At 37.4% G+C, this 122,733-nt stretch overlaps 2 protein-coding genes and 1 long non-coding RNA gene across 3 annotated transcripts; 1 reads left to right on the forward strand and 2 right to left on the reverse strand.

Annotated features, from left to right (window-relative positions):
- Window positions 1–51,409: 51,409 nt before the first annotated feature.
- LOC125491218 lies at window positions 51,410–61,855 on the reverse strand. The gene is made up of 2 exons (XR_007268190.1): window positions 61,755–61,855; window positions 51,410–51,476 (listed from the first exon to the last, which is right to left on the reverse strand). It is a non-coding gene; the product is annotated as an uncharacterized LOC125491218 (long non-coding RNA).
- A 35,186-nt stretch (window positions 61,856–97,041) lies between these two features.
- LOC105384565 (mitochondrial thiamine pyrophosphate carrier) lies at window positions 97,042–109,395 on the forward strand. The gene is made up of 5 exons (XM_011554830.3): window positions 97,042–97,381; window positions 97,463–97,551; window positions 98,231–98,429; window positions 108,205–108,438; window positions 108,951–109,395. Exons 1-5 carry the CDS (start codon window positions 97,154–97,156, stop codon window positions 109,161–109,163), a joined length of 963 nt encoding a protein of 320 aa, XP_011553132.3. The 5' UTR covers window positions 97,042–97,153; the 3' UTR covers window positions 109,164–109,395.
- Window positions 109,396–109,707: 312 nt separating this feature from the next.
- LOC105384564 (uncharacterized protein DDB_G0272720) lies at window positions 109,708–116,669 on the reverse strand. Its single transcript, XM_011554829.3, has 5 exons — window positions 116,554–116,669; window positions 116,419–116,474; window positions 111,002–111,152; window positions 110,323–110,495; window positions 109,708–109,899 (listed from the first exon to the last, which is right to left on the reverse strand). Exons 1-4 carry the CDS (start codon window positions 116,659–116,661, stop codon window positions 110,349–110,351), a joined length of 462 nt encoding a protein of 153 aa, XP_011553131.2. The 5' UTR covers window positions 116,662–116,669; the 3' UTR covers window positions 109,708–109,899; window positions 110,323–110,348.
- Window positions 116,670–122,733: the final 6,064 nt, after the last annotated feature.

A 122,733-nucleotide genomic window follows, 5' to 3' on the forward strand; every position in this document is an offset into this window, starting at 1 on the left:
GTTATCGCTAAACATGACTGTTGGTTTTGCGTGGTTTTTTCGCTGTGCTGTTGTGTTCATTATTATTATTTGAGCGACTTAACTTAAATAATCCCATCTTAATATTTTATAGAAATCTACCTCCGCCATGGCATCAGCAAGACTACGATTTTCATAAATCTGTCACTACCACCGCTATATTGATATCTGCCGGTAACCAGTGACTGATAAATCTCCCTTTAGCGTGCAATTTCAACAATAAATTATTACACTTCAACCTTTAAGTCCCTAAGGCATCATATTAGTTTAAAGTTTCTTCCCTATAATTTATTATTGCGAAATCTTAGCAGTACCTTAAAACGTAATACCCCTCAGCTCGACTCTAACTCGTCCGGGTTGGCAAGTGGTAACATCTTCCCAGATTCGCCAAATTAGTCGCACAACCTTTACAGGTAATATTGGACCTTAATGCCATAGTGATAGAGACCAGGCGAGCACCCGTTCCTTACGTCACGATAGTGTTACATAAGCCATGTGCGCATTCTATGTCATAGGTCAAGTCATGCTGTACTACATGCTCAAGTATACTAGTATAGTAACCTCAGCCTTTCCATCAAATATAATATAGATAGCCATGTCGAAAGTTGCTTTATGTAATACATAATAATATTTCAAGAACCCCGGGTGAAAAATAGAGTCAAAATTTAAAATCTAATACGTAACGCGGCGAGACCAATTAAATTTAGTTACGTAAATAGAAGTACCTACTACTCATTTATGTATTGTTAGAACGATGGGTTCCTGCTTTGTTCGAGGGGGTTCCATCTACTGTTTAGACACGAATGGTTTCTGTGTAAAGTGTCCTTAGATTAACTACCTTTAAAGCGGTGAAGTCTCGGCTGCGATTCCCGGCTGGAACAGCCATTTGTATGATAATTATAAACGCAGTTATTTTTCATCAAGTTTAGTTTTCGAAAAGGTGTCTGACCCTGCGTACTATTAATACAAAATGCAAGGGTACAAGTTTTGCTTATTTGTGTAATGTACCTATGTGTATTTGGTGTTTATCTTTTATTTCATCACATACCATACATTTTGTCACTGTAAAAATGACTTAATACACTTAAATCTGTGTTAACTTGCATGAATAATTATTTTTTAATTGCTATTTCACAAGTACGTAATATATAATGGTGTATTCAATATAAATAAGTACTTAAGTAATTTACCATTGTATGAGCCCTTCTTTCTTCGACAAAGGGCATAATTATAGCTTTCCAATGTGATGCTATTAAACTATGGAGCTTTGACACAGACGTAGCTCTTGGGCTGAGGTTCCCGGATTCGATTCCCGATCGGATCAAATATTTATTTTAAGACAGATATTGTTGGACTCTTGACTCTAGACCCGCCTGCTCAACTTTCAGATTATGGCAATAACGTCTTAAAATATATCCATGTCCCACAATTGTTTATTTTTCGTTGATCCGTTCACAGTAGATCTTAAAAAAAAACATTCTTTTGATGACCATTTCTAGTGCATACTTCATTATTGTATTGACATGTTTAATTTAATGGTTCCAATTGTAGCACAATTAGCGACATTCTGTGAAATCAATTTATCTGTATGAATAAGGCTGCGTCCACGGTTGACGATGAGTTTGGATCAGTTTGCCTGCTGGGAACTGGGAACGTAGCCTTACCAAGGTTTAGCACGTTACAAGTACATCTTACTCGGTGGACAAACAGATTTATGAAAGTTATAACGACAGGAAATAAATAAAATATAAAAAACATAACGCATTGGCTAATTTCCTGCAGCTATTACCGTGTGATGATGATACCGTAGCGTGGGTACTCAAGTACTCATACTATCCACTAGAAGCTGTCATACAAGTACATATTTTGTTCATAAAATACCTACCTAAATTCTGTTCGTATTTTCTGCTGCTAGGACAAAGTAAAAAAAAAGTGTTAGTGCTTGGAGGGAATACCTACATGTACCTACCTATCTTTAGATGACTGTACGTTACGAAGCATTTTTACTTCAGTTCAAGCATGAACTGTCAATGTTTTTATGAATTGCAAATAAATGCGAAGAATGTGATCAACAAACAATTATTATAATTAAAGCGTACCTTAGCTCACCTCAAAAAATTGTTGTTACTTGGTAGTGTTTAAATTATTTTTCTTGAAACAAATCGGCCCGACTATCTGTCCGACTAAAAGTGGGTCGTGTGCCTTAAGTAATAGCTTCCAACAAATACTAAAGTTAAAAGTGTTTCGGTAGTTAGCTCATCTGTAACTTAGATAAGGAGACAGAATCACATCTCTCTTCATATTTTTTTACTTAAAATACATCTACAGACCACTGGCCACTCCTCTCGTTGGAAATTCCAACCGATTAATTAGTTATGAACACTGTCTCCCAAAACAATCTGATGTAATCATAATAATAATAATAAGTTTACAATGCACAAGATATACAGTTAGCATGTTAGAAAGCCGAGTCATGCTGTCATTAAATTTTGTAACTTAATACCCAGAATTAAGAGTTGCATGATCAATAAAGACAGGTTTCCTAGCTGCTAGATACTCGTGTGTGGATACGAATGTTTATAGTTTTTATTTGAGACTCGTGCCGTATGGTCTGTCTCATTATAATTTCGTCTGCAACGAAGACATCGATAGATACTTTCTTTCTTATTATTATTTAGAAATCGAGCAAAGTCACTTTATAATTTCTGCCATCTTAGAATCCCCATTTGGTTCTTTTTCATAGATGAGGGTTATTATAAGTTTTTACGTAAGGTAGTTGACAGTAACAAAAATCACCAATGCTCCATTTTATACATTCTACGTTAGATGAAAATGAGTTCAGCCGTTCCTGATAATGACAGATAGATAGATAGATAAAATACACTTTATTAGTACACCAACAAAGATGATGAATGATCCCATTCATACCAATAAACTAACACTTCAGGGTTCAGGGTTCAGAAGAATACGAAGTCAGAGACTATATATATTGGAGATTTTGACACTAACACTGAGGCTCATGTGGCTCGTTCATTGACCATGATCAATATTGTCTCACAGTCTTGGCTACTTGTATGGTAAACAAATATACCAATAATAAAGTAGTTATTACCAAGTTATTAGCTACTTAGGGGTTCTAACTGTAAAGTAAACTTCAATTATTATTTGCTTTCCTAATCAGTCAATCTCCAGAGAGTGCAGATACGTTTCGAGTTAGATTATTTTTTCATCATCGTTTCCACTGCTGGACGAAGGCCTCTCCCATGGAACCCAGAACACTCTGTCCTCGGCCTTCTAGTCATATCATAATTTAATAATATGTGGGGACATCCATCACACACGGCCATCCGAGCCCAAGCTAATAAATGGGTAAGATGGGTCACAATATATAGGTACCTACAGTGACTACCAGGCACATGTCTAAGGTTGTCGGTCCAGTGGGCCAGAGGGCGTCCCATGCCTATGCTTGCATGTTCGTAGAACTTGAGAACTAGTATACCCCAACAGTCATACATCGTCGCTTTTTCAATTCTTTGTAACAGTTGTGAATGTCCATTGACATGATCGGTATTTGCTATCTGTATAGTATATTAAGAATGAGTATGAGTTATGTATGTATGTTCGTCAGTGATTTTAAATGTTTAGTCATAACATGGCATTACCTCTTGAGCAAACCACTCCACAATTTCTATAAATCATCAGAACACCTTTTTAAATGATGTCTGTGTCGCAAAGTTAATCAAACACACCTTTCAATGTTGAACCGCAACGTAAACATGCGAGAATGGATTGTGGCCACGGATCAGAGAATCACAATCGCACCACAGTACTTATCTTAAGCGAACTTAACCTATAAGTTTGTATAAAGTACTTAAGTTTCAAATTACGATAGCTGTATTATCTATCTATAAGCTAGCAGTTTGCCAACATTATGCATAAATCACAAATTTAAGTAATACCTAAATATTATTAGAGTATCATTGTTTTTTCCTTTGTTCGAACTAAAAGTAAATATGAAATGTTTATCATGTGATGTATCAGGACTATCAGGTCAGGATGCTAAACTTCATAACTACATAATAATATGAACAATAAATGATTTCGCTAATACCTACATCAATTTATACTCACTATCTGTACTATGTGTATTATTATGTACGAACTATAAATAAAACAAACAATGAATAGGTCATAGCAACGCAATGTTTGAAGACACTTAAACTCAGTCTAGGTATTCAGCATGTACTACATTAAGCACTATTTATATAAGTACAAGACCAGTAGCTATTAGACCTTGTTGACCCATCGCTAATTTTGCTGGTAGGTATTCGACTTCCAAATCAACACTACCAAACCCTGAATTAACTACCACACACATTATACAGGTCTTCCGTAGCTGGATGAATTTTAGAATAGGGTGTTTTGGTGCGTTTTTGAGAGGTCTATGCATGACTGTTAATTGACCATTGTTGTCTGCTAATGATGATGATACTTAAACTGTAGGCAGTAAGTTACACAACGGAATATCAACCGGAACAACTAATTACTTATGCCTACAGTGTGTCACCGAAAAATAATGAAGCTGTGACCCGGAGGGACTTTGCGAAAATATCACTTAACGTGACTAACTACTCGACTTCCATAGTCCAGTGGCGATCAGACTTTTCATGTTAGTGACACTATTAACCAGGAGTCATATTCGCTTTTTCTCTCATCTTTCGTCTAGGGCTTGTCGATGTCACCTGCGGTGTGCACTGCCGCCGCTGACCGCATATCATAATATACTCTCCACGCGGAACGCAAAACTGCTGCCGTGTCATGGCTACACTATCATTTGTTGGACGCTGTTAAACAGAAATGGGTCCACCCACATATATATAGCAACTAAGATATTAATGGAAGTTGTAGACTGAGTCCTTTCTGCGTAACAGTGCCCGGTTTGTAGTCTAGTGAGCAAACATGCACATGCACAAGTCAGGCTGTTACCTCACTGCTCCTACTTACGCGCTAACAAAAATTCCTCGCCAAAGCCCACATTAATCAGGAGCTCTACTTTCACATCATTTGTTCTAAAGTACAGTACATTATGTATTCATTGTGCCCCAGCTATGTGCTGACCGCACTCTTATGTAATATGGCCGCACTTTACTTTCTGAACTTAAATTCAACGTCTTGTAACATTGATACTACATATTAATGTGAAACCTTAACCTTTGCGTGTCAGTCCGGCCATTGGAAATTTATCAAACCTTTGAGTGATTGGTTCAGAAATATCTTTAAACTGTAGAATTTCTATGTGCTGTTACCAGCTCCGATAAATACTTGATGAACGTAAGGGCTTGGGATAGATATTGCCTATCTATAGCAACGGACTGTGACGTGGAGAATATTATTTTAAAAAATCATCATGAATCATGATGTACAGGCAATAAATAATTTTATTTTACTTTTATTCAATCAAGTCCACCCAGACCTGACATCAGAAAGGAAAATACTGAATGTAGTTTTAGTTCCGACTGTAGAATACGAGTTCATTTCCTCGTATAAAATGTCAATATACAAGCAATATACACCTGAGATGCCGCGCTGACTGACGATCGCAGAAACGAGGGCATTCCAACCTTTATTACCGGGTGTGAAAGGGCAAACGAGCACTGACGCAAAACTTGTCACTCAATGACGCCTTTCTATACAATTTTCTCCTTTTGGATATTTTTGCGTATGTTTCACATCTAAAATTGATATTCTGAGTAACTTGGGTCTCCTTGTTAGAGAGGTTAATAATTATTATTTGTAATACAGTATACGCAGATAAAAAGGTATAGTAAACCGAAAAAAGGTGTCTGACTCAGGTGTCAGGTTATGTCATTTAAACAGATTTTTTATAAAGTATTTTAACTAACATTGATCAGAGCCGTGAGCACAGGATTCGAAACCTCCGTTTGTTACGTTGCGTATCGTCAAATGTCACTGTCAAAATGTAAGGCAAATTTGTAAAAGTGGCATTTGTTTTTTCCATATGTTTGTGTAAATTCGAAAATAGTGACAGGTGACTTTTCTTTTCCTCATATGTTTGTGTAGATTCGAAAATAGTATCGAATCCTGTGCTCGCGGCTCTGAATGTTAATATATTACAGATAGCACTTTTGTAACAACATGCGTAGAGCGATCATACAAATACCTACCCGTAGTCTGCCCTCCCTAGGCGAAACACAACCATACCGCGATGTAGAAACGGTACACCAGTGCCATCTGTTGGAAAATCCCGGCAATCGGGTTTCCCTCTCCCGTGAGCGAACGGACTGTGTTTATTGTTACCATATCCTAGTTGAAAGAAGTAAATACTAATTCTTAAAGTTTTTGTGTCTTGGTCACGTAAATTTCCTAATAAAAAAAACAAGTCTCGTAACTCAGTTGTTCTACGGTAAAAAGTTGTGAGATCCATGGAATACCAAGTCTTATCCACGCACGCATCTCAATCTAAAAATATTTAAGGTTTTATATAAATATAGATAGTGATAGCTAATAAAGACCGACTGTTTAAGATGCCCTTCCAGCAACTGCCAGCATGTCTGTGTCACATTTTAGGTCTAAATATTTTCAGTAATTTATTTATTTATTTAAAACTTTATTGCACAAATATAACATAAGTGTACATAATTTAATTTAACATGAGCAGCACACTAGTCATAAAGAAACACCCTGTGGGATGAGGCGGGATTCGAACATGCTGATGAAACAGTACTACAAGTCGGGAGTGTAGGTAGGTAATTATTTTACCTAGACTATTAGTCTTGGTACCTAGGGTATCGTCAAGGGCAATGTAAGTGCCTAGATATAGGTGGAATCTGTCTAAGTATTTAGTGATATTTAAAAGCGGCTATAATCAGTTTGTTACTAACATTCTCGAAAGGTGTTTGTGGTTTTGGTATATTATTATAATCATCGCTATTCGGTGAGCTACCGAGAATACCATTTATCTCAACAAATATGTAGTCTCTAACCACTGTCTGTCTATAAACTGAATTTTACTCATTCAAAATTACCTATATAGAATTGAAATATTTGTTACTTTGAGAGGATTAGACTTGACCTAATTCTGTCGTCTTATAAGTAGGTATTTCATTTTTACACTCAAGAGCAATGAAAAAGTTCCACTTACAAAATGTCAACACCCGATTTTTTATTTCCAATCCAATTCTGAAAAAAATATGCTGAGGTATACAGCACATTTTTTCAAGTAGGTATGTATCGTACTTTCAACGAAACTCTGTATCATACATAGTTATTTTTATAAAACTCGACCAACTTATGACGTGCAGTGGCAGTAACTAACTGGTAAAATATGTTTTTTTTGTGTCAGCGGTCGGCTACGGAACCCTTTTATGTGCGTGTTCAACACGCTCTTGGTCGGATTTTTAAACATTTAGTTTAAAATTTGAACACAATGTCTGTGTTTTTAGTGGGTAATTTCAATTTCAACAACTTCGGCGTCGTTTAAATAGTTTTTCTCCGTTTAGAGTATTTATAGGTATTTATAGTTAATTAATAAATTCTTTAGTACACTTGACCCTATCTGAACATAAATATTCTTCCACCTAAAGGTTGTCTTGAAAAAATCGCTTTTAGTGATAAGACCGCCATTTATATACCTATGTGTTTATATTTAAGCTTTGTATAATCTATTCTTGTGTACAAATAAAGAATATTCTATCTATCTATCTAGACATCTAGAGTAATTTAGTACTAAGTCACTGGAACTTTTTCATTGCTTGTAATTGTATATTTTTTATATTTGTCTCACCCAATCAAAGTTGGGTTGAAAACCCGCCTGCGAAATGCAAGAGTTTATAAATAAAGAAATATTTCATACACGTGCCCTTGTATTTCAGACAAATTCTAAACATATCGTAAACCCAGTAGAGTACAAATACTCGACCGCCGGTGACCGGAGGGACCATCGCGTGGTATACTCGAGCAGATATGTAAATACACTTCTATTAGACTGTTGCAACCAGAGAGAAGTAAGTATTAATACGGCACAGATTTCCCAAGGTAAAAGTTGTATGTAAATGTCGAGCGGTCCATCTATTTTGATTGGCGATAACATGAGTGTGCAGATTTCGTGCTAAGCAAATATGGCTAAACGGCCTCAGTGAAGGTAAGTGTTGTGGAAAAAGTTATTAGATAACCGTGAAGGTAACGCTACTTCAATTAAACAAATATTTGCACTTCATTATAACAATTACCAGAGCAGGCATAGTATCTATACCTTTTGATATTTAGATCACTCATTGTAGTTTTACAACAAGCTGTTAATTTAATACATAAACTAACTAAGCGCTTGCGTATTAAATGAACGCATATTTTATAGAAATGAGCTACTAAATACGATGATGATCATGATTGGTCCGACCGATTTCGGCCATGGCGACCACTTCGACCCCTAGTTCTGTTGGCGCGCTAAATAGGTACTACACGTATGATTTGAACTGACTCCCTTCCACGTCCCAATATGATGTGTCTTAGCTCAATATACAACCCAATAACTGAAATCTTTTCTAACATACACACACACACACACTCACGAGGCCTATCTCCGCACGGAAGGCGATCTGAAGCTTCCTCAACTGGTCATTTAAATTCAACTCCGCAAAACATGAGGAAGAGTTTACGAGAGATAGGTGGCGCATCGTAATAAAAACCGTGTTGGTTCCATTGTGTGCGGCGTCCCACGCCCGCACGCGGCACTTCCTCGGCCGCCCGTGGGAAACCGCTGTTCTTGAACCAGACGGCGGCGGGCGAGTTGCGCTTTGGCGCCATTTTATTTGGAACAAGATATATGGATTGAGATTTGAGATTACGTTTCTGGTTATTTGCTGATGATGATATTTTGTTTACGGTTATAAAAATGAGCAACTTATTTAAAGAGGATTTAATAATTTCGGTGGACTAGATTATTAAGACTCAAGTCAAGACAAGTAATAAATGATATTAAAATTACCACCTACACTTATAACCAGATTTGACCTCAATTTTGATGGACCATCATCAAATAAAAATATAATTAAATTTCACGATATGAAACAAACCCCACTTGAACTTATTATAATGTATTGGTTTGACATCCACGGATGTAGTGACAATGGATTATTGAAAACTACAGATGAGCTGCTTTTGCCCAAATCAATTAAATTAAAAAGTAATCTATTCAAAGGTGAGAAGTCTACTAGAAAATGTAATGAAGATAAGCGGTAGCATTAGGTACTTTCATGAATTGTTTTTCTGTTTCATTAATATGAAGACAGTACTTATAAGTAATTAGATCATAATTCTGCGGGCATCTGTGTGTATAATATTTTGTTAGCCGTGATTTCCTAACTTTATGCAAATACATAATACTTGTATGTAATTATGTACCTATTTGACATAGGTATTATGTCAATGACACTAAATAGACAACCCATAGTTAAAAATAGAATCGGTGAGGCTTGTACATGAAACGGATTACAACAACAATATAAATTTAACCAATAAACCTTCATTAGTAATATAACTTTGCTAATAACACGTTTTGAAATATTGCACATTTGAATTAGTAAATATCAAATAATCCTCAGATATGTTAACTAGTAATTATATCTTGTGCAAGTTGAAAGAGTTGTTTTCGCGAAGATGCAAATTTTCCGTTATCCAATCCAAATCGAAGGCTGTGTTTGTACATTTATGGCAAAAAGTTAAATGACTATAGTTAACGGATTATTTCAAGGTGGCGAGTTTTGAACTAACCTTGAACCAGGAGTTTAGTGTACGAGGCTTGTTACCAGCGAATGGCGTGTCAACAACTTACATATATAATTGGTTTTTTAAATACCTACCCGAAGAAACAATCTAAATTACCACGGAAAAATGACACTGTATTCTATAATATCTAATAACTACCTACCTAGGATCTATAATATATACCTACCTACATGAGTTTTACAACTAATATTTGCCTATTTATATGTTTAGACAGATCAACATTCCATATGTGAGTTAATTTGTAAAAATATAATACTTAATGACTTTTAATTTATTTCTCAGGCAAACGAAATTGGCTCGTCCAAAGTGCAAGGAAAAGAATTCAACGCGCAAGTTCATGCACTCATGTTTCAACGTATTTATTTTGTTACGTAAATGAAAGACTCAATTGAATTATCACCATTGATCAAGGATGCTCCAAAGTAATTAGGTTGAATATCACAGAACCAAAATCTACAATCTTAAGTACAAACTGAAAACAGTTTGGAAAGACGCTGCCTGAAGTTGGAGTTCAACAGGAGACGTAGCGGGGGACGCCCTCCATCTTCCATAGTAATTAGATAGAATATTATTTAATCAGAAGTAGAAACTCTTAACCGTTTGGAAAGATGTTTCCTCAGTACTCAGGTTCGATTTCAACAGGAACCGTGGGACGCCCTTGAACTTAGTGGCTGCAGGAGTACTAGGAGAAGCCCAACTCCAGCAGAAGACCACGAGTGACTGATCATATTAACTCTCAAAAGTCAGAACCAGCTATTCCATATTTAAGTTGAATACCTTTTGATTTCTATCCAAAGATCACTAAACTTGTACCACATCTGTTTTGAAATAAATAATTTGATTTGGCTTAACTTTACTCCAGCCAATAGCATGTAACAGTTATTTTTCTGTTTTAGAATTCATAAAGAAAAGTGGCTTAGTTTGCTACGTATATTGATAGTAGGTATATTGACCTGCCTTTGGGTAATCCAATGATAAAATTTCACCCCGTGGCGCAGACGTAATGCAGAATGCAGTATGTGGGTAATGGTGTAATGCTAGCTTCGCTTCCTTTTCGCATCGAGAATGAAAGTTGCTTGACCCAGGTCAAGTTATTATACTTTTATATATTATGCACATCAAAAATTATACATACACGCATCATTTATTTTACTGGTAGGTACTTTACTTGATTACACATAAATAATATCAATAAAACTAACACATACGTTTACAAAATTTCTGACTTCTGTGTGTGTGTGTGTTTTTTACATTACTTACATCTTCCACACAAGTATATTGAGTTTCAATAAGCTCAAGGAATCTCTGCTTTTAGCTTAGATTTTATTTTTATTATCAGAACTACGCAGGCCACTTCTGCCGCATGAACCCGGACCGGTGGGCCAGAGTTGTCACCGAGTGGGTGCCCAATGACGGACGTCAGCGCCGAGGAAGACCTAGGCGGAGATGGCGGGACGACTTGTGAGACTTGTGACAGTGGGACACAACGCAGGCTATAAAAAAAAACAGACCTAACTTGGTTGATAAAAATTATTTTGAATTACTAGTCATGAACTGATATCTGGTTGCTTCACCGGCAAAGTGTTAAAAACGAAATTTAATACATCACTTACAAAACACCCATTGCAGATACAATCAAAAATATTTATCACTTAAACATAGATAAGTATCGTAAACGGGTTTTTATTTTAATTCGCTTAACAAACAAACAGGTTCGTTATTCTGAGTGCCTCCGCGATTAAGAATACAACTAACCGTGAAAGCGAATCCACTACCGTTCTTTCATATTATCATACTATCTCATAAAAAGTGGATGCTACTGATCACACTGATATAATAAGAGGTATGTTCAAAGTTGATTTAAAATTAAAGTTATAATTATGATATAAGTAGCAAATATGTTTCTGAAACTGGAACACTGACTCTTGGTCCCGATTTAAGGTAACTCAACGGGCAATGGGCAGGCGGGAAAGACCTATGATTTAGATTTCTCTGAAGGACAACATCCAGTAGTAGTTCTTACTTCTTAAAATCTGAGGGCTGGGAAAATAACTGATGATTGAGTACGGTAGGTTAAACGAGTTTTCGCGGGGAGACCACGAACTGCCAAGCGTAGCGTGGAACGCACTCTAGCGCTTGATCTTAGGTAATGTTTTTTAAATCTTGTAGCGTAGTTAAAATCGCTTTAGAAACGTATTTTGACGATGAATCAGACACTTTACTGTTGAACTTGTGAACTTCAGAATGTGAGTCAGTGTGCGCTTTCAATTTCCCCATCCTTCTCACTCTTGGGCCTACGGCTGGTCCGCCATCTCCCTCGGTTCAGTGGTCCGTTATTACCGCATTTGTTTCATAATGTCATTATGTCGGTATAGTGCCACAATCTTATCTGTTCCGGTGGTCAAAATGTGCAACTAACGAAAAGTCATTGTCAAACGTCATTTCATACTCTGTGCGTTATTTGAGTTGTCAATTTCAATTGTTGTTATTTAATTTGTTTTGTGATTTTCTGGGTGAAATACTGCCAAAAGCGCTGTAATGTAAGGCAAGAAAAGTAGTACTATATATATTGGCTTTTATGCAGGACGAATAACGTATTCAGGCGCCTTTAATTCCGTTTGAAAAATTGGAAGAACGAGTTGCAGCGACTACAGGTTAGTGTTGCCAAATATGACGAATAATTTTACCCATATACTCCATGTAATTTTATGTAAGTAATATTTTCCAGAGAGGCCCGTGCCCCAGCAGTGGGGACGGGATGAGTCGTGATGATACTCGTGATGAAAAGTATATAATCTTTATTTTTCTTTGATTACAGGTGTGAGGACATGACATGATACTTTAAATCTTAGGCAGTATACCAAGAAGAATTACGCGCACCTGCAGCGATTTTAGACGAAATAATGATGATTTATGGCATGTCATTGTTTTCCCAACCAATCAAGAGTTGGCTGAAAGAAATTGCTTTTTGGCAATTAGCCTTTGGAAGGAGACCCGTGCCCCAGCAGTGGGGACGTGATGGGTCAAGATGATGATGATGATGATGATGTATTAGCCTTTGCACACTGTCTGAATTTATTTTAATTGTATGCTATTGTTTCTTGTTACTTTAGAAAATGTAAAATAAAGTGTTCAAAAATAATAATAATATTTAATTAATTGTTTTTTTTAAGTCTATCTATCTCGACCCACATATATTACCTATACCATTGTAATCTAGATGTAATCTCCTATATCAGAAGCAGAACATAATCAGAACTACACTGAATCAAATGTCGTTTGATATATTATATCCACTTTCATTTACTATCGACCCTATATTTTGATTTATCTATAGTACTATACTTATGAATGTACCTAATTATTACAATAGGTAATAGCAGAAATGCATTGTCGTTTAAACCAGAAATAGGCAAAATTTAATCGAAAGCAACACTGGATTCGATCACAGCGATGTCGCCACCGGAACAGATAAGATTGTGGCACTATACAATTATTATCCGTGAATAAGTCACACGTTATTATGTCAATTTCGATTACCTTTGTGTTGTATTGGAGCGGTTTTTTTTAAACTTTTGTGTGGTTATCAACCGGTGAATCTGGCTGTTTAGTTGGTAAAACGGTGAAAGTATCTAAGGGCTTATGACAAACACACTAAAACAAAACCAACCAAAATTATATTATAAATTGGTTTACTCGCAATTTTCGCCCACTCGACATTCCCTCGCGCACGACATTTATCTTGAAAATTAACTGTAATATTGTATGTAGCCCCCGAGATATGTCGAGTGTTGAGACGTGTGGAAGGAGCTAAAATCTAGGGCCAGAATTTAAATACTGTACTTGTAGTATATACATTTATAATATTTTGTATAAGAATATAAAAAATTATGCAGTGTTGTTGTAAGAATTGGAATACATCATCAATAGGTTACATAAAACTTTATAAATTTATTTTATTGTTATCTTGATGATACGGCGAATTTATAATTTATGGCACATTAGTGCAACGACTGTCTAGCTGGTTCTCAACCTGTAGGTACTTATTTTAAATTTTACATAAGTAGACAATTTTTTATATGAACACAAAATACAAAATAGAATACTTAACACCAGAACTAGCTCACACAAATTAAAAAAATCAAGCACCTACTTTAATAATTTCAGGCTTTTTATTACGTTACAACAATGAACAGCATCATGAAAGAGAAATTCATTCTGATACCTAATATTAACTACTGAACTGTGTTTATATAATCATATCGCTGAGGTGTTCTTTAAGTTTGGTTTCATTTGAAGAACCACTGGTTTAAGGATGCCGTCAAATGTACATAATGAGAATAATTAGATGCAAGCTGAATAATGATGAAAGTAAAATAAAATGTTCACATAAGCTAATCATGCATAGACTGATAGATATTCATTTGAATTGAATAAAATTATAATAATAATTGTCTGCACTTTAAATGAATTGCCGTAAAGTTACACTTACCTATATTTTAACCATTAATATCATGTACCTATACAATACTTACCTATAATATATTTTATAACACTTATATATAAAGACTAAAAGGACCCACTCAGTAACGCATCAAACAGATTGACAATCTTGTATCCGGGCAGTCAGCAACTGACTCTAATCTGACCAACTTATCTGACTGGTGTTAAAGTGTTTGTCAGTAATAATAGTCAATTGATAAGAATACAAGTTTAGAAACGCACAATCACAATGTATGCTAATAAGTTGCGATTTCATAACTTTTCCAATAAATGGGCAATTACAGCAGATTATTAAGAAAATATTACCATAAAAGACGAAGTTTCATTTGCATATGTATTTTGTTTATGTAAAGACGAGGCGCCAGAGTTATTTTCTAATGTAACTTTGAATTGTAATCCTTTGATGTTCGTGCCGAATTATATAAGTAAAATTGACCAAAATATCGATTAACAGCGGAGCAATTCTCGGCCAGCTTTATACATAGTAGACAGTGGTGCCTCATACGGTCATACTCATAGGTAAATTAATTTTAGCTGTATACCCATACAGTATTACACACATGTGTAATGACATCTAAAATCAATTATATAATGGTGGGTCATTAGCCAAATATAGATCTGAGAGTAGATACTAATAGGTACGCAGATTACGACGGTCGACCTTAAGGGCCAAATTACATGCCCACTTATTGAATTTCACCGCCTTTTTAGTAGACCCTTTAGTTTAGGGACCGTCGGACAATACAGGGCACTTCTCATGGGCTAATTGAGCTTGGGAAATGATTTTGTCTATGGCTAGTGTTGCATCACTCGCTGCTTTGTTATTCTCGGCAGGCTCTGACTTGAAGATGGCCCGTTACTATGGTACTGGCTTTTATGGTAGCTAAAATTGAACATACTTACATTGTGATACGAGTGCGCAATATTTGTCATTATAGTCGAGTTAGTGAGTGCTAACGGAACCCTAATGACCATTGGCCCTAGTATCACACGATGACGGGAGAAAAAGGTATGTAAAAAGCACTCAATGTAATTAAAATACCGCTAAAATAATTGTGGTAGAAAGACTTTTGTTTCGCAATACATAATTATACTCTCCACACTGCGCCAGTCTGGGTGTGCGGAGATGAGTCCTTCATGTATGACAACATGCTGAGAGAGTTGCTTGAGTGTGTTCTCAACGTGGGGATGTCGGACCTCCAGTGGTCTCAGGCGACGCTTCCCATCAGGCATGGTGGTTTTGGGAATTCATCGCCTTCAGGGCACCGTGCTCCCAGCTTTTTTGGCCTCGTCGAGGGGGGTGTTGGAGTTAGTCACTCGTAGTCTTCATGTTAATGGTGATGGCTTCAGCATTCCGTTCGCAAAAGAGGCCTTGAGTCTTTGGCGGGCTCGTTGTCCTGGCTGTGATGAGCCCGACTTTCCCGAGCGACAGCACGCTTGGGATGAGGAGATGTGTCGGGTATCCCTTGATGGGCTACTAGGGCAGAGCTCGGGATCTGAGTGTGCGCTTTTGCTGGCTGTTTCCTGGCCTGACTCCTGGCTATGACTTCACGCTGAGGCGGCTGCGGTGTGCGTCTGGGGTGGTTTATTTACCTAATTTGTGTTTTGTTTGTTTTATTTGTGTCTATTTTAGTTATGACAAAACGTAAGTAGTTTTGTTATTTTTGTATTTTGAAATTTTGTTTCCGAATTATAGTTTGGCAAGCTAGTGTAGTCCAGTTGAAGCGCTGCAATGCAACTCGTTCAATCTCAACTTCAATAACTATCACCATAAACATTTATTGTTTTCGTTGAATATCATTTGAATACCGAGTCTAATATGTACAAGTGCGCAAACGTATTAAAAATAGCGATGGTCATCAGTGACCCTGATAACAAGACCCAAAATATTTATATTTATCTAAAAATACGTAGTTGTGCAATTATGTCTTGTTGAATTGAAAGCCATAATAATCCGTGGTCAATGGTTGTGTAATGTTGTAACAGTTTACTATTGCTAGTCACGATGATGATACCGTATGAGATACATTCATAAACATACATAAGGGTGAAACTTTATCAGTGATCGATGGAAAAGCTGTAAGTAAAAACCTATGGGGAAGCTTTATCAGTGATCAATAGAAAATTTCCAAATATCTGATGATGTTTATCTAATTTAGATCAAGATGGCTCGGTAGAACCCCTTATGTCACTCGTTATACTCAAGAGCCACATTCCGCCTCGAGACTCAAATAAATACAATCTTTACCCCTCTCTAACAATAAAGTATCTAAGCTACCACAATCAATGATAACATTCCTCCTAGACTACTAGTTTATGCTACTTATTATATTTTGTTATGGCATCAGTAATACTGATCCTAAGATATTTGATAGACTTCTACCAGACGCACAAGTGGGCGGACAACAGAGAGAGACGTGTACATAATAATATGGACATTTATCAACACGTGTACAATAGGGGGCGGTCTCGGTAAGCTGTGGTGAATCGGCTTCCCATTGAAGCACGGGGAAAGAAGCCGCAATGAGCAACGTACCAAATCCTAACTAATATTATAAATGCAAAAGTAACTGTGTCTGTCTGTCTGTTACTCTTTCACGCCAAAACTACTGAACGGATTTGAATGAAATTTGGTATACATATGGTATAGACCCTGGGAAAGAACATAGGCTACTTTTTATCCCGGAATTCCCACGGGAAAACTTTTTAAGGCGAAGCGAAGCGCGCGGGAACAGCTAGTACCTTATATAGCGGTGCACCCTGAGCAGTCAGTGACTGACAACACATCAGACTAATCCTCTCACCTAGGTTTTGTCGCCGACAACCTAAGATTAGGGTGCCTTGCCTACTGATATTTGCTATGCAGCTATGATGCGATAATGTGGAAGAAGCATAGTGGTGTGTAGTGCTCGGGACCAATGCATATGAATGGTTGGATAATAATATGTTGGATACCGAACGCATCCATAGCAACGTAGCATAGTACATCTGTGGTGGAAAAGCACCCTGACGGAAAATTTTGGTGTACAAACCGATGATTAAAGTCGAGTGGGTAATTATAAGTGACCTGTTGTGAGAAACATCGGATGAAGGGAAAGTGATCACTGTGGCGCTCACTAAATACCGAATGTTTCGGAATAAGCCCGTGGGTTGGTGGCGCCTTGTTTCACCAAATTACGTAACAAAAGTACCTTTCGATTGATTTAATAATGTCTTTGAGGGACGAGCCCATTCTGTAACTCCAAAAGTAATCTCCTGATTACAAAATAAAAGTTTTCTCCGTCCATCCCGAGAAATACTAATGTTAAAAGGTTTTAAAGAAATCTTAGAAGAGGCAGATAGATAAGAGAAAATTATCTCCACCTCAAGCGCTAATGACAAGATAATACATATCCCCAGTGATCATGAGCATGAGCATGGTATGAGTTAGGAAGATATTTTGACATTTCTACCAAACTTCTGCGTAGTCTGATTAGCCTAAAATGGAATGAAAAAATCTCTTACCTGTAAATGCAATTGGGTAAACTTGGCATGACCTCTGACACTGAACCAATGCACTAGTCATTAATTTGTGTTACGATTATTAATATGATAGTTTAAGGTCAGATTGTTTTTGGCCATTTCGAAATGCATACTTTTATGTTGAAATTAGAATTTTTATGTGTAAGTAATTCTTAAGAACATTTAAATAGATATTTCGGTTTCAAAGAGGCGTTTGTTAAAAAAAAAAAGTTCCTTTTTGGAGAAATAGATGGCATTGTCTAGGGTTGTTCCAACTGTCAAACCCTCAGAACACACTCAGATCACATGTTATTCTGTGAGGCTAACGAAATGTGAAAGTGACGTAGGTATAGTGCCACAAACTTATCTGTTCCGGTGACAGCTCAAATAAATCTCTAATATTTCTTAATTCTATAAGATTTTAAGTTTGCTCGTATTGTTATTTCGCTCTTGCGGTATTAATAAACCAACCCATCTAATCTTTTAAAATATACAATTCATTAGTAAGTAATGAGATATGGATCAATTTAGTTCGCTGTCACCGGAACAGATAAGTTTGTGGCACTATAGGTAGTATTGTAGTATTATTTTCTATGATGATAATATGTTATGTAACAATGGTTAATTTACATTACCGCGAATGATTTAACTTACTTACGTGAATGAAAATCACTTGGTATGAAATGATCCGAACACAACCATGATTCTTTTCGCAGTTTCCAATCAATTTTTCGCACATTTATCCGAGTCGCCTTAATCCATTGTTGCGCCTGGCTTTCCTGGATATCATTTGGAAATTTATGATGTCCTTTATTTTTACAAGTTGCGACGGCACACATTCTCATCTTGTCTTGTAAGTATTTCTTTGGGATCTTATTTAGGATCATACAATAAATAAAAATAGAAAATCAGTTCTCGCACGCAGCACCCGTTCAAACGGCGCGGGTAGAACTATTCACAGAATACTTAGCACTATCCCAAGCCACGTGCAGTCTGAGCCTCGGAAGGATGGCTCGCGCTACCACCCGACATTTAATCACAACTAGTGAGTTCTTATTCTGAGTTTAGTACTCTTTGCTCTCTATGTAATTTTTGACAGTTGGTACACTGCGTTTTCATGCCATCTATCGGCATACCCAAAAGCTCAACTGACAGCTGTCAAGGAAAACGGCTCATTGCTACAAACACGCAAACCAATGGCCAAACAGCTACTGAAATGCAATTTTGATATTTGAAATCCCATACATATTTGATGACTGCAAAGGAAAACTTACCAGAAATAAGGGAATGTCAAAAACTCATTCTCTCAATGGACAAACTGAGTCGTTCGTCAAGTCGCGCGCCTTCGAGTCGCGCGCCACGCGAGTTGGCATCTTCTGTTTTTTTATATCGTCAACTCGCGAGCCCATGTAAAGTACGGTCAGATGCAAACGAATTGAGACTAAAAAATATAGTTAAATATTGTCTCCCTGGCTGATTAGCATAAGAAGGTACCGACTAGACAGTACCAATTTTACATCGAGGTCGTTTTGTACTAAAATAGCAATAACTTTTTTGTTAATTGAAACAATAGCAATGTTTCATACCATTTTGGAAACTGCATTAAATGAGCAATCTTTTCAAATAAGGTGCCAGGTTTGCGCGGTATATTTTTTTAACAGTATGTAGAGTCAAAGTTGTTTATAAAAAAATACGATTACCTTTTATGACTTTGAAAACCGTGTTTTTTTTAAACATACAGTATTACTCGATATTTTTTTGACTGCGATCAATAGCAGAGCTATACAGGTTGATGCAACACCAAACAAATTCTAACAATATGGATTTGTGTACCGGCGGCACGCAAAAAACTGATCCAAGGTGTCGATTTTCAGCAAATTTCTTCATTGAAAGGTTATACCAGGAAAGCAACATTATCTTATTCACCAAACCTAACACCCACGATGATTATGATTAAGGGCGGATTCGACCAACGTCGAGTAACTTTTTACTCACGAGTAAAGTACTAGTTACTCGCGAGTAAGCAGATTTTGCATTCTACCAAACCTGAAACCAAGATAAGTAGCTTATCCCAAGAATAAAATGTTATACCGCCAAAATTGACCGTGTAACGAGCTTATCCGAGAGTAATTTTGTAATGGCGGCAGCACATCAGCTGATTAGAAAACCGTCATAATGACATAAAAACACATCTGTCAAAACATAAACAAAAGTACGTTTAAAGGCAAAGTCTCAGAATAACAACAGCGAATAAAATATTAAAACATAAACAATTTCATACTTTTATAATCCATTCAAACTAAGTTGGCATGTAATTTCTATTGCATGCTTTGAAACGCAGCTATTTTTATTTTAGTTGCATTACAGTTTCGTTCCTCGTTCATTCAATTTAATCATGGTATAACTTGGTAAAATGCAAATGTACTTATCCTGGATATTTACTCGCGTATAAATTTTATTCCGGTATAGTTATTCTCGTGTAACGTGATGTTTGGACGAATTCACCCTAAGCTTCTGTTTTCTAGCTTTTATTTTAATAAGGTTCTGACAATAATGTACACTACCTAACCTACTTAGTTGCAAACATAACAACAAAATGATAATAAAGTTACACAACTTATACAATAACAACACAGTCTAGACATAATAATAATGAGACAATCTCTCCAACATCAAACATCATCTCGGCATCTACTCTCGAAACAACAGAAATAAAGTTATACAAAGGCAATAACTTTCAAAACGTCACCATCCTTGGAAGTTATCGACGCATACGCATCTTCGGCTAATGTCTTACGAGCCAGTTTTGGCAAAACACTTTACAACCTTTGACCCAGATGGGTATCTCGGAAGTAGGGCTCTGGGCTCTTAATAATAGAGCGGCCATTATTGCTCGGAATAATTACATACCTCGGCACAGCGGTTGGCAAAGATGCGTCAGCAATCTTGCATCGGAGGCGTATTCTGGGAAAATACCAATATTACGCAAATCACCAAAAGCAATGGGTATTAATGAGCATTTGTTAATGAATACAGTACCTAGGTACCTACTTTATTTATTTTTAACCGACTTTGAAAAAAGGAGGAGGTTCTCAATTTGTCTGTTGGTACACAAAGTTTTTTTTTTTTTTTATAAAAAACAGGCATATAGATATTATCACGATATTATACATTTTACATTTTTGTTTGACAGCGCCATTAAACCGGAATGGTTTGTCTTGGCACATTAAGGCCTAATTTCACACCATTCGGTTAGGTTAAAAATACCTCGGTTTGGTTACATGTTTTACCGTTAAGGTTAGTGAGTGTCCCACCATGCTAAATCACGGGGTTAACTCCCTTGATCGGGTGATAAACTTGATTGCTGCTGTGGGGTTCCGCTAAGACTTGGTTAAGACCGGTAACCAAGCAACGGGTTGTTGACTTTTGACACATCTTTGATGAATTCAAGATGGAAAAATGAACAGAGCCTTTGATAAACAACGAACTAGATGTTGTGTGACATATAAAATGAAGCGAAATACTGTCTGGGTTTTATATACTGTCAAACCGAGATAAAAGTTTTAATTTAATGTCCTAACCTAACTTGGAACCGCAATATAGAAACACAAATTTATGGCCCTACCTGGAAATCGAACCCGGGATCCCTGGGTGATGAAGCTGAGCTTCTACCACTAGACCATAGAGGTAGATTCAGGAAGTTTAACCTAATGAAGTAATGACAACTATTGAATTAAGTCAAAAATCTTCTATCAAAATAATTTAAAATAAGACCTTACTTGGAAATTGATATGTTATTTGCTGAGACGTTTCTTTTGCACTGACACTCCATCTAGTTCGTTGTATTCTTTTTCAAAGGGCATGGCGTAATAATATTATTCTCATTAAGTCATTAGGTTTAACTTCTTGAATCTACCTCTGTGGTCTAGTGATAGAAGCTCAGCTTCATCACCTAGGGATCCCGGGTTCGATTTCCAGGTAGGGCCATCAATTTGTGTTTCTATGTTGCGGTTCCAAGTTAGGTTAGGACATTAAATTTAAACTTTTATCTCGGTTTGACATTATATAAAACCCAGACAGTATTTCGCTTCATTTTTTATGTCACACCACATCTAGTTCGTATATTGTTTATCAAAGGCTCTGTTCATTTTCCATCTTTAATCTTGACAGAATGAGTGACAAGTAAACAACCCGTTGCCTGGTTACCGGTCTTAACCAAGTCTTAGCGGAACCCCACAGCAGCAATCAAGTTTATCACCCGATCAAGGGAGTTAACCCCGTGATTTAGCATGGTGGGACACTCACTAACCATAACGGTCCAACATGTAACCAAACCGAGGTATTTTTAACCTAACCGAATGGTGTGAAATTAGGCCTAAAATGAATTTACATATAGTAGGTACAATATTACGATACATTCACGGTTAAACATTACAGTAAATTAGTCGGTGAAGTATTATACTTATAGGTATTATCTTAACGCATCGTACAGTCCTGACTTAATCCAAAAGCAAGTACAGTGCCACAAACTTATCTGTTCCGGTGAGAGCGAACTAAATTGGTCCATACCTCATTACTTACTAAATGAATTTCATATTGACATAGATTATATGGACCAATTTAGTTCGCTCTCACCGGAACAGATAAGTTTGTGGCACTATACCTATTTTATTATGAGTAAAATTTATTAACGTTAGTTAAAGTCACGGCTCACGGCTAAAACGTCGTAACCGCCATGCAAACAGCGTCGCTTACGCGTTTCGGTCGGTAGCTCGCTTGAACTGGTTCAGTCATCTCCGCCGTTTATGGACCTATTTTGAAAATTCTTGATTGATGTACCTATTGGGTTGAGCTCAGGGGTTACCTCATTTTTTTCAGAATTTTATTCCATCCCTTAGGATGGAACAAAAAATAATTATGGTGACCTTGAGCTGATCTGATGATGGAAACGGAAGATATTCAAGGGAACTCCTCAACGGTATATAGCAACTACCTCGTGTTTAGGCTTGAATGATTCGTATTGACTAGTAGGACTTATTGGTATCATTTTCATCTTACTTTTGATTGATTTTTATTGGCAATAAACTAAAAACAATAAATTTAAAAAAAAACGACTTCAAAAAACCACTAAAAACTAAGAAATAATTTAATACTTTGTCACCGCGCCAACATCAAAAAAGAACAGTTCCTGCTTAGGTATTTTTGTACTGTCACATAGAATTGGTATAAACCTTAAATTATTTCTTACTTTTTAGTGGTTTTTTATTTATTTTTAAATGATTATTTAATCAAACCTCAAGGACTTCTGAAAACGAGGCGTGTTGGGCGTATTAGGTATATGTGATGTGTGCCAGCTTCGGCTAAACTATATTACCTACTTTGTGGCTTCGGCATTATCACTTATTTTTATTTATCTATATCTATTGTGTCACATCGTTATTATGGCAGAATCTCTGCAGGAACTCAGCTGGATGCTAAGTGGCCTAAATGCTGCTTCCCGACGTGTAGGCCTCGGTATGAACTTGGACAAGACGAAAGTTATGTACAATGCTCACATCAAACCGGAGCCGGTCGCCGTTGGTGAGGCAACAATCGAAGTTGTGCAAGAATATGTCTACCTCGGGCAGACTATTCGGCTAGGCAGAAGCAAATTCGACAACAATGTTTTCTTTTTTTCTGTGTGTGTGCGATGGCACGGAATAAACGTTTTTATTATTATTATTATTATTATTAAGGAGGCTGCAAGGCGCATCCAACTGGGTTGGGCTGCGTTCGGGAAACTTCGTCACATATTCTCCTCGGGCATTCCTCAGAGCCTGAAGACAAAAGTCTTCAACCATTGCGTCCTGCCAGTGATGACGTATGGTGCAGAGACGTGGACACTGACGGTAGGACTGGTCCACCGATTTAAAGTCGCTCAGCGTGCTATGGAGAGAGCTATGCTTGGGGTTTCTCTGATGGATCGTATCAGAAATGAGGTTATCCGTCAGAGGACTAAGGTTACCGACATAGCTGTCAAAATATGCAAGCTGAAGTGGCAGTGGGCTGGTCATATCTGCCGAAGAACCGATAACCGTTGGGGTAGACGAGTTCGCGAGTGGAGACCACGAACAGGCAAACGCAGCGTGGGACGCCCTCCTGCCCGCTGGACTGACGACCTTAGGCGGGTGGCGGGTAGTGGTTGGATGAGGAAGGCCGAGGACCGAGTGTTGTGGCGCTCCTTGGGAGAGGCCTATGTCCAGCAGTGGATGATTATTGGCTGATGATGATGATGATTGTGTCTCATTGACACTTAAATTATTATTAATCAGTGTTTTTTTTCCTCAGTGTTATTAATCTCTTATTAATACTTGCATCGCTTGCATATAGAAATCAAAATAATATATGCTCTTGACAGAAACCACAAGCAAAAACTCAATCACTACGCCTTCCTGGGTGTCATCTAGGAGTCATCTAGGAGTCTAGGTCCACTGCTAGATCTCGTCAAAGAAACCCAAGTAAGTATGTTACTTTGTCAGTTGCGGCTTAAAATTGCGTATATCAGTAATTTTCCTAAATTAATTTTCTTTCTAGCTCGTTAACCATATGGCATAAGTTTAATGAGCTCTAAAGATTATGTGGTTGCATATGACTCCGAGTCATCGCTGGGTGATCTTACTTCATGTCGGAAATAATTAAAAGAATGTTTTGAGAGTGGTATATTTTATCCGACTAGCGCGTAGCAATAAGGTTGGTGTTTGACCGTATTTATGGATCCCTCATAACTTCGAAACTACAAATTGACAAAATAATAACTTATCAATAAATAAATAAATAAATATGTGGGGACATCTCACACACGGCCATCCGACCCCAAGCTAGGCAGGACATGTGTTATGGGTGTCGGACAGCTGATATATCTACACAAATACATAGATAGATAGATACTAAATATAAATATCAACACCCAAGACCCCGTATTTAATATATATCTATCTATGTATTTGTGTAGATATATCAGCTGTCCGATACCCATAACACAGGCTCTGCCTAGCTTGGGGTCGGATGGCCGTGTGTGAGATGTCCCCACAAATTAAAAAAAAAAAAAAAAGAAAAGAGTACAAATAGATGTTTAGTGATTGTGTGATGGTTATGTTATAACTGTTATAAGCTGGATACTTATGTCTTGGTCTAGGTCATGAACGTATACAGAGCGATTTAGTAAGCCGATAGGGGTGACTCAGGGGGTCACTCCAAAAAATTCGTTCTACGACTTTTGTAAATTCGTTAAAATACAGGGTGTTAACTAGAATGCGTTTGAGCGGGAAATGGGGGTTAGTATTAGTCTAACCAAGCACGTTTCTAAGAAAAAAAACATCAGAATCTCGAATATTTATGTTTAAAGTCTAAAGTAAAGTGGAAAGTTTTACCTTAATCAAAAACATGGTCACCCTACACAAACACATAACCAATGAGACATTCGATTGCAAAAGAACACACACTGTAAATTTGTTATCAACTTCACTTTTCATAATTTATTTGATGTAACTATGATTGTAATTAATTACACAGTAGGTAATAACAATTATTAAATAAAATTGAAATTATTCATGGTGATTAATGACATACTAATCAACATTAATCAATTAATCAATTAAACAGCTGATTGTCATAAAGTTTGATAGATCGTACAGAATATAATTTATGACTTTCTAGGAGCTCAGAACAATAATTAAACCTTTTTACTCAGAATAAGGTAAGCGTTTAGTATTCACCCTTGATACTCACCACATTTTATTTTTCTTTTATTACCTAAAGATGCGTACAGACCGGCCCAACGAACGCCCACCGATGGACATTTATCGTACATAATACAGGGGCAGATTGAGCAACGAAGGTCAACAAAACCCGTTCGTTGGCGTTCGTTTGGCCGGTCTGTATGCAGCTAAAGATAAAAGACCACAATGCATAACAGGATGATAACAGGGTCTACTTCAATGACGAATTGGTTTACTTACACTCGCTCATCTCGATTTGTGTTGTGTACTTGCGATTGAGACGTCAGACGGAAATCCTCATAATAAGTATGGCCTCACTTTAAATACCAGTAGAATAATAACAATCTTGCGTATCATAACCATCGAGTATTTATGATAGTCATTACCTTCTCTGTGGATCTAGTCTGTCAGTCAGTCATTGTTGTTTACTTGTTTACAATCATTTTTTACAATTAGGTATTACCTAAAAGGGAAAAGGTACCTACAATTCTATCTTTTGATTACCAAGCCTTGTTCCTCATTTCGTTTTATGTTGTGCTGTGCTGTGAATACGTGTGACCTATGTTATGAAGCATAAAATGAAAATGTTCTGTATTCATAAAAGATAATTGTGTATCAATAAAGTGATACTTATGGAGTAAAATGAAATGTCTACAATGGATTGGGTACTTTGAGTACCCAAAATCTCGGTAGGTACCTTGACGATGTGGCTCCACGAGTGTGGTGCAGATGCACGCATACTTTTTTATTGACCTTGGCTTTGAATTGTTTGGCCTTGATCTTGGCTTTCAAGTTCATGGTCATTCTGTCAAACGTACCTAAACCTGAATAGGGTGACTATGAAATTTTAAAATGTACTAAATAAAACTGTTTTATGTTGGTCAGCTTAAAGCAAATAAAATACGTTTTTTAATGTCTTATCGTGTTCAGTATCATCAGCTGTATCTACCATTTCCCGCTCCAACGCAATTAAGTTAACACCCTGTATAAATACCCTTTTGCAACAATGGATATATATACATATACAGTCAATATAATTATGCTTGTGTGATAAGTCGCGGGTGGGCCATTATTTTATTTTGGGCACATTTGGCATACAACTAAAGTGGCTCCCAATTCGCCTTCGAAGGAATACTCATATTTTAACTGTATTGTACAATGTCCTCAATAATCCTGCTGCTCCCCACTACTTACGGTGCAAGTTCACATACCTACTTGTGCTCCCACGGCCGTGCTTTGCGATCACAGGAGAATAAGATGCTGAGTGTACCGTCACATAATAGTGCCACCTACAGAGATTCATTCGCGATTAAAGCGGTGAATCTATGGAATGCATTGCCTATGGATGTAAGATTATCATCATCACATAACGCATTTAAAAATAATTTGAAAAGATATTATTTCACGACCTTAGGTTGGTAGAAATTTATAGGTAGTTAGTATTTATTTATTTTAGTATATTTATTTATAATATATATTATTAATTGTGTAAATATATATTTATTATAGATATGTATATATAATTCTAAAATATGTACCTACTTTATGTGTAAATATAAGAAAATAGGTTTTGTTAGGTACTTTTGTATACAACAATAAATTTAGTTATTAAGAGTTTAGCCACTTGTGTCCTTACCTCCAGGGTTGACTGGAAGAGATCGCGTTGAGGCGATAAGTCCGCCCTTGTATACTAGTCTAGTTTAATTCTCTCCATTTTTTTATTGTTATACCTATGTATATTGTATACAATAAAGTGTTTAAATAAATAAAAATAAATAAATACTTACATTTACAAATTTTTTTTTCAAAAATAAACTTAATATAAATATATTAAAGATAAACTTAATATAAATATATTAAAGATAAACTTAATATAAATTAAAAAGTATTTTTTTTTATTTATGTTAATTAATACTTATATTTTTCATTACATACATTTGCAACGATGTTTTCTTGCTATTTCTTAAAGTTATTGACGTTTAAGGGCCCGTACAGGGTGACGTGCCGCGCCAATTTTGGGTTTTCAATGCTCTTCACACAGCACACGCAGTGACACGCACACATGTAAGTTTGCACAGTGGGTCGATAAACTTTTACTCGCCAACTTTATTGACAATTATGTTCAAGTACATTTTGGGTGATTTTAGGGTAAGTAAGTATAATTCTTACTTACACTGGTAGGCACCAGGAAAGAGTAGAAATTAATAGGGGTGCCACTTTACTCTATACTCGGAACCCGATTAGCTTTCTCAAACAAATGTGGTATTTACTTGTAGAAAGGTAACTACAAGTATTAAAGTGTAGATAATAAGTTTCGGGCATCCTCCAGCCAACTGAACCCCGACGACAAAGCAAAGTAAATACATAGTGTCGCAAAAGGGCTATACTAAGCCAAAAGGGGATGACTCAAGGGGTCATTCTGAACAACTTTTGTTCTACGAGATTTGCAAATTCGCGAAAAAAAATATTCGTTTTCCATGGTAAAAAGTCACATGTCCAACAAAGTTAATTTCCAAAACTCGTAGAGCAAAAGTTCAGAATGACCCCCTGTCTTACTCCTTTTTACCGGACTGCTGAAAGAGGAGGGTAATGTTTTTTGATTGTATGTATGTATGTTTGTCTGTTTCTTTGTTCCCTCCTGTAGCCTAAACGGCTTGATAGATTTTGATGTATGAGGTATTGTTAGAAGCGTATTGATGGCGCGATGGTTATAGGCTATGTGACGTTCTATTAAAATGTACATAGCGCCCTCTAGAGGACATAACGTGATGATCGAAAAAATAATAATTCAACTTTGCCGTGTAAGGTATCAAATGAAAGGGCTTGATTTTCACATTATAAAAATATGCATATTGAAGGTATTTAAATAACAACACCAAAATTATTGAAATAAAAAATGATCATGAACTACTGACGTAAAATTTCATAAAATAAAAACAACTAAAAAGTTACAAATAAAAAAATTCAATTATAAACAAACGATAAACCCGACTGTACGCTAAAAACATGAAAACAAGTCCCAATGTTAATGGAAAGTATCGCAGGCGGGGACCAACTTGACCGCCACTCAAGGCCGTTTTCTAAGTAACATTCAGCTAAATGGTGAACCCTCTGCTGGTCCCCGCCTACGATACTTTCCATTAACATTGGGACTTGTTTTCATATTTTTAGCGTGCAGTCGGGTTTTTTGTTTGTTTATAATTTGTTTAGTACTATATACTGCTTTTTCAATACCTGTAAGTACATTTTTTGGTAGCAGCATAATATTTTTAATTAATTTTAGGGTTTCGAACGTCAAAAGAAAAAAAGCAACCGTTATAGGATCTCTTTGTTGTCCGTCTGTCACCGCTCTTTTTCTCAGAAACGGGTAAAGATATCAAGCTGATATTTCGCATAGATGGGGAGTAACCCAAAAAAAATATTATGGTACTCCCTGTCCCACACAAGTAAATTGGGGCTTATATTTTTTCCAGTTATTTTGATGTGTATCCTTTTTAGGGTTCCGTAGCCAAAATGGCAAAAACGGAACCCTTATAGTTTCGTCATGTCCGTCTGTCCGTCTGTCCGTCTGTCCGTCTGTCACAGCCGATTTACTCGGAAACTATAAGTACTACAGTGATGAAATTTGATGGGAATATGTGTTGTATGAACCGCTACAAAAATATGACACTAAATAGTAAAAAAAAGAATTGGGGGTGGGGCCCCCCATACATGTAACTGAGGGATGAAATTTTTTTTTCGATGTACATACCCGTGTGGTATCAATGGAAAGGTCTTTTAAAATGATATAAAGTTTTCTAAAAAACATTTTTCTTAAAGTGAACGGTTTTTGAGATATCAGCTCTCAAAGTCGTAAAAAGTATGTCCCCCCCCCTCTATTTTTATAACTACGGGGTATAAAATTCTAAAAAAAATAGAGGTGATGCATGCTAATTAACTCTTTCAACGATTTTTGGTTTGATCAAAGTATCTCTTATAGTTTTTGAGATAGGTTGATTTAACTGTAAATTATATTTGCTGCTACGGAACCCTTTGTGCGCGAGCCCGACTCGCACTTGGCCGGTTTTTTTTTCTTTGTTGTTTTGTATAAATATGTGTTTGTTTTCTTTAAATCTGTATTTTTTTTGTTGTTGCTGTCTATGTGTCGAATAAATGTATCTTTATCTTCAAAATCTTCAAATCACGCTATCTATCGTTTGTTTTTTTTGTGGCTACTGTCTATAGAAGAAATTCCGTCATTGACAATTTTACGTTACGAATTTATTTTTATTTATTTTATTTTAATTTTTACATTTTCGTGGAGAACCAACAGCATTTTGTTAATAAATAATGATTACTTATGAACACATAACAACTTGATGCCATTAACAGAATGAACTTAGTAAACCCAGTAAACCTAACACATCCAGAGGAAAAATAAAATCTCTTTCTCTCTCTCTGAAAAACATACTTAATAGCCCAAACTCGATGCTTTTAGCTATTAACATCTTTGAAATAAAATTGAGCCACCACCGTGTTACTGCCCTCATCAGATCCTCACGAGACCATACCTCAACCAGCACCAAGAGACTGTATTTTTGATCCCTAACCTAATGTTCGTGCGTATTGTCATCACTTAGATCCATTCGCTATATTCCTGCTCCTCATCAGACCTTTACGAGACTGTAATGTCACGAGAAATTGCACACTATCTAATTTAATTTAATGTATTGAATATACTGGAAGAATTATGCTTCCTCAATTTCAAATCAAATTATGTTGGTGTCATAAAAGTTGAAAAAGTGCAATGACAACCAATGTGCAGTGATTTTGTATCTGTACACGATAAGATCGCGAGCTGTCAGTGCTGCCTAAACCGACGTGACCCTTCTTTGGAGGCCAGCGGCCAACTGAGTCAAACGTCACTTGTGTTTATGATTTTATAACACAGAAAGCCGCCATAGATATTTGTATGAAGATTTGAGGGAAAAAAATTGCTCAAGTTTGGGATTAATTTACACAAAATAAGTGTGTGTTTATTAAAAAACAAGGTATTTAGCGCCTAGTCCAAGCCTTTAACTTTATAATTTGATAAGAATCATATGAAAATTCTTGATGATTACGACACAGTTGTTACAATACGGGAGTGGTTTTTCGTCATATTCTGAATTTAATTTACAGTTATCCATAAGCATTTACTTAAATTCGAATGATTCAGCACCTAGCTAGACTCTTCGACTACCGGTGTGATTTTTTTCAAGGCTGTAGAGCATCATTTACTACATAATTCTATGACAATGCCAACCCTCGATTACCTATTGCCGACCCTTAATCGAGGAATGATGAGAAAAAATTACTACTGCGTTACTTTCATACAAAATTTTGTTTTATTGTTTGGAACACGTATTTTGGTTCGTAAACATATATCAAATAAAAAGAAAGAAAAAAACATTATACATAGAAGTTTATTATACAAAATATTCTCAGTCTTGTTATTCATTTTATAATAAAGTTTCCCACTGCGTTACCAATCAATAAATTTAAATGCAATACTTTTCGAAAAAAGGACTAAATAATAATTATTTTTTGCTTAAAGTTTTAAAAATAGCTCGAAATAAGGTGAATTATAAATATTGTACTTAGTTTAAGTTTCTTTTCAATATAGAATAGCTAATATGTTTGAGAATACTCTCAGGAAACGAGGGAAAAATAGATAACGCAGTGGTTAATTGGTAACACAGCGGTATCTCAATCACATTATTTATACTTTCTTCAATTAAAACTAATTATAATGTGAACAAAACAATCAGACAAAAATAAACATACCTCTTCGTTAAATAACAAACATTAAAATGGCTGAAAATATAAAAACTTAATACTAAAAAATATTTCTCATTTTTTTTTGCCTATAAAGCCGTTGTTTTTCAGCCGCTGTTAATGCCATTGAGTCCGAAATGTTATACTGTAACAATATAATATTCTTAAATATTATATTTGTACCATAAATTGAGTAACCGATATCTAAAAACTATAAGAAAAACCCCTGAGTTACTATAGCTACAACTGCGTTACTGAAAAAGTAACGAAGTGTAGCGGTAACGCAGTTGTAAAACCATAACCTATTTGAAGTTAGTACTTAAATGAATACACATACATAAGATATGAAAATGCCCTCATAATTGTTACTAATTATTACATATATTGCGTTAAACAAAATAATCAATATCTAGAAAACTCACCGTATGTCGCCGGTAACTCAGTGCCGTCACAATAAATACACGCGCTACTCTCCCTCGTCAGAAAAACTTGGTCATTTTATCCGTCCCGCTCTCCTTCCTGCACTCCGATACAAATATACAGCCATTCAAACGATCTTAGGTGTAAGAAAGTGAAAAAAAGTTAATTTATTATTGAATTTCCTATGGTAACCTAGTGTAGGTGTAATTTTGCTTAGGCTTGGGGACTCGGCCAGGAATATGAATTGTCCCATAATATGTTCATATAAAATCATGATTATTACCGTGAAGTAAAGTTTAAATAATGACATATTCGTTATAATATTCAAAAAAATTGTTTCCATTATAATTTTTTACACACGTTGTGCTTGTTTCATATGACTCGCTCCGAGGGACAGACAATTTTTGTATGAAAAACAATTGCGTTACCAAAAACAACAACAGAGTTGCCGTAATTTGTAAATAATTAAAGTATTTTATATAAATTTATTATATTTTCTGTGACCGGTTTCTTATTTGATTGCTACAGACTGTGCTACAGACGGTAGCTTTATTCCTGAATTTCATTATTTAATTTTTTTAAAAGTTTCTTTGTAGGGGACCGATAATGTGCCTAAAATAAAATAATGGCCCGGGTATGCTATGCTCGGTTTGTATACGAGTACCCTTGGTGATGACCATACAAACCGAGCATTGGATCGCGTTCTAGCCAACCCGAGGCATGCCTCGCCGCGGCGTGCCACACGACAGGTGGATACGCGGCTATTCATTATTTTAAAATATAATAATAATAATAAATCATTTATTTCGGATTGATCCATATTTTGTTAGTAACAATGAACTTAAAAATTATGTTAGTAATGGTATTCAATTAAATTAAATTAAAATGACATATAATAATTAAATAGGTAAATTATTTAGCCGCCCATTTACACGGCATAACATGTGCACACATCAAAGATCGTAGCAGCGGACTGTCTACTCTCTCTGCTATAGTGGTCAGGAGGCTGTTGGTGCTGGCACGCACCCGCTGCATAAACATGTGACTTGTTACATAACTTAGATTTATCCCTAATGTGTAGGCATGGAAGTAGAAAAAAAGACGGAAGGAATCTCGCGAACTAAACATTGACGCACAGCAATGGCGGCGACATGAGAGTGTGTGGGTGCGTAGGGTTGCCATTACAAAACCAATTTTCCCGAAAAATTGGGTAAGTACAATTTGTACTCATGTATTGAATGATTTAGGGGCAAATACTCATTAATGTAATGTAAATGATACTTACTTTTGTAAATTTTGCAGTCTGTTAATAATAATCTATAAAAATAAAATAATATGTAATCAGAATAAATTAAAATTCTACTGGTCCGTATAGAACAGGTTTATGAGTCAGAGCCAATTTTTGTAGCCCATATATTTTAATTTACTACCGTTATAGGTTGCTAACGGTATTGCTTTTTACGAATAATAGAATAATGTAATTGACATAGGCTACAAAATCTGGAATATAGATGTGCAGGTTTCCTCTTTCCTTTCCTTTGCCATAAGAGTACGTGATATCATTGAACTTAGATTTATTTTATAAAAATAATTTATAAATATAATTCAAAGTGTGCAAAGAAGCCTGAAATCACTATTTTCGTGCTCAGTATAAGAAAGTAGAAATTGAAACATAGGTAACTAGGTAGGCGATATAAATAAGAAAGAAATAGATTTATTCGTATTTTTTATAATATAAACAAAAGTATTTATAATATAAACATATATATAAACAAAGCCCTACGATGTGTCGGTATTCTATCTTGGGATCGGATAAACCACTATGTATAAATATGTTTGTAATATCTACCTATACAAAGCCCTACGATATGGATTAAATCTTGAGGTCGATCGAGCGAGCGATCTTTAGAAAATCTAAAAACAGAAGTAGGTACTGGTAAATTAATATTTTGTGATTGAGTTTGGTTTGGAGCATTAATAATATTAATAATCCTTTATTTCAGGCATAGTGGCTCACATCATAAACTAAACTCACAAATTTGGGGAAATTTAAAAAAATATTACTGGTAACACTGGGATTGTTTGTTTACCTACATTTTTTTCTAACAAAATGTTTTGAGTAAAAAAACGTAAACCATATGAAATATAGTATTAATTGAATAAATTACCTGTGAAAAGTGATCCCTTCACATTTTTTCTTAAAACCACTGTGATTCTTGCAAGATTTAACAACGCAGGACGGCATATTTTTCTCACTTTTCAAACAACGTTTAATGTGTTTACTACGGTAAGGTTCGCGACGTAATGGCGGCGCAGTGACTTACTTTTTTTGTGAATGTGTGGGTGTGTCTCGTCGTTACATGAAACTGACTTACTTTGGGTGCGTCACTTTTTAGTTCGCGAGATTCCTTCCGTCTTTTTTTCTACTTCCATGTGTGTAGGTAGAGTTACATCACACAAAGGGCTAATCCAGAATACTTAATGGCACTATTTATGGACACTTAGATAATCAATGAGTTTCTATACCATTCACATGAACCTTAAAAATACAGTAATTATTTTCTCATTTTCACTAAATAATCACTAAAAACTCGGACGATGATTTTCGTGCAGTTATTTTTAAATACCTATATCCTCCAGACCTCATAATGACTAACCTAATTTTAACTTTGTATTAATATATCTCGAGACTGGGAGGTTGGATCCACATCGATTGACGGACTACAAAGTGATCCAATAAGAGTTCCTTTGTTCCTTTTTCGAAATTTGATTTTCAAAATTATAAAAAAAGATAAAGATAAAAAATATTTATTCGGTGACCAGCACCTGCCAGCACCACACACCAAAAATACACAAGGAAATACACACAGCAAACAACAAATAAAACAAAAGAACTTATATGACTAAACTTATAGGTAGGTACTTAATATTACACATAACAGGCATACAAGTGATAACGGTGTGTGTTGTCCAGCACCGAAAAGGCCCGCGCCTCAGCATACACCGCTTAAAGTAAGGTGGCAACCACCCACCTGACGCGGCACTGATTTTCAGTCGCGTCCTTCGTGACTATCTCCCATCCATTAGTAGGTACCAAGGCGTACACAATATAATAAATACATATATGTGATACTTAAATATCAAACTAACCAAATCCTGACTAATATTATAAATGGGAAAGTAACTGTGTCTGTCTGTCTGTCTGTTACTCTTTCACGCCAAAACTACGGAACAGATTTGAATGAAATTTTGTATACTGATGGTTTAGACCCTGAGAAAGAACATAGGCTACTTTTTATCCCGGAATTCCCGCGGGAAAACTTTTTAAGGCGAAGCGAAGCTCGCGGTAACAGCTAGTACAATATAATTATATCATAATAATAATAATTAATATAACATACAAGTGAAAGCTATAATAGGACATAATGCAGAATATCTATATTATAAATTTTGTCCAGGGGTACGGTAGACTGGATCAAAACCTTATATGAATAACAAAGCATAAAAAAATATCGATTTTGAGTCGACAACATATATCGGCAAAATTCGGATTATGGAGAATTTCGTTATTTTCCGATAGCACTGACAAACAAACCGCTGTCGCCATGTTTAGTTTTGACACTTTTAAGATATACTCTATGAAAGGTGTACTTTTTTCAGTTGGTCTGAGATTGCACATCTGGGGGCACGGCAGTGCCCCCACCAAGTCGAGCAAAAAAGCGGCACGGCCGTACCATCCTTTTCTCGAAACAATTCAGGCCATTTTCGACCCCCTACTGTAACTTCGTTGTGGATAAAACTAGAAGACTGAATTTTCACTTACCATGCAGGCATTGTAAAGACACGGTATATTTCAAATTTCATTCAATTTGAACCAGTAGTTTAAGAATTATAACGGGTCAAAGTTTCTTAATTTTGTCACTCACTCACTCACCGATCATAAAAATTCTAAGGCACTTCTAGCAGACCTAGAAGCTTCAAATTTGGAATATAAGTAGTGTTTGGTGTATGAACCAAGAAAAAACTAAAATATTTGGGGGCACGGCACTTGGTTATCGCACTAAATAATTTAATTAACAGGTGTTTCCATGCGATGGCCGAGTCAATATATTTATATAAAACATTAACTGTACTACCACAAAAAACTTTAAACACTGTTTAACTAGTGTTTAAAACAATTTGACAGATATTGTACACGTTTGACAGCGCTAAGCACCTGTTAAATACTGTCTAAGTTTTTGTGGTAAGGCCCTAAAGATTTTTAAGATTGAGATGCGTGCGTGTATAAGACTTGGTATTACATGGATCCCACAACTTTTGACCGTAGAACAACTGAGTTACGTTACGAGACTTGGTTTTTTTGACAAGTATTGTTTTTGATGGGATGTATTTATCTCAGACCAACAACATCAAACAACATTTATGTATTTATGGTTGCCGTGCATTGGCATGGCAACGGTTTGGTACATAGATAAATAAATAAATATAGAAAAATAAATAGTATAATTGCGAATGGTCGGTTTTTAAATGGACGTACACAAAGCAAGGTGCTTTAAATATTAAATACCCAACAGTAGCGATGTAGGTGTATTTACGCATAAAAAATACGCGAAAATAAGTAAGCGAAGCTCGGGAACGCTGCGGAACGCTGAAAATGAGTCCATCTTTAGTGCGGGACGAGTGTTGTGGAGGCGAAGCCATGCTGGAAGTGGAGCCGGGTCAGCGAGGCGCCGGGGTGGCCGCGGAGGACCTGTACGGGCGCGCGCGGCGGCGGCGGCGGCGGGCGAGCAGATCCAAGTCAGTGGGGCGCCGGGATGGCTGCGCGGGATAGAGGACGCGAGGGAAGCCCCTGAAGGGGTACGCGGGAGTGAAGCACGGGAAGCCCCGGCTGGGGTGCGCAGAAGAGATGCGAGGGAAGCCCCTGAAGGGGTGCGCAGAGAGGCGCAGGAAGCTCTTACTGAGGTGCGCGAGGATGAGAAGCACGCGGGAGCCTTCAGCAGAGGTACGCGGAGGAGACGCCAGCAGAGGCGGGTGGCGCAGCGGATACTCATCGGAGGTGAGTGGAGGAATCGTGGTGCGCGCCGCGGCGGCTGCAGAAACACTCGTGGCGTGGCGCGGTGTTGCACACTCACAAAGCAAGATGGCTTTAATATTTAACATATGCATATGCTCACGACTGTAATCCCCGAAGGGGTAGTCAGAGGTGACTCGCAAGCGAGTCACCCGCTTTTCGCTGTACATAGTACTCACGTGATAGGTCGCGAGCCGTATCGCCGTTTTTGAATGAATACAATACAAGTTGTCGGGTGGGTGGGCAACCCGACTGTCAGATGTTTTCAAGCTGCCCGAAGGCCTCTGACTAGGTTTAACGACTGCTGCCGAAGCAGCAACTGGGACCCACGGCTTAACGTGCCAGCACGGAAGCGTCCAGAAAAGAACCACTTGAAATCGATCACCCATCCAATGGCTGACCGTGCCAGTTGTTGCTTAACCTCAGTGATCAGTTAGGATCACTGAAGCCCGCTCGACTACGGACGCTTTAATATTAAATACACACACACACGCACTCACGCCTTGTACTACTGTACTCCCTTGCGGGGTAGGCAGAGGTGCATTGCTGCACCCACTTTTCGCCAGAGTGTTATGTTAGTCCCAATGTAATAGGGGGCGGGCCTATTGCCATTTTACGGCCACATCCAAGACCCGAGAACAAATATTTGACGACCGAATGGCGTAGTGGTTAGTGACCCTGACTACTGAGCCGATGGTCCAAATTCAAATTCAAATGGTTTAATCGACGTAAAATTTTACAATTTTTTGTCGATAGTCATCTACCACCATTTCACAAAGGCCCCGTCACTGAGAAGGAAAGAAATGGCGAAAGAAACTCCTCGAGCATCTTTTCAACTTTTTCCTTATATATCTATTACAATTTTTACTTATATCTAGTACCTACAATTTTACTTAAGTACCTATATCCATTTCATTTTTTCAATAGCCTTTGCTGAGGTGGACAAGACCACGCGTTTTTGTCGTTTAAATAATCATTTATACTATAGTAAGCTTTACTACATAATGTAGCTTTAACATAATTCTTAAATTTTTGCTCAGTAAGGTTTATTGCTTCATTTGATAATTTATTACAAAAACGTATACAGTTCCCCATGAATGATGTGTTTGTTTTCGAAAGTCTGAGTGTGGGGAAAAGCAACTTATTTTTGTTTCTGGTCTCAATACCGTGAGTGGCTCCTACTTTACTAAATGAATTTAAGTTTTTACGAACATACATAATATTTTCATAGATATATTGGCATGGAACAGTTAGTATACCTATTTCCTTAAACGTATCTCTTAATGAAATTCTAGACCCTAATACATATATGGCTCGAATTGCTCGTTTTTGCAGAACAAAGATTTGATTAATGTCAGCCGCTCGTCCCCACAATAGAATTCCGTAAGACATAACACTATGAAAATAACTAAAATACACAAGCCTGGCTGTATCTACATCTGTTAACTGTCTAATGGTTCTAACCGCATAAGCTGCAGAACTCAATCTACCGGCTATCCTCTCAATATGGGGTCCCCATTGCAACTTTGAGTCAATTGTAATACCCAGGAATACCGTTTCATTTACTAAATCTAGCTTATCGTTATACAATGTCAAATATGTCTTTACTTGTCTTACATTAGGCAAAGTGAATTTAATACATTTCGTTTTCTTGGAGTTAAGAGCTAAGAGCTCGTCACGGGTTCGATTCCCGGCTGGGGCAGATATTTGTTTATTTGTTTAAATACCCAACAATTTTTATTTACCATATTTATTAAACACAACTATTGAAGCTATATGAATCTACATATATTTAATATTCTTTGAGAACCGATGAACATCTATCTACATTTTGCACCTAGATGTGTATTACCTATGAGTCAAATTTCAGCGATCCGAGTGAAGCCGGGTTTTCATCTAGTATAAATAAAATTAGACACAAATTGAGGGTATGAAACGAAAAGTTCGAACAGCCTTCGGCGTTTCAGCGGGCGAGCGAGACCGGTCGCCATCGCTGACTTGCTCCAGCGCTCAGACCAGCCCGTGCCGTCCGGCTGAACACAACTGTGAAACAGTTTCATAATAAAATATATACTACTGTGAGTGAAAAATGGACACAATGCACACTACATAAGATCCACATTGCAATGGCGGACTATGCAAAGAAAATTAAATAAAGTAACATGCAAGGTAAGACATTTTATGTTGAAAACTATCTGATGTACATTGTAAAAAAAAAAAAAAAAAAAACACGCACTCACGCCTTGTACTAATGTACTCCCTTGCGGGGTAGGCAGAGGTGCATTGCTGCACCCACTTTTCGCCAGAGTGTTATGTTAGTCCCAATGTAATAGGGGGCGGGCCTATTGCCATTTTACGGGCACATCCAAGACCCGAGAACAAATATCTGTGTTTAAACAAATATCTGCCCCAGCCGGGAATCGAACCCGGGACCATCGGCTCAGTAGTCAGGTCACAAACCACTACGCCATTCGGTCGTTCATGTACATTGTAATAATAATAATATAAACGAATGACTTATTAATTACATTATATTGAAGCAGCCTTCATTAGGACTACCTACTATAAGTCGTTTTGTTTAATTTAAATTCATTTCTTTTGTTTAAGATTTTCACTTCATGAGAACAACAACACATGAGAACCATAGAAAGTTAAGAGTAAACTAGTGGAACATCAACACAAAGACTGATGGCCTGATCTCTCGGGATTGAGTGAGAAAACAGCACCCCCACGTGTCGTGACGAGAATGCCAGTAAGTACTACACATACCTATATAGTAAATAAATAATACTTAACATAATATACGAGTGCAATATAATAGAAAATAATACAATATTTAAGTAATGTAAGCGCTACTGCTACACTGCTAGAGGGACCAAGGACACCAACCCAGTTTCTGTTTGAAGTTGAGAATTAAATAAATAAATAAATATGTGGGGACATCTCACACACGGCCATCCGACCCCAAGCTAGGTAGAACCTGTGTTATGGGTGTCGGACAGCTGATATATCTACACAAATACATAGATAGATACATATTGAATATATAAACGACAAACAGACACAAGGCAAACACAAATGCTCATCACACAAATGTTTGCCCTGGGCGGGATTCGAACCCGCGGCCCTCAGCTTCAGAAGCAGCTTCACTACCGCCTTAGCTACGGTGCCGTCGCTGAGAATTCGCTTTAACTTTGACCTAAATGATGCATCATGACCTATAATAATATAATTATGATGATGATATTTATTATCAATAAGTAATGGTAACAAAACAGTGTAATTAAAATATCATACTATTTCATGATATTGTGGTTTACATTCACCTTTGTGAGTTTACAAAACTATTTGACTTAAATAATACTATTTACAACAATATTTAGTAACAGAGTATATATATGAATCAGCTCAACAACAGTAGGTTAATGCGTATGATCACATTAGTGTTGACGACCACTTTTTACAGGGAATGCATGCAACGATTGTCATTACTTTCTAGGATTAGCGCATGGAAGCCTGTGCGCTAATCCTTACAAAAATTGGCTATGCGATCTTCGACGATAATAATCGCCAAGTTACCTACTTATACTAGAGGTGATACTTACCTGATCTTACAACCCTTGGTGTGGCTTAATATTTATGTCTCTGAGCTAAATCAAACCATACCGCGATGTACATTATGGGGATAGTGACATCTACGCAAACTGAAGGCCCAATACCCACAGCCTGCCACCTGTAGGGGATGGTAGGAATGAAGCAGTCCATTAAAGTTCCCTTCAGTTCCACGAATCGCCGCGCGCCGTACACGGTATTTAGAGCAAAAATCACGGGTATTTACTGTAGTTGAATAATAAATACCCCTTGCTGTTCCCGCGAACTTCGCTTAGGGTTAAAAAGTTTTCTCGTGGGAATACCGTGATAAAAAGTAGCCTATCCAGGGTGTCAGGTAACTCCATACCAAATTTCGTTAAAATCGGTTCAGCCATTTTGACGTGAAAAATGACATACACACATAGACACATACAAACTTTCGCATATATATTATTAGGACCTTCTATCTTCTATCTTCGAAAATTCCGCTACCCAACTGTTAAGTTATACGAGGAGTGTAATATTCTTATCACAGTTCGTCAACTATATATAAAATATTTAGTTCTTCGCCAAAACACCTATGCCAAATTAGATGTGTCAACCAAAAGACTCCAGCATAAAGTCTATATCTCACCCACAATGAAAACCAAATTTGCGCCAAACTTTCTTTTGCTTTATCTTGTCTATCTTCTCTACAACTTAATAAATAAATATACAAACCTCAGTGGGTTATCAAGGCAGTGCTGTAAAATAACTTTGGTTAACTATCTGAAAGGGCTAAACTACAGTTCGAGGATCTTCTTGTAATAATAGATTAAAAGGTTGAATATTTTTTATAGCAATAATTAAAGACTATTTTATTTTTTAATAAATTCTGAACTATAGATAAAAAATAGATTGACTTATTGTTAATAAATAATGGTGTAACTAAAAGTATACCCAAGCTTCTTTGAGTGTACTGTTTAAATATATATTTACCTACATACTTGGATAAAAATTGCTTGCGGGGTAGGTAGAGGTGCATTGCTGCAAACACTTTGAGGGGGCGAGCCTATTGCCATTTTACGGGCACATCCAAGACCCGAGAACAAATATCTGTGTTTAAACAAATATCTGCCCCAGCCGGTAATCGAACCCGGGACCTTCGGCTCAGTAGTCAGGGTCTCTAACCACTACGCCTTCTTTAAATCTACTGTTCAAATACGTAGATTAGAATTGCAATATACCTAATACCTACTGTTATTCATAAATTAATGTCAGTAACACATTACGTACCATTTATGTAAAAAGTTACCATCATGTTTGCTTCTTAAATTCACTAACTCCGCAGTTTTAGTAGTCTAACCGGCTCACCTGTGTACAAGCGTATACAATATTTTTTTATTCTTTATCAATTCTACACCTTATGGCGTTCGCTTAAGATTCATGTGATTCTCTGAGCTAACTTGTTTGTACCGTTGACCAACTACTGCGTACATTAGTTTCAATACTACCTTTAATACCCATGTTCTGACGGAATTTGATAATTTAGAAATTGTACTTATGCAGATCATGATAACATAAGAATTAAAGATTATACTTAGTGTTGTTATTTCTTTTTGTTGTTGTTCGACTAAGTAATTACACTAGTCTAAAATTAATAATGCACATGCAGATCTTCACATGCGAATCATTAACTCGTAAGAGCCTTAAAAATAAGTCATCAAAACAAAAACAAGCAACAGATGAATTCTTATAAACTTTAACATTTTATTCGAATAGTAAGCGAAGAAACATTGTCTACACCTTTAAGTACTGCAGTTAATTTATTTGAAACGTAATTTTTTGGGTCATATCCCTTTTAAATTTTCACTATTTTTACTCTTACTTTCCAATAAAGTTACACATGTGTGTTTAACTTGACACAGTTCTGTACACTTGAACTATTCTTCAGTTTACCTACTAACTATCCTAACTAATATTATAAATGCGAAAGTAACTGTGTCCGTCTGTCTGTTACTCTTTCACGCCTAAACGACTGAACGGATTTGAATGAAATTTGGTATACATACGGTCTAGACCCTGGGACACATAGGCTACTTTTTATCCCGGAATTCCCACGGGAAAACGTTTTAAGGCGAAGCGAAGCGCGCGGGAACAGCTAGTATATTATAACTTAAGAAATATTTATAGCCTGCAGGGGTTTTATTCAATTATAAACCTTAATGTTTTACACCTAAGAGTACCCTCAAGGTTAATGAATTCACTGCATAATAGGCGTGCCCAAGTCTATGTAGGTAATGTATGGTTAATGGTATGATTCGCAACTTCAAATTTATTATTATATTATAAATACATGAGGATGAAGCTATAATAAATATGATTATGATAAATATGAAAGTAAATAAAAGTAAAAAAATATATAACACACTTACACTCAGAGGCTCAATACAATCAGTAATAAATAACATTATAATTATTAACGAAACGGACCGCGGCTCAGCTTAGGCAGTATAAGATTACCCTAAATACCTACTACCGCGCTGATTTTAGCCGCTTCCCCTGTGATGCCTCTGACCTAGGGTTACGTTCCCGTGTTCCCGGGAATTCCCGGGTTTGATTTTTTATCGATTCTATGCTATATTTTCATCTTTATTTATCTGTTTCTCCTACCTTAAACAAAAAAAAATATCGGCAGGCTTGTCGTCTACGATCTCGTTTTTGTTGTAAATTATTGGAAAATCATACGTGATATTGTTTTCGCGCAGCTGCATTGCAAAAATAAATGACTCATCTACATCACCTTGTTTCACCTCTTCCTGATTCAATATTTTCATCGTTATTTAAGTATCTGTTGGTCCTACCACCTACCTAAAACCAAATAATTGATCGGCTTTTACATATGTGACCAAAGAGTATGTAAAAGCTAACGCTAATGTGACGCCTGTCATATTTTTTTTATGTCCCCATTTTGTGTCCGCGTTTATTTTTATAAAATTACTAACGCATAGAAAAAACCAAAATAAGAAGTAGGATGAGCGATAAGTCGTTGAATATCAGTTTTTCTAAAACATTACCTCTTCTATTTAAATTATATGTCCATAATATTATTTTCAAACTCTTAATTATAATACCTTTGCAATTGTTTAATTTACAATTAAGAAAAACCAGTGATTTGGCATGAAAAAGAAATCATTATTATTTTGATTGTTAATTTATCTGACTGTTTGCTTTTTTCTACCTATACGAGTGATAAAAGTACATTTGATATATAATTTTAAGTGTTTAAATAGACTTTTAATACCTGAAAATAGCAAAACCAAGCATTAAAAATAAATTCCCGTTTCCCGGGAATTCCCGGGAAATCTTGAAATAATTTCCCGTTTCCCGGGAACAGAAAAAGGTCGGGAAAAACGAAACCCTACTCTGACCTAATAAATAAAATGAATATGTAGGTTTACGTATAGGTGATAGTGAGCGCACAGCCAGCCGTAGTCAATGTGGACCCGAAGTACATAGATAGATAGAATATTCTTTATTTGTACACACACATAAAGCACTATACTTCACACGTTAAACGCGGCCAAACCGTTGTTTTCAGTTGCCCGGCGCCCGGGACCACATGGCTTCAGGCCTAGAACCTTCGACGCCACTGCGCCGTACGGCCACGTGAAGTGTACGAATAAATAAAAAGTATTACAGACGATTATTTTTAGTCTGACCAGTGCATTATGGATTTATCATTATGTTTTGCTATAGTGGGACAGAAATACAGTTGTAAGGTAAGAGTAATAGTATTCATAATACGTTAAAAGATATGTTTTTGTTAAAATCCTAACTAATATTATAAATGCGAAAGTAACTGTGTCTGTCTAAATTCAAATTCAATTCATTTATTCACACTACTCACAACATACACGACATAATTAAAATATTTTCAAAACATTAATTAACCTAGAACTTAACTAAACTAAACGTAAAATAATCATTATTATTTATTTATTTATTTTTTGTGGGTAGTTGCGTAATAAACCGTAACGTAATAAACGTGGTCAAACTAATGTCATGATCCTACCTGTTAGGGTCGTTAGCCTGAATGTTCTTAGCACTGTTTCATGAAAATCGGTTCAGCAGGTCAAATGTTTATCGATTTTTAGTGTCAATTATGTTTTAATGTAGGTAATTTAATTTTAATGTTGGTTATGATTGTTTCAGATCGTATGCTGCAAATATTATATTTACAATTATATACATAACATTACATTGTATGGAATTCGCGAAGAATACTAATTAAGTGCTTGATAAACTACGAAATGAATACATCAGGGGAAGTTCTGACTGTCGCAGAAAATCTAGCGGAACCGTCTCAGGTGGCGTGGACACGTCATGAGACGAAGATGACCACACCGTGCACCTAAAACTGTACATCCTCGAAAAGATGAAACGTAAGGTAAGGTTCCTAGCAATATTTTATCAAAATTGGCTGAGCCGTTCAAAAGGGTTCTCCCTTTTTTGGCATAAGATTTTTTTGCCTAATCTTGTATTGCATAGTAACGTTTGGTCAAAGTCTCGTTACGCCGAAAATCGTATGGCATAAATCTCGTTTAGTAAAAAGCTATTTCGCATAACATTGTTTAGCCTAATAATGGTATGGCCAAATCTTGAATAGCCTAATAATGCTATGGCATAGGTTTATACAAAGTAATAATATTCGTTTGGCGTTAACTTTGACGGAGCGTCTCCCTACATAGCGCAAACTGGTGCCTTGTTAGTTTCCGCTGTTTGGAAAACGCTCCGCTCCGCTTCGCTGCGCTCCGCTTTGGTTTTGATGAACATGTGCACCTAACACGCTCCTCCTCGCTTTGCTCGTCGTCGCACCTATTTTTAGGTTTCGATCTCATGGGGTTTGTAATAATTATATTGGTCGTTAACTTTCGATTTTTAGATCATACAATATCGTGATTTTCGGGATGTAGGAGAAAAATACCACAATTTGTACATTTACTACATACTTAATATATTATTTATTAAGATAACATTAGGAGAAACAAGATTATACATAGGTATAGACGAACATAAATTTGAGCAAACGAAACTTAGGTGTTTAAAGATTGTGCCTAAAGAGTTTTAGACGAGACGAGCCTTATGCCACATAAGTCTTGGCAAAGTGATGGTTCGGCCAAAAAAGTTTAGACCATACGAGTTATGCGAAATGAGTTTTGGTCAATAAAGATTATGCCAGATGAGCGGAACCCGTTCAAAAGTTATGCCACTTTTAGTGAAGAATGTCGGTTGTTTTAACGGCGGATGGTTCGTTATTGTTTATGTTTCGTTAGAAGTATTGTTCTTAGTTTACTCATAAAGTCAGTTAGGTACATAACTAATATATTTAAGTATGTAGTTGGTGAATAACTTTATGTGTAACATATAAACATTTTATTTAATTCAAATAATCTGGGTGCACACTTGCATTTGGTATCTATGATACAAACACCACAAATATTGTAGCTTTTCTGTATAATTATGTATACATATTTTATTTTAATCGACCGAATGGCGTAGTGGTTAGTGACCTGACTACTGAGCCGATGGTCCCGGGTTCGATTCCCGGCCGGGGCAGATATTTGTTTAAACACAGATATTTGTTCTCGGGTCTTGGATGTGCCCGTAAAATGGCAATAGGCCCGCCCCCTATTACATTGGGACTAACATACACTCTGGCGAAAAGTGGGTGCAGCAATGCACCTCTGCCTACCCCGCAAGGGAGTACATTAGTACAAGGCGTGAGTGCGTGTTTTTTTTTTTTTTTTTTATTTTATTTTCTCAAATTATGTTGCCAATAATAAGTTAGTATAGTAGGTACTTAATTCTAATTAGACGTAGTGGCGCTTGCCGCTGTTAGTCTGTGACTAGCTTGGTTTTTTACCTATTTTACTGTAAGTTTGTTTCTATCTGTGGGAATCTGTTAGTGGCATGTCTAATAATATAATAAATAGCTATTTTAAGTTATTATAAGTAAGAACATGCTGTTGATTCTCTTAAAATAATAAATACTTAAATAAATAAAAGTGTGTTTTTAGGTCGCGCAAACGTGGATCCAATTTATCCAACTATGAGTGAAGTTAAAGGAGAAAGAATCCAAGAAGTCGCCAGAGGTATGCGTCAGAAGCAGTATAGTTTGGTGAGAGTTGAAGTCAAGTTGTGAGCTATTCATACTCATTTATTGTTGCAACTATGTTGGTGTTACACTGTTCTTACATCTATGTACATTTAATATCCTTAACATAGCTCCCTGCAGGGCATAGCAATATTTTTTTAAAAACTAAACAATTATGAAAGTACTTAAAAATTATAAAACATGACATAAAACTTTATAACATAAAACATTAAACTATGTGATATATTTAACAATTTTAAAATAAGTACCTATTTAAAAACTATCTATAGATTGGCAAGTTGCTTGGCGACCCTCCTTGCGGGGTGACAGACGCGGAGGGGACGAGGTACCCAAGACGACAGCGGGTAGCGGGAGGGTAGCGGGGAAGGGCAACGCGTGCACTGCATGTCATTGTTACGGCAGTATCGGCCGCGCAGCCGAGGCGGCCACATGTCTTATATAGTCTGTCATAATTTGAGTGCGACCCACATGAGATCATTGATCCTGAGACCATTAGTCTTAGGATGAGTGTTGAGGCCTTTTTAATATTATCATTATATTATTATTATTAGGTATCTATAATTCGTCAACAAAATAACGTTAAAAACAACAAATCGTATAATGTCTCAATATAGGGGCTTCTTGTAGAACAGCGTACCGGATCAGTCATGCTACGCGGCTAAAGGTTGGTACTGCGCAGTCAGATACGAAAAAGTAAACAACAAAGACGAAGAGTCCATATGACAGTGCGTCAGTTGTCAGTTCTTGTAACTAGGAAAGCAACCAAAATTTATCTGATTTAGGGCTGATTTTTCAATGGGCAGATAAAAGCTATCTGTCGAATAAAATTGTTGCTGTCACTGTCTCATACAAACATTCAGACGTGACAGCATCAGAATTATTCCCCAGATAAAACTTATCAAACTATTGAAAAATCAGCCCTTAATGAAAGTAATTAATGAGCAAAACACAAAGAAAAATTACAAAATTGATGAAATTTTGAAAGAAAATGGTCATATCGTGCTTCGCCTACCCTACCATACCACCTGGAATTAAATCCTGTTGAACTTGTGTGGCGGTACGTGAAGGGCGAGCTCGCAAGAACGTCGATTGACTCTAACTTATATAAAGAGATAAAAGACTTTGAGTTGCTTTTCTCTAATTATTCGCCTGAAAAGTGGAGAAATTGTGACGACCATGTCATAAAAAATTAAGACGAATATTATAAATCTGATAGAGTATTTGACGATGTATTGGACAGGTATGTTATTGTTTATTTATAATTTAATGTAAATTAAACACAAAATATTATAGGTGTACACTGAACTAATATGACTGGCGTACTCTAGTACATTATACTTCAAAGTAGGTATAATGTTTTTTGGTTTTTGTCTTAGATTTATAATTGAAGTTAATGAAAACGATGATGAAGATGAGGATGACGACGACGATGAACAAGTTCAAACAGAGAGTGAACATGAAAGTGACATGGAAATTGATTTATAAAATAAAACACGTTTACATAAATAAATTCAAATTGGTAGATATTCTGAAGGTAAACATCCAAATTTTAATGCTGTCAAACTATAAATTTTAAGCTAAATATGACATTTACGGGAACACTCATAGAATAAAATTTTACCTACGTCAGAAATAGTTACAAGCTATCGCGAGATTAATCCGGGCACACTTTTCTACGTGTGTAGCATGTCGTGCTACCTCGCCCCCGCCACTTCTTTCACCCCGCAAGGAGGGTCGCCAAGTAACTTGCCACATTATAATAAGTATTCATTTACTTACGGAATAATAACACCTTTCTATAAGTACTCGTAATGTTTTTAAACTGCTGAAAAATATTTGATAATTTTTCTCACATTTAATAGTGTAAGGTAGTTTATTATAGATTTTGATACATTTAAAATATGGGCTATTGTTAAAGATCTGCATATTTGACTGTGGTACAGCTAATTTATTCTTATTTCTTGTATTTATTTGATGTATTTCGTTTACTTGTTTGAAAAGGTTCATGTGTATATACCTATCTGTGTATATGTGTATTACCAATCTGATTATTTCATAGATATAAATAGATGGTAGGGTTAGTTCTTTGTGTTGGGTAAAGTATGATTTTCAACTAGTTGTGTTCTGTATATTGGATATAATTCTGAGATATTTTTTTTAAAACAAACAAGTCGTGCACATCTACACTGTGTCCTCATAAAATGATGCCGTAGCTCAGCGTTGCATTTGCGTAGGCATAGTAAGCCGACAATGCCGTTTTGAGGTCTGTATTTTCTTTTAGTACTCGTACACCTAGTGCATAAATAAATTGTGATAGGTAGTTTAGTTTTTATGGTTTGTATGTGACTTTTCCAGTTTATATGGGTATCTATATTTATGCCTAAGAGTTTAAAATCTGTGACTTTTTCTACATGGTCTAGTTGAAGGTTAAGAGGAGCTTTTTGATAAGGTCTGAATCGAATGATTTTCGTTTTTAAAATATTGATTTCTAGATTGTGATTAAAAAGCCAGGGAAACATATTCAACGAAACGAAAACGTTTCGTTGAATATGTTTTTAATTTGATTATTGCAGTCATCTTCGGAAATAAAGTAAAATAAGAGTAATATAGAAATGTCATCTGCAAATAATGTGTTATGTGCTTTTATATGATTGGTAAATCATTTATATAGATAAGAAATAGAACACATCCTAAGACGCTTCCTTGTGGAATAGAGCAGTTTGTTGGAACAACCGGAACGGTTGTAGATTTCATAGATATTATTTGTTGCTTGTCTAGGTCGGTATATTGTAGTTGAACGTATTGTTTTCTGTTAGCTAGGTAGGAGTGAAACCAGTCATATAGTAGTCCGCGTACTCCTGAGTCATATAGTTTGGTCAGAAGTATTTTATGAGAGACTTTATCGTAGGCCTTCGTAAAATCTAATAGAAGTCCTATAGCATATTTCTTGTCTTTAAGGTAATTATGGATCTCCTGAATATATTTATATACTTACTGCTTATATCGTTGAGTGTTTCTTCCTAAATCTGTGTTGGTTACTATTAATAGTAAAACAAATTAATGCTGTTTTGATATTGTTGGTCAAAATGTATAAGTTTAAATCCTCCATAAGCAACAACTGGTCATAACCTGAGAATGAGGTGATCGAGTCCGGTAAATAATCTAATAAAACATAATTCGCTTGCCTTCTCAATACGGCAGATAGGGAGAATGCATGCGTTATGCTCGGCGCTACGACCGACACTGGAGATGGAAATGAAAATTCAATGAACACAATACATAAATGTATGTGTATTTGAATTTACAATAAATGTGTGAAACACTTTCCCGACGTCATTCTAGTGTAACCCTTATCTCTCACAAATTAAGGCTCGTTACAGATTTCCCGCAGAAATCGTAGTTGCAGTAATATTGTCCGTGGTGGTAGTAAATAGTGCTTTCACATGGCTGTATCGACGCTGAATTGTCGATGTAGTGGTGAGTCTCAGCACGATTCGACCTCCGCAGTGTCGTGCGCTCCTGGTAGCAGGAAACTATTTACGGGATCGGGAGCTCCTGAGTCCGGTGCAGTCAAGTCCAGGCCTTTTAACCATCGAGGAAAAAAAGGAAGTGCAATGGGTTTTATTGTTCATGGAGGAATCGATTCGAAATATTATATTTTCGTCATTGTTTTCATTTAGATGAGCTCTTTGAACAGATACATATTAATTTGATGTCCCTTTTGTTATTTGCGATAAGGCAATCCCAGTGGGAAAATAAATAGGCTATAAAAAAAATAAAATAAATTGTTTGCCTCTGCGACGTCGGTGTAAGTGTAAAGCATTTCATTTTTTAACTTCACGTCTATGCTTATGATCACCATGTTCTTTGGAATAAATATTCGGTAACTTTCGCATATAATATGTAACATAGATACCCGTAGGTTATGAGAGATTGCTTTCCTCTTCGTGTGTTTTATGTAGTATTATGAAGGATTTGTTGTATAGCAGCTTGCAAACAATTGTGAAGCTTATTCATGGCGAGCTGCACGAGGCAACGTATTATTTGATCACCGCCTTGGCGGGAATTTCACAATTTCATTTCGCTTTCGCTGATGTTCGTCTTGCGACGATCCAAGAATTTCACCTCTAACGTCGCAATATGAATAATATAGTTATCCCTATTAATCATTACCTCTGAGTTCTGAAAAACAACAAAATATAACCGAGATCATATTCTATTAATCCATGTACGAAATATTGAAGCAGCATTTTGAGCCCGCTTTGATTACCTCATATTCATTCCTTCGTCTTTTTCTTTCAACTTTCTTTCAAGCTGGACATGGACTCTCCTTTTGCCTTCTGTGCCATTTCGGCGTTCTTTATGAACTTTTCGCGTGGGACCATAGGAACTGCGCCACTGCTTGACGTGGCCAGAGCAATACTCTGTGTGCTTTTTGCAGCCTTCTCTTTCCTTCTGGGAGGAGCCAGCTGCACTACAGGTTTAAATACTATGCAGTGTGATTAAATAACCTCTTGAGCTACTATTTCTACTTCAGTTTAGTTACAGAGTCCTGCCAGTTCTGGACTTCCCGGATTGACGCCTTAATTTTGTCAACGGTGATGTCGCATTCAGTGGCTTTTTCGAGGTTTTAACGCTTAAGACACTACTCCTTGGCGAGATATTAAAGCTTTTTAGCTATTTCTACTTCAGTTATAGAGTCCTTCCAGTTCTGGACTTATTGAATTGACGCCATAATTTCGTCAACAATGATGTCGCATTCAGTCTTCGAACCTCTAACTTTCGTTCTTGATTGATGAAAACACCTTTGGCAAATGCTTTCGCTGATGTTCGTCTTGCGACGATCCAAGAATTTCACCTCTAACGTCGCAATACGAATGCCTCCAGTTATCCCTATTAATCATTACCTCTGAGTTCTGAAAACCAACAAAATAGAACCGAGATCATATTCTATTATTCCATGTACGAAATATTCAAGCAGCATTTTGAGCCCGCTTTGAGCAATCTAATTTGTTCAAAGTGAAATTGTCAGCCCATCTTGACACTCACTGAAGAGCACCGCGATAGGATTTTGATATTGAACCGCCGTTTGACCGGCGACTCACCGACGATATGCTCCGCAAGTGGCCTTTACGAGGTTTGAACACTTTGGGAGGTTAGTTAGCTGCCTCTTTAGCTGCTATTTCTACTTCAGTTATTGAGTCCTGTCAGTTCTGGACTTAACCATCGAGGAAAAAAAGGAAGTAGGAAGGAACCTATAATGGGTTTTATTGTTCATGGAGGAATCGATTAGAAATATTATATTTTCGTCATTGTTTTCATTTAGATGAGCTCTTTGAACAGAAACATATTAAATCGATGTCCCTTGTTTTATTTGCGATAAGGCAATCCCAGTGGGAAAATAAATAAGCTACTTATAAAAAATAAAAATAAAACTTTGTTTGCGTCTGCGACGTCGGTGTAAGTGTAAAGCATTTCATTTATTAACTTCACGTCTATGCTTATGATCACCATGTTCTTTGGAATAAATACCCAACTAACACCGTAGCGTTAAAAAAACTCTCATATAGCTTGTATAATGGTTCCATTCGAAAATTAAAGTGTTAAGACATAGCTGTATAAGAGTGTAGGAGAGTGCTCTAACTCACTTATAACCACGAAAGACGCCCACGATTTTGAAAGTAAAGGCTTTAGAAAGTCTGTAAAACGGTGTCATTGAAGTGTTTAAGTTATAGAAAGCCTGTAGTACGGTGTCATTGAAGTGCTAAAGTTACCATAGAAGAGCTTTTAATCACTCTCAGCTAGAACTTTTACCGGTATAGTTGTAGTTGTAGAATGGTTATTTGACACTCTGACTCTTATTTGTTTGGTAAAAAAGGGTTAAGTGAGTATGTTACCGTTTTTGGAATACACTTTTACCATACAAGTTGTATGTGTTTGAAAATAATAGTGTCAACAGCAATCATACGCGACAGTATTAAAGTGACAGTATTGATTAATATAATAATAACAGTAAATATAATATATTAACTTGACTTAACATGTTTTGTGAATTGAAAATAATATGCCATTGTAATTTTAATGTAATGTATACCATATTTCCCACCTCAATTTTAATGCGCTCCGAATTTATTAAGGATTTCAAATGAAACATAAGTAAATATAAAATAGACGACTCAATTTAGTATTTTTTTGTATCCTTGCTGTATGTCCATTAGTTTCGTAAATCGATTGGCATGACTGGAATGACAAAATTCACATAAATAGGTAAGTATTTTAAAGCAAAATATTGTTTATCCCATTTATTTATAGGTTAGGTCGCCAATGCAAATGGCGAACTTACATTTAAGACATATAGACTCACCTAAGTCATCTATTACACTTTTTGAAATAGAACACCCTTAGCCAAGGGTATTATGCAGTCTTAGTCGATCCGCACAGTCTTGCTTAACACCGTTACTTTTACAGTCTACTTGCCTAACGCAATAAGCGTAAGTTAAGTTAACCTTAAAGATTAAAACTGCATTGTTGAGTTTTCCAACACTGTAAGAATCTTGTCTTACTGCACTCTTGACAAAATCTCTTTTATAACCAATGCCTGCAGCCTAAATTCAATATGACACTTAAAGATTTATATGAGTATTAAAGGAAACCACTTAACAACCATAAGTGTTAACAGGTGTCAGTGAGCACTCTTGTATAGCTTTAGGTTCTAGAAACAGTTTAAACCTATAACATCTTAATTATAATTGCTTTGACTAATACCATTTTAACACTTAAACCTGCTGTTAATACTAATTTCATTTTTTAACTCATCTTTATCGCTTTATGTTAGAACTGAGATAATTATAACACAGTTATACAGGTTAAAATTATAAGAATAGCTGTAACTGAGGGTAAAATGTTTGTTGGGTATTCAGTAACTTTCGCATATATGTAACATAGGTACCCGTCGTGGTTTTGAGAGATTGCTTTCCTCTTCGTGTGTTTTGAAGTACAATGGCTTTGCTTGGAGACGGATCCTGAAGCTTTTGTTTCCTCTCACACTTTTCATATAATGTACTTACATTTATTTTGACATTTTTAGAAATCTATATGATTTTCCTATATAATGTTAATATCGACGTTGCACGCCAAACATATTTTTGTCATATCTTTGCAGAGGGTAAGTAAAAAGCATTTATTTCCATAGAACATGTTTACAGTGGTTTGATCTGCAAATTCCGCACTAGGCGAACCTGTATCGCGGAATTTATATAATGTTGAGCGTAACGAAAATAACACAAATAAAATTTCTAAAAAAACTAAACATAATAATTAACATTAGGTAGGTATATTACTTAAAACAATTTTAAACTTAAAGTAACAGTATAATAGGAACTTAATACCAACTAACTCACTAACTCTAACTTTCGTTCTTGATTGTTGATTACACCTTTGGCAAATGCTTTCGCTGATGTTCGTCTTGTGACGATCCAAGAAACACACAACAGCTTCCCGCGAGCTTCGTCTTAAAAAGATTTCCCGCGGGAATTCCAAGATAATTTTTCCAGCAATAATTCTAATTTTTCTCGCTGTAAAAACCATCCTTGAACTTCAACGAACATTTAAAAAAAAGATTTGGCCAAATAGGTCGAGGCGTTGTTGAGTTTTGCGCTTACCAACACATTTTGCGATTCATTTTTATGTTATAAGATTACCTCGGAATTCTGAAAACCAACAAAACAGAACCGAGATCATATTCTGAACTATTATTCCATGCACGAAATATTCAAGCAGCACTTTGAGCCCGCTTTGAGCACTCTAATTTTTTCAAAGTAAAATTGTCAGCCCATCTCGACTTTCACTGAAGAGCACTGCGATAGGATTTTGATATTGAACCGCCGTTTGACCGGCGACTCACCGACGATATGCTCCGCAAGTGGCCTTTACGAGGTTTGAACACTTTGGGAGGTTAGTTAATCACAGTTAAAGAGCCGCTATTTCTACTTCAGTTACAGAGTCCTGCCAGTTCTGGACTTCCAGGATTGACGCCTTAATTTCGTCAACGGTGATGTCGCATTCAGTGGCTTTTTCGAGGTTTTAACACTTAAGACACTACTCCTTGGCGAGATATTAAAGCTTTTTAGCTATTTCTACTTCAGTTATAGAGTCCTTCCAGTTCTGGACTTTTTGAATTGACGCCATAATTTCGTCAACGGTGATGTCGCATTCAGTGGCTTTTTCGAGGTTTTAACGCTTAAGACACTACTCCTTGGCGAAATATAAAAGCTCTTTAGCTATTTCTACTTCACTTATAGAGTCCTACCAGTTCTGGACTTTTTGAATTGACGCCATAATTTCGTCAATGGTGATGTCGCATTCAGTGGCTTTTTCGAGGTTTTAACGCTTAAGACACTACTCTTTGGCGAGATATAAAAGCTCTTTAGCTATTTCTACTTCACTTATAGAGTCCTACCAGTTCTGGACTTTTTGAATTGACGCCATAATTTCGTCAACAATGATTTCGCATTCAGTCTTCGAACCTCTAACTTTCGTTCTTGATTGATGAAAACACCTTTGGCAAATGCTTTTGCTGATGTTCGTCTTGCGACGATCCAAGAATTTCACCTCTAAAGTTGCAATACGAATGCCTCCAGTTATCCCTATTAAAATCATAATTACCTCGAAGTTCTGAAAACCAACAAAATAGAACCGAGATCATATTCTATTATTCCATGCACGAAATATTCAAGCAGCATTTTGAGCCCGCTTTGAGCACTCAAATTTTTTCAAAGTCAAATTCAGTCAGCCCATCTCGACTTTCACTGAAGAGCACCGCGATAGGATTTTGATATTGAACCGCCGTTTGACCGGCGACTCACCGACGATATGCTCCGCAAGTGGCCTTTACGAGGTTTGAACACTTTGGGAGGTTAGTTAGCTGCCTCTTTAGCTGCTATTACTACTTCAGTTATTGAGTCCTGTCAGTTCTGGACTTAACCATCGAGGAAAAAAAGGAATTAGGTACAATAGGTTTTATTGTTCATGGAGGAATCGATTCGAAATATTATATTTTCGTCATTGTTTTCATTTAGATGAGCTCTTTGAACAGAAACATATTAATTCGATGTCCCTTGTTTTATTTGTGATAAGGCAATCCCAGTGGGAAAATAAATAAGCTACTTATAAATAATAAAAATAAAACTTTGTTTGCGTCTGCAACGTCGGTGTAAGTGTCAACCCAATCTATGCATTTCCTAATTACTCCCCCCAATCTATGCATTTCCTAATTACTCCGTTTCCGTGAATAAAATAGACGATGCTTTTCTGCAAGACCTAGATAATTTTTATGTATCTACTGTCATATCCTGTACTCCAGAACAAATCCATAAACATGTTACTAAACACAAAAATAAACTTAAAATACTATCAATCAATATTCGCTCTATAAACTGCAACTATCATAGTTTCCTTACTCTGCTCACAAGATTAGACATAGACTGCGATATTCTAGTCTTAACAGAATGCTGGTTGAATTGCCTTTCTAATTCTAACGTACCTACGCTAGCAAACTATACCTCTATCTTATCAACTAAACATCAGAATCAAAGTGATGGCGTTATTGTTTATGTAAGATCCGAACTCGCCCTCAACTCAGAGGAACTTGATTTTAACGGATCAGCCTCTGGGCTTCTATTGAAAGTAGGTTCTGATATAGCTATACTATGCATCTACCGCTCTCCTTCTAATTACAACATTGATTTATTTTTAGAAACTCTAGACCAAGTCATTCCTACGCTATCTTCATTTAAATCCATAATTATAACGGGTGATATTAACATCGATATTACCCCAACCTCCCTGGACTCACGCTCTCATAACTATCTTAGCCACCTTTCATTCCATGGTCTCCTGCCAGCACACGATCTACCTACTAGAGATAATAGCTGTCTAGACCACCTGATGCTTAGAACACAATCTCCATCACTCACTTTTATTCTCGACTCACATACAACTGATCATCGCCCAGTACTCTTTATGCTAGACTTTAAACCCATACGAGATAAGTCTTTGGGAACAATCTCTATTATAAACTATGATGGCTTGGATAAAGACATGGAACAACTAGACTTTACTCATGTCTTCTCCTCCAAGGATCCTGAGTCTGCAACTAATAATTTAATAACCAGTCTCTCTACTATAATTAATAAAAATACAACAGTTAAAATTATCTCCAAAAAACATAAAATTCTTAAGCCCTGGATCTCTCCCGGACTCCTTCGATGCATGCGTAACCGCGATCATCTCCATAAACAGCAGAAAGCGGACAAGGATAATGAGATTTTAAGACTAACTTACATACGCTATAGAAACTTTTGCAATAAGCTTTTGAAAAAAATAAAAAGACAGTATGATACAAATGAATTAAAAAAGGCTGGTACTAATAGCAAATGCTTATGGGATACTATAAAAAGAATTTCAAACACTAAAAAAACTAAATTCATAGCTAACCAACTTCTTTCTCCTACTAACTCCCCTAAACAGTCATGCAACAGTGTAAACACCTTTTTTGTTAATATCGGAAAAACTTTGGCCGATAATATTAGATGCTCACCCCACCCTACGGGCTGCAGTAACCCCCCTCCTCAATTATCTAACACTCCTGGTTCTTTCGTCCTGCTGAACACAGACGAAAACGAAGTTCTTGGCGCCATCAACTCTTTAAGACCCCTTGCTGCTACTGGCTGGGATGGCATTTCCCCAACAATCATTAGAAAATACTCCTTGATTCTCGCCCCTATTCTTACACACATTTTTAATCTTTGCTTACAAAACGGTTTCTTCCCCTCTGCATTCAAAAAGGCCATAATCCATCCTATATTTAAAAGTGGAGATAGGTCATGCGCTACTAACTATCGTCCAATCGCTGTGCTCAGTACATTCTCGAAGCTTTTGGAACGCATCATTAATAATAGATTGATCAATTACCTAGAAACAAATAATATAATATCACCCCAACAGTTTGGATTTCGTAAAAATATCTCCACCGTTGATGCAGTTCTAAAGCTAACAAATAATATAGTAAAAAACATAAACAGCAATAAGAAAACTCTCGCGGTGTTCCTTGATTTAGCAAAGGCCTTTGACACCGTACCGATTCCTATTCTTCTAACCAAACTATACTTAATCGGTGTCAGAGGCACTCAGCATAACCTATTCGAATCGTACCTTACGGGACGATCACAAATGGTTAAAATAGGCCACCACACTAGTGACGAATTGCAAATCTCCTACGGGGTACCGCAAGGTAGTATATTAGGGCCCACACTATTCCTCGTTTTTATTAATGATATGTGTAATATTCCACTTAAAAATGGCACTATTATTACATACGCCGATGATACAGTCCTCCTTTTTAATGATGTTAGTTGGGCTAATCTCCAAAAGACAGCTCAATCAGGTTTCAATGTTGTCGCAAACTGGCTTTCCACACACTTCCTTACCTTGAACACCTCTAAAACCAAATTTATACCCTTCTCTCCCACATCCGCCAATCAACCTAAATCACCTATTGTTATCCAAGCTCACTCCTGTCACGATCTTCTATTGTGCCAATGCCCCTCCATAGACCGTACTGACATAATTAAATACCTAGGAATCACTTTAGATAAATATCTTAACTTTAAAACCCACATTGATATGCTTACATCTAGACTTAGGAAATTAATGTATGTATTTAAATCTATCCGACACTCTGCCCCTCCAAATGTAATCAGGACTATGTATCTTGCTCTAGCTCAATCTATAATTACATATTGTATACCGTGTTGGGGTGGTGCTGCAAAAACACATCTAAAACCGCTGGAAGTTGCCCAACGCGGAGTACTGAAGGTGGCCACTAAACGTCCTATCCTCTACCCCACCACTAAGTTATACAAGAACTGCGACATTTTAACTGTCAGGCAGCTCTTTATTTACAACACGGTGATTTATCAACACATCCATACACCCCTCTTTGAAACCTCCAAACGTCGCAAAGACTTAATTTGTAATACTCCCCTGCCTAAGCTTAGTTTTACAAAAAGGCATCAGTTTTATCTTGGCCCAAAATTATATAATAAAATTAATAAAATCAATTTTGTGTTTGACAAACCTACATTTGAAGTTAAAAAGAAAGTGTCTACACTACTAAAAACCTTTACATATGATGAAACAGAGCTTTTTATTAAGTAATACGTACTTATTCAGTTTACGTACTCACACTCATTCTGACTCACATACAAACACACACACACAAACACACACACACACACATACACACACACACACACACACACACACACACACACACACACATACACAGCATGTTAGTTATTAGGTTTTTATTTTTATTTTGTGTCTTCTTTTATGTCCTTCCTTCTGAGGGAACATAAAAATATTGTTTGAAAAACATGACACCACCGATCACTGTTACGATCCGCATAAGAGGTGCGGGCCTACTTAATCATAAATACAGGCTACATGTGAGCCTAGTTATGATAGTAGTCGTCAAAACTTTTCTGTTATGTTAATTTTTACTAAGAATAAAGATTTTTGATTTTTTTTTGATTTTGAGTGTAAAGCATTTCATTTATTAACTTCACGTCAATGGTAGCCTTATGTTCGGATCGCTGCTGATGTCTGCTTGTCTCTGGCACCGCTGAAGTGGCCGGCGATAGACACGATGACGCTCCGCTCGTGAGTGTCACCGCTGGCATCCGGTCACCGGGTGCACTGGACTGTCACTGGCACCGCTGAAGTGGCAGGCGATATGCACGATGACACCCCGCTCGTGAGTATCACCGCTGGCATCCTGTCACCGGGTGCACTGGACCGCTGATGCTGGGGCCGCTGACTCCGGTTAAGTTAACCCGAAGTGCGCCTTGATGTGTTGTCCTGGTGCCGCTAAGTGATAGGGCGGTGGCGCAGCTCGCGGCGCCACTGCTAGCACCCATCACTGGGCACACCGGAGCTCGACTGCTGATGCAGCCATCCCTACCGGAACGATCCTCGGATCGCCCGGTTGACGCCTTCAGAGACGATGCGTCTCTGATTTCTAGCGCCTGATCAAAAAGTGGCTACTACTAGGGTGGTGTGGTCAGTGACCACATCCACCTGGATCCGGCTCGAAGGACCATGAAAAGGCTTGGTAGCCTTATGTTCGGATCGCTGGTAGTAGAAGCGACGTTTATTTGTATAAGAAGAAAGGTTATTAATATGTAAGGACTCTTAATACCGAGATACAGATTCTGGCATAGTGACATCTATGTAAATACATAAAAACTACTTGATAACTGAACATACCGCCCACCAAGAACGTACGTTCTTCATTACCACCCTCACCATGAGGTCAAGGGGGTAACTCCACAAGATGCATGGACTTGATAACAAGCTGATAAGAACCTACATGCATCCTGTGTGCTTTAAGATGTGGCTGGTATACACAGTTATTTACATAAATTTTTACAATCTAATTTTGATAAGTGCTAATTTACGATAAAATTTTGATGGGATCTTCCGTCTTCGCTGTTGCTGTTGTCACTGGCAACGCTGAAGTGGCAGGTGATAGGCACGACGACGCTCCGCTCGTGAGTGTCGCCGCTGGCATCCTGCCACCGGGTGCACGGGACTGTCTCTGGCACCGCTGAAGTGGCAGGCGATAGACACGATGACGCTCCGCTCGTGAGTGTCACCGCTGGCATCCTGTCACCGGGTGCACTGGACCGCTGCTGCTGGGGCCGCTGACTCCGGTTAAGTTCACCCGAAGCGCGCCTTGATGTGATGTCCTGGTGCCGCTAAGTGATAGGGCGGTGGCGCAGCTCGCGGCGCCACTGCTAGCACCCATCACTGGGCACACCGGAGCTCGACTGCTGATGCAGCCATCCCTACCGGAACGATCCTCGGATCGCCCGGTTGACGCCTTCAGAGACGATGCGTCTCTGATTTCTAGCGCCTGATCAAAAAGTGGCTACTACTAGGGTGGTGTAGTCAGTGACCACATCCACCTGGATCCGGCTCGAAGGACCATGAAAAGGCTTGGTAGCCTTTTGATCGGATCGCTGGTAGTAGAAGCGGCGTTTATTTGTATAAGAAGAAAGGTTATTAATATGTAAGAACTCTGAATACCGAGATACAGATTCTGGCATAGTGACATCTATGTAAATACATATAAACTACTTGATAACTGAACAATGCTTATGATCACCATGTTCTTTGGAATAAATATTCGGTAACTTTCGCATATATGTAACATAGGTACCCGTCGTGGTTTTAAGAGATTGCTTTCCTCTTCGTGTGTTTTGAAGTACAAGGGCTTTGCTTGGAGACGGGTCCCGAAGCTTGTTTTCCCACACACTTTTCATATAATGTACTTCGTAAATATGTGACTTTGTTGGGGCTTCTATTTATAAAATAATTTAAAATATTTACTGTTTCGTCCTAAGTATTTTTGGGGGGAGCGCTCAATCGGCGCCAGCGCTTTAAAATGTTGCCATTTAGGTATTTTATTAACTCACCAATTTTTTATTGGTAGTAGTTTTCAACTTCCTCGTTTTGAAAACTTCGTTCTTCCGTTTTATGAATGGATGTCACATAATACTCGTAATAATGACGAATAATTTTAGTAGGCTCTATGTGTCATTATTTCCCTCGAGGCTCCGCAAACCTTTTCCATTGCTTCGTCTTTTTCCTTCAACTTCCTTTCAAGTTGAGCCCTCATGGACTTTTCCTTTTGGCTTCTGTGCCATTACGGCGTTTTAGTGAACTTCCCTATAGTTGCGTGGCTTTTGCGTGGGAACATGTGACTTGGGCACTGCAGGGGATAGTGCTGGATGGGAATAAATGGAGCTCCACTGCTTGGCTTGGTCAGATGAATGTGCCTTTATCTTTGAAATTTAAAATTTGGTTTCTCGCACTTTGAACGATTAGGCACTAGTGCGATGATCTGCCGTGTATTATGAAGGATTTGTTGTATAGCAGCTTGCAAACAATTGTGAAGCTTATTTATGGCGAGCTGCACGAGGCAACGTATTATTTGATCACCGCCTTGGCGGGAATTTCACAATTTCATTTCGCTTTCGCTGATGTTCGTCTTGCGACGATCCAAGAATTTTACCTCTAACGTCGCAATACGAATGCCCCCAGTTATCCCTATTAATCATTACCTCTGAGTTCTGAAAACCAACCAAATATAACCGAGATCATATTCTATTAATCCATGTACGAAATATGGAAGCAGCATTTTGAGCCCGCTTTGATTATCTCATATTATTTATTATTATTATATTATTATTTATTATTATTACTTTCTTTTAAGCTGGACATGGACTCTCCTTTTGCCTTCTGTGCCATTTCGGCGTTCTTTATGAACTTTTCGCGTGGGACCATAGGAACTGCGCCACTGCTTGACGTGGCCAGAGCAATGTTCTGTGTGCTTTTTGCAGCCTTCTCTTTCCTTCTGGGAGGAGCCAGCTGCACTACAGGTTTGAACACTATGCAGTGTGATTAAATAACCTCTTGAGCTACTATTTCTACTTCAGTTACAGAGTCCTGCCAGTTCTGGACTACCCGGATTGACGCCTTAATTTTGTCAACGGTGATGTCGCATTCCGTGGCTTTTTCGAGGTTTTAACGCTTAAGACTACTCCTTGGCGAGATATTAAAGCTTTTTAGCTATTTCTACTTCAGTTATAGAGTCCTTCCAGTTCTGGACTTTTTGAATTGACGCCATAATTTCGTCAACGGTGATGTCGCATTCAGTGGCTTTTTCGATGTTTTAACGCTTAAGACTACTCCTTGGCGAGATATTAAAGCTTTTTAGCTATTTCTACTTCAGTTATAGAGTCCTTCCAGTTCTGGACTTTTTGAATTGACGCCATAATTTCGTCAACGGTGATGTCGCATTCAGTGGCTTTTTCGAGGTTTAACGCTTAAGACTACTCCTTGGCGAGATATTAAAGCTTTTTAGCTATTTCTACTTCAGTTATAGAGTCCTTCCAGTTCTGGACTTATTGAATTGACGCGTTCATTTCGTAAACGGTGATGTCGCATTCAGTGGCTTTTTCGAGGTTTTAACGCTTAAGACTACTCCTTGGCGAGATATTAAAGCTTTTTAGCTATTTCTACTTCAGTTATAGAGTCCTTCCAGTTCTGGACTTTTTGAATTAACGCCATAATTTCCTCAACAATGATGTCGCATTCAGTCTTCGAACCTCTAACTTTCGTTCTTGATTGATGAAAACACCTTTGGCAAATGCTTTCGCTGATGTTCGTCTTGCGACGATCCAAGAATTTCACCTCTAACGTCGCAATACGAATGCCCCCAGTTATTCCTATTAATCATTACCTCGGAGTTCTGAAAACCAACAAAATAGAACCGAGATCATATTCTATTATTCCATGCACGAAATATTCAAGCAGCATTTTGAGCCCGCTTTGAGCACTCAAATTTTTTCAAAGTCAAATTGTCAGCCCATCTCGACTTTCACTGAAGAGCACCGCGATAGGATTTTGATATTGAACCGCCGTTTGACCGGCGACTCACCAACGATATGCTCCGCAAGTGGCCTTTACGAGGTTTGAACACTTTGGGAGGTTAGTTAGCTGAACGTATATTTTAATAAACTTTAAAAGCCTTTTTCATAATGCCTTGATAAGAGGTATCGGTGTAATCAATGATAATAATCAGTTTAGAATGTCAAGAAAGTGACAGCATGATTTTTATCCCACTGATGAGCTTAATCAAGACTTTGTGAAACAGGCGTTAAGAATACTATATTATTACTATTACTTCATCACAACCCATCAGTCACGATCGTGCGTTCGTCTCGCTCGCACGCATTCTCAGTGCATCACCGTGTATACTTTGAAATATTTTGTTGTTGAGTCAGAGGTTGTCAACATTTTTTACTACAAGCTACTGCGCGAATATGCCTAAGACCAGTGTACCTGCGAATTGTGCTTCCTGTGCTGACAATGTCGGCCATGGTCCGGAGTGTTCCAGCTGCAAGTCGAGATACCATTTCTCCTGCGCTGGTATCAGTGAGCGAGGATATGACCGACTTGGTACAGGGAAAGCGACTTGGATCTGTTCGACGTGCCGGGACAAACAGGCGAAACCATCTGCGGATCTCGATGCAACTTGGACTTCTACGTCTGAATCGAAGTCTGGCGGAAAGACAGGTCAGGGTGCCGCAAAAGAAGATCTTCTGGTGCAGATGGCTCAACAGATGGATACAATCCTCCAGAAACTTAATTCTATAACTGCCATTGAGGCGGATATAAAACAGTTGAGAAATGATATAACTGTCCTTAACGGTAACCTCAATAAGAGCATTGAAGAGTTATCCCATAGGGTTTCTGAAGTGGAGAACCGCGTCACGGAGGTGGAGCAACTACGCTGCGAGGTTAATGACCTAAAGAAGACTGTTGCCGACCTGACCGACGATAACAGCAGAAATGAGCAGTGGGTGAGAAAGTCGAACATTCAAATCAATGGTGTGCCTCAGAAGAATGGCGAAAATCTTATTGCCATAATAACCAGATTGGCAGACCATTGCCACTTTCCTCTAAAAGCTGATACGGATATAGATTTCATAACGCGCGTTGCAACTAAAAATGATAACGATAAGCGCCCGAAACCAATAATAGTGAAGTTTCAAGCAAGATATAAAAAAGATGACTTTCTGGCTGCTATCCGGAAAGTGAAGGGTATCAAAGGTTCTGATATTGGCTTTGTGGGGGTTGAGGATAGGATCTACGCGAACGACCATCTATCAGCAAAAAATAGGTACCTTCTCCAGCAAGCTAAAGCAAAATCTAAAGACAAAAACTACGCATTCTGCTGGGTACGCAACTGCACGGTAATGGTTCGGCGCAATGAAAAATCTCCTATCATTCACGTAACGTCAATGGAAGCTTTAAAAAAAATCACATAAGTGATAACTATAATTTTGTATTTACGCTACCATCCGCTTTCGCACTTTGTAAATGTAACTTATACAAAAGGTTGCTTACCCCTGCCTCGCTATTGCCCGCACACTTTAGAAGTACCTTAACTGCTCATAACGCCCTCCAAGTTATTATAAATCTTGCGCTGTATGCCTTAAAGCTCATATATAATTGCATTGATTTTTTCTATCCATTTAACAGTTTAACTTGTTTTGTCATAGCGAGCGGTCATCCGCTATTGCCTCGCCGTTCATTGAATGTCTTTGTTTATCGGATATATTTCTTATCGTATTATGTGAATTCAACTCCAATAATTAGCATGTTATTGCAATATAACTTTTATTATAGTATGTATGGATTATACACCATAATAGTAAGCGATTCAGTAAAGATTAGCAAATGCCTTCCTAATTACATAACTGTCGTAAAAAATAAAATTGTTTATTTCAAATGTACACTAGGTCATTGTTTTGAATCGGGTGTGGATATTTTTTGTGCAAACATCTGGTCTTTGTTGGGATTATGTACGATTCTAAAGTGTTTTATATTTTTTCAATTTGACTGTGATTAACGTTTTCTACCAAAACGTTCGTGGGTTACGAACAAAAACACACGTATTTCTTAGAAACGTTTTAAGTGTAACATACGATTTAATATGTATTAGTGAATCATGGCTGTTACCTGGCATATTTGATACCGAACTAGTGGATTCTCGTTATAGTTTATACCGAACAGACCGGGACTACGTACGTAGGAATATGTTGCTAGGCGGCGGCACCTTCGTGGCCGTGCACCGCGACCTCCGAGTGGACACGCGAGATGTGCGCCTACCGCCTTCTCTGCCCGATGCCGATATTACTTGCGTTAATATTTTGTTATCCGAAACACCTCGAAAAAACTTATTACGTGTTTATTGTTGCTACTTTCCCCATACAGTAGACCAAATTAATTCAGAGTTAACATTTTTTGAATTTATTTCCGATTTAGTTATCGAATTTCCCGACGATAAGGTTTTTATTGTTGGTGATTTTAATATTACATATGGTAAATGGCTACCGTCCCATCACAATTCTAATTGTTTTGTCTTAGATAATCCATCCGAGGATTCCCTAACTTACAACATTTCTGCGTTTATGTCTTTTAGTAATTTATTACAACATAACTATATGTTGAATCATAACAACAGAATGCTCGATCTAGTTTTATCTAACATATGCTGCTCGGTGGAGGGTGCGGAGGGCCTGGTGCCGGCGGACGCGCACCACCCGCCGCTGCGCGCGCGCGTGCTGGCCGCGCCCGCGCCCCCCGCGCTGCCGCCCGCCCCGCGCACCGTGCGACGGTTTCATGCTGCAGACTATGATGCTGTTAACACAGCTCTTGCTTCAGTTGACTGGGATCAGCATTTATCTGTAGACTGCATTGAGGCTGCCGTAGATAATTTTTATACTGTCGTTAATAAAATTATAGATAGATTAATTCCTAGTCGTGTCGTTCGTGATGAGATGAAATATCCTAGGTGGTATTCAAAACCGTTAATAAGCTTAATAAATAAAAAAAATAAAGTTCATAAAAAATGGAAAATATACGGCAGGCTATCCGATTATGAAAACTTCTCATCGCTGCGACGAATACAAAAAAAAATGGAAACTGATTGCTTTGACAGATTTATTTCCAACGCAGAAGATAATATAAAGATAAACTCCAAACATTTTTGGTCGTACATAAAATCGAGAAAAAGTATAAATGAAATCCCAGACACAATATACTTGGATGAAAATAATGTTGGTTCGGACGGTCAATCAATAGCAAATATTTTTAACAAATTTTTCCACTCAGTTTTTGAAAAAGAATCCACTGTAAACGATTTAGATGATTATGAAGGTAACTATAATAACACAACATTACTATGCACTGTAGCTATAAATTTTGATACAGTAGAAAAATATTTAAAAAAACTAGATACTTCTAAGGGATGTGGCCCAGATGGTCTTCATCCCCTGTTTCTAAGACGCTGTCATAAAGAACTCGCAATTCCAATCACGGTCTTATTCAGGATGTCTTTAGAGACCTGTATAGTTCCAATTAAGTGGAAACAGTCTCTTGTTACTCCCATTTACAAGGGTGGCGGTGATAAGCATAATGCTAACAACTATAGAGGTATATCTAAGCTTAATGTTATTCCAAAATTATTCGAAAAAATTATATACGACGTTATGTTTCCTTCAGTTAGACCGTACCTGATAAATTCTCAACATGGTTTCATCAATCAGAAATCAACAGAATCAAATTTGTGTGAATACATAGATATTTTATTGGATGCTATGGATAACGGATTTCAGGTGGATGCCGTGTATACCGATTATTCAAAAGCTTTTGATAAAATTCCCCATAATATATTAGTTAAAAAACTCGATTTATTTGGTATACACGGCAACCTACTGAGATGGCTAGATTCTTACTTAAGGAACAGGTCGCAAGCAGTTTCTATTAAGGGATACTTATCATCTTTTATCCCTATTTCTTCTGGTGTCCCCCAGGGCTCTCACTTGGGCCCCCTTCTCTTCAATATTTTTATCAATGATGTAACTAATATTTTAAATAATTCCGACTCTTTATTATACGCTGACGACACGAAAATATTTATGAAGGTGAGTTCTTTAGACGATTGTCATAACTTACAAGCAGATTTAAATAATTTAATACAGTATTGCAATAAAAATAAAGTTAAACTTAATATCGATAAGTGTTGTGTCATATCTTTCACAAGAAAAAAAAACAAAATTTTATATGACTATAATTTTCAAGATATAAGTTTAAGAAGGGTAACCGAGGTGAGGGACCTGGGAGTCCACCTCGATAGTGAATTATCGTTCCGGAGACACTACGATATAATTACAGCAAAAGCATATAAGATGCTGGGTTTTATTTTTAGACAGAGTAAAGATTTTAAAAGCCCCACCACTCTTATCTTGCTTTTTAACTCTTTTGTTAGGTCCATACTTGAATATGCATCGACGGTATGGAACCCTCAATACCAAAATCACATATACAATATTGAAAGAATACAAAATAAATTCATTAAACGTTTAAAATACAAATTTAAAAATTTCGATACCAACTCTTTTCTTTCACTTGAAACCCGCCGTGACATGAGAGACCAGATGTTTTTGCACAAAATTATCAACAACCATATTGACAGTCCATACCTACTTGGTAAAATGGCTTTGTACTGTAAAGGCAACTCCCGCCATCCAAAGACCTTTGTTATTAAAAACTGTAGTAGTAACTATACTAAAAACCGCTTCGCTATAAGAGCTTGCGAAAGTTACAATAAATCACATCATATAACTGATATATTTAGCGAAAAACTCATTAATTTTAAGAAAAAAATTATTTCTAACTTAAAAATAGCGTAGTAGTAGATTTGTCTGTAAGTAACTTATCATATAAATACATAGTACATGGGTAATATACCTAATTATATAATTATTATATAAGTACCTAATTATATTGTTGATTGTTAACTTCTTAACTTTATGCATCTTAAGCAGTTCAGTGATGTTCTGAGTATTTAGTAAAAAAATAGGTGTGAAAACTTTATTGGCTTGTGTGTAAACCTTATGTTAATTTATAATATGTAATAGTATAAGCTGTTTGTTTTCCAAATAAAGAAAATTAAAATTAAAATTAAAATCACGTCCCCACTGCTGGGGCACGGGTCTCCTTCCAATGAAGGAAGGGTTTTAGGCCTAGTCCACCACGCTGGCCGAGTGCGGGTTGGTGGACCCCAACACAAGCAAGCTTGTGCTGAGAGAGTTGTCGGGTAAGTGGGCAACCCGACTGTTAGATGTTTTCAAGCTGACTAGGCTTAACGACTGCTGCCGAAGCAGCAACCGGGACCCACGGCTTAACGTGCCGTCCGAAGCACTTCCTTACATTGATATAACACACTGCCTACCTCGCAATATATTAGTAGATACCTACAAGCTATGAGTGTTTTTGATTGTACCAGATTCTGATTAGTAGTTTTTGTTAGTTTGTTTGGTTATTTATGTTTGTTTGGTTATTTATGCTTTTCCACGTTTTACGGTTATTGTTTGCACATTTTTCTTGTGACGATCGTTCGAAGTCATGTTTTAATTTATTTAATATTGATTTACAATAGTTCCTATGTCTAGTATAGGTAATTTTTAAGATAGGATTAGTCGGATCTTTCTTTAATTGAAGATGAAGTTTATCTCTGTTGTTAACACAACGAAGCAGGCCCTGTGTAATCCATGGTTTAATTATACGCTTACTCTTTGGTATTTTTTTGACATTTGTTTGTTTTTTAATTATTGTCGATAGCTTGGATAGAAGATTGTCAGTGGCTTTATTTACATCGGTACAATCTAAGACATCAGTAAAATTGGTAGACCCTATGTCTGCTTTAATTGAATCGTAATAGAGTACTTTAACTAATCGATTTGTTATGGGTTGTTCATGAGCTTCGAGATGACACATTACTGCAAAGTGATCAGTTATGGTTGCGGGGATAACGATGGTTGTTGATGGATTGCTTGCTTTTAACATAACGTGGTCATTGCAATTATTATCATGTGTTACGAGAGTATGTCCTGCTAGTATGCCATGCGTGCTGAGTAAGTTAAGATAATCATGAGAGTTTCTATCGCTATTATCAGATTTTATATCAATATTGATATCACCTATTACCATTATGTTTTTGCAGCTTTTTACTGATACTAACACTTCATTCAAAGAGTGAAGAAATCTGTCCACATAACGAATAGCTAGAGAGCGGTAGATACGATAAGGGCGTTTTCACCTTTTACTTCAGGAACACACTGTAATTCAAGGTTGGACATACGGTTGAGTTGTTCTAGCTGGTTGACTCGCTGGAGAAGGGTACACGTAGACGCACGCAGGTTATCATTTTCCTTCTGAACTTGCTGAATGCTGTTCTTAGCAGAGACGACTTCAGCTTTGAATTCGTCGAACATCGCATTTGTGATTGAGATTGAGTCCTTCACGTAATTTATCTCGTCGCGCAGCTGTTTCAGTTGACTCTTTAGACATGTATTGATGATGCCAGTAAGGTCGTCCGGATCTCGTTCCTGATGGTGTTGATGAGTTCCTCCTGGGTACCGCACTGGCGGCATGGCGAGGTCGGTGCGGGAGCGGAGGCCTTGGCCTCACGTAGTTTGGAGCGCAGCGTAACCTTCTCAATTTGCTGCACTGGGGTGTTAGAGTTGTCGCCCCTCGGCTGCTTGATATTACACGACGGACATATCCATGTAGGGTGGGCAGCTTATAGAGTCTTAGCGACAGGTACACCGACACACTGATTGTAGTAACTATTTTTACATTTTTAGGAATCTATATGATTTTCCTTTATAATGTTAATATCGACGTTGCACGCCAAACATATTTTTGTCATATCTTTGCAGAGGGTATGTAAAAAGGCTCCAACTAGGCTCCACAAACGCATTTGAAACTATTGCTTGGATTCATTCCTTCGTCTTTTTATTTCAACTTTCTTTCAAGTTGAGCCCACATGGACTCTTCTTTTGGCTTCTGTGCCATTTCGGCGTTCTTTGTAAACTTTTAGCGTGGGACCATACGCGTTTCGAACTGCGCCACTGCTTGACGTGGTCAGAGTAATGTTCTGTGTGCTTTTTGCAGCCTTCTCTTTCCTTCTGGGAGGAGCCAGCTGCACAACAGGTTTGAACACTTTGGGAGGTGATTAAATAACCTCTTGAGATACTATTTCTACTTCAGGCAAATTTAAGCAGCCTTATCGCTTAAAGCGATATCTAGCAGACAATCTTTCGTTGGAACCAATTTTAGCTATTTCTACTTCAGTTATTGACGCCTTAATTTCGTAAACGGTGATGTCGCATTCAGTGGCTTTTACGAGGTCATAGGTGACATATTAAAGCTTTTTATCTATTTCTACTTCATTTATAGAGTCCTTCCAGTTCTGGACTTAATGAATTGACGCATTAATTTCGTAAACGGTGATGTCGCATTCAGTCTTCGAACCTCTAACTTTCGTTCTTGATTGTTGATTACACCTTTGGCAAATGCTTTCGCTGATGTTCGTCTTGTGACGATCCAAGAATTTCACCTATAACGTCGCAATACGAATGCCCCAAGTTATCTCTATTAATCACTAGCTGTTCCCGCGAGCTTCGCCTTAAAAAGATTTCCCGCGGGAATTCCAAGATAATTTTTCCAGCAATAATTCTAATTTTTCTCGCTGTAAAAACCATCCTTGAACTTCAACGAACATTTAAAAAAAAGATTTGGCCAAATAGGTCGAGGCGTTGTTGAGTTATGCGCTTACCAACACATTTTGCGATTCATTTTTATATTATAAGAAGATTACCTCGGAATTCTGAAAACCAACAAAACAGAACCGAGATCATATTCTATTATTCCATGCACAAAATATTCAAGCAGCACTTTGAGCCCGCTTTGAGCAATCTAATTTTTCAAAAGTAAAATTGTCAGCCCATCTCGACTTTCACTGAAGAGCACCGCGATAGGATTTTGATATTGAACCGCCATTTGACCGGCGACTCACCGACGATATGCTCCGCAAATGGCCTTTACGAGGTTTGAACACTTTGGGAGGTTAGTTAGCTGCCTCTTTAGCTGCTATTTCTACTTCAGTTATAGATTCCTGCCAGTTCTGGACTTCCAGGATTGACGCCTTAATTTCGTCAACGGTAATGTCGCATTCAGTGGCTTTTTCGAGGTTTTAACACTTAAGACACTACTCCTTGGCGAGATATTAAAGCTTTTTAGCTATTTCTACTTCATTTATAGAGTCCTTCCAGTTCTGGACTTTTTGAATTGACGCCATAATTTCGTCAACGGTGATGTCGCATTCAGTGGCTTTATCGAGGTTTTAACGCTTAAGACACTACTCCTTGGCGAGATATTAAAGCTTTTTAGCTATTTTTACTTCATTTATGGAGTCCTTCCAGTTCTGGACTTTTTGACTTGACTTCATAATTTCGTCAGCGGTGATGTCGCATTCAGTGGCTTTTTTGAGGTTTTAACGCTTAAGACACTACTCCTTGGCGAGATATTAAAGCTTTCTAGCTATTTCTACTTCATTTATAGAGTCCTTCCAGTTCTGGACTTTTTGACTTGACGCCATAATTTCGTCAACGGTGATGTCGCATTCAGTGGCTTTTTCGAGGTTTTTGAGCCCGCTTTGAGCACTAATTTGTTCAAAGTAAAATTGTCAGCCCATCTCGACTTTCACTGAAGAGCACCGCGATAGGATTTTGATATTGAACCGCCGTTTGACCGGCGACTCACCGACGATATGCTCCGCAAGTGACCTTTACGAGGTTTGAACACTTTGGGAGGTTAGTAAATCACAGCTAAAGAGCCGCTATTTCTACTTCAGTTATACATTCCTGCCAGTTCTGGACTTCTAGGATTGACGCCTTAATTTCGTCAACGGTAATGTCGCATTCAGTGGCTTTTTTGAGGTTTTAACACTTAAGACTTAAGGAGTAGTCCTTGGCGAGATATTAAAACTTTTTAGCTATTTCTACTTCATTTATAGGGTCCTTCCAGTTCTGGACTTTTTGAATTGACGCCATAATTTCGTCAACGGTGATGTCGCATTCAGTGGCTTTATCGAGGTTTTAACGCTTAAGACACTACTCCTTGGCGAGATATTAAAGCTTTTTAGCTATTTCTACTTCATTTATGGAGTCCTTTCAGTTCTGGACTTTTTGAATTGACGTCATAATTTCGTCAACGGTGATGTCGCATTCAGTGGCTTTTTCGAGGTTTTAACGCTTAAGACACTACTCCTTGGCGAGATATTACAGCTTTCTAGCTATTTCTACTTCATTTATGGAGTCCTTCCAGTTCTGGACTTTTTGACTTGACGCCATAATTTCGTCAACGGTGATGTCGCATTCAGTGGCTTTTTCGAGGTTTTAACGCTTAAGACACTACTCTTTGGCGAGATATTAAAGCTTTTTAGCTATTTCTTCTTCATTTATAGAGTCCTTCCAGTTCTGAATTGACGCTATTATTTCGTCAACGGTGATGTCGCATTCAGTGACTTTGACGAGGTTTGAACGCTTTAGACACTACTCCTTGGTCAGGCAAATTTAAGCAGCCTTATCGTTTAAAGCGATCTCTTCCAGACAACCTTTGGGTGGAACCATTCCCCCCACACACCCCCCAACCCTTATTTCCATTGACGCTAATAGAATTTTTTACCGTCTGGAAGTAAGATAATATGGAATTTGTTTACATACTTCACCGAACTTGGGCGCGTTGCATACATTGCACGTTTGTCGCCGGATCTGAGTCAGAGACGGTCGAATGGCGTTGTGGTTAGTGGCCCTGACTGCTATGCCGAAGGTCCCGGGTTCGATTCCCGGCTGGGGCAGATATTTGTTTAAAGACAGATATTTGTACTCGGGTCTTGGGTGTTGATATTTATATTTAGTATCTATCTATCTATGTATTTGTGTAGATATATCAGCTGTCCGACACCCATAACACAGGTTCTGCCTAGCTTGGGTCGGATGGCCGTGTGTGAGATGTCCCCACATATTTATTTATTATTTTATTTACGAGTTTTTTTCTTGCTGTGCGGCTTTACGCCATCCGGCCTATCCGTTAGTTGCAAGTTCAATGTTTCCAACTAGGCTCCACAAATGCATTTCAAACTGTTTGGATTTTTATTCATTCCTTCGTCTTTTTTAGGGTTCCGTAGCCAAAATGGCAAAAACGGAACCCTTATAGTTTCGTCATGTCCGTCTGTCCGTCTGTCCGTCTGTCCGTCTGTCCGTCTGTCACAGCCGATTTACTCGGAAACTATAAGTACTACAGTGATGAAATTTGATGGGAATATGTGTTGTATGAACCGCTACAAAAATATGACACTAAATAGTAAAAAAAAGAATTGGGGGTGGGGCCCCCCATACATGTAACTGAGGGATGAATTTTTTTTTTTCGATGTACATACCCGTGTGGGGTATCAATGGAAAGGTCTTTTAAAATGATATAAAGTTTTCTAAAAAACATTTTTCTTAAAGTGAACGGTTTTTGAGATATCAGCTCTCAAAGTCGTAAAAAGTATGTCCCCCCCCCTCTATTTTTATAACTACGGGGTATAAAATTCTAAAAAAAATAGAGGTGATGCATGCTATTTAACTCTTTCAACGATTTTTGGTTTGATCAAAGTATCTCTTATAGTTTTTGAGATAGGTTGATTTAACTGTAATTTTGCTGCTACGGAACCCTTTGTGCGCGAGCCCGACTCGCACTTGGCCGGTTTTTTCTTTCAACTTCCTTTCAAGCTGGACATGGACTCTCCTTTTGCCTTCTGTCCCATTTCGGCCTTCTTTGTGAACTTTTAGCGTGGGACCATACGCGTTTAGAACTGCGCCACTGCTTGACGTGGTCAGAGCAATGTTCTGTGTGCTTTTTGCAGCCTTCTCTTTCCTTCAGGGAGGAGCCAGATGTACTACAGGTTTGAACTCTTTAGCTGATATTTCTACTTCAGTCATAGATTCCTGCCAGTTCTGAACTCCCAGGATTGACGCCTTAATTTTGTCAACGGTGATGTCGCATTCAGTGGCCTTTACGAGGTTTTCTCCTTGGCGAGATATTAAAGCTTTTTAGCTATTTCTACTTCATTTATAGATTCCTTCCAGTTCTGGAACTTTTGAATTGACGCCATAATTCCGTAAACGGTGATGTCGCATTCAGTCTTCGAACCTCTAACTTTCGTTTTTGATTGATGAATACACCTTTGGCAAATGCTTTTGCTGATGTTCGTCTTGCGACGATCCAAGAATTTCACCTCTAACGTCGCGATACGAATGCCCAATGTTATCTCCATCTCGACTTTCACTGAAGAGCACCGCGATAGGATTTTGATATTGAACCGCCGTTTGACCGGCGACTCACTGACGATATGCTCCGCAAGTGGCCTTTACGAGGTTTGAACACTTTGGGGGTGATTGAATCACCTCTTTAGCTGCTATTTCTACGTCAGTTATACAGGGTTATTTGCAAGTAGACCTGATCCTTTCAGGAGGTGATAGAGGAAGGCATTTGCAGTCGATTATACCCTATAATGCACTATCAGAAACTTAACCATTTCTAAGATATTTCATATTTAAAGATTTTTTTCATTTTTGCCGAAATTTCATGTTTAAAACCAAAAATAAAAAAACAAGACATATTTCAATACTTTTTTTGTTTGTTTTGCATTAGTAACATCTTAATAAAGTTATTTAAATAATCAAATGTACATTATTCGACTTAAATTAGACACAATACCTCAAAATAGATAAACATTTTTAAAAAATATTCAAAACCTAAAAACAAATAAGTTAAATTAAAAAAGAATTTCATATAATAATTTTTGTGCACTTCAGCTTAAAAACATTGTCAACTTATAAGCTTTCAAATGAGATATTTCAATATCAAATCGATCTAGGTATCACCAAGATATGGCCAAAACAATCAGAGAAGGCGGAGAAAACTCAACAGGGGTTTCCATACTAAAGTGAACAGAACTGAAAACCATCACACTTTTTACTTTTAAATTGCGCTAATTTTGTTAGTTTTTCTGTTCAATTTTGTCCGCTTTCTCTGATTGTTTTGGCCATATCTTGGTGATACCTTAATCGATTTGATATTGAAATATCTCATTTGAAAGCTTATAAGTTGAAAAGGTTTTTAAGCTGAAGTGCACAAAAAAATGTTTTATGAAATTCTTTTTAAATTTAACTTATTTATTTTTAGGTTTTGAATATTTTTTAAAAATGTTTATCTATTTTGAGGTATTGTGTCAAATTTAAGTCGAATAATGCACATTTGATTATTTAAATAAGTTTATTAAGATGTAACTAATGCAAAACAAATAAAAAAAGTATTGAAATATGGCTAGTTTTTTTTATTTTCGGTTTTAAACATGAAATTTTGGCAAAAATTCAAAAAATCTTTAAATATTTAATATCTTAGAAATGGTTAAGTTTCGGATAATGTATTATAGGGTATAATCGACTGGAAATGCCTTCCTCTATCACCTCCTGAAAGGATCAGGTCTACTTACCAATAACCTTGTAGATTCCTGCCAATTCTGGACTTCCAGGATTGATACCTTCATTTCGTCACCGGTGATGTCGCACTCAGCGGTGACGGCAGTTGCACTTTCATTGGTGTCTTTTGATACGATTTTATGTTCGTCGTATAAATCTTATGACAATAGTTTCATATTTGCCAGAAACAAAAGGGCATCCCTTAAAAATTAGCTCTCAAAGAATGCTGCGGTTGACAATTTGTGAATTGGTTTTTTTATATAATGAAGCATTCACATTACTTATGTATCAGTCCTTTTTATTGTTTTATTTATATGTACCTATGCTGTTGGTGTTCCTTAATATACCTGAGAAAAATAAATATGTAATATTTATATACATTCTCAAGCTGTGGGTGATTGATTTGTACCTACCTATATTTGTTTACTTTTTGTACTTGTTCAATACAATGATGTAATATTTTTATATTATAAAAACACGAACCCTAAATGTAAGTAGGCATTGTGTAAAACTTATTATTTTACGGAAAATAAATGTGTTTTACTTTAAAGAAATGTGTTTATTTAACACCACATCATCACAATTCATCTCATCTCGCTTTCAGGAGGGGCCGCGGTGAATGTGGGTTGAGAATACTCGTATTGCTTTAGTATGGAGCATTTCACTACATCCTTGAGTCTGAAACTGAATATATTATCATGAAATTCACGTGAATGTGTAGGAGTAGGTGTGAGTATGTGTGCGTAAGGCCACAGTACGTACAGACTCTTGCCATCTCACATCATCACCTGTGTATCTTGTTTTTAAAGTATTGATTTTATAGGAAAGTGTAGTTCTCCTCAATGTATGCTGTCCTAGTGATTCGAAGGCTTACCGTATATATGTATGTGGGTTTATTTATACATCAAAGTATGTATCTTTGCTAGAAACTAGAACTACAGCGTAAGTGTCGGATCCTCAGATGAAACTGGATGATGAAATTTTATGATTAACTACCTACTTACTGTAACTATAAATTATTATTATAAAACATTTATTTCCAGATTAAGTACGTAGTTTAGCTAACTTCAGTGATCGTAACTGATCATTGAAGTTAAGCGAAACGTGGCACGGTCAGCAATTGGATGGCTATGACCGATTTTAAGTGGTTATTTTCTGGACGTTTCCGAACATCTGACAGTCGGGTTGACAACATACCTGACAAATCTCTCACCAAATGCTTGCTTGTGTTGGGGTCCACCAACCCACAGTAGCCCTGCGTGGTGGACTAGGCCTAAACCCTTCCTTCATTGGTAGGAGACCCAGAGAGAGAGACATGATGTGTTCAACGTGGCCCCAAAACTGTGCTATTTGAATGCGGTTCACTGGTACGGCTTATCCTTTTTCATACTACCCGTTCTAAAGTTATCCGTCGATTTATCATCAACTATAAGTATTTTCGGCGAGGCTCTTATGAAAATAATTAAATATGTTATCGTGAAACAATTGTCTAAGTGGGACTATGAAACTGAAGATGGTAAAATAGCAATGAGTCATATTAGAGTAGTAGGTATTTCGGTTTATCTCGTTACTGTGCACAATACTGCGCACGCAGGGGCCACTGACCGCTGGGTCCAGCCACATTCGCCCCATTCCACATTCGACCCGGCCACATTCGCCCCGAATCTCTAAAAGACGCCACAAGAGTTTTTTTACTGAAATAATAGTTTAGTATTTTATGGGCTGATGAATTCAAATAAAGTATCAGTTTGTACGTTTAATCATTTATTTATCATTTTCTATAAACATTATTAGTATAATAATAAATATTAACAAAATATACTATTAATAACTATGTGTGCTAAAATCAGAGTCACACAAAATATCTTTAATATAAAAAAATTATAAATAAAATCAACTATAAAAATCAATATAAATTACAATACAAGTAGGTGCGCGAGTGAGTACAATACAAGAGATGGATGCAGGCCATCCAAATCTTGACCATTGTTATCGATAACCCGTTTATTTCAGGTAAGAGCTAAATCAATGAGAAGGGTTAACTACCTTTCACTGTTACTGAGGTCAAACTAAGGCTAGTTATACTATTTTTAACCGACTTCGAAAAAAGGAGGAGGTTCCCAATTCGTCTGTATGTTTTTTTTTAATGTATGTTCATCGATTACTCCGCCGTTTATTGACCGATTTTGAAAATTCTTTTATTGATAGGGTTGAGCTCATGGGTGGTCCCAGTTTTTTCAAAATTTTATTCTACCCCCAAGTGTGGGAAAACGGGTAAAAACAGGGTATGAATTTTCATTTTGGGCACCTATCAACCGATTCTAATGAAAGTTAAAATGTAAAATATAGTTCTTAAAACAAAAAAAATATGATGGTGACCTTGAGCTGATCTGATGATGGAAACGGAAGGTAGTCAAGGGAACTCCTCAACGGTATATAGCAACTACCTCGTGTTTAGGCGTATCATTTGCATCTTACTTTTGATTGATTTTTTATTGCAAATAAACTAAAAACAATAAAATAAAATTATAATTTAAAAAAACGATATCAAAAAACCACTAAAAAGTATTAAATAATTTAAGGTTTGATGATGATGATGATGATGATTGGTCCGACCGATTTCGGCCATGGCGACCACTTCGACCCCTAGTTCTGTTGGCGCGCGTGCGCCCTAAGATGGCTTATTATTATTATTTATTAATTTAAGGTTTACACCAATTAGGTATGTGACAGTACAAATATACCTAAGCAGGAACTGATCTTTTTTGAAGTTGGTGCCATATTTCTTCAGATTACTTTGTCACCATCAAAAAAGAACATTTCCTGCTTAGGTATATTTGTACAGTCACATAATTGGTGTAACCCTTAAATTATTTCTTACTTTTTAGTGGTTTTTTGAAGTCGGTTTTTTTTTTATTATCCTTACTAATATTTTAAATGCGAAAGTAACTGTGTCTGTCTGTTACACTTTCACACCAAAACTACTGAACGAATTCGAATGAAATTTGGTATACAGATGGTCTAGACCCTGAGAAAGAACATAGGCTACTTTTTATCCCGTAATTCCCACGGGAAACTTTTTGGGGCGAAGCGAAGGTCGCAGGAGCAGCTCGTATGAAATAATAATCATTTTAGTCAATATATTTCTCAAAGTTAAGTGTTAATCACTTTAAATGCAATCAATTAAGAAATCCATAAAAAAATTCTGTGTACAGTACACAGACAATGTTTATGGATTTCTTAATTTTATTTTATTTTTATCTTATTTGAGATAAAGAAAAAATGCAAACAAAAATGAACCTTATCAAAATTATGAAGTATGTGGCCGGGTCGAACACGGAATGGGGCGAATGTGGCTGTACCCTGACTGCTGCAGCTCCTTTTAACTATGCACTCCTGGTATCATGAATCGTAATACAGGATTCGAGGTTAGGTTAGGAATTCTCTCTTTGAAAAAGAAAAAAAAAACAGTGGCTTCAGTTGCCCGAGCACAGGATTCGAAACCTCCGTTTACGTTGCGTATCGACAAATGTCACTGTCAAAATCTAAGGCAAATTTGTTAGTTCCAAAACTGGCATTTGTTTTTTCCATGTTAGGTGGAATTTCACCAAACGCTAAACGTATTTAGTAGCCTGTCATACGTCTGTCAGTTAGTACAAAATGTATTTAAAATTTGATTTAAATACGTTTAGCGTTTGGTAAAAGCGACCCTTCGTGTAGATTCGAAAATAGTATCGAATCCTATGCTCGCGCCTCAGATGTCTTAAAAGTAAATAGGTAGCTAAATAACAAATTGTACATATATTATACTTTTAGGGCGACTTGCACAACAAAGTTAAATAAAATTAAATAGTTTGTCTCTTGCTCTGACAGTATAATGTCAGAGCAAGAGGTCATAGATAATAAAATAAGTATGTTCCATTTAAACTTAAGACAAGTAGGAGATAAATGCAGTGCCCATAATTCAAGCAGAAGTCCAAATGTGCTTTTTCAAGTTCTCTATGAAGAGATTATTTTAAAAAAAACATGTTTTGTAAGAATTATTAAACTATTTTTTTCTTCTATAAAATGATAATTTATATAGTGCACTCACGAGAGCGGTGGTAGCTCAGTCGGGTAAGCGCCCGCTTCTCACGCAAGAGATGCGGGTTCGATCCCGGCGCTGACATGTACCAATGAGTTCTTTTAACTTAAGTACAATGTATACCAACGCTCTTACGGTGAAGGAAAACATCGTGAGGAAACCTGCATATCTAGACTTAGCACACCTAGATATGTAAACCCACCAACCCGCAGTGGACCAGCGTGGTGGGAAATGGTCCAAGCTTAGGAAGGCAGTTTAGACCTTGGGGATATGCACAAAGGTTCCACTCGAGAGAGCCAGGTGCAGGTACTTACACCCCCACAGAGAATAGAATAGAATAGAATAGTGCACTCACGGGCAATGAAAGGTTCCACTAAGAAAATCACCAAATTACTCCTAAACGGAAAAGGCTAGCTTAATGACGCCTTCTGCAACATTGAAGTACATTTAACAGAGCATCAGGACATTACTAACTGAAAACAGTAAGACTTTTTTAAATTTTTTAATGAAATCTTTGAAAAAAAATGGGTTTGTTTTGTGTCGATATTTTGTGAGTGGAACCTTTTCATTGCCCGTGAGTGTATTACCACCACCAATTTAATAGCATCAATATTATAATAAAAAGTTATGTATTTATTGAAAATGTACCTATAAAATGCACAATTTAATATGCTTATGCGTAATTTATAAGATAAGTCACATATTTCCTTATGCGTCTGCAATGTTCATTGCTGTAGCTTGAAGTTCTGCTTTTCCTATACGCTCCTGGTACGAACAACGAGGTTCGTGGTCAGCTAGGGTAAGCGGTGTTGTGTGGATTGAAACGCATATTCGAGAAATCATCCTAGCCTCCATATTATGAACAAATGTTCCAAGATTAAAAGCCTACTCTGGAAAACTCACACTTTTTATAATAATATTTTCTATAAAAATATTATTATAACTGTTCACACTGTTCCTCGTGTACATTAATGAACTGTGTAAGATGACCATCACAAATGGCCAAGTAATTACCTTCGCTGACGACACAGTTCTCTTGTTTCATGTGCCAACTTGGGCAGATGTTCAGCAACACTCTAACGAAGGTTTGCGAAAAGTTTCTGCTTGGCTCCAAGATAACTTACTGACTGCAAACACATCCAAGACAAAATACATCACCTTTGCAATCACTGCACGTTCGCTCCCATCAAGTAACCTAGACCTGGTGTTGCACGGGTGCAGTAACACACTGAGCTGTAGTTGCCCTGTATTAGACCGGAAATCTTCAATAAAATATCTTGGTGTCATCATCGATGAAAAACTTAACTGGTCTGAGCATATCCGAATCCTCTGTGGTAGAACTCGCAAATTGATCCGCATTTTTAAAAAGCTCAGGCATGTGGCAGATCGTGATGTATTAATGATGGTCTACTACGCTCTCGCCCAGTCCATACTTGGCTACTGCATCACAGCATGGGGTGCCGCAGCTCAGACGCATATGCTCCCGCTGGAGCGCGCTCAGCGCCTCCTTCTAAAAGTGATGTTTTTTAAACCCAGACGTTACGCCACAACACTCATATACAATGACTGCTCAGTGTTATCAGTCCGCCAACTATATATAAAACATTTAATAATAAAACAACATTGTACCATTAACTTCGATGAAATAAAAGTTAAAATGAATACTCAAGCCTCCATATTATGAACAAATGTTCCAAAATTAAAAGCCTACTCTGGAAAACTCACACTTTAAAATACTTGTAGGACCCTAGATTATACAGTGTTGGGTGCATAGTCATTGGGGCCATGATTCGCTAAATTGCTTCATGCCGTCTGCCAGGATCATTGCAACCTGCGATTCCGCTCTTCTGTGCTATGCGCTCCTGGTACTATATCGAAAAATGGGAACGCGGTCAGTTAGGGAAAGTGGTGTTGCGTACGTAATACATTTCTTGCTATTTTGTCGTACCATGAAACTAATGTCAACTATCAATCTGAAACCTAAAACTTTAAATGTTAGGTAGGTATATTATTATATTTTGATATAGCTAAGTACCTAGTTAAAATAATTTTGAAATAGTATTGGTGAAACGACCATGATGTGCTAGTAGGAATTTTTGAATCGTAATACTCGAAGTTTGAGGTTAGGAATTGTGGTGTTCGGTTATAAAGTAACTATAGTCGTTTGCAATAGAATCCAACAATCATGTAAACAAATATGGCGGACTGACATTGACAGCGTATTGTTTATGCCCATAGTGATGTCATAGTGTTCTAATTAGATTAAATATATAAGCCATAGACTATAAAATAAAACTGATTATATATAAAAAAGTGTAAAACAAATTTAAATCTTCGTCTTCGTCATCATAACTATCAGAAGTGTCGCCGGTGACCGTAATTATAAATGGAACCACTGTGTCATCGCTTGCCGTGTCTAAAATGCCATCTAGCTTTTTCATTTCTTCCTCTTCCTTTTTTCGTTTTGGTTAATTATATTAAGCTCTTGAAAAATAAATATTATTGTATTCAAATAATATTAAATTAAAATGATTTATTAAATTAAAAATAAAAGATAACTTCAGATTACGAACAACACTAACTTTTCAATGACTTATAGAGTTCGATGAGTAAAAAACTAAGATGACAGCTTGTCAAATACTTCGAAATTTTTACGTTGAAAATGTTTTAACAAATTTAACTTATAAATACAAGTTAAATCGTGTTGAAGATAATGTGAAAACAATGGTGCTTTCGTTGAAATCAGACTATGTTCATAATTGATCGTCAAATGTATGTGATTACGGAGTAATCGTGACAATTTGGTTTGTTTACATGATTGTTGGATTCTATTGCAAACTACTATATATAGGTACATTATTATACTATGAAAAACGAGGTTCGAGGTCAGTTAGGAAAAGTAGTGAAAATCAAGAATATTTTTATTTTTGCCTTTTTTAGGGTTCCGAACTCAAGAATAAAAAAGGAACCCTTTCTAGGATCACTTTGTTGTTGGTCTCTGGTGTCTGTCTGTCACCACCCTTTTTCTCAGAAACGAGTAAAGATATCAATCATCTTTATACGTGGAAACCTGTAATTGGCTTTGTTATGTAACCCTTACTATAATGCACAAATGTACCTAGATATAAGCTGTTGGTTTTCCCATCAATAAATAAATAAATAAATAAATAAATCAAGCTGATTATTATTTCTGCCCGTCTATGTACGGTTGCCTGCGCCTAAAAGTATACAGGCGGAGTTTTTAAAATAGCGATCCCTGATGATGAAGGGACCAGCTACATCTGTTATAAATCCGGGGACGTGTTGTGTGTGATGATGTGTAGCAGCATGTGAGCTTGAGATCGCTATTTTAAAAACTCCGTCTGTATACTTTTAAGTGCAGGCCACCGTACACCAGCAGCCTGTGGACCAGCTATACGCAGGGAGCATACAATGCCCTGCGCGTGCAATATAACAACGCATTTAGGGTGCTGTTGGGGCTGAGACGCTTTTGTAGCGCTTCCGGCATGTTTGCTGTTCGCACACCGATGGCTTCCATGCCGTGTTACGGAGAAGGTGTGCGTCTCTGCTCCAACAGCTTGCTGGGTTCGTTGGTGGACAGGTGGGACTCCCCGATCCTGCGCCACTGGTGCAGTCTGCATGTCCGGCCGTGGTGGACGGAGGATCGGTGAGTAGGCTTACACCTGTGTTCTTATACTTTTTATTTATTATTTATCAACATTGTGTTTGGTATTAACATTAGCGTAAGTTGACATTGTTACTAACTCTTTTTTATTTATGGATTTTATATCTGCAATAAATGAATTGATTGATTATTATACGCATTTTATATTTAAAAAAATATATTTTTTATTTGTAAAATATATAGGTAAGTAGTTTAGTATAAGTAGATAAGGTACCTATATTTAAACTTCTCTGTAAATAATTATGAAAAGCTTCTGAATCAAGCTGATGTTTCGCAGAAATATACAATTACAATATACCCCCGACAAAGTATTAAAATGAAAAATGGAAAAAAAATAATATTGGCTTACCTCCCATACTTACTCGTAAAGTGGGATCTTTTTTTATTTGCGTTGTTTTGATGACGTGGGGTATCGTTGAATAAATCTTTCAAATTATAATATTATAAGTGCCAATTTCTCCATAGTCGGTTACCTAACCGACCGGGATTGGTTTATCAATTATACGTCATCTCCATATAAAATTCTTGACAGATGTGTCAAAAGTCAACCACTAATACCTGGTTGTGCTCTAACCGACTATGGAGAAATTGACACTAAGTATGCTAAAACATACCTGCTAAAATGAGACAGACAGCTACACATTGACTCAGTGATATAGTGAACCATAAACATACACGATAAATTATTTATACTCTGTCCATCTTATTATAGGTTTTTTGACTTTTGAACTCTCTTACATATTTGATGACTGCAAAGGAAAACCAACTTTACTTACCAGGCATTAGCAAACGTCAAAAATACAATAATAAATAGTGGAAGCTCAGTTTTGCAGCTAGAAAATTATTGAAGTTGACCTTTTACAGGTAAACTTGTGACTTGGTGGTACATCTCCAATGCTGTACGCGATGTCGCTGGATGCGATGCGGGGGATGGGGCAGTGAGAGTGGACATGAGAGGGCCTATGTCCAATATGGGGAACTAGCGGCTGATAGAACGAGACAGATATAAGAAATTCAAGGGCGTGCGTTTCAGTGGGTGCAAAACTGCAAATCAATAAAGCAGTGATGCAACTTGAAAGATGCGTTAGTTTTCAGGTAGACCTCCGTATAGCTCATGCGATCCTGGTACCACGGCGGTCCAACGGACCTGCAGGATTCCCTCACAGGCTTGTGTAGTGGAATCGGTGTTGAATAAATAATGAACTGCAGGATATCTTCATAGCAAACAAAGCGATTTTAGCAGATTTTTATGCATTTGACTGAAATTAGGTAATACTAATTTGTTGTTTCGTTGTTCTACCAGGAGTACCAGCACCGAAATTTTAATAGAGGCCCGGATTATTTATTTAGAATAGAATAGAATAGAATACTACTTAATAATAATACTACTACTACTTACTACATTACTTATCTAAATGGCAATGGGCGTTTTCGGACCTATGTCCAATAAAGATGAGTTATACATATACATCGATGGATAGCTCTTTTCAAGTGAGAAAAAAAATATTATGACGACAAATATACGTATAAGTTGTCCATTTTGAAATATATTCGTCGGAAGGAAGTATTTTTCTATGGCATTGCACTCTCTCTCCTCATGACAGTAAGGACGTAATACACGTAAACACGTATTATTAAAATGGGAAAAATTACTTTCAACTGGTTTTATTTACTGAGATAATAAATAAATATAATATTATAATGAATGATGATCATTTTGTTATAAAATTTGTGAAAAAATAACAAAAACATTAAAATTACAGAAATAAAATATAAAAACTTTCGGTATCATCAAGCATTGGTATGGTTAGGTTAGCCAATTAGAAAATGAACAATATGTGTGAGAGGCCTGGAGTTGAGTTGATCGCTTCAGCTTCGATTTGGAACGTGACGTCCTCCTTTTCTTTTCTTCATGTTCTTTCAATTGCTTCAGTTTTTAAAGTTTTTTAGGTAACTACTTACTACTTATTTAAGTTATAATTTGTGCACCTATTAGGTACTGAATGTTAATTAAGGAAAATTTGTTATTGGCCTTACCACTTATCACAATTTATCACATATAAACCATCTGTAACGCTGTAAATTTTTCTGATTTAAATAAAAAAATCAAAAAAAAACGTGTGTAGGTAATAACTTAAGGATAAAACTGAATTAATAATATTTAAGTTAAAATGGTACTGGTTATTAATCTTAATTAAATAAATGTTAAAATTACTGTTATTGCTTTTTATCTGTAAACACGAAGGAACCACATTGTTGTGTGTGAATAGTTTGGCTTATGTAGGTACCACTTATTTGATAAGTAACTTTATGCACTACGTCTGAAGTCTGTATTGCAAGAAAAAAAAAAGTACCTACATAAGTATATTTTTAAAAGCTGTATTTGAGTACCTAATTACCAACATACGCCCGTCAGAACGTTTTGTCAAAAGAAAATGGCACCTGCGCGCTGGCCCTAATTCATACAAATTATGACAGATTTATGCGATTTTAGGCCTGGGTCTCCTATTTACGCCGCAGGTCGCTTCCGGCGTCAAGCCGTAGGCCGCGTCACGATGCTCACTATAGAAATGTACTGATGCGGTCTCCCTCACACGCCGACGTTGGCGCGTAGATGTAGTGAGTATCGTGACGCGGCCTACGGCGGTGACACTTGACGCGACCTACGGAGTAAATAGGAGACCCAGGCCTTAGGGGCAACACGTGGTTGTCATTTTCTAGAGCGGTTGGGCGTGCCCTTACGCTAGTAATATACACTGCCGGGCAATGAAAAAGTTCCACTCACAAAATTCCGACAACAAAAAACCCCAATTTTTTCAAAGATTTAATTTAAAATTGGAACAAAATATTACCGATTTTGGTTGGTAATATCCTGACGCTCTGATAAATGTACTTCAATGTTGCAGAAGACGGCAGCGGCATTAAGCTAGCCTTTTCCGTTTAGAAGTAATTTGGTGCTTTTCTCAGTGGAACCTTTTCATTGCCCGTGAGTGTATAAGTATCTTCGACCATATAAAAGTCAATAATACCAACCTACATAATTATGTAAAATTCCACAAGCTGAAAATATTTTAAACGGATTGCGATCGCTAGAAGCTGCGGAAAGATCCAGGTATAGACACACTACACGTGGTGGGTCGGATGAGACGAGGCGGCGCGGCGGCCGCTCCTACCAGGGTCACATGACACCGAGGAGCACTCGCCACTATGAACTATGACCTAGAGGCTAGGATACACGTGTTATACTATACTGTAGCTAAATAACCGAACCAACGGCAACGTTAAACCCCCCGATATTCAACACGAAAAGTCTTTTATACCTTATGAACGGCAGAACCGATTTTCATGAAAAATGGCTAAGACACACGGGACAACATCACCATGAGCCTAAAATAAAAAGAGGAAATCGGTTTAGTCGCTTGGAAGCTACGCTCTCACAGACAGACAGAAGCGTCCGTAGTCGAGCCTATGTGATCGTAACTGATCACTGAGGTAAAGCAACAACTGGCACGGTCAGCCATTGCATGCAATGCCATTGTTTCTTTTCTGGACGCTTCCGTGCTGCGGATCGGCAGCAGTCGTTAAGCCTAGTCAGAGGCCTTCGGGCGGCTTGAAAACATTTGACAGTCGGGTTTCCCACTTACCCGACAACTCTCTCAGCACAAGCTTGCTTGTGTTGGGGTCCACTAACCCGCACTAGGCCAGCGTAGTGGACTAGGCCTAAAACCTTTCCTTGATTAAAAGGAGACCCGTTCCCCAGCAGTGGGGACGTGATGGGTCGTGATGCTCTCACAGACAGATACACAGACACGTTAAACTTATAACATCCTTATTTTTCCGTACGCTGCATAAGTCTAGTACATGGACCTACCGACACACACTGTTAAATTCTACCCTGTTTTGGAATAGGTTCATTACCGCTAATTTAAACCGACTTATCCGGCTTGCCGGTCCGGCGACGCAGAAAACTGTGCTATGAGGTCAAACAAGGATCAAACGGATTCTAAGGGTGCTGGCACACCACCGTCTTTTTGTAAGACTTGTGCGTTGCTCTAATTGCAACCATTAGCTCTACGGCTAATACATTCCATTTACCTGCTACAAAAAGTTCATCACACTGCCCGTCGTGTTCAAGCACTCTGATAATAAGTGATCTAGAATTAGGTCCCATATCAATTAAGTCTAAACTCTAAAGTTACATCGATGCAGCTCAATCTTGCCATAACAAAATTGTAACTGAAAACCGATTTCATTAAAAAAATTGCTACCAAATAATACTAACTGATAATATTTATGTAGCAATTAATATCAATATCATAATCCGATTGCCGAGTATCCAGAGGTATGGGAATCGGATACGACGAGGCGGCATCGCTTTTGGAGATACCAGGACTTCAGGAGATGAGAGGAGATGGAAACACTTTGAACCATGACCTAGGTCACACGTAATCCTTTTTCCAATAAAACACTTTGCGTATGTGAATTTCAGTGTGTGAAATCCAGTCTTGGCAGGCAATTTTAACTTTTATACTGTAGACACTAAAGTTCACTATCGCTTGTGTTATTTCAAAGTGTGAGAGATCCGTTAGTGGTAGTGCTTCGGAGATGCATTTACAGTGTGAATGATGGTTTGTGTATGTAGTTAGTCACTACGACACACAACCTTCGCTGAAACTTTCCTGCGTTGTATGCACTCCGGGTACTGAAATCGGGAACACGGTGGTTGGAGGTTATTTGTCCCTATTTAGTGTTGTTTCAAAAAAACGAAACTGTGCTTTGCTAAGGTGCTTTGTGAGTTGTGTTGTGTGTTGGTTGTGTGAAAATTTTATTGATTATACATACTTTACTATACCATAAGTCAAACATCGTTTGCCCGTCTGTCATCAATGTATCTTCGATCATTTGTACGTACCTACTTAACTTACATAGACATTTACATTTACGTCGTGTCCCGTAAGTTAACGTCAAGCCGGCAGGAGGTGATATAAATCATCATTCTAAGCAATTTTTGTTCTCTTTAGGGAAATACCTATAACATACAGCATATTTTGTAGCCAATTGATAAGGTAGCGTAGAGAGAGATACGCATCATAATTTATGCAAGTAAATACCAAGTTCCTATCACCTTCCTCGTTAAGAATGAAATGAATGAACTACCATCCAATGATGTTAATAAGACGGGTCTGGAGATCACTCTAGACTACGAAGAACCAAGTTTCAAATCGCTACTGCTCGGCGCGTCATACCTAATATCGCACAATTAAATTTAATATACCTAGTTTGAGTTTGATTATACTATCAATTCTAAATCATCCATAGTTTTTCTGCTGCTCATAATGAACATACCGATTCGATTGCACGACAGCTGTTGATATGCCAAGCAAGATAGAATAACCCTCCTGATCTCTGGCATTGCGTGTATTATATGCGCAGGTTCACAACTTGATTTTAAAATCATGTATGTAATGCAACCGCTTTATAAATTACCCTTTGACGCCGCTTTCATCATCTGCTCGTTTGTTTTCGAAGGACTTTATTTAATTATGGCAACATTGTACCTAGTTGAAGAAACAACGTTACCTTACACATGAATCATCATCATCGACGAACCACGTCCACACTGCTGGGGCAATTAGTCTATGGGCAGGGTCTCCTTCCAATGAAGGAAGGGTTTAGGCTTAGTCCACCACGCTGGCCTAGTGCGGGTTGGTGGACGTAATGATTTATGTGTACATCATCACGACCCATTACGTGTTATTTATATATCGTTGCGCAGTGGATATTTATATAGAATTAGTAGAAATACTCACATATTGGGTATAATTAACTTTTATTGTAAATTGGAGAAAATAATATGTACAGCCATGTTGTTTGTTACTAGTAGACAAGGAAGTGACATAGACAAATTCCTGACACCCCCTCTCAATATTAAATTTCTAATTAAATATTGCAATTAAATAAACTTATAACACTTCTTTTCTTCCTAAGTGTTTAAACATTAAAACAACTTATAATGTAACATTCTTAACTTTACAAACCTACTTCTTATTTTATATAATAAACAGTTTCATTACAAAGTAATTGTGTTTTACAGTTTTCAGCGGTTTAGTAAATATATCGGCTACATTTTGTTGCGTAGACACATACGATACAACAATATTCTTATTACATACCGCATCTTTAACAAAATGAAACTTAATATCGATATGTTTGGTGCGCTTACTATTTTCGTTGCATTCAATCATTCTAATCGCACTTTGATTATCAACAAGTAAGTATGCATCAATATCCATATTGAAGTTAGCTGATATACCTTTTAAATATATTAGCTCCGACGTTACCATTGCAGCAGCCACATATTCTGCCTCTGCAGATGATAATGAGACGGTGCATTGTTTCTTTGAAAACCAAGAAATTAAATTGTCGCAGTAAAATATAGCGCAGCCACTTACGCTTTTCCTGTCTTGACTGTCGCTTCCCCAATCCGCGTCACTGTAAGCTAATAATCTCTTCTACGAATCTTTATTCTTAATATAGGTTAAGCATTTACTTGCAGTTTGTTTTAGATATCTTAGTACTCTCTTAGCCGCAATCCATCTTTCTTTCGTTGGTTTATCTAAGTACCTGCTAAGGTATGAAGTTGCGTAAGTTATATCAGGTCTAGATGTTGTAGAGATGTATGTTAAACATCCGATTAGTTCTCTATATGGTACATTTGTGATTATCTCTTCTTCTTCATTGTTCTTAGATTTTGTAGCCTCTATCGGCGTATTTACACCTTTGCACGATTCCATTCCGAATTTTTCAATTATTTTATTAATCATCTTTTCTTGTTTTATTTTTAATATATTCTGCTATCTATGTATTTCCATGCCTATATACTCTTTAACTTCTCCCAGATCTCTTACATTGAATTCTTCTTTTAATTTCTTTATAGTATCCATACAGTTTCCCATAGTTATGATGTCATCCACCCAGATCAGTAACCATTCATCTTTTTTCGTGTATAAGCAAAAATCATGCTTTGATTGTTCAAAACCTTGCTTAATTATGAAGTCGTGAAATCTGTCATTCCAGCATTTTGGTGCTTCTCGCAAACCATATAAAGCTTTGTTTAGCTTCAGTACCTTTCCTTGGCTGACTTGTACTCCATCTGGTGGTTTTATATATACCTCTTCTTTTAATTCGCCATTAAGAAATGCAGTTGGTACATCAAATTGTCTTAGCTGATGATCTTCCTGTAGTGCATAGCTTAGCATCATTCTTATAGTTGACATTCTGGCCACTGGTGAGTAAACATTGTACTTGTTGTCTGTTTGAAAACCTTTTGCTACTAGTCGTGCTTTCTTTTTTCCATCTTGCTTTGTTCTAAAAACCCATTTGGTGTCTATAGCTCTTTTCTTATTTGGCAGTTCTGTCTCTGTCCAAGTATTTAGTTGTTCGTGTGACTTTAACTCATTATCAATGGCTTCTTTCCATCCTTCTCCTTCTTTTATAGCTTCATCATATGTTTGAGGTTCTATGTGTAGACAGAATGCTATGTTTGCTTCTTGTTCTATAACGTCTTCTTCCAATTCGTAATCCTTTAAATATGTGGGTAGCCTTCTAGTTCTTTGTTCTCTACTTAGTTCTTGATGTCTCTCTTCATGAACTTGCACTTCAGCTTCTCTTTGTACATTCTCATCTTGTTCATTTTCTTGTCCATGTTCTTCTTCTTGGTAGTATCTTACATTATTGTCCTGTTTCTTTTCTTGGTATATGATGTCTGATTCATCAAATCTTACATCTCGACTGATGATTATTTTGTTAGTCTCTGGATCCCACAGCCTGTATCCAGTTGGTGCGTAGCCTACCAATCTCCCTTCTTTCGCTCTGCCCTCGAATTTACTCTGTCTTGGTAAAATCACAGCCCATGCTTTGCTTCCAAAAGTTTTGAGCCTTGACAGGTCTGTTTTTCCTCTCATAATGCATTCTGGTGTCTCAAAATTAATGGCAGATGATGGACATCGATTTAGCTGATATGCTGAGCATAATATTGCTTCTCCCCATAGATGTTTTGGCAGATTAGCCTCATTCAGTTGTGTTCTGGCTTTGTTGTATAACGTCTGATTCATGCGTTCGGCAACTCCATTGCTTTGTGGTGAGTATGGGGTAGTATACTGTATAATAATGCCACGCTCCTGACAAAATGATTCCATTTTTCTATTTTTAAACTCTCCTCCATTGTCACATCTTATTTTCTTAACTCTTATTCCTTTTTCATTTTCAAATCTATTTATGTAGTGTATAATATTATCTGTTGCTTCACTTTTAATTTTTAGGAGTCTCACTTCGCAAAAGTGTGAGTAGTCGTCGATTATAGTTTGATAATATCGCTCTTCGTTTAAACCTTCGATATTTGCTGGCCCTGCTATATCTGTATGTATCAATTCGCCTATACTATACGACCTTGGTTTCAATATCCTTTGGAATGGTTTCCTCTTTCCTTTTCCTTCCATACATGGACCGCATACATTTTTGCTTACCGGTAGGTTCATAGTTTGTAAACTCCTACGGTTGAGGTGTCCCAGCCTTCTGTGCCATACTTCGCCGGTGCTGAAATTAGCATAGTTACATCTATCTACAGCTATCTCTGTATGTAACTTATATAGTTTCCCTGAACAGTATCCTACTATTTTATTACCGCTATTATTATTCTTCTGAATTTCTACAGTTTCAGAGTTAAACCTTACTTCACAATCATTCTGAACTATTTTTCTTACAGAAAGTAAGTTAAATGATAAACTTTCTACTATTAGTGCGTCTATTTTTATACTTGCACTATCACTTGTAACATAAATATTTCCTCTCTTGTTTGCTGTTACGTAATCTCCATTTGCTATAAATATTTTTACTTCTTTATCTAAGTATTGAATTTCTGACATATATCTCTCGTATTTACTTTGAATTAGATGTTCTGTGCAACCTGAATCTACAATGAACTCTAATTTACAATTCTCTACTTTGTTGTTCTTAAAATTATCATTTTGTGTACCTGCTATGAATGAAAATTCTTTGTTTTCTTCTGATGCTTCTTCCACCTTCTCTCCGGTGCATTCCAGTTCCCGTACGAGGGTATCAAACCTTGCGAAATACTCTTCTAGTTTCTCGGATTTTTCATGTTTCACGTTTAGCAATTTTCTTCGTAGATGAATCTTAGTCATTATACTCTTTCTTTGGAATGTGTCTTCTAGTACTTTTACCATTTCTTGTGCCGTATTGCACTCTTTTATTATGTTAAAATGCTTGTCCGTAAGGCATTGAACTATGATGCATTTAGCCTTCGCATCGTTTGCTCCATATTTTTCATCACTCTTTTCGGTGGTTTTGCTTTCTAAAACATATTTTATCTGTTTTTCATCTAACAAGCATTTGACTCTGAAGAGCCAATTGTCGAAGCTTGAAGCTTCCAACTTTGGGTAACTTTGCGCCATTTCGCCCATAACCTGTTATTTATATATCGTTGCGCAGTGGATATTTATATAGAATTAGTAGAAATACTCACATATTGGGTATAATTAACTTTTATTGTAAATTGGAGAAAATAATATGTACAGCCATGTTGTTTGTTACTAGTAGACAAGGAAGTGACATAGACAAATTCCTGACATTACGTCCCCACTGCTGGGGCACGGGTCTCCTTCCAATGAAGGAAGGGTTTAAGCCTAGTCCACCACGCTGGCCAAGTGCGGGTTGGTGGACCCCAACACAAGCAAGCTTGTGCTGAGAGAGTTGACGGGTACAGTGAAACTATAAAGTCCTGAAATTAAATGAGGGCACTGCTATCTTTCATGTAGCAACCCTATATAGCGAAACATAACTGACTTTGATACTTGAAATTTTGCCTGTTAACTTCCTACCTATTTATGTATTTTAAAAACAACTTACCATCCACAAAAAAGCTCTTATACAAGCTAGAAGGTGTTAATATGAAGGCTAATAGTGAAACCAATAAATATTTATTTAGATAACGTTATTACAACTGTATAAAAAAACTGGATCTGTTGACGAAGGGCACACATAGTAAAGCTAAAGACATCAATTTCTCTTTTTGGACGGCCAGTTCTGTTTCTTCCAGGAGTTAGGAATATTCCATATTTTGCCCTCTTTGGCACGCTGGTCCGATATAACTATAAAATAAAATAAAAAAATCTTTTTGAGTAACACAATGCCCCCCAAATTCACACAATGTGAATTTAGTAAGTAAACAAACATCATCTTCAAGTATCAAAATGTTAAGGTTTGACTCAACTGAAACCAGATGAAACCTACAATCAGTGGTATGTAAACAATGTTCGACTTGGGCTCTAAACCGAGGTTTATCGATAAATGAAGCGTTGGTACTAATAAAAAATGAGTTATTACAATTTGTACAATGCTACATACCCGTCATAGACGCTGTACGAGCGTAAACATCCTCCAAATTCGACAAAATGTGTCCAGCTTGATGTTCCGCTAAACATTGTATTAAAACTCGATAAATAACTTCACTAGCTTGACTACGAATATTTTTCTTCATCTTCCTAATTGCAACCAAGCGTAAATTGTTGCTTTTAACTAGATTATCCTAATAATTAATAAGAAAATTCAAAAAAACAGCCAACCGCCTATTGACATAAACAATTGTTATGACTTTTATGTTTCTTTTCTAATGGTGCCAGGCTCCTGAAAATTTTAGTTCCTCAAACATTAATTTCAGGACTTTATAGTTTCACTGTAAGTGGGCAACCCGACTGTCAGATGTTTTCAAGCCGCCCGAAGGCCTCTGACTAGGCTTGACGACTGCTGCCGAAGCAGCAACCGGGACCCACGGCTTAACGTGCCGTCCGAAGCACGGAAGCGTCCAGAAAAGCACCACTTGAAATTGGTCACCCATCCAATGGCTGACCGTGTCAGTTGTTGCTTAACCTCAGCGATCAGTTACGATCACTGAGGCCCGCTCGACTACGGACGCTTCCTCTTTATGTGTACAGTCACCTGTATTTCATTCAGAGACATGTGAATAAAACATATAAAATAATCGATTATCTACTCGTACTATTAGACCTGCCTTGGCTGACCTAAATGAAATCTATGACCGCCACCAGAATGATTTATTATTTTGTGAAGCTTAGTTCGATGTTTTGCACATCAAATTGTGGTTCTACTATAGGAAGCGAATTTGAAGCACTATAAGTACCTACTAGGAACAAACTGTCGGGCAGAGCTCTAATGGCTTCTCAGCAAATAAGCTGCAATCAGTGATTTCTCCAGAAATGAACTCATTCCATCTTCAATCCGAAGATGGGAAGTAAAAGTCTTCTTGAACTTTATGCGTCATTGAGGTCAGATGTAGTCGAAGTGTGTACTCTTAGTGTGGAAGATCAAAACATAATAAATTTGACAAGTATCGATATTGTGCTATGTGGGTAGGCGATAGCCATTAAGGTCCGACCAAATTATAAACTCGCGTTACTCCTAAATTAAAAAAAGTTTAAGGACGCCGCCGTTTGGTCGCAAAAAATTGATGTCGGCATATCATGAGTGGAACTTTTTCATTGCTCGTGAGTGAAGTAAGGACACATTAGGTACATTATATCACAATCTAATCTTAGCAGAAAACAACGAGGAGGCATTTCAAGAAAATGTACTAGGAGTGTAGAAAAATGAACAATATTTTTATGTAAAAATAATTTCAGCGAAAGTGATAACGTATTTGAGTATGTGTGTGTAAATGTTTTCCTCCCACTCTACAAGTATTCTTATGTGTTATTCAAGTGGTCTTACACTTGTATTGCACACATACACAATTACACACAAACATAGGTTTTACACATACGTTGTACTTAGAATCAATAATTCCCTATCTTTGTCATCAGACTTGTATTTGATTTAAGTAGATACAGCTGTAGGAATATATTCCTGGTTAGTATACTAGGTATGGGCGTACTAATATAACAATGTTACGACTTACGACAACGGCACTATACATGTCAAGAAATGTAACATACAACATACAGTCCAAGTAAAAAGCATTTTTGAAATCTCTAAATTTTACTTTTGCTTTCTTTAGTTACACACCATCTTTGCTTAGCTCCAATTTCTCCATAGTCGGTTAGATCGTAACCAGGGAAACTTGATCAATTATACGTCATATCCATATTAAATTATTGACAGATGTGTCAAGAGTCAAGCAATAATCCCTGGTTAAGCTCTAACCCACTATGAAGAAATGGGCACAAATTAATATTTATAGGTACATTATACAGGGTGTCAAATCAAGCCGGAAGTAAGTAACACAATACCTCATTCAAATTCTTAGAAAAATTGTCAAAAATATATTTTGCACACCTAAAAGTTACACGATTAGCACAATAACAATAAAAAGAGGTTAAAATCCGCATACTTAGGTACTTACATCTTAAAATAATATACTTCGTTAGTAGTCAGTCTTAGTAGTAGTATAAAGCCGGGTAGTAGAAATAAGTTCCCCACGGAGCTTTCAGTACAGAGCTATTACAGGAATTAAGGCTATGCGGCCATTCGACACCCATGGTCATGGTGGATGCAAGTACTAATAGACTATAAACTAGTAAATAGTGACTTACAAGGGTAGTGTTTGGTTGACGTAGTTTGATTAGTTACTAGATTTTTCGCAAGGAACATAATACAGTGCAGGTTACTGTTACCAAAGTACCATATAGTACTTCCGTGCTATAAGGTTAAGGTACTTAGTTACTTACAAATGAAAAAATCAGTGAAATACAAAACATTTTTACGACACAACTCATCCTCACCCAATTTGCAAATTTTATTCAAGTTACGAAAGACTATTATTGAGTTTTAAGACTAAAGAATTTCATTCTTGACTCACTTTCATAGGTACCGTTCGTTTGTTTATTAAATCTGTCTGATTGCATCATGGATACTAGTTTTAATCGGTTTTATTGTTTTACGCATAAATATGGATTACATTAGGCATAGGACGAATTTATATACCTACTTAATATAAAATAAATAATTATCCTAACTAATATTATAAATGCGAAAGTAACTGTGTCTGTCTGTCTGTCTGTTACTCTTTCACGCCAAAACTACTGAACGGATTTGAATGAAATTTGGTATACATATGGTCTAGACCCTGGGAAAGAACATAGGCTACTTTTTATCCCGGAATTCCAACGGGAAAACTTTTTAAGGCGAAGCGAAGCGCGCGGGGACAGCTAGTATATAATAAAACATCTAAATACATGGTGTTTCAAAAAGGGTATACGAAGCCGAAAGGGTATACTTAAGCTAAAAGTGAACGTAGAATTTGTGGTTCTTGAGTCGGAATCTCAAATATAAAGATTATATTGCTGCCGTTTGTACGCTTCCAATCTCCACTTTATATTTACCGGCCGTGCCACAAAATGTATATTTGCTTTGTGGGCTGTGCAGTCGGATTGAGTACCTATTTTTATGTACACCCGAGTCGGCGTTGTTCTATGTTCTTATCACCTGTCTCCTGCCTCCTTATTCTAAGATGAAAGTGTATAATCTATGAATCTTTCTATAACTGACAACTTTGCTGTCAAATGTCAACAACTTCAAACGATGTGCGACGCCGGTTGCGTTTAAAAACCAAAAATAATGTTCCCAAAATCTGCGCCAATGCCTTGCGGCCGGCGCAAGCCTGAGCCATGGTGGGGTTCCAGCAGCAGGAGTCTCTGAGTCCGAACCAGAAGATCCTGGCCGGTGTGGTCTCCGGGACCGTGACACGCTTCGTGACGCAGCCGCTCGACGTCGTGAAGATCACCACGCAACTCACCAGGATCAAGTCAGACAAGGTCACCTCGTACAAAGTAGCCAGGTATATTTGGCGGAAAGAAGGCCCCCCTGCTTTCTTCAAGGGTCATATTCTGGGACAGGTATGCTGTGCATATGGGTTAATCATTATGTACAAGACTAGATATTATTGCAAATGTGATGACAATGGTTTCGTTTTTCAGATCCATTCTATTTTGTTTGTGAGCACCCAATTCTATGTCTTTGAAGTCACCACTAAATATTGCTATACACACCTTGGCGACAAACACAAGTAAGTATTAATATCTACTTTGTCAATCATAATAATACCTACTATATCGAAATGAAATTGCCTGAATAACTAAATAACGTAAATTTTACAGCATTGACTTCCAACTCAATACTTTTAATCAGGCGCTTTTGAACCAAAGTATATGGCGCCTGCACACCTGCACACTGCAGAATACGCGTTTATGTATAGATTTATAGGTATCATTCATATAAAATCAGAGAGAACATTAAGCAGCGGTTGGCAAGTAGAAACATCACTGTACGCCCACCAGAAATCAACTGTTAATGCTCTGATGTAGAATTCCAACAATAAATACTTTGTATAACGCTATTCATGAGTATAACAATTAGTTTCGGAACCTTTACAACCTCATCATTATCACCATAGCGCGTCAATCATCACAAATGACGATTCAGAGTATGGGACGATGAGGCTACATCACTTTAAAACCTCATCAGATGCTTCCTGCTGCTTTTGACCCTCTTTTATTGCACCTGACTCACCTGACCATGGAACCTATCATTCCTGTTACCTTATTACCACCATTACCTTACATGAGAATTCAAAAATTCTTATCAACCATTGTTTACCTGTCGATCAACTGTCAGATGGATGGATTTATGTTTGCTAATGAGTGGTGATCCGTGGTAGAATCTCATGGAACAACCTTTGTCACTAGGCGCATCCAAGAGTTCTGCTGTGGGCTCTGCTCTGGGTGCCTTTCGACGGTGGCGGTCATGCCGGTGGAGGTGGTGCGAGTGAGACAGATGATAGTGCGCGACGGCCGCTACAGGGGGCTGGCGGGGGGGGCAAGGGCGGTGTACAGAAGAGGGGGGGTGCTGGCCTTCTATGAGGGGCTTGGCGCTTCCTTGCTGCAGGTGAGTCTGGGTAGCGGTATGAATAACGTGACCATACGTCCCGCTTTGGGCGGGACAGTCCCGCTTTCAAGCTGTGCGTCCCGCTGTCCCCCGCGAGGGCAAAAATGTCCCGCTTTCATAAACTGACCAAACGATAATTTAAATTACCTACATTTTGAAATTTCATTCCATATTTCCTTTCTTTCTTTTAATTACTTGAGACAACTATTTATCTTCTTATCACTTGCTCACATAGACTATAGGGAGTAATATGAGTCCGAGTTCCACCGAAACTCCGCGAGTAACTTCGTTCTGTGACAATCATCAAAGTAATCTGTAATAAATTGTTAAGTAACTTAACTGATTTCTTAATTACAAATGTGCGGGTAATTCCGAAAAATCAAAAATCCGGATATTTGCACTTTTTTATTAATTTTACGTTTTTACACGCACGCTCGGTCCTAGCGCCCTGAGTCAACCCAAGCGAGGTAGAAGATTAAGTTGCCATCAAGGTGAATGGTTCTACGGTTCAAAGTATGACTGCGTTTGGAAGAAATCGGCAAAAATCGGAATTACCCGAAATTCGGCATTACAAATCTGCACCTATGATGTTTAAGAATTTCGTAGTGTCTGGTATGAGAACACCCAAAAATTTCGAAAAACTTTTTTCCGAATTTGAAACACCTAATTTACAAAATATTCCTATAACGATTTTTTTATATCAATTTATAAAAATCGAATACATATAATAATAATCACAAAGGTTTGTTATTGCGATTGATATTACGATTGATTATTGCGACCTACTTAAATATACGAAAAATAAAATACACATTTATTATAATTACGAAAATATCAAATCCGGACCAAAAATTTGATAATTCGTGATTTTATCAAAAATAAAATGAACGTTTCAAAAACTTTAGAACCAAAACCTAAATGTGTTAGGTGCACATACATAGATATCGAAAAACAAAGCGGAGCGCAGCGAAGCAAAAAAATATTAAAATGTTAACTAAGTTACATTCGGGGATTCGTGTTTTCGGAATATTAAAACTTCGGGATTCGTTATTTAAACAATTCGATATAATAAAAAATCGTACATTTAAAACATCGAAATTATAACATTCGAAAAATTTACTTTGGTAATTTTAATAAATCTGTTGTTTGAAATTTCGTTTATCAATTTTTCGTAATTTTCGTTATTCGGAAACATAAAACTTTACTAGAACTATGGAATTCATAATTTAAAAAATCGTTGTTTTCATATTCGTAATTCGGATTTATGTAAGGTACCCGTCTGGTATATTTAAAACATTCTAAATATACCAACTTAACAAGATTATTAGATACATAAATATAGAAAAAAAATTGTCATTTCATTCATGCATCTCTTTCACATTTCACTCTTTCATCGTAGGGATTGAACTTTCAACGAGCACTGAGCAAACTGAGCGAAAAGATAAGAAGATAAGAAAGATAATACCTATATGTATTTTTGAGGGATATGAAATTCGGCAGGTGTCCCGCTTTGACAAAAAAAATAAATGGTCACGTTAGGTATGAATGGAACAATGAGAAGAAGTTAGCTAGCCCTAGAAGAAAAAAAAGAGATGGAAGATAAAAGTTAAGCTGCTTCATGAAGTAAGAAATGAAAGAAGTTACTCTTAACTGAATGGCAAGCACTCCGTTTACGAATGGCACACGTGTAATATGTATAGGAAAATAGGTTTATCTTTTCATATTCCTGAGGCCCTGGTATCTTCAGTAGCGATGCCGCCTCGTCGTTGTTTTCAAATATAATGTGAGATGTTTATTCACGTACTTAATAAAATTAAAAAACCTTTCCCATTGGAATGGGGGCTAACGCGTGTGAATTTGCCGCTAGGGGCGCTGGTGTTGACTCAGGTCAAGTGACATTTTACTTTTCATATAATTTGTTTGGCGGGCTTCGTGATAAATTATATTTTCGTTCATTTCCCTGTTGAAAAGTGATCTCTTTTTGCAAAATTATCGCAAATATGGATTATTTGTCGTTGAAAGCTGAATAATTAAGGAAAAGGGGCGCAAAAATAAGCAGTCTCAAAGAGCAGCTAATTCCGAGGTTAGTTTGTTTACTGTTTACAAACTAATTTTTTACGAAGTGTATGCTTGTTTGCTTAGGTAACAGCTATGTTTTTTCTTTTTACAGACACCAAGACTATGACCGTAACAGTAACTTGGTTGGAAACGTAGAGGACAGCATCATACAACAAAATGATTCAGTGTATACTTACTGTTGAGTGGCCTTCAGAAACTTTGTATAGCAGTGTGAACACTAATAATTAAACTCCAGATCTAGATATTGTCACCAATGAGTACTTTGGAATTTATGTACAATGTATACCATCGCTCTTACGGTTAATTAAAACATCGTGATAAAACCTGCACATCTAGAGTTTCGAACCCACCAACCTGCAGAGGACCAGCGTGGTAGGAAATGGTCCAAGCTTAGGAGTGGAGTTTAGACCTTAAGGCGATATGCACAAAGGCTCCATTCGAGTGAGCCAGGTGCAGGTACTGACACCCCCACAAATAATAGAATACTTAGTATACTATACTACCATTATTTAGTTTCAACTAACAACTCAACCAGCATTCATTGTGTGGATTACTAATGTGTTATATTTTTTGTATAGCAGTGTGTTTAAACGGAAAGGATAAATAAAAGTTAAATCAGTGTGTAATTCTTTTATTTTTATTGTATTTATTAAATGCCTAATCCTTATTTACATTATGTTCTTTCTGAAATTGGTTATAATGATTTTCAAAAACACGAGATTGTCGGATAATAATTATTTCACAAGCCACTGTTTTAGAACAGTTTTATCACTTGTTAACATAAGTCCTCCTTTTCTTTCCGAACATAACGGATCTACACTACATTGCGGCATAGTAACTCGATGTGATGATAGTTATTTTATAATTAATAAGCTTATAAGATTCAAAATTTTAAAACTTTACTTCGCGCCAATTTGATACAGTCTCCTTTGATAAGTTTGACAGCTATGGTACCTCTTGACCTCGGTCGACAGTGGCGCCAACTGGTGAGCAAAAAAACGGTAGTCCCCATTACTATGATGCGATGCCGCCTCCTCGCTTTTCTTAATTCATATAAGTATGTGAATCACGTGTTTTTTCTTGATGGAATTACTGTATGGGTCCTTCGTGTAAGTTGATTTTACTTTATCATATTCCTGCAGTCCTGGTATCTTCAGTAGCGATGCCGCCTCGTCGTCGTTGTGTTCAAAATACAATGCAGGTATGGTAATATGTGTGTTATGAAAATAAATTACATACATAAATATACTCACGCCTGTCTCCCAGAGGGGTAGGCAGAGACTATGGATCTCCACGTGCCACGATCCTGACATACTTCTTTCCCTTCCTCCACATTCATAAGTCTCTTCATACACGCACGTCGGTTTCGGAAACTCCTTATTTGGCTCTTCTTGAGTATGTCGCCTATCTACTGACACAACCATTCATCTCCGCACAATAAATTTCTTTCGTCAGTCTTCTTTTATCCATCCTTTCAATGTGACCAATCTATCTCAACATTCCCTTTTCAATTTTGGTCACTACGTCTTATTTTACTCCAACTCGATCTCTTATAACACTATTCATCATCCTATCATTCAGTTTCAGTACACAGTCCAGTAAAATAAATTATTTATTCTTTATGCAAAAATATGTGTGTATTCACGTAATAGAAAAATACACTGAAATTTTCTGAATGAAAAATTATTAAATAGGTACTTGGTGTAAGTTAATTTTGCTCTTCATATTTCTGTAGTCCTGGTATTTCCAATAGGGATGCCGCCTCGTCGCCCTCCATGCATCCGCACTGCTGGGGCACGGGTCTCCTTCTAATGAAGGAAGTGTTAGGACTAGTCCACCACGCTGGCCTAGTGCGGGTTAGTGGACTTACACATGTATTGTACATCCGCTATTAGTTGCTAGTGTTTCAATATAGGAGTTAAACAGTGAGGAGCATAAAACTTAAACAAGCCTATGTATAATTGTCTGATTCTCCATTGTTCACCTTTATACTAATACATAGACCGCAACCAGTTGAATCATAATAGACGATGCGGTATCACTATCGTAGATACCAGGGCAATAGGAACATTAATTAAATGTTTATTATATATGTCGCAGGCAACTGGTTTAATCTCCTGTTTGATTGAACCACTAGCCCGTTCATTGGATGGCGCTGTTCTGCTTTTGATTGGATGTTGCCTGCGACATATACATCAAATAGCGTAAATTTCCTGTTGATAATATTACGATTTAAAAAAAATATATCACGAGTAATGCGAGGCGGCATCGCTAATAAAATTACCAGGGCTGCAAAAATCTTAAAAGTAAAGTGATTTATCAATAACATTGAACCATTGCCGCCTCAGCGCTCCTCATTCCACATTTGTGTTTACACACAGGTACGCTAGTTCAAGGAGAGCAATCCTCTTTCCAATAAAAATATTGTGTTTTTATAACCCGCTTGATGTGGAATTAAGAGCGACGAGGCGGCATCCCACCTGAAAATACCAGAGTTGCAGGAACATGAAAAGCAAACATAACTTAAACCAAGGAATTCAAGGACACAGAACTATTCACCATTGCCATTGAGAAAAGTTGAGCCCCACAGTATTGTATGTGTGTGTAGTTGTTGTGTACGTGATCGAAGCCGCCTCGTTGTAGTATTCAGCATATTCAGATACGATATTCATATCTGTGTGTATTCATTCATTAACAATACTATTACTAGTTACTATTATTACTATTAATATTATAAATGCGAAAGTAACTGTGTCTGTCTGTTACTCTTTCACGCCAAAACTACTGAACGGATTTGAATGAAATTTGGTACACATATGGTCTAGACCCTGAGAAACAACATAGGCTACTTTTTATCCCGGAATTCCCACGGAAAAACTTTTTAAGGCGAGGTAAAGCTCGCGGGATCAGGTAGTAGCAAATAAACTCCACTTTACTCAATGGAAAAGAAATTACTGTCTCTATCCTTGGTGTTAGTTGATTTTGCTCTTCATATTTCTGTAGCCCTGGTATTTTAGTCGGAATGTCCCCATCTCAGCCTCGTCGATTTTCATTCCACATCATGAGAGGTAATGAAAAATCACTTCTTGTGATTGCAATGGTTGCAATGGAAAATCTGAACCTTCCTCAATGGTAATGGTGAATGGTTCTGTGTCCTTAGTCTAAGTGATGCCGCCTGGTAGTGGGCCAAGTGGATATTTGGATAATGAAAAAACACAATAATTAGTTACTTATATCATTTTATTTGAAAAATTATTACTCTCCTTGTCCTAGCTAGTTCCTAGTTCATATTATGGTTCTTTACATATCTGAAGTCCTGGTATATTTAAATGCAATTCCACCTCGTCTTTTCCGATGATAAAATATAAAAATTATTTATTCGGTGACCAGCACCACACACCAAAAATACACAAGCACACACAGCAAACAACAAATAAAACAAAAGAACTTATATGACTAAACGTATATAGGTGGGTACTTAATATTACACATAACAGGCATACAAGTGATAACGGTGTGTGTTGTCCAGCACCGAAAAGGCCCGCGCCTCAGCTTACACCGCTTCAAGTGAGGTGGCATCCACCCACCTGACGCGGCACTGATTTTCAGTCCTTCGTGACTATCTCCTGCACTCCCCTAGTTTGCAAATGCAAAAGTAAATCACTACTTTTCTCAATGGCAATGTTGAATGCTTATGTGTCCTTGGTCTAAGGATTGTTAGCTTTTAATATTTCTGCATCTTTGGTATCTTCAGTGGGAATGCCGCCTCGTCGCTTCCCATTCCATATGTGTGTGTAAATCATATAATTATTTATGAAAACACACATAAAAACTAACTTAATGTTATTGGCCTCAGTTTGAATTGGAATCTGCAGCTTTGGTTTTTCAAGTAGCTATGCCGCCTCGTCGTTGTATTCAAATCTCTCCCTCAGCCTTCCATAGTCCACTGTTGGACATAGGCCTCTCCTAACGATCGCCACCCCAGACGGTCACCCGCCATCTGCATCCAGCGGCTTCCCTCTACCTTCCGCAGATCATCAGACCAACGGGTTGGGGGGCGACCGACACGCCGATTGCCGACACGGGGTCTCCACTCCAGAACCTTTGTACTCCAGCGGTCGTCGGTTCTGCGGGCTACGTGGCCAGCCCATTGCCACTTCAGCGTGCTAATCCTTTTGGCTATGTCGGTAACTTTAGTTCTCCTGCGGATTTCTTCATTACGAATCCTATCTCCTATCTCGCAGGGACACGCCTAACATAGCCCTTTCCATAGCACGCTGAGCAACTCTGAGCTTGTGGATAAGCCCTTTGGTGAAGCACCACGTCTCGGCTCCGTAAGTCATCACTGGCAACACTCACCGATTGAAAACTTTTGTTTTCAGACACTGAGGTATGTTATCCAGTGAAGATGTGTCGTAATTTCCGGAACGCTGCCCATCCGAGTTGGATTCTACGAGCTACCTCTCTATCGAAGTTGGATTTACCTAATAGGATCACTTGTCCTAGGTAGGGATACTGATCGACAACTTCGATGGTGACACCTCCTACAGTTATGGGCGATGATGAAACATTTTCGTTCGACATGACCTTTGTCTTGTCCATGTTCATTTTCAGCCCAACTTGTTTAGAGGCATCATTGAAGTCTGTGAGCATTTCGCCTAACTCCACCAGCGTTTCCGCCATAATAACTATGTCATCAGCAAATCGTAGATGAGAGATATATTCGCCATTGACAACATTTCAAAATTTTATACAGTTGAAATTCGAAAACCATTTAGAGATATGGCTCTAATATTCACAAAAAAAAATGTTTCCGATTTTTCTTTTGATTTATTTCAGAGAAAAACATAAAAATCTAAATTATCATTCGTGACACCACGATGTGGCATAATAATTAAACGGGCTTTTACTTCTAAAACATAAACAACAAAAAAACATGTTATGTCACTTTGACAATGACAATGACAAACATCACTCAAATGTCTGTCACTTTTATGTGTCCTTGTCAATGACGGAAGTACGTGATTGGTCCTTGCCACAAAATAAAGTTGAAGTTGAAGCTGATTGGTCCTTGTTCATGTCAAGTTAATGTCATCCAACTTTTTTTTTTTAGGTTTAGGCAGGCAACGAAAATATTTTTATCCCAAGCCTCGACGTGACGTCACTCATACTAAAAATATGTTGAACTTTGAAATCAAAAAAATATATTAAAACATAGAAATATTAAGAAATAAAAAAATACGGGTCATCTAAATTTGTGATATCTCGTCGAAAATAAAATAAAATCGGTGAGCATTTTATTTGAAATGTTGTCAATTGAGATACATCATACAATTTGTGTATTGACGTAATGAAAATAAACACAACTTTTCTTAATGGAAAAGAATGACTATTTCTGTGTCCTTGGTGAAAGTTGATTTTGTTCTTCATATTTCTGAAGCCCTGGTATTTCAAATCGGGATGCCGCCTCGTCACTCTTAATTTCACATCAATTGGAACAATATTTGTAATTTTATTGGAAAAAGGATAATTGTCCTTGACCTAGCTAGGTCATAGTTCATATTATGGTTCTTTACATATCTGAAGTCCTGGTATATTTAAATGCAATGCCGCCTCGTCTTTCCCGATGCACTCCCCTAGGTTGCAAATACAATGGTAAATCACAACTTTTCTCAATGGCAATGTTGAATGGTTATAAATGTGTTCTTGGTCTAAGGATTGTTAGCTTTTAATATTCCTGCATCTCTGGTATCTTCAGTGGGAATGCCGCCTCGTCGCTTCCCATTTCATATGTGTGTGTAAATCATATATCTATGAAAACACACATAAAAAGTAACTTAATGTTATTGACCTCAGTTTGAATTGGAATCTGCAGCTTTGGTTTTTCAAGTAGCGATGCCGCCTCGTCGTCGTATTCAGATACATCATACAATGTGTGTATTGACGTAATGAAAATAAACACAACTTTTATTAATGGAAAAGAATTACTTTATCTGTGTCCTTGGTGTAAGTTGATTTTGCTCTTCATATTTCTGAAGCCCTAGTATTTCAAATCGGGATGCCGCCTCGTCCCTCTTAATTTCACAACAATTGGAACCCCATTTGTAATTTTATTGGAAAAAGGATCATTGTCCTTGACCTAGCTAGGTCATAGTTCATATTATGGTTCTTTACATATCTGAAGTCCTGGTATATTTAAATGCAATGCCGCCTCGTCTTTTCCGATGCACTCCCAAGTTGCAAAGGTAAATCACAACTTTTCTCAATGGCAATGTTGAATGGTTATGTGTCCTTGGTCTAAGTATTGTTTGCTTTTAATATTCCTGCATCTCTGGTATCTTCAGAAGGGATGCCACCTCGTCGCTTCCCATTCCATAGTATATCTCGAGACTGGGGGTTATCCACATGTTTTCAAGGCATTTTTGCTGTATTTAAAGATAACTTTTTAACGATACCTCACACGATGGGGTAGGTCATTTTTATTCGAATTAAATTTTTTCTGTATGGGGGGGTAAAAAAGTACTTATATTTTTTCGATCATTTTAAAAACGAATTTTTGGTTATTAGAATACTTGTCCACCGATTTTCGTGGCAATCGGTGCAGAAACGGCGGAGAACCAACCAGGACAAAGGGACGGACGGACATACATAGCGAAACTATAAGGGTTCCTAGTAGACTACGTAATCCTAAAAACACATAGAAAAGTAACTTTATGCTATTGGCCTCAGTTTACATTGGAATCTGCAGCCCTGGTTTTTCAAGTAGCGATCGATGCCGCCTCGTCCTCGTATTCAGATACATGATACAATGTGTGTGTATTGACGTAATGAAAATAAACACAACTTTTCTTAATGGAAAAGAATTACTATATCGGTGTCCTTGGTGTAAGTTGATTTTGCTCTTCATATTTCTGTAGCCCTGGTATTTCCAATCGGGATGCCGCCTCGTCACTCTCAATTCCTCATAAAATGGAACACCATTTATAATTTTATTGGAAAAAGGATCATTGTCCTTGACCTAGCTAGGTCATAGTTCAGATTATGGTTCTTTACATATCTGAAGTCCTGGTATATTTAAATGCAATTCCGCCTCGTCTTTTCTGATGCACTCCCCTAGGTATCAAATGCAATCGTAAATCACAACTTTCCTCAATGGCAATGGTTGTCCTTGATCTAAGTAATGTTTGCTTTTCATATTCCTGCAGCTCTGGTATCTTCAGTGGGGATGCCGCCTCGGCACTCTCCATTCCTCATGTGTGAGTAATTCATGTAGGTGTAGGTAGTCTTTGAGAAACAACACTTTTATAAAATCATGTATTGGAAAAAGGATTACTGTCTATGTACCTAGTAGGTCATGGTTCATGTTATTGTTAGTATCTTTTTACTTTTAAGATTTTTGCTGCCCTGGTAATTTCAATAGCGATACCGCCTCGCATTTCTTATTCGAATGAGTATGAATTAAAAATATTATTTTTTCCGTTTACCGTGAGTAAGTAATAACCTTTTCAAGTTCCTATTGCCCTGGTATCTTCGATAGCGATACCGCCTCGTCTATATCGATTCAACTATTGCGGAGTACCGTAATTCTATGTATTTGTAAACAACAACCAGCACTTTAACGCCTAGATTGAAACACTAGCAAATAATAACGGATGTGTAATACGTGTCCTAAATACAAACCTCTCGTCTTTACCAGATCGGCCCAACAGTAGGCATCGCCTTCTCAACATTCACGTTCACCCAGAAGAAGATGCTGCGGTACCTGAAGGAGCGCGGGGGGGCTCCGGAGCGGGCTGCCCTGGCGAGGGGGAACCTGCATCGCGCGGACCACCTCCTCTACGCCAGCGTGGTGGCCGGCAGTCTGTCGGGGCTGGTCTCCAAGACCCTCACCTACCCCATGGACTTGGCTAAACGGAGGATGCAAATCGCTGTCAGTTTTTGCCTTACCTATGCGGTATAAGAACTGAATTATTACCTAGTCATTTTAAAGGGCTGATTTTTCAATAGTCTGATAAGTGTTATCTGAGGAATAAAATTGTAGCTGTCACTGTCTAATACAAACATTCAGTCACGACAGCATCAGAATTATTCCTCAGATAACTTTTATCTAACTATTGAAAAATCAGCCCTTAATGGTATAATTCTATCTTCTTTGAGGGATTGTCTAACTGCGAAGTAAAGAAAGATACCTGTTAAAATGGAGCGGCAATGTTTATTTATTGATATAGTACCTTTTTAAACATTTCAGGCATGTATACATGTTCCTATACCCATAATCCCGTGTATGTCAGTTTGTATGTTTGTCACAACAAATCTATAACTTTTTATCGCGGAATTCCCTCTGGAAAACTTAAAGACGAAGCGAAGCGGAACAGCTAGTATTATAATAAGCAGGTGCTATAATTAAGACCGCCAAATTGATCATACATTTTTTTATTCCAGTCGCATCCAGGAGCCGAGGACAGTCCAAAGAAGAAGCTGATCAGGTGCCAGGCCACCATATGGAACTGTCTGACGACTGCCTTCAGGAAGGAGGGTCTCAGAGGCCTCTACCGGGGCTGGTCGGTGACTATCTACAAGGCGCAACTTACGAGCGTCATCGCCTTCACAACCTACGAGCTTGTGTGCTACGGAATAAGGGATGCAATTCCCTGACTTTGAGTGCGTAAACATTTTGTAAATTTATTGGACTGGTGCTCTGGTCATCGAAGACTTTCTGAAGCTTGGGAGTGATCAGTGTTCTGCTACTTTATAAGGAAGTAACAGAGGTATACATTATTCTCATGTTTTCTTTCATGTGTGTTTCAAGTCAACATATTGTACCTATTTATTGTAAGTCTGTATATTTATAAACATTTCAATAATAAATATTATGTGCCTGTTAAAATGTAGCCTTCTTTGTTCTATTTTATACATTCTCTTGTCACTGCAAGTTTGTAACAAAATATCACCTATTAGCTTGACCAATTCGTATCAAATTTTTGGAAAGGAGGAGATTATCTAGGAATATGATCGAGTTGTTCGTATCTAGATGATATGATGTACCTACATAAGCACAGTTCAGTTGACTATTAACATTATAATATTGATCGTATGATCGTGGTTGCATCATAATTTAGTTTTTACTGTACTTTCACTCCTATATCAAATTACCTACATAATATACGTACTTGTGCACCAAGAAAAGAAACAAGCAAAGTAATTTTTAACACATCCCATTTTTATTGATGATTTCTTTGGTTTTAAATAATGTAATGGTAACTTGACAAACTCTTCGTTGGACGACAGTATCTTCAATGGCTCCTCATCAATATGATGACGGTGATGATGCTTCTTGATTTGCGGCGATGTGGGTTTTTTTATTATTTACAATTAACTACCTACATATAACCTGTAATAAAGAATATCATATTAGAATATTATACGATTAGCCGCGGGTCCAAACCAGGCGATCCAGCGCTTCTTACTGATAATACTCCGGGCCGCGGCTGGATCGCGATGAACCAGCTGTTGTGGACCCGGCTATTGAGATCTCAAATGATTTAGTGCTATGGTTGTTACCAATCATCAGTAACTGCATTAAATGCGACTGTTAGTAGATGTACGTAATATGGAAGGGAACAGAATCTCAGGTTTAATTTATTGAGCGGATTCTTCATTCAGATAGTCGGCAATCACTTACGTAAAAGGCCAGCTCTGATTTGATTCAGTATAAATTCGTGCCAACCCGAATGATTGCTTGGCACACTAGCGCTACTATGCACCTTCATTTCCACCCACCTCTGAAATCCTATGTCGCGAACAGCGCACTCACCTAGACCTAGATTCTCGAGGACCCGTTCAGTTCCAGCCGTGCGACAGCGCCTCGCCCTCCCAGCCCTGGTGCTCGTGGTGGTCGTGGTGCTCGTGGTGCACTGGCACGGGCACGTGGACCAGCTTCTCCACCTCCACCTTCTTGTACACTGGCACGTGCACGTGCTTGATCACCTACACACAGACAAATGGTTGAGACACAGCAATAACGGTAAGAACAGAAAGTATGTCCCATTTCGCGGGGAAAGACATCTGATGCACACCAAAATTACGTACACTTTTTCGAATGTAATAAAGGTTCTGTCAGATGTCTTTCCCCGTGGAATGAGATATAAAGCAATACAAAGCATTTTTTTTAATAATACTACAGGTTGCTGTCCGTCAAAAAGGCACCAAGTAATCATGTGTTGTGGACAATAAGGCCACAGCGCTGGTTTTCAGCTGGCCCTTAAGGTTTCAGTCACGAACACGAGGTTATGTAAAATATGGATCGTGTATACATATGTGATTACATAAGTTTAAAGATGCTCAGCAGCCGCTGCACTGGTTCGTTATCGACATCGATAAACTCGTTCAATGCGCGTTCCACCAATCATTGTATTTATGGCGATCCCCATATAGTAACGTTTATCTACGTCGATAACGAAGCCATGTAGCAGCAGCAGTATAACAGTGCGTACCTCAACAGGCACGTGCTTGATGACGGGCACCTCCTTGTAGACGGGCACCTCCTTGACCACGGGCACGTGGACCGGGACATGCACCTTGGACACGTGGTGGTGATGCACCGTGTGCACCTTGTAGGGCACGTGGATCTTCACGTGCTTGGTGCTGGGGGGAGAACGGGGGGTTAGGACAACACAAAAATACTCACACCTTCTACTAATGTACTCCCTTGCGGGGTAGAGATGCATTGCTGCACCCACTTTTCGCCGGAGTGTTATGTTAGTCCCAATGTAATAGGGGGCGGGCCTATTGCCATTTTACAAATAGTGTGAGTGAGTAGTGAGTGTTTAAACAAATATCTGCCCCAGCCGGGAATCGAACCCGGGACCTTCGGCTCAGTAGTCAGGGTCACTAACCACTACGCCATCCGGTCGTCGGGTTGTTAGGAGTTGTGGTTGAAGTATGATCAATGATGAAGGGACTTTCAAAGGGATGATGATGGTGATAGTGGTTTATTGTGAATTAAAGTTTCTATAACGAAGATTTAAGTAGGGATCAAATAAAATAAGTGGAAAAAAAATGTTTGCATCTAGTGTTGGATATAATTTCTCTCATTCAGCAATGGCCGGTTTTGCGGAGTAGCATTTTATACTTTTATTGATAGTGAAGCTTTTTGTGATCTATAGATATGAGCATAGTATATCAGTAATAACTTTCGTAAAGTCTCTTCAAAAGGCCAATAAAAGCTGCTTTTATTGAACTAATTAATTAGCAGCCTTCTAGTAGCCTGTGAAGTTGCTCGTGATGTGGCTTCTACTTTGAAAACGTTATGAATAGGGTCTGGAATGAAGAAGGGTCTTACAGTATTAATAGTAAAAGCCTTTCTGATATTTTTTTCTGAACTGGTGTACATTACGTCGTCGACAGCTATATAGTTTTACTGTATAAACAACATGTAGTTAATACTTAATTAGTATTAATTTATTAAACTAATTTACCATACATGTATGTGGACGTAAGTAGATTGTGATAGGTAACCGAACTATAAAAATTGCACAACAAAGATTACACAATGTGGTACATATTCTTATTCGTATTAAAATTATTATCCCACATGTATATTACAATTCGGACGGCGGAACGACCCAGTTGCTACGATTGACATCATAATACAAGATGCGACATAAAATGAGAAGTGAAATTTAACTATAATGACATCAGCCACAGTGCTAGACAGGTACTTGATGCATACAAATTGATTTTCACTCGCGCAGCACGTCGCTTAGATCTTATCTCCGTATTTATAAGGGCCATTATGTAGTTGCTAGACTTGGATTGTGGTCTATGTTACAAGTGGTCGATTGAGAGCGGATCAGAGTCAATTTCCTACAGCCGGAACTTGTAAAACAAAGTTCTTAACTTAATGTTTTTCCAATCTCTTATAAATTTCTGAGATGAAACATTATTAAGCAGCTAAGCAAGCTCTTGAAACTAAGAAAGCTTAGTTACAAACTTTTAATTAATTTAGTTTTAAATATCCATCCATAATGTTCCAGGGCATTGTACTACAACGGCTACAATGATTGTAGCCAGTAAGTTTTAGTTTGCGCTCGCTACAAACACAGCCTAGAGCGGAAACATACTTGTTGGTGCAGCCCGTAATGTCAGCTGTAATGACTAAATAGTAAATACCCACCAGATAATGCGTACTACTAGCGATTACTACAATTGAATACAATTATTTGTACGCGATATCACCATTAATGTCCACCGCATAAAATTTACAGACGGAAGTTACGTGAGATGCTCGCATTCCATAATTTTTACATTAAAAATAATAATAAATGTATGCTGCTAAGTGCGAGTCGGAGTCGCTCATCAAGGGTTTCGTAGCATAGATAAATATGATACGGTACTATATTTTTTCGCTAACCTACAACGACTTTGGTAATTCACAGTATACTGAATTGTTAAATCAATATTCGTTTTTTTCAGTATATCACAGGAACTGCTCATTTGTTTTCAGTTCCAGGTAAATATACTCTCTTATCTTTCCATATAGACCTACATACCTATTATTATTGATACCATAAAATTATTAAATTAAGGCCGCCTCATGCGGGCTCCATTGCCGCCGCGGCTGCATTCTGTCCGTACATTTCAGTTTCGTCACCCGTGAGAAGTAAAAGGTGATATTAACTAATAAGTGCCACACACCGAGTTATGGCCACCATTATTGACCACCAGTTACCAACTGTTTGCTCAATAGGTCTCAAGGTATCCTGCTGCACTTTAGCATTAAATTGATATACTTATAAGGCGGTTCTTGTGAAAAGTTACTTAGCAAGAAAAAGCTGTAGCAGTTTTTTCGCACGCTACAAAAGTTGTACCTAGAGCTTTTACGACGTCGATCTATGTATGGTGTAATACACACTGCTTCAAGATTAAATAAGACAGTTTCAGTACCATAAAATTTATAGCAATCAGTTATTTAACTTTCATTATTACCTACTGTTACACAATACATTTCGCTCCATAAAAGTCGTAGTACATAAACAGTGCAATTTACCGCATCTCATTTCCTAAAAAGATTAATTTCGAATGAATTATACCATTATCTTTACAATCTTTACCCATTGGCTACCCTTTAACAGTTTTTACAATACGTTCATTGCGAGTTAGCACTCTACATTAGCATTTTATAAACTTTATTCGGGCGGTGCTTTCATTGACTTCCTTCGCAAACAATGCACGTTCTGCGCGACAGGTAAAGCTGTCCCACGCGGAGCTGTGACACGTGCTTCGAAAATTACATGTCATTTCAACACTTTGTCCGGAAAAATGTGAGTAAACGAGCGGCTAATGTGTGCCTTGTGCAGTTGCAGTCCACGTTGCGCTGCGCCCGCGCAGGCTGACATAAGAGCGGTTACGTATGACGTGCATTCGATTTAGATGCGCTTCTTGCGATGCCGCATTAAATCTGTAGCAATCCCGTTTGAAGGAGCAGCCGGCCGTGGAATGTTCTAGGCTGTAGGCTGGTCGGTTGTTTGTTTACGTTTAGCTAGTACCATTGAGTAAGAGCTAAGAACACTCGCGCCCATGCTTGTAAACTTGCTTGAACCATGGCTGAGGTTGTGTAAAAAATGTATTTAACTCGACTTTAATGCTGAGTTTTGGTAGCAATATTGGTTTTTTTAAGTACTGGTTTTTTGTATTGACTTGATTCTACGTCGCACATTGAAAGCTGCTTTAGGTCTGTTCCTTCACAAGGTAACCGCAGTTTCATCTAGATTCTAGAAGATTCGCCGCCGCCGCCGCCGCCGCCGGCATGAGATAGATTGATCAGATGATCACAGATATTAGAAAGGGATCTTGCAACGTTTAGTGGGTGTTTAATGCCGTGTTTAGAGTTACATTTGTGGCGAATCGTGGAGCAATTCCTGGGTTCGGTGGGAATATTGATAGTGTTTTCAATTATCTTTAGGCGGCTTGGATTGATTGGACTGACCGTACTATACTTACTGCTTTTAAATATTCCGGGGTCCATTTTATACTTTTTTTGTTGTTATGAAGCTTGTAACTGCCTTGGTGTATTTATGAATATTCTGACTAGTGTTTAGCAGTTAAACAAAAATACTAACGATTAACATAATAAACCCATATCAAGCTAGCATCTCAATGCTCTGATAAGCTAAATGAAACATAAATACCTATGTAATGATATAATATTTGCCATTTACGAGAAGAACTTTTATGTTTTCTAATGATTATTTAAATATCTATATTATACTTGGCTTTTTCCAGTGATGGCAGCTCCGATATACTTAAGCGTACATAATAATTTACTTATGTATGAAAAATATAATTATTTTAGTTCTCAACATTTTTATAACATGAAAATTAACAGAGAGGCTTTTAAAGCTTTTTCAAACGCACTATTTCAGTTAAACGTACTCTCAAATCATATTGGTACACTCCCTGTATCAAATTGATAAAACATGCTATCTAATATATTACCTATTATTTTTTTATAAAATTGGGCAATTGTGGGTACCTTCACTTTATAGCAGTCGGTAAACAGATTACATCCTCGGCGCTTAAACTGAGGCCTTCATTATTATTTTGAAACGTATTTTTTGTCTCTTGCCGAGATCACCACAAAATCGATTGCAAACGAAAATGTATGTTATTAATATGACATTACATCACAAGTTTGGTAATGAGGCGGCCCGAATTGTAACATTATACAGGCTGATGGGCCATTAAGAAATACCGAATACCGTATTTTGGATTCTGTGCATCATTTCATTGGGCATGGGAAGTTCGCAAACGATTATTCTTTGTGTTGTTATTGTTACATTAATAGCGTAACTCTATAAATCTTTGACGACTACGACGCTATGGTGCAGTGGTTAACGGTGGCTGTGTCGTTCCTGGTTCAAACTAAGAGTAGTTATTTATCGAGGTTAGTTAGTTTCCTTCCTGTTGTGCATTGAATAGAATAGAAAGATGGTATCATAGATATATTTTTTCGATACAATCGTGGTACTTTCAAATTCAGTACTCTCATGTTCTAGTATTACCAAGAGATCTTTTGAATTATTTATTGAATCACACTCTTCCAAATTTTACTAGTTTGAACTTGACCATTGCTAATATTACGTTGTCTATACATAAGATTTACATATCTAATCAATGTAAATAAGAGATTCTAATCTGTTTCGACATGACTGGTGTGTAATGTTTAGTGCCGTTACTAATAAGAAACTAATGGGATAGGTCTAGTAATAGTCTAGGGGCGTGCAATTAATTGGTAATATGTACCAGTTATTTTATATATTTATTTGAATCGTTTTTAGTTGCTTCGGCACAATTAGACAATACTTAATAATTATTAAGTATATCTAAGCTTTATGGGTCTATTTCAGATACCATTTTTTAAATTTACGTAAGTATAGCTTGTTTACAGCGTGAGTGTAAATAAATGGACCATAGAAAGGCAGTTTCATCACAGATGATAGTGATCAAGTGCATTTGCGGTGTTGCGCAGAAGAGCCTTGGTGCTACTCAAGTGCTACTGTAACCGTTACAGTAACGTCACCGGATATGCAACATATTATGATCTCCTATGACCCGACAATCAGTGCGTAAACGAAATAATATTACTATTTTCGGAAGCTATTTTAAGACTTGTTGTTGTTAAGTATATTTTTTGTTATTTTGAATTATATTTTCGAAGAAATTGCTGTTTGCAAAATGTAAAACGCTCTGTTGAACACGGGATTATTCTAAGGCATAAAAAATTGTTGAAACCATTCCTAATGTTTTCAATTACTATTTATAGTAGGTGATCGGAAAATTTCCTTAAATATAGAGCGATTTCGGTTATTTTTCTATAATTCAAATAAGTATGTAAGTAGTTGGTACTCACTGGTGTCCTCCGGGCACGGGGGTGGCGACCACGGACACGACCACGAGGGCGGCGAGCTGCAGACAAACACACAACAACATTAACAACCACATAACACCACTCTGCACCGCGCTACACCCTCCATGCGCCACTTACAGCGAGCTTGGCGTACATCTTGCGAGGGGTCGGCTGGACTGATATCAGCTGCTGAGCGACTGCTTGGAGCCTGGCTGGAGTGCGTCTGTGCTGGTCCCCAGCTCCCATGCACCTTATATACTTCAGCCGCGACACCCGCAGGTTACGCAAACGTCTCCTTGTTTCCCATCCCTACTTTAGTGAGTGGTTACCCGGTGGATTTAGAAATGAGCGTTACAGTTTTGGGCGGTATGGTGAAAGGTGCGTATCGTGTTTTGGTGGGGTGGCGGGGTGCCCCGACTGGCCTGTCGTCGGCCGGCGGCGGCGCCTCGAGGCCGCAGCTCCAGAGATGCGCCGGGTGGACACACAGGTATGTTGCTGTAGCATTCACATTAGAGTTGGTCTTGAAGATAGGAGGATAGGCATGGTTAGCTTTGTGTAACTCAAGAAGACTCACACATGGAAAGTTTTTTTTCAAAGTACTTAAGTAGGTATTTGTTTGACTGTTTACATTTTGTGCTTTAAATTACTTAAATAATATATGTTCTTCACTGGTTCTTGATTGAGGTGGTTCCGGAAGTAGAAATTATAGAGGAGATATTTTGTTGCACTTAGATTAAAATATTGTTTGTCAGTATGTGTGTATAAAAATATATAAATAAGGGTTTGAGTCAGGTTTGAGTATATTTTTACATAAATTTCTTAATCTGTGTATAACAATCGCAAACCAAACAATCACAATATCAAAAATATACTGTTCGTTCATGTATATTTATAAAACAAAAATATAGAGCAGTTAAAACTCCATGCGTTTAGATACCTAAATACATCTAACAACGCGCATTCGGGTTTAGAAATGTGGGTTTCTTCGGAACTTCGGAGTGCTTCCCAAACTTGTATTTTTTTGCTTTGGTACCAATACCAAAAAAACTAAAAGAGTCAATGGACCACCTGGAGACGTGATGTCGTGTCACAAAGTCTGCGGTCTCTACGTATTTCTATGAAACCTGCAGCCAATCGGCATCTTACTACAGATAGGGGATAGGTATTTGATTTCCGGGATGAGTCCGCATCAACTTCATCGATCATTTAACACGCTGGCGATATTCTGACATACCCGACCCATGCTGCGCGATATCTACGCTATGCGCCGCGCTGCTTCCTCCATCATCAACTCTATGCGAAATTGTTTTATTTATGTTAACATTCTACTTTACAGCTAATTAATATCCACTAGATACATAAATAAGCATATCATACTTATTAGGATGGCTCATTCTCATTACCATGGTAGTTAGTTGTTGCGTTTCCACTGAATATGTAACTTTACTAATATGTTGGCGAAAACCTTCGGAATTGTTTTATTCAAGTGAAAGAAACTTAATTGTCTAATGCATTATTAAAATGGTTTGTTATCTAACCGGCTGGTAGAACAATTGATGAGAGAATACCTGATGGCGTGCTTTACATACTGTACACTGTATACTTAGCCATGCGGTAACGTGCCGGTGGGAAATGGGTGCTGTACTGTTTAAAAGCGATCCTTTTGTCTTCCTACTAGTTAGGTATAACTTACTGGCTGGAACCTCAATTGTGTTTTAGGCTTTTAGCTGAATTGAGAGCATGCTCATCAATTAATTCATCATTCGCCTCGCAAGGAGCGCTACAATCTGTTCCCGGCATTCCCCATCCATTACCGGCGACATTATGTCTCGGGTTGCGTCCCAAGCTACCCTTCGTGGTCTCCCCTTGAGGATGTTTACAATACACACCATAAAAACTTAAAACTAGTTAACTCAAATAACAGAAATGCACAAATGGCGGTCTTATCGCTAAAAGCGATCTCTTCCAGACAACCGTTGTAAGAAAAGATAAAACATAAAAAGTTTACCCCACCTGTCATCGGTTCTTGGACACTCTGATCCGAGGGAAACTACGGGAAAACCTCTTTTAATTTCCCGTAAGACTTTAAATCGGTGGACCAGTCTAACCGTCAGTGTCCGTTACTTTACGTTTTTACCCTCAAGGTCGCTCGCAAGGTAGGTAGTGGATAAGGAAACCCAAGGACATAATGTTGCAGATGTTGATCTGTGGTCAATTTGTGCTGATAATTCATTTTAAAAATTAAATTCTGGTGATGATTAGGGTAGGAATGCACCATGTGACTGTTATACGAAGTAATCGCAAATTCAAACTGATTTGGTAAAGCTGATGATCAGGTAAGCACCTCGATTCTGTTGCATAACGAGCCTGAGCGAGTGTTGACATTGAGCTTATGAAAATGTGACCGGTTACAAACGCATGGATTTTCCGGGTGACGCCGTGACGACCGCACTAGGGGAGAATTCACTGACAGCCCAAGTGGCCTAGATTAGTCCTAAAGTCCTAAACAACATCTGTTCTAGAACTTTTGAGAGTTGAAGAAAATCTAGTTTTTGAATGTGACGTATGTATGTATGGGGTTGCTGTCTTCGTGTCTACTTACATATAGGACTTAGTGCGTGCGGTGATATTCTATGTTATAATCAAGTTGCAAGTAAGTATATTATTACTAACTTATATACATAAGTACTTATTTGGACACACACGCGAGTTATACCTACTAAGTATTAGATCAAATTACGTACTATCAAATTTAAGATATCGCTTGTTTTTAGTCCATAGTGTCCACATACCCAGTTGGACAACATTCCCGCTGCCTCAATATTGCGAAAACACCCGCCTGGTAAAATGTATTTGTCCTATAGCTGGTTGGGAATCAGGTGGCTTCGCAATCGAGAGGTCGTGGGTTCAGGACGTCAGTCTAGATTACGAAAAACGTTGAGGAGGGATGCTGCGCTCGCTACGAACGAGTCTATCTTGTTGTATTTAACGTAGGTACCGATTGCAACACAACTCTAGACTAATCAACCAATGACTTCGTCTGTATTACAAGAATAGTACCTACTTATATGCGAACAGTTAAAAACCGAATTATATAAGGGGAGATAACACTAATATACCTAACGATCAAAAGTTCTTCAGAATTAGCAGGAGTTGTATGAACAACTTTCTGCTTACTCACACATCCCCACAGAGAATAGAATAGAATAGAATAGAAATTATAATACTTACATGTAATTAATGCATGGCTAAATCTGCGTCGTGGATAGATACCTATAATAACTAGTGGGTAAACTTTGTGTAAGTCATGTCGTGTCACAGTCATGTAAAGCATTGTCCAATACGAGTACAAACTATAAAACGCAATTTTATACATTATCATCATCATCAGCAGTCCGTGACAGACCACTGGTGTGGACATAGGCCTCTTCTAGACAACACGATTACGACATTACTCATCTTACCGATTCAAATGATATGCGAACTTCCTACTGTCTTTCCGAAACGATGTTTTGCAATAGGATTTCTAGCTAAGATCGGTAAACTAACCTTAGTAGTTTAAATTTTCTGTAATTTTTTGGCGGAGTTAGTTCTTGCACCGATTAGAAGTTTAGAACCTTTAACTTCTTTCTACCTTATAGCTATTGCACCATATTGATCTGTAGAAATTGAATAAAAGTCTCGCTATGGTTCACATCCAGATGCTGAATGTGGATTTGTAACCTGCACATCAGTTATTTATGATTTATTTAAACTTTTGATTAATCTACAGTGTCAATTAAGGGCGTCTTGCATAACAAAGTTAATCAAAATTAAATCTATGAATGACCTCTTGCTGAGACAAACTATTTAATTGTATTTAACTTTGTTATGCAAGTCACCCTTAAGCTAAAATAAATGGTGTATAAAAAGTTACGGCTCTTATGACACGTAAATATTTATTGAATATCGGTGATGAAACTTATTTTTCTCTCACATTATCTCTATTTAACCTCGCTTGAGGCTTTAGTGTTACACTTTTTACTCTAACTTTGATGATTTTCACAATAACCAATATCATAATTACTTATGATGATTAATTTAAGTATTACAAGAGATGTGACGAACCCTTAGAACACAACACAACTCAAAAATCGGAGGTTTATAGTTTTTTGATCTAGATTGTTTGTTGATTTTGTGCCTGTTTCTTATAAAAACTCTGCAGTAAGAAGATGTTTCGAGAGCATACTAACATATCACTGCGAAACATCACATTCACTTTACTGTAGTAAAAGTGTTCAGCCGCAGACTAAACATAAGTTATTGAGTTACTACAGGCGCGTTTTACTTAGGTAACACGTCCATCGAAAGAAATCATTAAAATTAAAACCCATCCCGGCGTCGATTGGCAAATGAAAAACGCGCGCGATTTCAATAGAAAGGAAATTTATGGTACCATTGTGCAACTCCGGTGGACAGATGCTTGTGAATTCAGTTCGGTGGTCAAGTACGTGAATCAGAAACCAGGGCACATGTCGACACGGCAACTTTGCCATCTCCAGTTACATGTAAGCTCGTTTGATCCCCCCCCCCTCCGCTTGTCACCCCCCAATCATAACTTGAACCTGTTATTTCGACTGTAATTAGGTAATTTACCTTTCAGTGCGTTGCAAAAGCTCCTTTCTTTATAACTTTGTTTACACACGCTAGTAGTGCAACGCAATCCTATAATTGGTCGTAATTATTTTGGGAAGGTCAGTGAATTTGATATTTTAGCTGTAAGTAGCCTATCTGATTTTATTAAGCAACGTGCTATAGTAAGTACAGTATATATGTACTAGGTTTATAGTTAGCATAGGCTTTGCTAACTAAAGGTAAGTATTTTTCTTCACTGTGTTGAAGAACGGTACAATAAACATACTACCCTTCTATAGTAACGAACATAGAATCATTAAACGTAACGAACGTACTAACTAAGTAGCTACTATCGGAGGATCCGACAGAGGCATTATCTCAAATTAAGTTTAAGATAATGCCTCTGTCAAGCTTAGATCTGCTTAGCGTGCAGGTTCACTGTAAAAGCACCGAAATCGCCCACATAATATAAATTTCCCAGATATGGTGCGCCTGCCTGTACTTATACCTAGCTCTAAATTTACGCTAAGAAAGTTCTAGATTCACTTACTAATTTCTGTCACTCGTCTCATTAGTCATTAGTTATACCTACCCAGCCTAGCCATTACTAACAAGGAAACAGTCAATACATAATGACTAACTCATAACATGAGCGATTACTACGAATTGACCTATATACCGATATAATGCCTAGGTAAACAGAGCTAGGTTTGTAGGTAGATATGCTTATTTGCAGATCATTAACCACCTGTCAACAAAGAGGAGCGTTATGAGGTATTATGTCAGTTATCACATAGTGTGTAAAGACCTATCAATCAGTTCACAGTTCGTTAGACATTTGGTAGATTTGGTGGATGTTTGTAAAGAATGTAACCTGGAAATTACATAAGTAAGTGGGTACCTAGATAGGTGTTAGGTACACCAGGAACCTTTGTATAATTTATAGCATGTAGGTACCTACTTATGACCGTGTGTGTTTCGCATTCACTTGTAGTTACGTTAACTTTGGTGCAGAATATCCTTGAAAAGAAACATAACCTTGTCAGTGACATCTTTGGATACATAACCAATGCCGATAGTAAAATAAACATGATTTGACAAGGGCTAGCGAACACTCGCAAAGTAAGCGAAAATACCTAGTAGTTTCATACGCCACGGATCACATCACTTCTAGAGGTTAAAAGACACTAGTTTAGGACGGCAAGTAGTAAACGATGCACATTGTAACTAACGAGGAAACTTCTTTCGCAACGTGTACAATTGTACACGATGTGAAGCGAATCTCAAGTACTTATCTACCTACAGTCGTACTTACATACATACGTATATATATATACGTACCTACCTAAGTATCTGCTTGCTAAGCACCCGCCGCCACCGCTGTAAACATATTAGGAAATCATATTTGGAAATATACTTAATGGCCATGTTTTAAGGCTAAAAATAAAAGTGCATTTAAACAATGCACGAACCGTGCCTAACCATCTATATGTTGCAGTTATCAGTGGCCTCTAAGCTAGCGGAAATTAGCTAACTTTTGTTGCGTCGACATTAATTTATTTATAGCTATTTGTTAGTCGTTCGTCAGCAACTTTTTTTATCGACATACCTAACTGCCTGATGATGTCTTTAGACCACGGCGGCGGCCAATCCTCTGGAGACTGCCTATCAGTCTGCACAAGAGACAAGAAGCTCAAGCCACTT

The sequence above is a fragment of the Plutella xylostella genome, chromosome Z (assembly GCF_932276165.1).
Source record: "Plutella xylostella chromosome Z, ilPluXylo3.1, whole genome shotgun sequence".
NCBI lineage: Eukaryota > Metazoa > Arthropoda > Insecta > Lepidoptera > Plutellidae > Plutella > Plutella xylostella.

Excerpts from the sequence above, each read along its gene's own strand:
- LOC105384565 (XM_011554830.3), top strand. The coding sequence starts at position 97,154 with ATGGTGGGGTTCCAGCAGCAGGAGTCTCTGAGTCCGAACCAGAAGATC. Across the intron at positions 97,552-98,230 it reads CACCTTGGCGACAAACACAA|GCGCATCCAAGAGTTCTGCT; the intron begins GTAAGTATTAAT and ends CTTTGTCACTAG. Across the intron at positions 108,439-108,950 it reads AACGGAGGATGCAAATCGCT|TCGCATCCAGGAGCCGAGGA; the intron begins GTCAGTTTTTGC and ends TTTTTATTCCAG.
- LOC105384564 (XM_011554829.3), bottom strand. The coding sequence starts at position 116,661 with ATGGGAGCTGGGGACCAGCACAGACGCACTCCAGCCAGGCTCCAAGCA. Across the intron at positions 116,475-116,553 it reads AGATGTACGCCAAGCTCGCT|CTCGCCGCCCTCGTGGTCGT; the intron begins GTAAGTGGCGCA and ends GTTTGTCTGCAG. Across the intron at positions 110,496-111,001 it reads TCAAGCACGTGCCTGTTGAG|GTGATCAAGCACGTGCACGT; the intron begins GTACGCACTGTT and ends GTCTGTGTGTAG.